General features: G+C 33.9%; 1 protein-coding gene across 1 annotated transcript; it reads left to right on the top strand.

Annotated features, from left to right (window-relative positions):
• The first annotated feature begins 25,162 nt into the window (after positions 1–25,162).
• On the top strand, positions 25,163–105,164 carry tara (SERTA domain-containing protein 2 taranis). The gene is made up of 4 exons (XM_072532188.1): positions 25,163–25,367; positions 62,336–62,396; positions 94,498–94,889; positions 97,346–105,164. Exons 3-4 carry the CDS (start codon positions 94,507–94,509, stop codon positions 98,001–98,003), a joined length of 1,041 nt encoding a protein of 346 aa, XP_072388289.1. The 5' UTR covers positions 25,163–25,367; positions 62,336–62,396; positions 94,498–94,506; the 3' UTR covers positions 98,004–105,164.
• Positions 105,165–132,516: the final 27,352 nt, after the last annotated feature.

Genomic DNA, 132,516 nt, shown 5'->3' on the forward strand with positions numbered 1-132,516 from the left:
AAGTGCCTCCCTGGTTCCCGTAGCATTTCTAAAACCAAATTGGGTATCTTCGAGATCTTCTTCGCATTTGCGTCTAATTCTGTTGTGAAGTATTCTTCACATAACGTACCATAAAGGATGATAACATAAAAGTACTGCTAGTTTTATGTAACCATCCTTTATTAGTTTCAGCAACTCAGTTGATGCTACTACTTCTTACTCTGATGTTAATATGTTACTCACTTTTTTTAGTTTTTTGTGCACATTAAATAAGTCGTGTTTAGATATTACATCTTCCATTTTGTCGCACCTTTCTCTCATCCATTTTTCTTTGACTAATTCGATCTCCTTTTTTATTCTTCTCTGCAGGTGTCCTATGTTCTGCTTCATTAGATTTTATCAGTCAACGTTGTTCCATTAATTTCAAGATGTCGTCTGTCGTCCATTTATTTTTCTTGATTGAGTTTTTTCTATAATCATTGTTTGTGCAGATTTCGTTAACTTGGTTTTTAAATTCACTTCATAGTTCTTCTGGATCTTCTAGTTGTTCTCCGGTGTTTTTTATTCTATTGTTAAATTCTTTTTTAATGTTATGTTTTATGTTTATATCGTCAAAGTTAAGTACATTGGTTTCTGGTTTTTGTCGCTGAATTCGTTTTAACCTTAGCTTAATATCTGCTACAAGTGGTTGATAATCAGATCCAATATCTGCCCCAGGAAATGTAGTGACTTTTTTGACGGCATTTCGGAAACGCTCATTTACAAGTATATAGTCTATTTGATTTCTTGAGGACTCAGGGTTATTGCCATCATCAAATGGTGCTTTCCAGGTGTACAGTCGTCGCTTGGGTAGTTTATACCAGGTGTTTGCAATGATCATATCGTTTTCTTTACAAAATTCATACAATCTCTGTCCTCGATCGTTAGGTTGTCCTAGACCATAAGGACCTACAGTCTGACCTCATCGACCTCTCCAATTTTTGCATTGAAGTTGCCTGTAATATATAAAATTCCGTGTTTATTAAGTTTCTGTAAGATGTCTTGGATCTGATCAAACAACTTCTCGAGTTCATCGTCATATTTTCTATCTGCAGTCGGGGCATAGATTTGAAGTATGTTACTTTTAAATGGTTGAGTATTTATTTGGAGTAATATTATTCTATCCGAGACTGGTACGAAATTGGTCACATATTTACTCAGTTCTGATGTTACTAATAAACCTACACCATTTTTGTGATGCGGGTCTTTTGTGCTGTTACCGGAATAATATAATACACTTCCGTCCTTTTTACATGATCCTGGCTCTGGCCATCTCATTTCGCTGATTTCCAGTAGGTCTATTTTCATTCTTTTCATTTCTTGATTTGGGTTGTCAAGTTTCCCAGCCACAAATAGACTTCTAACATTCCTTGTGCACATTCTAAAATTAGATTTCTTTATTTTTAGGATTTCTTCACGAGGTTTTCGCATGTTTACGACCTGAGAGGCCTCGTGGTATAAATATGTTTCTCCTCTCCTACCGAATCTTGGCCTCCGCTTTCCATGATTAGTAACGGTTTGCAATTGCAGTGTCAATTCTATGGTGATTTTCCTGGGGGTCCTATATGAGCCGTTAATGCAGTGGTTCCCCTTTGTCTTATGCATTCTTATGCCGTTGACCATTATTTGTTGATTCATCCACCTTCGGGGCCGATTTCTCAACTCCAGGACCAAAGAATGCCCTACCACTCACCAACTGATCCGCCCTAAGCCGTTGGTCAGTAAGTGGAGGATTGTTTATACCGGCAATCACTCGGACGTCAGAGCCTCATTTGTTATCTAGCAGGATGCACCGGATGACCATAATCAAGATCATCACGCGGGCAGGTGAGGTTGACATTTGGATAGGAGAGGCTATACGTTGCGCATCACTATCCCTTACATCCATACTGACTTATAAGCTTGATCAATCACATAACTAAAGCGTTCACGAAGCTCATTCATAAAAGAATATATGATAAATGTCAGTCAAGTATTGATAGATCGTAGTTTGGCTTTCGGAAAGCATTTGGAACTAGAGAAGCAGTTTTCGCTCTCCAGATGCTCATACAGCGGTGTAGAGACGTTAATCATCATCATCATCATCTTTGGTTCCACAATTCTCTGTGGATCCTGACCTGCTCTAAGATTCGTCGCCATTCTGTTCGGTTTCTGGCGACTTGGCGACGTGTTGCCATCTTCTGATTTTTAATATCCCTAAGTTGGTCTCAACTCCATCTAACCACCTACATTCCTAGATGGAATGGCCGAGAGGATGAATCGAACGATAGGTAAACACCTGTCCAAAGTTGTATCCGAACATCAAATAGATTGGGACCAGCACTTTCATTTATTCCTAATGACCTACCGCTCCTCCCTAAATGTACTCGTCTGGCCTGAAAGTACAAGCAAGACCCTAACATGTTGCAAGCGAAGAATATGTCGACCGCGTGAAGTTAAGAATGAACAACAAGGATCTATTTAGTGTTCCGGAAAATATCACTCTAGTCCACTGTGCCCAAGACCTGGAGATGACTAAATGAATCTCGTCCATCTTTAATAAGTAGTTCAGTAGCTTGGGCGAGTTAAAAACTCAGCAGCCTAAACTTGGAAGAGTACTGCGATTAGATGGTCCTCGATCTTTGCTGTATATCGTGACCAGGAAGTCTAATACAGACGAGGACTCGGGCGAGCTACGAGGACATAATATGGTGTGCTCTAACTCACTGCGCTCATTCACTAGAAAATATGGATTGGAAGATTGTCAGAAGCATATATTGTCATTTCTACCTCAGGGGGGCGATGTAACGACAAAGCTAATTTCGACATACCCCATATAACCGTTGCATCTCAGGTCATTGATGACACATAACCGAATGTTCCAGATCTACCGACCGAGGTACGGAGAAGCGGCGTTCATACAAGCAAGAATAGAGATCGACTACTCCAGATAATTCTAGAATAAGGTATTCGTTAGATAAATGCGGCGCTCTTATTGAGTGAGTTAGTTGATAAGATATTATCTTACTGTAAGCATGAAAATAGATTTACATAAATTTAAACCGCTGGTTTTATTTAAACATGTTACAATATGTTTATCCTTCTTTAGGTTTGATATTCTTCTTCTGATTTTTATCATTACAAGAAAGTAGTTCTATGTTTCGACCTCGGTAGCTTCTGACGTCCATGAGAGTGGAAGAATGTCTTGCATCTATCAGGATGTGATCTATCTGGGTAACGGTTTCGTTGTCAGGAGATTTCCATATTTCTTTGTGTAGAGATGTTAATAAGGATATGTACTTGTGCTTTATGGATTTTAGAAAAGCATTTGACAATGTCAATCATGATCAACTCAGAGCTATTCTACGAAAGACAGGTATTGACGACAAGAATATTCGGATTGTGGCAAATCTATACTGGGGTCAAACGGCAAGAGCAATTAACATGGATTTCAAGGTTAAATTCCGTGCGTTTTTTAATGAATTCTTTGATTATAAATACATTACCACTGCATGAGCGTCCTTTTCGGAATCTATTTTGTTTTGGAAACTATACAGTCATTAGTTAACTAAAGTGTTCGTAGTTATTTTTGCCAGAGTGTTTTGTAGTAGTTTATCCATTGGTCTTTTTAGATAACAATCAGATTAGCCAAAGATTTTTCTGTATGATTTTAATGTTTCATCACTTCATATGCGTCTGTCGTCTGTGTATATCATGATCGATATCGACAACTTATCCCATGTTAGCTCTCTAGCATAATTTCTATTTTGATTTGATGTAATTATGTCTTTAGTTTCTTGTGAATTTTTCTGTAGGAGTTCTAGATAAGCATTGCGTTTCTTGTTTATTACGCTGTTTGTAGTTCTTCATTCCACAATCGTAGTTTTTATTTTTATTTAGCGTATGGACTTTCACAGTACGATAATATATATATATATATATATATATATATATATATATATATATATATATATATATATATAAATATATAAATATACAAATACAATAATATATACATATATATTAAATATATTATTTAAACACTAAAGATAGAATGAATGACACTAAATATTAATGTCCAATTTACATAGCCATTCAATTGCTTCTGGGGAACATTCCGCAAAGTCCTGGAGGTTTCCACGGTAGGCACGATTCAAGCAGTCTGAAACACAATGGCTTATGGTCTGTCTAGATTGTCCGCAATCGCACTGTGGACTTTCTGCACGACCCCACCTGAACAGCGAATCAGCACATTTACCATATCCGGAACGTATACGATTAAGCCTTGCCCAAGTGGACCGGGGCAGATTTGATCCGATGAAACCCTGAGTTGGGGTGGATATCTTAATATAGTCCGATTCTACTGTTGGCATCCATCTTGTTGTCCATTGCCTATGTATATCATAGGAATTACCAATTTTTCGGGCAGACCGTATTGGAGGATTTCTAGATCTCAGTCGCTGGTACTCTTTTGAGATGTCTGGGATATCTTGATGTATTGGTAATTGTACGTTGGCTACAATTTTCTGGTACTCTCTCACTAATGCTGCTGTACGGCGTAGATCTGGTGGAGCAATATTGCTCGGAGTAGGCAGCCATCTCACTGGCGTTGGTTTTATTGTTCCAGTGATTATTCTCATGGTTTGGTTAAGTTGGACATCGATTTTGCTTGTATGTGCACTATTTAGCCATACTGGTGCACAATATTCTGCCACTGAAAAAACCAAAGCTAGAGCAGAGGTCCGAAGAGTATCTGCAGAAGCACCCCAAGTTGTTCCAGCAAGTTTTGATATTAAGTTATTTCTTGTTCTTAGTTTACCGGCTGCGTTTGTAAGATGACTTTTGAAGGTAAGTGTTCTATCAAGTGTGACGCCTAGATATTTGGGGTTGTTTGGGGTTGTTTGATAGCTGTATCATTTAGAGTTACATTGAGAGTATCGCCCGCAAGTTGATTCGACAGGTGAAAGAGACAGGTTTCAGTTTTGCTTGTGTTAGGACGTAAATTTCAGTTCCTAAAATAGTTACTTGGTGTAGTTAAGTCCTCGTTTAGAGCTCGTTCTCCTGCTTCTTTACTATTATCTTGGAAGCCAATGGCCAGGTCGTCAGCATAAGCAAATTTTCTCGATTTTGTTTTAGGTATATCTGCTGTATAAAGGTTAAATAATAAAGGAGCTAGCACTGAGCCTTGAGGTAAGCCGTTGTTAAGTTTTCTAACGTTACTCTGTGCATCATTCATATATACCTGAAACAGTCTGTTAGTCAGTAGATTGTTTATCAGCTGACAAGTTTTGAGGCAAGGTATGATTTTCATCAGCTTATAAATAAGGCCCTCTCTCCACACAGTGTCATAGGCAGCCGTGAGATCTATAAATGTTATGGCAGATTTTTCGCGTCTTTCAAAGCCAGCTTCAATAAATGTAGTTAAGGACAGCACTTGGTCACAGCAACTTCGTCCTCTTCTAAATCCAGCTTGTTAAATTGGTACAGCATCCTCAATGGTGTTACATATTCGGTTATATAAAAGTCGTTCTAGTAATTTATAACAGCAACTGAGTAAGGCAATAGGCCGGTAACTTTCAGGCAGCTTGTTGTCTTTGCCAGGCTTCTGGATTGCGATAATTTTTGTTCTTTTGAATTCTGGGGGTAGCACAGCTGTATTCACAATGTCGCTAAAGAATTTTTTGAGCCACTGTCGTGTTTTTGTACCAGTGTGGACTATAAACTCAGGATACATTCCATCGAAGCCTGCTGCTTTTCCTGTTTTAGTTTGGTTAAGCGCTTCGTTTATTTCATCCAATGAGAAGGCACGAGTATTCTGATGTTGCGGGAGTATTTGCTTTAAGTTGTTTAAGAGCTCTTTTTACGGTAGATGTATGAGTTTTCTCAGATGGAGCTCGGGAGTTCTCAATTATTCTATTGGCTATTTTATTTGGCTCAATTGTTGATTTGTTTAAGTGTTGCGCTCTGCTTGCTTCGCCCAGTTTGCGGATCAGTCCCCATGCCTTTCGACTGGAACGTGAGAAATCAATATGTTTTACGGTAGACTTCCATTTATGAAGTCTTGTTAAGTCCAGTGACTTCAGTAAGTTGTCACCAATTTCGGGATCTTCTGATTTCAAAAATTCGTCATATAGTTTTTGGCTTTCTTCCGTCCAGCCTGGGATGTACTCCTTTCGGAAACCTCGGGGGATATGTTTTTTGGCGATAGAGATAACCATTCCTAAAAAACGTTGATAGTTGTTGGCCTTTGGGTCAATGAAGCGAATGCAGGTGTCCAGCTCTTTGGTGAATTCGGGCCAATTTCCTTTGTTAAAATTCCAACGGGGTCTCGGCGTGGATTCAACGATAGGAATTTGTATGCCTAGTTCGATTATGACAGGTCGATGTTGGCTGTGAGGGAAACTGGGAAGTACAGTTCGAGAGCTTGGGAGTGGTTGCATCTGTGAGTTAGTGGAAACCCAGCATAGATCAGGGTTGTAGCCTTTAGGTTGTAGCCCTAAGGTGAATATTATTTTCTTCGGCCCACTCCAGTAGTTTCTCCCCATTTTCATCATTGTTTCCATATCCCCATTTGTTGTGGTGACTGTTAAAGTCCCCAATGTAAACTGTAGGTTGGTACAGCTTTTATTACATCTCCTGGCCATTTAGTTAATGGTGGTTTGTAGATGTTTTTTATGATTACGCCATTCACTTCTGTAGAGACTATGGACACATTATTTTCGCAGCTGCAGTCCGTCATCTTAGCATTTTGTATACTGTTATGCACGTAAGTTGCAGTGCCATAAACATTGCTGTAAGTGGCTCAAATCATGCTATATCCCGGAATTTTAACCCTCTTAAGAAGCTCGGTTTCCGATGGTGCGTGAGTTTCTTGAATGGTTATGACGTCAACGTTATTTTCAATCGTAGTTTAGCGTTATTACTCGTTTTTCACTTTCTCCGTAATTGCTTCCTTTGCTGTATTGTGTATGCAAATGTATCCATACTCGTGAACCGTAAATGACAACCAGGAGTAAACACTGGCTGCTATGGCATTTTTTACCTTCGAATTAATAAAAACTTTATTTAAAAAGTTGATTTCGCGCTCCTAACTGACATTCAAAATTGCCGATCGCAGAGTGGTGCGAATAGGCCAAAAAGCGCTTAAAAATGATTTTTTTTTCATATATTCAATGAATTGATGATTAGTAAATTCGCATAGGCCTACCTTTTAGGTAATCGGAATTTTAGAGCCCTTTGTCCACTATAAATCTAACGATAGTCTTTAGAAGGCGAAGAACCATGAGTGTGAAAATTTGAATTTTTTTAAGAACTAGTCTGTTTTTTATTATTAAAGGCGGATATACTAATTTCTATCGTGTCCAACGATAGTTATAGGTGGAAGAAAATGAATAATTCAATATTCAAACCGAAAATTAGCCCTGAAAACCTAGAGAATTCAAGATATTTTTTTCCAAGGCCCTACAAAAATATGGCCCCTTATGTACTCTTTGAAATACATATTAAATAATCCTCAAGGGTCTGAATGAATATTCTGAAATGGAATTAGCTGCATAAGCCTGTGAACTTTGAATCACGAGACAAACAAATAAAACTCACTAATTACTCCAGTCGTCCGAGACGAAAATGCCACTGAACCTCTAAAAATCATACGAACAAGCTTCATTTTGCTGAGAAAATCAATTTTGGGACAGCAAAATATGCAAAAAAAGTTTACCACTCCTACCTCCGGCTTCCCCCTAAAACCCCCCTCGCAGAGGAAAACCGCAGTAAAAATCGATTTATCAAGATTCTGTACGTAGAAGAAAAAAAAGTTTTAAATAAAAAATGTATCTGGGATAATTTTGAACAGAAATTTTTATTAACGCTTTTTGTGTAGAATGAACCGTTCTCTCAGAAACAACGCTTGAAGCGACCGGTGATTTTGAATGTCAGTTACGCACACGAAATCAATTTTAAACGTGTATCAACTCGACGGTAAAAATTCGAAATCTTTTGATCAGAGGCTCCTATCGATAAAAATCGAAATTCTGAGTCCCGTCGACTTTTATAATAATATATAAATGTGCTTTTTTAAACACAAATTTAACTGTACAATGTGATTCACGCAAGTCTAGCATAGTCCATCATCTTTATTTTTAATGAAAACTGTATATTTTTAAATTTTTAGAAGTTACTTAACAATGTTTTCTTAAAAGATATATTATGTATGGTCTATTATGAATAATACAAGATGAAATTTTGAAATTATGTAGGTATAATTTTTGACATCGCAATAAATACATCACATTTTGAACGGTATTTTTTTAGCTAAATTCAGGATAAACTAAGTATCAATATATTGGGTTTTGTATTTAATTTCTTGAAGAAAATTATACATATTTTCAAAATTTCACCTTGTATTATTCATAATAGATCCTATATAAAATAGTTCGTTAAAATCAGGTTGTTAAGGAGATTTTAAAAACATAAAAATATACAGATGTTCTATTAAAAATAAAGATAATGGACTATGATAGACTTGTGTGAATCACCCTGTACATTTAAATTTACATTTAAAAAGTGCCCATTTGAATTTAAAAGTTGACGTGTCCCAATGTTTTTATAATTTTCTAAAATAAGGACACACACTTTATAATTTCAAAATTTCACCCTGTATTATTGATAATAGACCCAAAATGATATATACAAGATGTTCCATTAAAAAAAATATAGTACATATGTATATATATATATATATATATATATATATATATATATATATATATATATATATATATATATATATATATATATTGTCATACTTTTTCTTTCCCAACCAAAGAAAAACAAATAAAAATATCCATCGGAATAAATTTTTAAGAAATCAATATAAACAAATTGTATATAGTAATTTAAGATAAGATTTAGTGTAGATAAGAATAGAAATTTGTTTGGCAAACGACCTGTTTCCGTTGCAAACAAAATTATCAAAAAACCTTTGTTTAGAATTAGAAGACATTTTACCTGTAAGTTAATCTCTTCATTGTTTGTAGAGTCGAGTATTAAATAACCATATTCTAATCTTTTGAAATATGTATAAATGATGTATTGAAAAAAACCAATTTTAAAGTAAGCTATTTAGTTTTCTCTGAAACCGAAATTAGGCTTTTCCAATATCATAGTAAACACAATTTAAGCTTTTTGATTGGACGGTCGTTTTTAAATGGGAATTTGGGAGTCGATGATGAGACAGGAGAAGTGAGTCATATTTTGGTCATCGAAAGGAAACAGTCGTGTGTCTCAAGATAGGGTGTGGTTCGTGAGTTTGGATACCGGCGTAACGAAAAGAAGTGAATAGTTTGAAGAAGGAGATAACAAGTAGATTAAAAGAGGTCCTTGTATCTACCGTGGGCATTTTTATAAAGTATATGTGAAAGTATTCTTACGGCATGAAGTTGACAAAAGGAGGTCCTGGTGTCATAAATAAGTAGCGGAGTTTGGAGAAGGGAATCAGGTGTTTTGTGTGTAGTCTGCAGGAGGTTTGCAGAGACGTAAAGAAGGAGCCGAGGTGCCAAAAAGGGGAGATCACATCTTTGAGGAGACTGGATTTTTCTGGGTATGTTCCAACATACAACTCAAGAAGAAAATAAACTGTAAGTGTTTGTACAATTGAATTTTATATCTGTGAAGGATCGTTTCGACATCATGGTCATTAGCATTCAAATTTAAGAACTGAGGTTTTGTTAGGCTAATCAAAAGTTTAAAGTTTTGTGGTTTCTTTTTTTCAAGTAAAGAAAATTTTAAGTAAAATTGGTTTTTCACGTAATATAAATGTATGTAGCTTTATAATCTTATTATCATAATAATTTGATATATTTTCTTGTATGCTGATAGATAAGATAACGACAGAATTTAATAATTGTTTTATTCGTTCAGATAAAATAAAGAAACGTAAATCTTTGTAATATAATATATTTGTATTCTTATCCTTTTTTTTTTCTCTATCCCGATAAAAGACAACTAGAAAATCTTTTGAATCCATCGAACACAGGTAATATAAGGATTGTTTTACTTTTGATAACAAATAAGTTATAATTCTTTTTTATTGGCTCAATAAACTAAGTTTGAACTCAAAATAAACAATCATAACAATATATATATATATATATATATAACAACATGGTCAACAGTGATGCATGTTTAAGAGACCATCAATCTCACAAAAAAAATAAAAGAACAAAAAATAATAGTAAAAAATAATAATAATAATAGAAACAAAAATAGGGTAAACCCATTAATATTTGTTCAATTAATACTTTTTTGTTATTATTTTAAATATTCCTAACAAAAAAATTATATACTTTAAGATTGGAAAAGCTTCCTCATAAATATATTTTAAACAATCCAGAACATTGTGATTACAACACCTACCAAGTATAAGTATTAAATTAGTGGTGTTTTGGAGATAATTGATGGGGGAATTCACAGCACTTTGTATCTGGACCTATCGTACTTGCGTCAGTTGTACCATGAGTTCTACATTAGATAACGAAAAATTATCTTCAGGCAATCATATTTTTGCAATTATATCATCTGGTCCAACTGCTTTACCTTTCTTTAATGGGGGAATTTTAAAAAGAAACCAATATTCAAGAAATTTAATACAAGATGATAGGTACTGTTGGGATCTTGTAGTCACACCACACGTGTATGAAATTATTAAATAATCTCAAGTTCTATAGGTGCTGGTTCACTGATATAAGAGGTAATTAGCTGTGTACGTAAGGTTTCAGTGCGACTGCTTCCTAAAAGGCTTAAATCTAGCCCAATAGATATCTGATTTTAACACATTTATACCGAGACCGTTTAAACCATTTGCAATAAAAAAGGTCAGTGAACTTCTCTGAAATTAGCTACTAGGTATATTTAAACCATAAAAATGGAAATAATCTTATAAATAGATAAATATTTAATGACTATTTTGTGAGAATTTTGATCAGGTACTTCTTCTTCCTCAAGTGCCCTAGGCTTCTAGCTTGTACATGTTCATCTGCCATTTATTTGTAATTTTAGCTCTCTAGCAAGTGTGAATATTTTACCAGCATTTCGAATTCCGCTCCAAACACTAAAACCCTTATCTTCTATGGCTCCTTTTCGTTTTTTTTTATTACATTTTGGTGATATTCTCCTTTTTAGGAGAATATCATTTTATACTAGTATTAGTTTTATACTTTTTATACTAGTATAGATTATCCTAAAGAATGACTGAAATCGGTGAGATTTGGTATATTCTCTCGGTCATATAGACACTTGGTTTTGATATATTCTTCTCAGGCCATGCGAATTTCATTATTATTTGTTGATAATTTGTTATTTTGTCTAATCTTTTTATTCTTCTAACATCCTGTAATCTGCCTAACTTTCTTATGGAAATGCTGTAGTGACAATGTATGCTCTGATTAGTCCAATCTGGCGACAGTTTCCGTACGGGAAAGTCGTGTACAGCTGCAATATTCCTCATAAAATAGATTACAGAAAAAGCATTAGAATACAATAGACCCGCATTCCTATATTTGATCGACTTGAAGAAGGCATTTGACGATGTATTACATCTATTGTATAATAAGGAGATCCCGCTAAATATTATAAAAACAATTGAAAATGTCTATTAAAACAAGATGGAAGTTAGAATAGATGGAGAACTTACGGAACTTATATATATATATATATATATATATATATATATATATATATATATATATATATATATATATATATATATATATATAGGCAATGAAATAAGACAGGGGGATTTACCAAGCCCTATGCTATTCAATCTAATCATGGTAGAAGTCATAAAAAGCGTCAATAAGTTAAAATTTCGAACAATGAAGTTAAAATTCTTTGTTGCGCAGACAATACAATATTGATAGCCAAAAATGAAGATAGTCTTTAAAACCTAGTTCACAGGTTTAATAAAAAAGCAAAAGAATTTAACATGACGAGTTTAACTCAAAAAACTAGAAGACTAGTAATTAGTAAAGAACCAACAAGATGTAACTAGAAGTCAATGGAGTTGGCATTTAACAAGTAATGGTAATAAAGACCCTAGGGATTATACTGTCCAGCTATGAATATTTTAAAAAAGAAGTAAAAGATCAAGTACAAAGAATAAATAAATTAGCAGGATGATTTAAAAACACTACATGGCATCACTGAGGCATAACTGTAAGATGAAATCAATAATATATAGGAGAAGGACAGTATAACACCAATAATGACGTATGCATCAGAAACAAGACCAACACAGCCGAAACACAAAGAATCTTGGAAACAGTAGAAATGAGAACACTCAGAAGAATTAAAAGAAACACGCTGAGAGACCGTATAACCACATCAGTAGAGTGGTGGACACAATAGTAGTTAAAATAGCAAAGGACAAATCACCAAGTAGTGGAAGAAATATCGGCCGGTCGCGCAAGAGACGGAGTGACGATATTCCATAGAGAATGAACAAGCAAAATTGATTATATAAAGAAAGAAGAGGAAGAATACGGTCTCTTCTAGCCACAGATTGCTTGGACGCTAACATCGGCTTGGTCGATCACAAGCTCTATCATTTTAACAAGGGAATATAATCAGGTGATTTTTCATTGTCTGCCTGATTCTTACGCCATTGACCAAATCCTTGGTTCCTTTAATTTCCCAACCCCAGGACAAAACAGTGCCCTATCACCAACTACCACTACCAACTCATCTGCTCGAAGCCGTTGGTCGCTACCGGAAAATAACTGGGTCCCTAACACGTAATACGTTAAATTCTAAAATGTTTAAAACATTTCTTGAAATTCACTAAATTGTACAAAGATTTTAAAGTTCGTTATTTGTTTAGTCTTACTTTTACTTATCCTTCCTACGCTACTAATCCTGCAAGACTGGTGTGAATACTTAAAAGAAAGTTATTACAGACCAAAAATTGTTTAGTTACTTTTAAAATCGTTTTCTTCGAATTCCAATCAGACGTATTGGTGCAACTGACGAAAAAACATTTTATTTCCGTACTTACATACAATTAGGCTACCTATTATGATTTCAAATTCTGGTGGTTGCGCGATTGTGATAAAAATGCGTCTTCGATGTGACGAGCTGTCGAGTTATCGGCTCGTAAACGGTGAGATAGAGATCCTAGGTCACGGTTTTTATCATCGCTTTGTCGTGCAACGAATGCACCAATTATTCAAATGTTTTGACGGTCATAACCATTGATTTTTATTTAGAGTTTATTGTTTATTTATAGCGATTGAGATATGGCACAAATAATTAAGATTTTATTAGCTTAAAAGGAGGAATGAAAAACAAAACAGTAATTGATAGAAAAGTTATATGATGAAGTACGGAAAGAAATCGACGAAGGAAACGTGAATGAATAAACTTCGTTATTTCTACATACTTTAGCTTTGATGTTCATATAATTTTCATGTAATGCTCATCGATAATTTTTTTAAATATGTATTAAAAGAACTAACCACGGAACCATACAAATATTTTGGATTATCTGCCGATAATCGACAAAATTATTATTTTTATTTTTGTACGATGACTGATCTGTATACCTTTCGAAATTGATTTGTATACCCGTTCAATAAATATTGTATCCAATACTTATTGAACTCGTCATATCATCGTACAACTCCCTTGAAGCATTATCGTAAATCGGTGGAATTTTCTTGTCTTCTAGTACTTGCCACAGCTTGGCTAATGGGAACTATAATACGCCTTTTGAAGATCAATAAATCCCATGGGTATCTCTATATTGTGTAATAATAATACAAGAAGTACTTTTACAAGTCAAATATAAGTATAAACATAAAGAAAGAAGTCAATAGTCAAATATCAGATATACCTATATATACATACATACATATATATATATATATATATATATATATATATATATATATATATATATATATATATATATATGAGTATCAGACAACAGATGGACAAAAGTATTGTCGAGTAGAGACCTAAGATGACGAACCACGCAAAGAAAAGGAAAACGAGAAGGAAAAATAATCCCACAATCCGATTAGCAACATGGAACATTACTTCTTTCAAAAACAAAGACCAAGAGATATTAGAAGAACTGATAAATAAAAACATAGTCATTTGTGCAATCCAAGAAACCAAGAAGAAAGTTAAAGACCAAAGGGACTATAACCAATATTTTCTAGCATACAGTGGAGTGAAGAAAGAAGAACGAGCACGAGCAGGCGTAGGTATACTTGTCCATAAAAAATTTAAAGACAACATAAATAACTGCCGTTATATCTATATCTCCGAAAGAATAATACATATGAATATCACAATGGACTACGAAAAATTAAATGTCATATCTATCTATAGCCCCGAGGACTGAAAACCTAAAGAGGAACGAGAGGCATTCTACGAAAAATTGCAAACCATCCTGGATGAAATATCTCATGAAAAACTCTTAATTCTTATGGGTGACTTTAATACACGAATAAAGGCAAAGAGAATGATGATGACTTTAACAGACAACGACCACACCCACTCTGTTATATAAACGTCAAAATTAGGTAATGCGCAAAGAAATAACTCTGCGACTTCAAGCTAACAAAATGAGATTTCTAAGAAGAGTGTAAAAGATTGTACAGACCAAAAGTAACGTCACAGTTAGAGACGGTACAGTCAATATTGCTTCTGCGGATTTCCAATCAGGTAATTCCCAAGTAGGGGCACGATACAGTGACAGTGACGGTACCGTCAAGACCACTGCCCGTCCGGTTGCTCTGCCAGCGATCAAGACTGTAACTTGATTTTGACTGGACGGAACTGCCGGATTGGTGTGAATAGGACACAGTCAGTCAGCCACATGTTTTCAGGTGTTGCTATCATATTTTCGTCGCTTTTGTTTCCAATGGAGAACGAAAAATTAATTGAGAGCGTACGTAAAGAATGACTACTCTATGGTTTAATCACATCGATCATCCATTATACTCTGATTCTCAGCGAAAATTAAAAACGTTGCAGGAAATTGGGAAAATACTAAAACAAGGTAACTGAGGTAGCTATTAATAAGCTTTTTGGCAGAAGTTACTGCTCTTCTATAGTGAGTGTCCTTCTTCGTTATGTTGTCTTTAATCAGAGACAGAAAATTAAGAAAATCACAATGCCACATGCGAAGATTCTGTACGAATTTTGTCCCGTCGTCCACTATGTTAGTTGTGGGTACAACTTTGCGAAATCTCCTTCTTCTCTCCTCGATAAAAATATTTTGTGTACCCACACTCAACGAAGCCTCACTTATTCTTCTTCCAAAAGTAATGCTATTTTGTGGAGTGTTTTTCTCGTAGGTATTTTGGTCGACCTGAATGTGTGTGTGAATGGGTTGCCCCTTCACTTGACGATGATTTGACTGTGATCTGATCGTTCTGTGACTGTTGGTGTGAATCAACCTATGTTGGTGTGAATCAAGTATTACAAGACTTTTCCGAAGTTATTTTCTTGTGGCATTGTTATATTATTTAGATACTATTTTTAATGGAAATTAATCACAATTTTAGTTGAAAAAGGCGAATTATACGAAAAAAAAACTAAATGACAAACCGCAAAGTAGAAGAAATATTAAACGTCCCTTGAAAAGATAGATCTAAGTTTAATGTGGCAACAGGAAACGCAAATCCTGGAATGAAGAAGAAGTTGTTCCTTATTTCTGTTTTTACGTTTATGACGTTGGTATTTTTTTCTTTACAATTTTCTTAACCTTGACAATATGTTTCTTGATTTAAACTAGAATCTTTAATTCTTGCGTAGAGAGTCATCCCCTTTTGTTAGATTTTAATGCGTGTTTAAACAATTTAACAAATAATCAGAAAGAAAACAACAAAAGACGTATAACAATAGAGATGAATATAAAAGACACCCAAGATACTCCCAAGTGCAGAAATGAAATTACAGCTGAAATACCTCTAGGTATAAAAACATAGAAAATATCAATTTCTTGGATTTGACTCACACTACTTCAAACAATACATTTTCTCCATTTTTCCAATATACTTCGTATAATAAAAGAACCAAAATAACTGTAATTTCCGAATCTCATCCAACACACCGATCAGATTTATCGTCATTTACGTTGGGCATAAAACGTAAATCTATTCTACTTTTTGGTGGACCACTAGAAACATTTTTCGCTGTTGAATTTTTGTAATCCGAGTATACTTTTCTATGAATTAAACGCTCTGTTTCAACAACAGAATTGTTGATTTTTCAGTGAGTTTGTTACTTTCTGCGTCACAAAAAATATAAGCGGATTTTGTTTTAGTTATAACTTACCTTAATTTTTATTCAAATCACTTTTACCAGTAGTTTTTCTAAATTTTCCACGAAAACTTACCGTTTTCCGATTATTCATCATCATGTGTTTGGATTTTTGTATTAGATGAATTAAAGTCTACTTTCGAACAGCCATACCTTTGTTAATATTAAGTTTATGGTAATAATAAAAAAAGAATATCTTTGATTTGTAAGCTTCATTTTATATCCATACAGTTTTCTCGATAAAATATAAATTTTTGGAGTTATTCGAGAAAAACCGTTTAAAAACATGCTTTTTTTGACGTGTAATTTGTGAACATTCTGTGACAAATAACTCCAAAAATATTGACTTTTTGAAAAAACTCTATGGAAAATTTTTGTCATAAAATTTACTGTTCTAGCGACTACCATGTTTTTTTGATATATTTTTTTTTTGTGGTAAAACAGCGAGTTATGTTGGTAACCACTCTAAGAGGAAAGCACATATTACCATATCGGTAATATGTGCTTTTAATATATATGGGAGATAGAGATAACGGCCTATAGAAGGCTCATGACACGAGTGAACAGAACAAGTCTATTGCGAGTGGCATGCGCCTACAGGACTGTGTCTGCGGCTGCCTTGTGGACCATCACTGGATGTGTTACGTGGCATGTTTTGGCGGTGGAAATAAAAGAGCTCTATGAGAGAAGAGGCCCAAACCTTACTATGGCCGAGAGAAGACAGGAAATGGAAAGATCAATTGAAAGATGGCAAGATGTTGATCCCGGACATAAGAGACTGGGTGGACTGTGGCCACAGGCTACTGGATTATTTCCTCACGCAGGTGCTTACAGGACACGGGTGTTGTAGGGCCTACCTCTCTAGTTTCGGAAAGGCTGACACAGATGCATGCCTATACTGTGGACACTCGGACACTGTGACACATACGTTGTATGTGTCACAGTGTCCGAGTCGATGAAGAGGAAGAAAGACAGGTGGACCAACGGCAAAGGTAAGAGGGAAAGATGCTGGAAGTTGAAGCTAGAAAAGTGGGCCAGATTGTATGAGTTAGAATGCATGAATCAGACTGTGGGGAAGGAGGAAATGCCTGTCTGAGGGTGATGCCGTACTAGGAGTGATGAGGGTTTTCCACGCGATACCTGAAACGAGACAGTGAGCCTCCTTGATGATGAATGTGGATGAATAGAGAATGAATGAATAAAGGTAGTGCTTAAGAAGTGATGCCGGTCTTACAGTGGCCATTCCGCTTCCTGATCGCTATATGACAGAGGAGGATCTGGTTTAGCAGCTAGGCGTTCGGCGTAGACTCGGCGATGAGAGGGCATTTTAAAGTACCTTGGGAACTATCGTCGGGAGTACGAAGAACGAATCCTGCACAAAAAAAAACATTACCATAGTATAAATTTTGATCTTTGAGCTATTTTTTAATTACTGTCAAAATTTCAAGTAAATCAATGCATATAAAAAAATTCACAGGTTTTCTACATTTTTATCATCATTTCCTGGACTAATATCAGATTATGTAGACCCATATTACTGCAACATTAAGGATAAGAAAATTTCAAACAACTTTGATAGTCTTCGTCACTAGTTATGACACTACGTATTAGAAAGCTAGACACACTACAAAGCTAAAATTCAGGATCATGATATAAGTAATTTATTATTTACTCGGGTAGTCAATCAGCTCTAAAAGCGTTGATAAATCCTATCAAAATGGTATATGGTGAGTTACATATTATGTATTTTGTTTTTCTTCTCTCTAGCAGTACAACCCGGGGTGTCCTCGCTGACTTCACAATCTGCCTCTACTTGCTGCAGTCCATCTGTTTCCTGACTCATTTGATATTTAAGATACGTAAATGCCGTGCATTATTATATCTCCAACGTTTCTTTGGTCTTCCCAGTGGCCGCTTTCCTTTCGGGATCTCTCCACATAAACCTGGTTTTTAGGTTGGGAATAGCTCTTGTAACTTCTTCCACTGTAGGTTCTTCTACTATGGATTCGGCCGTAAGATACACATATTCCCGCCTGGTTTAATCAGCTTGCACTTTAAACAACCCATAAAAGTATCTTCTCCAGGTCTCTATCACTTTAGCCTCAGTCGTAGGCATGTTACCTACGTCGTTCTTTATAACAGATCCAACTCTTGGTTTAAAGTTGTTTTTATATATTTTTTAAAGACATCTTTAGTTGATGACGGAGCTCTACTTGTTGTTTCGTACAACAAAACTTGTTCCAAATGCATATTGGTTTAAGGAGCTACCACTATAAAATACTATTGATTTACACATTTTTTGATTTCTGGTACCAGTGTTGAATTAGGTTAGTTAGGTACCAGATTATTATTAGCCCTACATTTGACTCCCTTTTAGGAGGACCATGTGTCCCTTACTAGTCGGAACTGTGGCAGGTGCTATCTGAAAGCAACCTTTTATGATGTGCATCACTATCCCACTGAGTTCCACAATCTGCAGTTTCTTCTTCTTCTTTAAGTGCCGTCTCCCAATCGGAGGTTGGAGAGCATTATCACTATCTTTACTTTATCTACCGCTGATCTGAAGAGTTCTATTGAACTGCATCTAAATGAATCCCTTAAATTTTTAAACCATAACACTCTCCTTCTTTCTATACTCTTTTCTCCCTTTATCTTTCCCTGCATTATGGATCTTAGCTTTTGATATCGCTGTCCCCTCATTACGTGTCCCAGATATTGTAACTTTCTTATTTTTATTGCGTTTATTATTTCGTTTCGGGATCCCAATTTGGGATTCGATCTCTCAGAGAGACACCCAACATCTGGCGCTCCATAGCCCTCTGAGTCAAGCGAATCTTATTCACTACCTTTTTTGTGAGTGTTAATGTTTCCTCTCCATAAGCGAGGACAGATAACACACATTGGTCAAAGATTTTTCTTTTGGGATATATGGGTAAGTCAGATTTAAATATATAGTTTAATTTACCAAACGCTGCCCAGGTTAATCCTATGCGACGTGGGAGCGCACATGTCTGCTTATCTCTGCCCAACCGAATTTCATGTCCTAAGTACTTATACGATGCAGTCTGCACAATATTCCTTCCATCAACAGCAATATTTCGATTTAGCACCAGATTAATCATTATTTGCATCTTGTTCATATTAATCTTTAGTCCGACCTCCAAGAAAGCGTGATATAATTTTTATTATTATTACATCATCCGTATGATTTGCTATAAGTACGATGGCATCTGCAAATCTCAAATGACTGAGCTTCTCTCCATTTATGTTGATATCATGCTCGTTCAGATGTGTGTGCCTTCTTACAAGCATGTTCAAAAAGCGTCTTTGGAGAGACCTTGCCGTACTCCTCGCTGCATACAGAATTTATTTTGGTAGATATATTCGATTATGTTAGTGTAGCGATGGTCTATTCGGCATTCTGTCAATGCTTTGTATCAAATACTTTCTCGTAGTCTCGTAGTCCAATATCAGTCCCAATGGTTTGGTGTATTCTGCAGACTTCTCTATCAGGTTCTTTATCACTAGTAAGTGGTCTTTAAAATGATAAAGATTTGTTATTTGCTATGTTTCTAAAAGTGCCGTTTTGGTTTTAGATGAAGTTATTTCTGGCATTAATTCTGATCTCTGGTTTGTGATTTTGGTCAAAGGCTGATCTTGTCATTCGTCTGTGCTCTCATACATTTCGTGATAAAAGGATTCGACAACCTCAAAGATTTTGGTTCTTAGTAATGTTTCCATCTTTGTTTTTTGTTTTGTATATATTTTTGTTGCCTATGTTGTTCGTATTTCGCCTTAAAACTTTTAAACTTTTGTTTTCTTGAATTATTTTAATTATTTCTCTTGTATTGTTTTCTTTTAGGTGTTTTCGGATTGACCGATGAATATCTTTATTTAATTTCTACATTGGTGTGTACTTGGAGCCGTATTTTTCCGTCATCTGTCTTCTTTTACCTGTTAGCTCTTTGGTATTTTGGCTTAGTTTTTTTTATGGGCCAGAACGGTCGGGCAGTACTTCCTTTCCGTTTCTTTTAGAGACTTCGTTATGCCATCATGCGTAACTACGTCACCTAGGAAAGAAATCTGAACTACCAACATCTGAAATTTCAATCACATTTTGCTCTTGAAACAATACGGTTGATTTATTGCTAATTCATTTTACAAATTGATGATTCAAATATTAATCGGACAGTTTACTACTTCACAGTAATTAATTTTTTCGCAAAATTGCTCAAAATATAGGTTACTACAAATTATTAAGATAAGGTCAATGAAGGATATAACCAATATATAAAGATAGAAAAAATAAACAAGGCGACTACCAAAAGGGCACTACACAGTGTCTTCACTACTAATGAACATATAGTTACATGCCAGATGTCTTAGGGTTCTATGGATAAAAATAGTTTAAGTAAAAGACAAATTTTGATTTATGGACTTAAAGAAGGCCTCAGGTTGAGTACAAAATAAACAACTGATCGAATCTTAACATGCGGCATAGCAAATGAAAGGAAAGGATATAACGCATATATTCAGATAAAAAACCCAATCAAAGAGACTACCAAAAGGGCACTACACATCATCTTTGTCATTAATGAACGTATAGCGCCATACAGCATATCACATGACAATATGGATGATAATAGACATATTTGCTTTATATATAAAGTATAATGTAAATTTGCTTTTTTGACCTGAAGAAAGCCTCTGACTGCTTACAAAATAAACAACTAGCCTAATACTAGCATATGAAACATCAAGTCAAACGACACGTGAGATGTATAGTATATATATATATATATATATATATATATATATATATATATATATATATATATATATATATATATAAGAAATACTGGATATTATTGACTGTCGATATAAACAAACAACACAGAGTGTTTCTATAACATCCCGGCCAAACCTACTGACTGCAGCCCTAATAAACTGTGTTGTTTGTATATATATATATATATATATATATATATATATATATATATATATATATACAGGGTATAGTAAAAAAACATTATGTCATGTCAGAAGTGCACCAGATCATACTTTATATTTACTCGGTTTATATGCAAAAGTTTATTATTTTTAAAATTTAATGACTGACTGTAGATAGTAGAGGGTAGATCGCATGCGACGGACACTATTTATTTGATAAATTGATAAATGTTTGCGAAAAAAAGTATTCAAATTTATTTATAAATAACACAAAATATTCATTTACAAAGAGTTACTAATGTTGAGGTACTTCGTCGCATGTGTAAACAAAAAGAATTACTAAGAATAATCAAAGAGAGGAAAATGCAATAGGTACTTGGGTCATGTGTTGAGAGGTGAAAGATATGAATTACTTCAAGTTATACTGGAAGGAAAAGTACAGGGCAAAAGATCAGTAGGAAGACGCCAGAACTCGTGGCTGAAAAACCTGAGGAGATGGTTCGACCGCTCATCCGCAGAGATCTTTCGCGCAGCAGTTTCCGAAACTACAATTGCCATTTGGATCGGCAACCTTCGAAAGGAGACGGCGCAATGAGAAGAAGAAGAGAAGATTTATTTACAAAAGATCCTCCTCACTGGAATTATTACAGTCAATGCAAGTATATGTGATTGTTTGTCTATGTTTCTTGCAAATTGGAGATGTACAAGTTGAACACTGATGTTGGGTAAATCGTTTTTTCCTAATTGGGCAGTATTTACACCTGACCTTTTGTTGAAGCTGCTGGTTGGACAACGATGGCCCTATTTATATTTTTGCCAATAACATTGGTAATTTTTTGTCGGTGTGGAACAGACAAGTTTGAAATAGAACGGCTCTACAGATGTGTCAGCTGTTTGGAAAGTTTGGCAATAAATGGTCTTCTTGCATATATTTGATTGGTATTATCTGTTAATGGCCACCGATTGCTGAATCTTGCAACAGAATATTCGGATTTTAATCGATCTACTACCTAGATCTTTACTAGTAGAATTATAAAATGTTATAATATCGGGTATGTAACCTTCCTAGGTCGTCGCGTCTATTGCATCATCATCATGTAGAGTTGAGAGCATCAAAACATTTTTATTCTTTTTCGGAATATAGGAAGCTAGAACTCAGTTGTTTACGTTTTTTCCAAAACCGAACATGCTACTGCACAATGGTCGTTTCAGTTGAAGGAATTCAGGTGATATTTCTCGGTTATTCTTGCGAATTGTGCCAACCATAGTCATTTTAGGATTTACGAGCAAGTTGTTAGCAATTGGCACGAAGGTGAAGTAATTGTGCACTGTCACATTCCTTTCAGACTTATCAATAGTGGATATCAGACGCTTTATCACACCGGAAGTATTATTTGGCAACCGACATGGACCTTCTGGTTGGTTTTCAGCAAACATTTCTATATTTTGCGTATAAAATGTCCTGGCATCAGCTAAGCTATATATTTTTATGCCATATTTGGTAAGCTTATTAGCAATGTATTGCCTAAAGCGGCACCTGTCACGAAAACTATTAAGCATCTTTTCTGTTAGTTCGTTATCTATTACAATTTGTGCTTTTTGATTCCAGTAAATGTTTGTTATTATTCTTAAGCTCCTTTTGTCTACGTTTTATCTCTAGAATTTTGACTAATTTTTCATATCGTACTTTGTCAAATGCTTTTTCAAAATTAACGTAACAAACATTCACATCCACATTCATATCCACGCATCTATTCCTTCTTCAAGTTTTTTATTTATAGGACCATGTATTATTTTCAAGAATAATTTGAGAACATTACTTATTAATATTGTTCTGTATTCACTGTAGCCCTTACCGTTTGTATTTTAGGAATAGCGCAAAGGTGGAGAGTAACCGTTGTTTCGGTATGTCTACTGCTTTGTATAATAATATTGTGTTTAAATCCTCCTCCTCTATCTTTTATCCTTCGTAAGGATGTGGTGACGTTATGGTATTTGACGAATGTTTGCTATCCATTCTTCTCTCTCCTGGGTGCGGTCTGCTGCCTCAGACAGAAAGTAACCGGTAGCGCACTTTATTTGGTTTGACCATCGGAGTGGCGATCTTCCTCGGGTTCTTTTACCATCTACCTTACCTTCAACCACCAACCTCTCCATGCCTTTCATTCGTCTGGTAATGTGTCGAAAGTACCTCAATATATTTTGGTTGATGATTGTGGTAAGCCTAGTATTGATGTCGAGTTTTGTCAATATTGAGACATTTGTGCGATGTGCTGTCCATCTTGTGTTAAACAAGTCTTCTATAATGTCTAAGGTTTCATCATGTATGCATTTTAAGCTTTCTACTGGGATTTGGTCAGGACCTACTGCTTTGCCATTTTTTCTGTTTTTAAATGCAATTTAAATGTCCTCTTTTATTTTTAAAACCATACCATCTACTACTTCTACGTCTATCTGTTCTGTTCTATTGTCTTTGAACAACTTATTGATGTATTCTGTTCATCTCTTTAACGTTAGTATTCAACATTAGTTTCCCATTTGTATCCTTCAGTATTCCCGGTTTTCTTTTTTTATTGTTAGTTAATTCTTGTGTGTGGTGAAACTATCATGTCTTTTCTGGTATTCTTCTATTTCTGCCCAATTTTCTTTTAACCATTCTTCTTTTTCTTGCTTAATTTGGTGTTTTACTTGTTTTTCCAGTTTTTTGTATAATTAATTATCTTTGTTTTTAAGTTGACGTCTTTTTTTAATTAAATCTAAAATTTTCTTCATTGTTTCTCTTTGTATCTGGTTGGTGTCAGAATTTCTTTTTGGCTTTTATTTATTTTTTTTATTAATAACCATTTTGTATCTGTTTCAATATTTTGCAGAATTTGTTCTTCAACATTCATTAATCGATTATTGATTTCATCTGTCAGGCGTTGTCTTAATTTATTTGTATCGATGTGTGCGTCTATTGTTCTTCGTTTTATTATTTTCATTTTGAGTCTAATTTTGGGCACTACTGGGTTGTTCGTTGATATACTCGTAATTGCATTCCTGTATCTTTATCTAATACATTTGGTTTCTTACAATTTCTTCTTGATCTGCTGATGACTTCCTATAGTCTTCTCTTGGCAGTTTAAACAATCTATTAGAAATAACATAATTATTGTTTTGGCAAAATTCCCAAACCCCTTTGTTTCCCAGACCCAATCTGTAGTTTACTTTTGGGAAAAGACTTTTTGGACACTCCGTATACCGAAGCGTTCGACAAATAATATACCTTATTAGGTTTAAACCTATACCGCCGCAATAAAATATAACATCCTAACAAGATGTCTTTTAAAAATTACTCCGGAGATGATAATTGCTTCTCATTCTATCACCGCAATCGCGAACGCATGACATGTGGAAAAACCACATTAAAACAGGTAGGCAATAATGAGAAGAGCACTTGAAAGAATACTTTTTATTAATCCACGATTCTCTTTTGATTCCGTTCTTTGTTTTTTCGAACGAAAGTGGATATTTCAAATGATCATTTGGGTAGACATATTTACATCCACTTATCAAGGTCTCGTTATATCCTGCTTAAAAGCCAATTTTCGAAATAATCAACAGAATATTATTCATTAGGCAACTTTGGGAAAGTACGTTTTATAACAAACATCACTGCTAAGCTCGATACCAGAGAGATATTTTTCGTTCGAGTCGACGTTGCCAGCGCTTCGCTATATATAAATCTGTCCTGTGCGTCGGAATTGTAATCCTAATTAAAATCCTTAGATTTGGTTTCTAAATACACTCAGCCGGCAACGCTGGTCTAACATAACCTTTCGCAGCAGGCCTGTTATGCAGGTGGGCCGAACCATTCCGGTCGTTACCGAGCTCCACCGATAGATTTAGACCGGTCTTGAGAGTTTGCTGTATTTTCGTGCGCGATCTAGTAACGTTAGGTGCTACGAGAGCTCTGTTATAGCGTTCAGTGTGTGACGACGAAAGACGAAATATAGCGTGTGTATTTTTGTGCTCGTTTTAAATTTCATAGAAATGTTGCAGCAGGCAGCAATGTCAACTTTTAGCCCCCATTAAAAATGTGGTTTGAGCCTCAGGTAAGTCACTTTATCAGCTTTTTTCCTGAAAAATGTTAAAAACGTCAGATAATTTTGTTTTGAGACTACCACTTTGAATATCTATAAAGAAAGTGTTTGTTTTAAGTTAAATATGTTCTGTAACTGAGTATATTTCGAAAGGTTTACATTCTTAACGTTATTTGTTGCGTATGTAAACGGAAGTAAGTGGAAACTTAAACATTTTCAGTGAAAAATCACATTTTCCTTTTCCCACGTGACAACTGTCAAATGTGATCTAGTTACCTATGCTATCTCCGCATGTGTTTTGTTTTGAAACGAGCGGGATCGCAGTATGCATTGAAATGATTTTATGCGCAATCGTCCAGCGAAACGATGGGCGTAATGCGCGTATTTGTCGCCGAGGTGTTGCGAAATCTATTCGAATACTTGCTTGGGCAACTGGTTTATACTCTTGTATATCCAAAGACGTTCGCAGAGGGACCGGCGCCAACGCTTAGGCCATGGGATGGGATGTTTACGACGCTGTTTTTTTTCGTTTTGATCGGTGATGCATAGCGTCGCGCGAGTTTTTAAAATCAAATCGTGTTTATCGCGATTTCTACGTTTTTCACTCTCTTTTTTTTTGCATTTTCACCATTACTTTTTCCACGAACTTCTTAGAAAGTATTTCTTACAAAAGTTGTCGTTAGTTATATTGTTTATAAAAAGTATTAGTGTATAAAAATGAGTGTTCTCTGTACGCAGAGCAAATTAATTCGTAATTTATTATTTGTTCATTATCTAATTTGCTATTCATTATTTTCAAAGTTTTATTTAATGGCGCATTTGTAAACAAACTATTTATATCAACATTTACCCAAATAATATTAGGATTACCTTGTATTTGTGACAGTTTTGCTGGAAAACGTTTTTCACAAATGTCTCAGTTTACTAAAATGAGCATCAAGTACTACTTACTAGGTCAAAAGTAGGTGGTTTTGTGGATAAATTATCAAACATTAGTAAATTTAAATAAAATTTTATACTTCTTTTTTAAAAGTTTTGGTGGACTTTTTGAGAGCTTTGTATAATGAGATATTCTTTGGTCATATTATCGATTTTTATCTAACAAATTAATCACTCTTCATTTATGGATATAGCATCTCCATTTAAATATGTTAATTCTTTGATTAATAAAATACCCAAATTTGATTAATAAATTACCCAAAAATTTTTCATTTTGTATCTAACCCAGAAGCTCTATTGGATAGTGTTTCTTTATTTGTGACGTCTTTCCAATACGAGATTTGTAAACTAAAGTGAAAACAGTTTCTCAATATATTTTCCTATAAACTACAACAATTTTCTATCCTGTTCACCAGTTTCGTGATAGAAAAAACACAAAAATGTTTTGAAAGTCTGTGTTTGCATTTTAGATCGTAAAGTTCAATTTTTTGATGAAAAAAAAAAAATGATATTAAAAAAGTCTTTTATTATACTTCGTTTGAAAATTATTGACAGTTTAGTTGTTATGATATAAATCATCCTCAACGTAATGTCATGAACCAGTGACGAAAAATTTCAAAATTATTTGACATTTTCTTTTAAGAAGCCCGTTCATAAAATTTCTCCTTGTCATTTATTTCAGCTAAGATCTACATGTCTGTTTAGTAATACGTACTAGCAAAATTAAGCTGAAAAGCAATATTAGTGAATGCGTGCAATAAAAATGGCACAAATCTCTAATTTTACATTTTACTCCTATAAGAAATGTAAATAGTCATGTAACAGTGCATTTAAAGACTATGTACATGACGCTCTTATTATTTTAGTCAAATTTCCTACCGATTAATCGAGTATCGAGATCTATCTGTTGAAGCCAAAAAATATTCACTAAATTCTATTCTACATCCGTAAATGGCACAATTCTCGTGCTATTTACGGACGTAACCTGAGGGAAATGCAATATTTACGGTTGTGTGTTGGCAGATTTGACCTACATTATTTATTCCTTCCAGTTAATGATGACTGACAGGAATATTTAATATCTAGAGTTGGAAATAGCAACCACTGTGATACATTTTCAATATAGTTTGGAGTGAAACTTGTTCCATGAATCAAAAGAAGTTTCATGATGCGCTAGAATGTGTCCTTTATAGATGCCTTATTAAGATCTCTGAAAAAAAATCTAAATAAAAATATTTCTTATAATCCTCGAATTTATCGATAAGATGTCTTATAGTAAATAATAATTTTGTATACAATCACTTCGAAAATTTCTATCAAATGAAATAGCGTTGCCAAACCGTTCGTTCGAATAACAAATGATTTGCTCGGTCTCCAACTTAGATTTTATTTTTCATAAACACACAGGACTCAACTATTTTAATTTTGGAATGGGACGTCAGTTCTAAAACTCCCCAGGTCTATTTTTAAGCGTTTACTGTTGCTGAGAAAAGCTACACTAACTGAAGATGCGATTCGCAGCTTGAAATAGGGTGGCAGACGGCTTGAAACTGGTCGAAAAATTAGAAAATGCTATTTAAAATCTAATATTGTGATACATACATTTTGGTATTATAATATCTGAAAGACGAGGTGTGTAGGTGCTGTTTTTGTTTGTTATTAGACTATTGAGGAATATAATCCATTCTAACTAAGGCACAGTGCGTATGGAATGATCCTCATTTTCCTGCGGTTTAAAAGTTTGTAGCACATACCGAAGACGAGTTTGACAATTTATATGATATGCTCCCAGTTCTGAAGAAAACCTTTTAGTGATACATCCTTGGTAAAATTTTACAGATCAATATGACCTAATATTTTTAATATAGTCCAGGAAGTGATGGTTTTGATCTGGCAAAGATCTAGGCAAAAGCTACTCAATACCCCCATAAACCGCCCCAGGCGTAGTTGCACAATGAAATACTAATAAATGAAAGTTTTAATTCAGCATTTTTAGGCATATTTCAAAATGTCTCATATTTGTTGTTAAAACTCAAAATCGAAATTTCATGTTACAGGTTTCAAAGATTAGGCTCTAAAAATGAAAATTCCATAGCGACCGGTCAATGGAAGTAGTAAATTTTATTGATCTCATGAGAATCATAAAAAATGTCAAAAATAGCGCAACGTTTAATTATTATTTAACAGTTTTATAGAAACTGACCTCATTCGCGGCATTTTGCATACGAAAGCTGCACTCTTCACCTTTAAAATTAATTTTGATTTTTCTCGACAGTACACTCTGATCAAAAGATATCGAATTTTTACCGCCGAGTTGTTAATTTTTTTTTAATTGATTTCGTCCAAAATCGCCGGTCGCTTCAATCGTTGTTTCTGAGAAAACGGTTCATTCTACACAAAAAGTGCTAATAAACAAAAAATATTTTTCAAAAATATCTCAGCTACATTTTTAATTTGAAATATTTTCGCTACGGCGTATAGATTCTTGGTAAATCAATGTTTTCCATTTTCCTCCCCTACCTGGTGGAGGGGTCGTTGGTGAGGGTAAAAATTCATCTTGTTCGTATAATTTTTATAAAAGTTCATTAGCATTTTCATCTGTGAAGATTGCACTATTAGGGTAAATAATTGTTTAAATTAAACCGTAATAGGTATTGATTTTTAAGGGTTCAAATATTCGGAAGTAATGTTCAAAGAATCTAACAATCAAAATGAAAGTAGACGCTTGTATTTAATTTCAAGATAAGTCTCCTGACTTTTTGCTTCAATCCAACAATTTTTCTTCATGTTTAAACTAAATTCCAAACGAGAATAAAAACGATGTAGAAAAGGGAAGATGGCAGATGTGGTTTCTTTTACGTCTATGAAGTTGTATGCATTGGTTTTCATATAAAAATCAACTTCCACTTTCGTTTAAAATTCGATCGTTTTTATACGAACAAACGAAAGAAAGTGAAACTGATAATAATCTCCCGTCAAATAATAAACACAAACTGAATTAATTTAATTGACTCAAATCCATTAAATATCACACACGCTTTACAGTATTGAATGGCACGATTTATTATTCAATACGCTCGTTAAAAATGTAAACATAACAATGAAAATGTTTATCTGTCGGTATTTACATAAAAATACTATAACTATGTTATAATTAATTGGTGTAGTTGACCTATCGCAACGTAATCGTTGTTGATATGACATCTTAATACAAGTACGATTACATTATTTTTATTTTCACGCTTCATTCATAAATTGTAGGAGTAGTTACATCATACACAGTCTTGGTGGTTCTGCTCTTGTTCTTTAAACGTTCTTTCTTGTTCTTTAGTACATGGTATTCCCGTTTGGGTATTTTCTTTTCTTGAAAATCATTTCGCGTGCTTAATAATCTTATGTTTCTTAATTATTACTGGATAACAAAATTGTGACAACTATCAATATAAGTCTTTTAACCCACGTATTAAAGAGCTTTCTTAATGTAGTTCACAGGAGGATCTATAAAAAATGTACTGAACATGTACCACCGACACAGTTTGGATTCCTTGACTCTTTATGTACACGAGTTATATACAACTCAGGTTTTGCGACAGATTCAAGCTGACAAACTGTCGATAATGAAAGAAGTTGGTATAGATGATCAAGGACTTGGAATCATTAAAAATGTATAGGTACCTATAATCAACTTTGAATACATTTCGAACAAATACTTTCTCCCGCATCATTGGTTTTAGTTACAATGTCCTTGTCCTCAAGTACTTGATTCACGATTTACGATCATTTAATCAAATTATGATAACCGAGGATATTAGTGTCATCATTTTCAAACCACTCTCTTGCATCAAGTTCATCACATTGTTCAAATCCAGGCAACGCTTGGAATAGAGCCACGGCTTCATATTCGGTGGCAGTATTATCTTCCTTCGTACTTTCAGTGCTGGACTCTTCTTGTACTTTGTTAAAAGCTAGAGGGACCGGAAACAATAATTTTTTCTACGCGTTTTCCAAGTTTTTCTCAACAAGCGCTTCCTATGCATCAGCTTGGGTCGCTTTCAGTAAACTAGCGCATTATACATATCTTGAAAAACACCTCCCTTCCTATAAACTTAAAGAAAAATGCTAAAAACAATGAAATCTGTTAAAAAACTAGAAACAACGCAAGGGGCAATGGAAGGAAACATGCTTGGAATATCACTGAGAGACAAGTTTAGAAACTCCGAGATCAGACGTAGAACGAACATCACTGATGTCGTGAAAGAAATTAGAAAAATGAAATGGCGCTGGATTGGTCACATCGCCAGATATGATAACAGGTGGGCACAGAGTACAATGTATACCAAAGGGGACGACAAGGACCGTGTGAATACCTCGAAAGAGATAGGTAGATGATATAAGAGAAGTGGCAGACAAACAATGGATTAGATTGGCGCAAGATAGAGAAAGATGGAAGCAATTGGGAGAGACCTGCACTCAGGAGTGGATGGACAATAGTTGACAAAGAGAAGAGAGAGAGAGAGAGAGGTGCATCAGCTAGCATGTAAATTGAGTCCTTGAGATTGAGGTTTTTCACAAATTACACTACACTTTCTTCATCCCTCTCAGCTGTATTTGTTTAGTATATAAGTCTGCTCCCTGACAGCTCAGTAAGAGTCGAAGCATCTGTTTTCTGCATATTTTTTATTTTTTCTGTATAACACCCTGGTACATTGGTTGCAGTATGGAGATCACATGTAGTGGGAGGAATATTACTTGAATTTTATCATCAATTTGGTTTAAAACTTCAAGGTTCGGTGAGTTGGAGCGTTATCAATATTAAGAAGAACCTTGCCTTCCTTCTTGTGTTTTGTTCACTTAAAATGAAAATGTCCTTGTATCATTGGTTAAAAATGTTTCTATTCATCCACGAGCTTTTTTTGCTTTTGTAAATTACAAGCAGCTTTGTAATATTTTTTAAACATCGCTGGTTTTTTACTTTTTCAAATTACTAAATGACCCAATACAAGGGATGCATTTACACAGACCATCATTTCAACTTTTTCTTTAGCAACCTTTAAGCCACGTGCAACCTTTTCTCTATGAGAAGCTAGTGACTTCCGAGGGAGCACGCCAGTTGTTTACACCAGTTTCATCAGCATTATAAATATCGTCTCTGTTGTAGCGCTCTCCAATAGCGATGTTAATAATTTTTTCTTAAAGATCGGCGTAGCAGCATTTTCGACATATAACATTGTCCATTGAACATCCAATTCTCTAATTCCGTGCCACGTTTTAAAAGCTTTGAGCCAACCTGAGATTGCTTTAAGTCTCTAAGGCCACCGCTTTTAATTCATTTCACGTTCCGTATTTGCGACGCCCCGAATTTGTGACGTATTGGCTGCATTTTTATCGTAATATGTATTTGTATTTCTTCACATAATTATGTTTTATTGGCGATCCTCTTTTTTCCAAAATTTCAAATAGTTTCTCGGTCAGACTTTTTCAAAATCTATAAAAGCGTTTATAGATTAACTTCTCGTCCTTTTCGTTTTGATTAATATGTTTTGTATGACGAATATTATACAAAAAGAAAATACTACTGGTTGAGTAAAATCTACGTCAATTGTTATTTCTAATCTTACAAGAAAAAAATATACAGAGTCTTTCTTATTCTCAATTATCTTACTTGTAATTTTCCAATCACAACCTTCCGCAATATTACAGACCATATTTCAACAGGCGCGTGCCTTACCCAATGTTTATGTTTATTGCAGGATGAAAGACATTTCAAGGGTTTTCATTCTCATTTTACTGGGCACTTAATGGTTCTATTAACAAACCGTTAGGGCGTCTCTTTTATTTGATTTACGCTTACAATGGTCTTTTTTAGTGGGATCTGATGAATCAGGTACGAGATTTACGATGTTAACACTTGTTTTCTGGTCATAAATACTGTAAATATTGGTTAAGGTGGTTAGTTAGAGTAAGACACGACTCAACGGGGGTTATATTTTTATTTACATTTTTTCAGTTAAGTTTTTAAAACCTTGACAAGGGAGGAATTAATTTGCGGACAACTATTAAATCGTCCAAGGTGTGAAGAACTAGAAAAATTGAAATTGAATTTGAAAATTCTTTGTTGCACACTTTTTATGCCACAGCTGATAATACTCGACGTAATTTCATAAACCACTGACGAAGAAGCAGTTCGTATCTTAAATGTTAAAGTAATTTTGATAAACCAATAATCTGGGTACCTACATAAATCTGTTAAAGTTACACATTTTAGTAGCTCTGAATACTGGTGTTATAGTAACAAGTTTAACTTGTAATTTAGGCTCACGTGCCATATTTTATCAAAAGCATGGGATATGTCTAAGCAGACAGCGGAACATATTTTCTTTTCTTGGATTCTTGGAATACCTTTTCAATTAAATTGGTGATCCTATGCACTTGAAGATGCAAGGCTGATATCTATCATAATATATATATATATATATATATATATATATATATATATAAATATATATATAAATATATATATATATATATATATATATATATATATATATATATATATATATATATATATATATATATATGTATATATATATCTACTATCTCCCTTGTCTCACATGCCAGCAAGATAATGCTGCACGTAATCAATGATAGACTGAAAACTTTCCTACAAAGAGAAATGCCCTAAGAGCGAACTGGATTTACCAAAGGTAGAGGTACAAATAATAGAAAAATCTAGGTAATTCAATATCCCACTATACGCAAAGCAAATCCTTCGACAGGGTCAAATAGTAACACTTATGGCAGATACTAAAAGAAGCAAGCATATCACAATACTTAATTTCGCTTATAACTGAACTATACGAACACACTACTGGATGTTAAAGTGCTTGACACACTCTGAAATGAATTACATCCAAAACAAGGTGTCAGAATTTCACGAACTCTAACAATGAGGTTGATCAACTGCTTAGTATTCTAAATGCTGACATACGGATCTGAATCTTGGACCCCAAGACAAGCGGAAAGAGGAAAGATAGGCGCCACTGAAATGTTCTATTGGAGAAGAATGTTACGAATTCCGTAGACCGATCACGGGACAAATAATTCAATTTTAAATGAACTAAAAAGTATGAATGAAACTCTCCAGCATAGTCCATCTCCAACAATTAAAATACTTTGGACAGGTTATAAAATAGAAAACATGGAAAGACTTATTATCAAAGTAGTGATAGAAGACCGAAGATTACTAGGAAGATCCCCAACTTCCTCAAATTTCTTCAAAATTCTAAAGCCTTTCTTGTTGTATCACGTTATCACTGTAAGAAGAATCGGGGAGTGATCTGAGTTCGTATCCCAAGTTTCTTTCACGTGCATATAATTTATGGATACGTTTATAATTACATGTAAAGAAATCTTTCAAGATCAGGAATTTTACTTGGGTCTGTGGGTTTTCCAGTTGACATGAGTTTGGCATTTGAGATTCCTGCAAGCTGTTAGTAGTTATTTGTCTTTCTCTGTCTCTTTCATCAACTCCGATTATCATTCTATAGCCATGGCCATTCAGGAATTCAGCATAGGTTTACAGCATGTCTTGGTGGACTTTATATAGCTGTGAGTGTGACCTCATAAGTCTTTGTTGTAATTTTGTTGAAACCGTTTTTTTTTTCTTTCTGTAATATGGATTCCTTTATTATACTTACCCTTCCGCCCTTTGCTGAATGTGTAATACACCCTAAATTCCTTAAATTTGGTACAAATACACGGTTTCTTAGTCAAAATGTGTCTCAATAATGAGGCAGACGTCTATTTTTTATATTCTAGGATTATTTGTGAAAGGAAATAACTAAAATTAACAGAGCACCTGAAGACTGTAGTGTTAGATGTATATAACGTTTTTGTACAGGAACACCGCAGTAGCATTGCCAGCACTAAACTTCGTACTGGAAATTGCCTAATGAATGCTATTTATATAATTATAAAATAAAAAATATATTTACTGAAGATTAAATCATATTCTGGGAATTGGTGGAAAATTCCAGTCACTAAATTCGAATTTATTTTGTCAAAATATGTGTATAGAAAGTAATTTTGTTGTTGAGCAACTTTTTGATTACCAATTTAAATACTTCCATAATAGTAATTACCGTATTTAGCGGAGCCATTTGGGAAATGCATACAAAGAGATTTTTTCGACTTCCACTTCATTGAGAACTTGGCGGCGAAATGAAATCAACAAAAGCTTAGTTCAGAAAAGTTTTAAAGAATGTACGTTAATACTACGAGGACACTTGTTGAGCAGTAAAAAAAGAAGCAGATAACGGAGCGCCTAAAAAGTCGAAAGGCGACGAGAGGGAATAAAAATATTCCAATAAGAGAAGACACTCTGCCAACGTCTAGCAAAGCGCGCGTCATCATTATTCGAAAACTTTAAAAGGAAATCCATCCGTCAGGACCCTTCTAAAGAAGGTCAGTTTCAGTCTGGCGGAGCAAAGGGCCAGACGGGGACAGAGCCGCGATGAATGGGCAAGTAAGTTGCTTTCTCCGTAGCCACATTCTTGCATTATTACTCATTCCCTTATGCGAAATCAAATCCCTTTTGAGTTGCCAAGGTGTAGAGTAATCGAAAGTGAGTGAGTTCTCTCTTTTCATTCATGAATGGCCCCAGATTGAAAACGTCTATCTCTCTCGCATGCATATAGAGACCGTCGTCGTCGGGAGATTCACATATATCGACTTTGAAACTTTTAGGTGCGGGATATAAGAAGCGACGAGGTAGTTTTGTTTTTGTTTTCTCTTTGCCTTCCACTTCCATTCATGGAACGGCGAATTCAAATTTTTATTTCTAGCGAAAGTTTTCGAATGCCGCTTTGTGTACTTCTTTTTACTTCGAAAATGGTTTTATGTCAGTAGGTTTGGCGTTGCAACTTATTCGAAGATTGTTTTCCTCGTATTGAATTGCTGTCTACAAAAGAAACCAAAGACTAGAAACAAACTGTTGACTCTGTTTGAAAATTATTTATGCTTTATTTCTTAATGGTTAACAGCACGCGAAAGGGTCAGAGGTTATAAACCAGAAACGCTCAGTGTATAATTCACAGAAGGAATGTATTTATTATAATGTAAAGACATTATTAAATGAATCTACTGTTTACAGGTTTCTTAGACAGAGAAAAAAAAATGAAAATTTAGCACCTCCTAAAAATTCAACAGGAAGACAAGCAATGTTCATTATCTATGCTGTTTCTTGTGTAAGAAAGAAGTTTTTCACACACTTTATAATAATGTATTGAAAAAAGCTGGAACACATGCAAAATTTGCTCTATGTTTAGCAGAGATTATTTTCAATTTGTATTTGAATGGAATGTCAAATTATTAGATTCATACTGTCAGATCGACAAAACTCCATTTTTGCGAGTTATTGTTTATAACGGAGGCCTTTTTTTAGATTTGGAAATAGGAAAAGGCCTTTTTTAGATTTGAAAATGGATGTAATCACTGGGTGCCAAATCCAGACACTAGCGTAAATAAGACACACCAATTTAAGACTTGTTCTTACTTTATATAAGCAATTTTGCTTGTTTATTGGTGGTTTGTTGCCTCTATAGAAGATAGTCACTCCATTCCTTTCGCGGTCGGCCAACACTTCTTCTACCACTTAATGATTTGTTCCATGTTATTTTAACAACTCTTTTGTCCGCCATTCTAATGATGTGATTGTTTCATTATTTTTTTCTATTTAGTGTCCATTTGTTTATACCCTTTAGGTATTTGGTATCTTTAGTTATTTCCTATACATATTCTGAGTATTCTCATTTTTTCTATTTCTATAGGAAACACAAATAGGCACACAAAGAACTATACAGTCCAATATAACAAATAATTGAAAAACAACTGAGAAATGTAATATTCATGGATTTTAAAAATGTATTTGGTTTTTTCGGACGATAATAATGGAAGAATTGGAGCATCTTGGAATTCCAGAAAAATTAATAAATATGTTAACAGTAAATATAAAGAACACCTTAGCAAATATAAGATTCACCGGAACAACTTCTAAGAAGATTAGCGTAAGAGCAAGGGCGTGAAACAAGGAGGCTATCTGCCAGACAATATTCAAAACTTATTCTACAAGCAGACTTGATGAACACAACATATATATATATATATATATATATATATATATATATATATATGAGCGCTTGGAAAATTAAGTTAAAGAACCAAAGATAACAAGGCTAGAGATAAACCAATACAAAACAAAGTACATGGAGATAGGGAAAGACACAGAAATGCTACATGGGACTGACAATAGGAAATACTGGAACAGACGAAAGAATTTTGAAAGACAAGAAAGACAAAACGAACAAAAGACAACAAAAAGAACGCTTAACAAAAAGAGGAAGGTGTAGCCTTCTGAAATTTAAAACAGAACAGAAATAACGAGAACAATACTAGGCCCCAATATAACAAGGGAACGAGAATGAAGAATTTGCATTAATCATTTCCAACCTACATTGGGAATACTACGTGAAGAAGAGAAGAGTACAAAATTTATATTCACATTACGAAGTACAGAAAATTGTAAGCAAACAATGTTTACAAATCGTATTCAATTCCCACAAACCAGATTCGCTTTTCTAAAAATGATAAATCGTGAAAATAGTAGATAGTGACAGCGATTCACGTAAATTACTACGACCGTGACACCTGCCGCATGAATCCGTCGATCTAGAAACATAAATAAAACCATTCTAAGTACATGTAAATAAAAACGCTAAACGAGGGATCCCACTAAAATATTCGAAAAGTTTGAATCATCGTAATGTGCATAAAACAAAACGTAAACAAAAGCGCGGCAAAGGCGAAGCCGGCGCGTGCCAGCGACATAATGATTTATTGACAAGTATTTATACCATTAATAATTAATTGTGATGTAATAAAAAGTTGATTTTATGAATGAAGTGTAACACGATAAAAATGTAATTACTTGCTTTACCATGATGCCAAATCAAAAACGTGTTAATGGGAAATCGTTCATCGATGACTCATTTTATTATCATCGTGAGAGTGTTGAGATCAATCAACTATACATATATTTTTATTTTGTACAAACTTTTACATCGTGATTGTTTAATTGTGTTTTATTGATTTTACAAGACCAAGTTCAATGGAGTATTTGTAGATTATCTGTTACGAAGTAAACGCAGGTTGAAATTTTGAATGTTAAATCGTAGAATTTTTAAACTGGCTAGGCTAAGATACCGCAGAAACCTTCTGGATGGAGCTTAAGTTAAACTATTCTTTCAGATTTCGCAACCACGAGGTTCGTCTTCTTCCTCTATTTCTTTTACCTTCAATTTTACTTCCCATAATCAACTGTAGCAGCATCTTGATTCTCTCATGACATATCCAATATATTTAAGTTGGAACAACTTTCTCATTTTTATCAACTCTTCATCCTCCTCCTCCATTTTTTCATCTTCGTAGGGATGTAGTGGCGTCATGTAATTCGTTTGACTATTGGCGTTTTGTTTTGTTTCGGAGAATGAGTAACCAGTCTTATCCTTTATTTGGTCCGACCATCGTGCTGGAGATCTTCTTCTGGATCTTTTGCCCGTTGCCTTCAACTATCATTCTTTCCATGCCTTCCCATCTTCCAGTTATCTAAGTCCAAAATATCTTAGTAGGTATATTTTAGTTGATAGTTGTGGTGAGTCTAGTTTTTATGTTAAGTTCGCGATCGATATTTCTTACCTCTGTTTGGCTGTTGCTGATTCTATCTATGACCACCAATTTGGTTTTTTTGTATATTTATTTTCAAACCATATTTCGTACTCACTGTGTCATAATAGAATGGGGGATATTATATATCCCTGCCGAACTCCAGATTTCAATTTGAAGTTTTTCGACACCACGTTATAAACTCTTACATTAACAGTATTATTTAGAAACCGTTCTTGTAATAAACAGATTGGGTGTTCTGGCTTACCCATTTCCCTAAGTATATATCACATGTTACCACCCTATTTTACCCCATTTTACTTTATCAAATGCCTTGGAGTAGTCGACAAAGCACAAAAATATGTTTCTGTATTAAACTCTCGGGATTTTTCTATAATTTCTTTTGTCCCACATTTCTCTCTTCTAATTACTAATAATTCGTCTTATAATTATTTTAATTTCTTAGTACCGCCCTGTGTCATCTGTCGTTTTTGTATGACTCCATTTTAGATATAATTGTTTTTTCTGAGTTTTGAGTTCATCAATATCTTTGTTCCACCACATGTTATTATTGTTAGCTCTAGTTTTGTCACCAATTACTTATTCTGTGGCAGGTTTAATACTTTTCGCCCTGTATTCATAGACCTCTTTCACATTCGTTTGATGTAGGTTTAGTGCATTAAACAAATTTTCGTATAATTTATTCCGATATACTTTCTGTGTACTTTGTAAAGTAGACTGTCCAAATTATATTGTTTATCCTATATCCTTTTAATTTCCTTCATCTGTAACGTTGTTTCTTTCTTCAGGTCCATGTGAAAACCATAACAATCTAAGCATCTGTGGAATAGCTATTACGATTTTTAAAAATTGGTCTTATCAAGAAATATTTGGATTTTCTTTTTACAACATTGGGTGACGAGGAGAGAAAGATCAAATTGCTGACTGCAGCCATATATTCTTCGTTAAAAAACTGATTCGCAACAACTGAACTTATGTCTCATTGTGACTTGTGACCAAGATTTTGAATGTCTAGACTATGTTTTTTACACTCTATTTTAGGTTCAGAAATTAGCCGTCTATTTTAATAACTCGTTTGGGCGTCGAGAGCGGAATTTTTGAAAACAATATAAAAAAGAAAAATGTCTTATATTGAATTGTAACAGATAATTGTTGATTTTATGTATAGTATGAGTTAATATTAGTGTTGTTTGCCGGTCTATGAATTTGCGGGATGGTTGAGCAAAAGAACGGGCCGGTATCATTTCTAGCCTATAAAGCAAAGCAAATCGCCTTGTTAAGGATATAAAGCGCGCAAGTGGCGATATATCAACAGGCCGTCAATTTCCGCAGCCGACTAGGATTTATTATTATCGGGAAAATCCTCGTCTCGGTCACCCAGATTGCCCGTCTTTCTCAATCTCTCTCACTCTCTCCAAACTTATCCGAAGCACGGATTCCTTTGATATCGTAATCGAAAGTGAAGTTCATTCATGACATCAGAGACGCTTCTTGTACGTGAATTCTCGTCTACTGTGTATTTCTCTCCAACAACCCGAGTCATATTATGCCCATGTTGCTTGCCGACAACGACATGACACGACTGTGCCGCTGGGTGCTGCGATTCATGTCTATTTGGGTCATGGACCTTTCTGATAAAACTTATGACATGGCATACTTTGTCTCCGGCATACGTAAATGAAGTCTCTCGACGACTGCGACTGGGCTACCCTTGAATCGTGTCGTGTGTGTGTGGAATTCCTACACCAAAGAGAAACAATAGTCGTAAAGTAAAACGTAAGTGGGGTATGAATGGCTTAAGGTCGTTTCCAATATCACTAAACTTTCCATATATTTATATAGTTGAAATAAAAGACGTTCCTTCACGTAATTGCTTCTTGCGGTAATGAAAAATAGGTCTCTCATAGGTTCATATATTTATCAATCTTTTTATAATGGTATAATTATCTTAGATGGAATACAAAATCTATCTAATATTCTCTAATTTATTTAAATCAAGTGATAATTATTTATAATGGCATCTGACAAAAAAGGGGTTTAGGTAAATACCAAATAGAAAAGTCATTCGAGAATTCCCTAGAAGCAACATATACATACACGTTGCCAAAATGGAAAACAAGAGGATTACAGCAAATTGGATTCGCACAAGATCAGGAGCATTGTAGGTGTGTATTATAGCCACACAGGCTGTGACTATAATGATGACCTAAAAAAAACACAAATAGCAATTGAGTTTCGTCCACTACAAGTAATTTCAATTACTTAGGGCTGTATACAAGTTTCTAGGAAGATAGAGAAAAAACAACAAGAAGCGTAATGATGAGAAGAAATCTTGGCAAAAAAATCTACCTAGCCCAAATTCTGAAGTTGTCGTTATGATATAAATATAGCAGATAGCATATAGCAGATATAAAGAAGAATGATTGGGTAAGATCAAAAATAAAAGTGGAGGATATGACAACAAAAATTGCTAAATCAAATGGAGTTTCGCGGGTCATATTGCTAGATAAAAAGACTAACGTTGGAACGCCCACAATACACTGGAGACCTTACAAAGGTAGAAGACCAAGAGGAAGGCCCCAGATGAGATGGGTAGATGACATCAAAAAAATAGCCGGAACAAATTGGAAATCTGTTGCTCAGGATAGAGATCGATGGAAGGACTTGGGAGAGGGCTATGTCCAAAAATGGACGATAGAATGCTAAGAAGACACTAGTTTGGATCATTCATCAACATTATTGCACCTGGTATTAAATCTATATCTGCTTAAAAAGTCTGCAGTACGCCTGCTAATTTTCAGATGGTCTGTCTATCATGTGGATGGTTTTCCTCTACCGCTTTTGTTGTACCCAGTCGCCATTTCAATATATTTTTCGTCCATCTGCCATCATACATTCTTGCCTCATGGTCTCTCCAGTTCCACATTTCTACAACTAGTGTTTCCCATGCTCTTTGAAGTTTTTGCATTTCTTTCTTGAAGCGTTTTCTTGCTTTTGTCAAGTTATCTGGGATTAGAACAACATATTCAGCGAAACATAAATGATTCAATCTCTTATATTCGGGCTATGTTTTCTTAGTTACAGGAATCTAGTAGCATAAACAGTCGTTCATGTTAGAACGCATATAGTATAAAAATTGGTCCAGAATATCACGGTGAAGAGGAAACGTTTGGGTAAATGTAAAACAGACATATTGATTCAAAATTTACATGTGAAACAAAATAATATATTTGAAAATACAGTCGTAAATACTTTATAAGTTAACTAACTCAGTTTTTAGTAATTGTGGTATATGTACAACTGTTTTATATTCACTTATATTCTACGACACCATACATTGAACTATAATTGGAACCATTCTTGTTTTACAAACTGTTGTGATATTGTTATCAAATTGTCATTGACACACAAACATTTCCCTAGAAACCTTCATTGACGTCACTGTTTGAAAAGACACTTCACACCTTATTGGTGTATACTTTAAAGACATCGTAAATAAACACGCGAAACGATATTCTCATCTGTTTGGTTATATCAATCCTGATATCAATCCCACCGATTCATTTTGTCGAAATACCGTGTTTCTTCTTCATCCATTACATCCGTGGAACATTCTTATCCAGTTATATTATCATCATATATCAATCCTTCGTCTCTGTTTTAACCGCTAGCTTGGTGATATGTTCTACCCACTTCCATTTTAGTATCGCCATGTGTTTTATGATATTAATACTTTTTACTAGTCACTTTTTTTACTTAGTTTCTAGACTTGTTATCCATGTATATCTGAGAGTTACCTCTAAGATTGTTTTTGAAGATCATGTATCACCCTGTGTGATATCCCGTACGATCTTGATTTTATTTGTGGATTCATTTAATTAACACCGTAAGTATTGCGGTCTTTTGTGTGCTATGGATCAGGTCATTCTTTAACTGCTTCTTGAATGCTCTTCAGTTGATTGGTACCGAAAACCTACGTGGAAGTCGATAAAAGCTAGAATTAAATGTAGTGTAACGGAAATCAAACTCACAGTCTCATGTATTTACTATTTTATATACTTTGTACTCCGCCTGGAACGTCGCAGCTTATTCATATCCGGGAAACTTGCAAATACCGAAGCCGAGATCAGAAGAATGAAAATAGACATCTTAGGGATGCGTGAAGTAAGGTGGCCTGGTTCAGGAAAACAAAAGATGGATACATCTATTGTTCAGGAGAAACCGACTCAGAACATCAATATGGAACGGCTATATTAGTAGGGGGCAAAATTACGCAGTCCGATTCATTAATTATCGAAAGTTATCGCATTCGACTGCGTTAACGATCAAAAGGTGATCGAAATTCTGAATTATCTCAGAAACTATATTGGCACCAAACAACAACAATTGAAATAGAACACACAATATACGAATCCGACGAGGAGTGCGACAAGGTTGCCTATTATCACCGCTATTATTTAATCTGTATTCGGAATCTATATTCAGAGAAGCATTAGACGAAGTTCAAGCATAGACAAATCAAGATTAACGGAACCGGCATAGACATCAGGTACGCTGATGATACCCTTGTAACAGCAAGCAACACAGAAGAAAAACAAAATGTAATAAATGCGGTAGTTCGTCCAAGCGAAATGTTCGATTTACATTTAAACGTTTCCAAAACTAAAATTCTAGTGTTTTCAAAGACACCAGTAAACGTACATAATTTCTATGCCAAGGGACAAACACGTAACTTCCATAAAATGTTTGGTAGCAAATATCAACCGCCAGTGTAACCCAAAAAAGATGTCATTCCTATCAAGAATCGAACAAGGGAGGAAAACACTCATGAACATGAAAACATTTTTTACAAGCTCAGACCTTAGTCTAAGAGTCTAGAGCTCAGAATCCGAATGATCTGATGTTATTTATTTTTTCTTTTTTTGTTGTCCAGCTGGGAAAGTTAGCCAATGGACTTTTAAACAGAAAAAGAATAGATGCCTCTGAGATGTATACATGTTTGACGGATACTAAGAATTCCATGAATACAAAAAGTTACCAACGGTGAGGTACTTCGGCGCATGAGTAAACAAAAAGAATTACAAGTATAATCAAAGAGAGGTAAATACAATACTTGGGTCATGTGTTGAGATGTAAAAGATTGTCATTTAAAAAAAAACTTTTTTCTTTGACTATGTAGTTTTTCCAAGTATTTCAATATCAATTGAATACCTTTCGCTCAAGATATAAACACTGTATTGAAACAAAGACTGTTAAGGCGATATTATAGATTAGTGTGACATTTGCAACATAAACAAACAACATTCTTTTGCGTATAAATTCGAATAAAAGCGAAAAGCGGCAGGATTCCATGTAAAGAAAATCACTTGCACACCTCAAAAGTCGCGACAGCCGGTGTCAACCTTTGGCATTGCTAACCTGCTTCGAGATGACAAAGAAAGAGAGTAAGTGAGGAATTCGTTTGGCACGTGCTGATTGTCGAGAACATAAAACTTGTTGTAGATTAGTGGTACACACAGAGAACGGTCGTCAAGACGACCAATAATGCAATAAAAACGGGCATATGGGCGTAACTATGGGCTTTACACCCAATCCGGCTTTTCGAACCATTATCGGAAGTGAATGCGAGTGTGAGTGTGACATACCTGTTCATTCAATACGACTACTTGATACGGTAGGTCAGTGTCAGGGAAGAGGACCCCGATGATTGATGAGTGATTTGTTTGCGCTTTGTTTTGATTCTCGCTCGACTTTTTTAATAATGAGCCAACGCGCTGTTGCCGATAATTCAAGTCTCACATCAAATTCCCTTTTAAAATGTTGGCCACGATCTTTTGATATATACAGGGCTATTTGAAATTGCTTTATTAACTTAATAAAATATAATGCGGTGTAATGTATATGAAAAATCCAGTCTTTAAAAGTAATTAAAAGAGAATTTAAATATAAATTTCAATTAACAATTCTACAAATAACCGTCTTTTCTTCTTCTTCGTGCCTTATCCATTGTGAACGTTGACTATTAACATGGCAATTCGTGTTTTGTGGGCGGGATGTCTAATAGTTGGATAGTTGGTAGACAGAACTCGCGTAGTGCATCCAAGAGTTTCCTCTTCCATCTACTTTTTTCTGGAAAATGAGTTACAGGACTCAACTTGCTAGATTTGCTGTGTCTCATAACATGACCGAATTATTCTAGTTTGCTTTTTTCACTGTAAATGCAATTTCCTGTTGTTTACCCATTCTCTACATTACTTCCCTGTTCGTTATATTATTATGGTCTCTCCCGGATATCCGGAGAATTCTTCTATATACCCACATTTCGAAGGACGCGAGTTTTTTATTAACTTTGTTGTCAGGGTCCATGCTTCCACCCCATATACATAGTAGAACTGGGGATACAGAACTTTTGATTAATCGGATTTTTAATGATAGGGAAGTGTTCCTGCTGAAAAATATATTCTTCATCTTAATAAAGCTTGATCTTGCCTTTTAAATCCTGGACCTAATCTGTCTTATCATGTTCCATTCATTGTGAACAGTTGTTCTGAGATATATAAAATTATTTATATGTTCTATAGGTGTCCCATTTAATGTTAGATTTTCTGTCGATATTCTGTTTTTTCTAATTTCCATCCATTTTGTTTTTTAGGCTCGGGCGTAGTTTTCAGATACTTCACTCACTCTTTGTAGTAGATTCTGCAGATCTTCAATGCTGCTAGTTATAATGGCAGTGTCGCCGACATATCTAATATTATTTATTAGCTCCCGATTCATCGTGACTTTTGTAGCATCATAAAGTACCTCGACAAAGATCGCCTTTGAGTAGGTACAAATTGAAAAGCGTAAGTGGTATTACACATCCTTGATGAACTCCTTTTTAATTTGGATGTTTCTGGAAAAGTTTTATTATTTCTTATTGTTTTGGAATCATTGTGCTGATTTTTTTCTGTAGAATTTTTTTTACGTTTTTATCGCCCAAAAAATAAAAAAAGAAAAGACAGTTCATTCTCAAGAATAAATAAGAATCAACCCTCTTTACTTGTCTTTTTAGGGGCGATCAAAAATCAAAAGGCAAAAAAATAGTTTGAGTACCGGGAAAACTTTATGAAAAAAAAATTCTACAGGAAAAAATCAGCATGTCAACTGTAATCTACTGATGTTTTTTATATTACCGTTTTTTTACTTTCTTTTCAATGTCTTTGAGAAACATTTAAAATTTAAATGGCATTAAAATTCGATACAGTTTTTTTCGTTTACTAATCTTTTAACGAAAATATAGGCTATCAAAATATTTATTTTGCCTGTACGGGCTTTGGAGGCATTGGCTAACATAACACACACGGTTGTTTTGTGCAACGTGTTTTTGTATTATGAAATGTCACTTACTCTATTTACAAACATTTGTTTGTGTGTTCAGAGATACGAATTCGATAATACGTAAATAATGGAGTGGAAATTACAGCTAGATTTTGAGAGAGAAAATCAACAGCCAAAATTAATCCTTCATTAACCTAATAAATCATACAAAACATTGGAGGGCATGGGTTTGAATATAAATGAAAGACTGTACCTGCGGGTTGTTGTTTGTATATTGTATTAATACGCTCACAGTGAAAATGGATCTTTAAAAGTACGTAACAACAAATACAGATTATGGTTTATAAAGTCACTTTATTTATGGTGATAGCAACAATTTTTGACGGAAGTGTTGGTCAACAAACATGCGATACACTTCATGGAAACAAAATTAAAGCGCCACTGTTATTTAAAAATATTTGGATTATAAAAAACCTAAATGCTTACAAAGCACTAAATGTCTTATACATTGTCTTATAATACAGTCTTATAAATAGGCTATCTAGACATCATTGACATTGCTATTCCACAATTAGAACACAGCAGGTCTTGATCGTATCAAAGAAATTTTGTTTTTAAGCTGAAATGCAACGTTTAGGCTAAACATTGTAAAATATTGAAGAATAAAAAATCCATACCAGGAAACCAAAAAAGTATGATCACAAACAGCACGAAATTTAATATATATTTATCACGTTGTGATCTTCCTTAGTTATCTTTATTTGTTAATGGGTTGTGTTCTACCTAAATCGAAGTTTAACAACGCGTGGAGTGCCATTTCTCGCTCCAATCTTGTCAGTTTACTCGCCGCTGAATAGGGCATACCTGTTCGGTCTGCGTGGTAAGTCCCGCCATTTGCCGGTAAAACACGGTTCATAGGAGCTCGATACTAAAACTTCGATAGTCCACGCTCCATGGGAATGGCCCGACCACATTTCGACGCGCCAACCGTCTTTGGGTGAGGATTGGCAATCTAGGATCCCGGCTTAATGTTGGCGACATTGTTATGGTAAATCGAATGATTATCTGTAAATCTTTGATATTTCAATTTGTGTACTCTTTCAATATGTTCCTTTTCAATATTCATGTCGTCATTCTGGACGTTCTTCTTATATACTAATCACCATAAATGTGGTTTTCTTTCTGTTGATCTTAAGTCCAAATTTTTAAATATTTGCTCTATTGAGTATCATCGGCATTATCTGTCAGTATATAATCATTCGAATATTAAAGATGATACGCCATTAAAATTAATGTTATTGATATTTTTTCCATATATAAGTTGAACAGCAGTGGGGAAATAATCCTAACTCCCTTAGTAATGTTAAAATTTTCTCCCACCACACTTGATATGGGCTGTTTATTTCAATACAGATTTTTAATGATTTGGATTTCCTTAGTATCAAGTCCCGAATGGTGTAATGGTTGTATAAGTTTGTCATGCTTGACGGTGCCAACGCTTTCTTATAGCCGATAAAACAGGGGTAAATATATTTTTGCTGATCCAGAAATTTCTGAATCAAGACTTACATTGCAAAGAGGTGTTCTAAAACCGCATCAGTTCTAAAGCCAAACTGTGTATTACCTATACTTTGTTCTTATTCTGAAATGGATAATACGCAAGGGTACGACCCTTGTTGAAAAATTTAAAAAATACAACTGATATTCAATCGCATCTTGTTGCTTCCCACCTTTTGTTGGTTCTAAGACTTTTATTACCTCACTTTTCAATATCTTTGGTCCTTCCAGTTCAAGAGTGTTCGTTTTATGACGATAATCCGTAAACAAATTTTTGATATCGATTGCTCGTATCCGTAACTGTTCTTCCTTGTCGACAATCCGTTGCTTTTATGATCTTTTTTTGTTGTTTTGTGTCATATTTATTTTTTTTTCCTTTAAAATTGTTCTTCGAATTTTGTGATTCGAGTCCTTAGGATATGTCTAGCAGCTGCCGTTTGTGATTGTATTGTAGGTATAACAGAGTAGAGAATTTATTAAGTACCCTGCCAAATATCGCAAAGTTTAGCGATTTCCTCTTTATCCTTTTGGTTGGTTAATTAGTTCGTGTCTCACGTATATTTGTTTTGTTCTTCAGCCTCTCAGGATCATCATTTCTTTTTCCTTTATCAGTAATTACTTAGTCACCTGCGATGTCTAATGTGTTAGGTATTCGTTTCACACTGCTATCCCCACTCCTTAGCTGATTCTTTCATATTTTGATTGCACTTTTCTAGTATATTTTAAATAGGACTGGAGATATGAACTATTCCTGCAAAAAATCCTTTTTTTATATTGATTCTATGATTGTCTTTGCTTTTTCTTTTCTAGTTGTTACTCTGTTTTATCCTTTAGTATCTCTCCGGATAGTCTTCTCATTTATGATTCACATTAAGGCAACATTTATTCCAAAATTGACGTTTTCAGATTTCGATAATTTGTTTTCTAATAAAACATTTTTAGTCCAGTCGTTAGAGATTTGACTTCTAAAAATCATACGAACCACCTGAATTTTGCTGACAATGTATATTTTGGGACCCCAAATAAGATGCAAAAAAGTTTGCAACTCTTACTCCAGGGCTCCCTAAAACTCCCTCTCGTAAGGTGGGAAATGGAGAACATTGATTTACCAAGAATATGTATGTCGAAGAAAAAAATGTTTTAAACAAGAAATATAGCTGAGATAATTTTAAACAAAATTATTGATTATTTGTGTAGAATAAACCGTTCTCTCGGAAACAAAGCTTGGAACGACTGGGAACTTTAAATGAAATTAGAGGAGACCCCGAGAGCGATGGAAAGGTGAATGTTGAAAGATAGAAAACGTAACGAATTGCTACGAAATCTTACGAAGGTGAAAGATATATAGAAAAGGCAACATACTTAAGTGGAAATTTGCTGCAGGCCATAACATCAGTTAGAAGGACGAAAGATAAGTACTGCACTGAATACCCTGGGAATCAAAACGACCCAAAGGAAGACTGTAGATGATGTGGGCAATTTATTTAGACATACCGGTCCAAGATGGACGAAAATCCCAATGGATAGAGAAAAATGGAATGATATATCCGGAGATAGATTACTACTTATACAATTAGTGTCCTATATCATGTGAAGAAGTATATGTATCTTATATATATATATATATATATATATATATATATATATATATATATATATATATATATATATATATGTACCTTAAAAAAAGTATAGTAAACACTAGACACCGCTAAATGTTTATTCGAGTAATTTTCAAATCACTTGGTAACTGTAAAAAGTACAGAAACGTTAAACTTACAAAACGAATCGACAACAGCGCCCGATATCATCAATAACTATTATTAAACGATCGCCGTGATTTTATAATCATCCTTTTTTCACGACCCAATCTAGTTAGTTATGGATGGAGGTCACGGTTGTCTCGATTATCTCTCTTGGCTCGGCCGCCCCCCTGCAGACTATTGTTTTAGTGTTTGCTCTCTCCCGCTCTCTCTGTCTTGCCCGCATATCGAATTGCATTGCTAATTGCAGTCGGCCAAACAACAAACAGGTGTCAGAGGAACCCATTATCCTCCTTCTCTCTCGTTGAGGTCGCCGGAACAATAATCAAGTGTGGCACGTGCGTTATTTAATCTCATTTAACAACTCAACTACCTCTGCCGTGATGTGTTTCGGCGGACCGCAGAACGCCTCAGACATTACCCTATGCCCTAACCCTGGCGATCGGTCTTCTGTTTGTCTTGTTGTAATGGTGGCTCGTTTATCCTAGACAATTGCAAGCGACCTTTATCTCATAATATACAGTAGCTAGAAATGCTAGAATGTTACGTTACTTACTTATTAATATCTTAATTTGACTGGGTCTATTGTAGGATTCTTGAATTAATAAAACATTTACATCATGCATCTATTACCTGACATATCTTTTGTTTTTTGGGTATTAAGATTTAATCATTTGTCATCTGGTTTTTGGGACGTTCTCTTTCTAACAATATGTGGAAAACAATCTTCTGCATATAGACTGAAATCTGACATCTGACAAATTTTTGTAATCAATATCTTATTCATAATTAAATCAATTATTCTTCACTATGCTAATAGTATTGAGATAATTTGTAGATGGCCACTTTCAAAAGTTTGGATTATAGATCAGTAAAACGAAAAAAAAAGCTAAAAAAATATGCGGTTTTTGAAGTTCTAAAAGGTATCTGACGGATGACAAATCGGTGAAGACGTACAGCTGATTTTGCTTTGTTTTTTTAACAATCATAAAACGTGAAAAAATTAATTTTTTAACTATAAAACGCATTATATGCTATAATAGCATTGTTTATTATTAACAATAAGAGCTGAAAATTGAACAGATTATAAACGAAGATTTAAATTTTATTATCCATTTTATAGATGGCATATACCGACAAGGAGTAAAAAAGTATAACCCGTTAAAGTGATGGTACCCGTAAAATACCGCTCCGAGTTCCTTTTTGTTAAGGAACTTCACATTGAAACGCTCTGATAAAATTGGAAATATTTCGGTTTCTATGACACGCAGAAATTTGATTTTTTTAAATTGCGGTAGCTCGATAAAAAGTTGAATTCACTATTATTTCTTAAGAAATATTTAAATCTTATTAATTGATGTATATTATTTATATAAATATGTAATATTAATTATTAATTCTACTTGTAAAGTACAATAAGATTCGTTTCGAAATTTGTTTTAGAACCTTTATTCAGAGAGTGTAAAATCTTAAAAAATAAGTCGTTTCATGTTTTAATTAAAATCAACCATTTTGGAGTATTAATTTATAATAACTCTTGACTTTTGAATCGTATAGACAACAGACGCAAATGTGCTCTATCTCTTCGATCTTAGTGTTAGTACCGCGAGACACGTGTGTAAAAACCGCTAAAGACAGCTCCGAGAAACGAGAGAGAATACGAGAAACAACCGCGAATGGAAGCCTGTGTATATTAATACCGCGAGTGTGTGTAACAACAATATTGCTAAGACTTTTATAAACCTAATTTGGCTATTATCTGTATAACCCTCTAATACCTCTACTAATTATTTTGAACCAGCCCTATTTAATAGTTCTTATACTTTGGGATTATATTATTAATTTCACATGCGTACACGCCTTTTTGTACACCATAGAAGACGAGATATTGCCAATAAAAAAAATTGTTTAATCTATTAGAGATATTGCAAATTTTTCCAGCGCGCTTAGTTTTGAAGCTCCATTAAAAACAACGGAGGTCGGAACTATATGGTCTACTCCATATAACCGTGGCGGCATTTTACGAGTATATACGATGACTTTAACGAGTTATAACTTTTTACGCCTTCTCTGTATGAGCCCTCTATAAATTGGATCATAAAATCTAGATATAATCTGTTCAATTTTCAACTCTTGGTCAATATTGGTCACAGAAGGTTTTTTTTTGTTACAGATTGTGTTTTTCACCATATTTTCAGTGAGCAGTGAGCCTACATACAACCGCGTGGCATAAAAAATATAAGTTATAAAGGTTTATAGGCTAAAGTCAGTCATTTTTTAAACGGTTTTTTAATAACAATTTTGCTAAAACGTTGAAATTTTTTTAAATATATCTTAAATTTAAGCCTCAAAGAATCGATTGCGATCTGCTGAATACCTCTAGAAGCACTGTTTGAGCAAGTACAGTTGTTTAAATAATCGCTCTCCGGGATAAACAAATTGGATAACTTACACACTATATCTCCACAATTGCCACAATTTCTAGTAGTTATATTACATGCAATTATTCAGAAAACAAAGTTATTAACATAAATTACTGCAAAAATAAGGGGTTTTTAGGATTATCTCGGACAATTATTGTTTATGTATTTTAATATAATAGAAATTCGCAAATTAAAGAAATTTTTTCTAAAATATATAAGAAACGTTTTATTGACAAAAAAACATTTTTTCTCATTTTATGATTGTTAAAAAAATCAAAGCAAAATCAGCTGTACGTCTTCAAGAATTAATTCCTCATATACCTTTTAAAACCTTCAAAAACCTATACTTATAAGATTTTTACGTGAAATCGATGATTTTTTCACAGATTGACTGGGGTATTATCAGACCGAAAATACGATGAAAATAACGGATTGCAGAAGTCGTAAAACGATGCTGATACGAAACATGGAAAAAAGAGTTTAGAATCTAGAAGTTTAAAGTTGAAAAAGAGGGGAAAACGCTATTCATGGAAATATTGTTTAGCAAATTAAGTAGTATTATGGTTAAATTAATTTACTTTTTTAACATTACTAATGTAAAATGTACATATAAGACGGACGAATCCCGAATAGACGACACATACATTATTATCGTGTAGTATTTGTCCATAGTTGATGAATTGTTGTACACACAGTGGTATATTGATTTCCAAATTGGAGTAGGTCCTCTGGCGGACGTAATGTAGATTTAAAGGGGTTAGTCCCGCTGAGGGTGTATCAGTTTAGGACACTATTAAATATTCAACAACTAAGAAACACCTACTGATGGTTCGATGTATTTATGGATAAAATACTCTAAAGAGGACAGGACGAATATAGTTGTAGCTGTTTTCTTTGTAAAATCATAAAAAAATCCAGAAAATATTGCATTGTTCACAATATTCATAGGGTAAAAAAGTCAAATATTTATAACCCATAACCTAATTCGTACAAAAATCTTCAAAGTGTGACGCAATTTTGGATCTAGGTAAAATCACGGTATAAGATATCTTTTCCATAGAATTAATATAGTAGATATCTAGTAATCTATGGGTACATTATAGCATTTGATCTTACATAAGCGTCATACATCATCGAGAGATGTAACATATGGTGACTAGCACTCAATAATTATATCTATAAACGAGATATCCCTCATTAAAAATGATGGTATTCTTCTTAAATATATTCCGTACATTTTAATCAAGTTATTGATTTTTATTTTAAAAAATCCACATATACAAGCATTGGGATTTTTATTAAATATTTTCTTCAGATGTAATAAACTTTTTATTTGATATCACTTTTTTTTCATATATGAAGTACTAAATGGTACTTCTGCATTGATCTGGGATTTGCCTTAACTTTGTTCTGTTTTCATTACCATCTTCCACACTTCTCCAGCGATATCATCTGCCCCAACTTTACCTTTCCGTATTTTACGTAGTTTTTGAGCAATTTGGGTCTTTGTAATTTTTAGACGGTATTACTATAACAGTTTCTGTTAATTTTTATCACATTCTTCGGTAACCTATCAAAGGATTCATATCTTCTTCTACTTCTTACCTTGGCGCTACAACCCTTTGTGAATTTTGGCATGCTTAACGATGTCCCTCCTTTCTGCCCTCTTGGTTGCGTTTATTCTCTACCTCCTGATGTTCATGGTTTTAAGTTTCTTCGTCCATCCATCGTTTACGGGCTTTCTTTTTGTTCTATAACTTTTTCGATCTTTTGGGGCTTATTATGACAATGTCTTTTATTTATGCAACCGTTGATATCTAATTTTCTAATAATGACTTCCAAAGTTAGATTGAAAAGTACCGTTGATAAGAAATCGCACTGCCTAACTCAATTTTCAATACCAAATGTCCAAGGTCATTTGTAAAGTTTGACTAACGTTTTGGATATACCTAGCATGAATAATTGCTTGAGCATCTTTTGCCTATCTAATCCATCGAACACCTGTTTGAAATCGATATACAGGTGGTACATTGGTATGTTATATTCAAAACATTTGTCATGTATACCTCTTAACATAAGTATTTGGTCTGATCTTTTTGGTCTGAAACCAGATTTGTATTTTCCTTCGAAGAGTCTGTTGTCTTCCTTCTTGTACGTAGGAAGTGTGATTCCTAATTTTCAATCCTCTGAGATGGCTTTTTAGAGTTAATACGCGGCAGATTAGTTTATGTAGTAGAGGTTTCCATAAGGTATGTCTACCATTCTTTATCAGTTGTACAGTTATTCCATCTGTGACAGGCGCTTTGTTATTTTTTAGACGCTTTGTGGCATAGACAGTTTTTTCTAATATTGGTTCTTCATCTAGCATCGAGCTCTTGAAAATGCTCCTTCCTCCTTTCAGGATTTCCTTTTTCTCACTGATGATTGCCTCGTTTTTGTCCTTGAAAATTGTTGATCTTGGTATAAATGCTTGCGTGTGCGGCTTGATTTCCTTGTAAAAAATTTCCTGGTCTCTCTTCTGTTATTATAGTCGAGTATTTGTTGTATTTTTTTTAACATTTCTTTCTCTTTCCTTCTACATAATATCGTTGCATCCCTTCTTTTTTTTCATATGCTCTTCTATTTAATCGGGAATTTCTTTGTAAAGATTTCTGTCTAACTGTACTTTTGCTATCTATTGCTAGTGTTCATTAATCCTCATTAATAAATATTACTTGGAGCGGGCGCATTTGTGTGTGTATGTTTGCTTTAATTTGCATTTTGAGAACGATTTCCGAATTAGAATCGGAAACATAAAAATAAACGTATTGTGGGATTATTTCCCATTAAAAATCGTAGATAAGTATATACAGAAGGTTGTTTTAAAACGAAGCAAATTACCGGAGTGGCTTATATTGACCTAATACCATCTAAAATTGTTGATAAAAATGTACAACATCACTAGAGATTCTAATCTGGTTAATTTAGTTAATATGTACTGCAAAACCGACGGTTCTACGTGACTTTACAAGAAAAACCGTTAGAGAAAAACGGACAATTTACCTCAAGGAAATGTACTCACGCCTAACTTACAACATATAGAATGACATACCTTGTAACACAGATTGTGGACTGGACTGGCTTATCAGCAGATGAATTATATTATATGCCGCGCAAGATCGAGAACGATATCGGCAAATCGTCATGGAAGCTACCCACGCCTAAAACTTGGGCATGGTACTCAAAGAACAAGAAGTAACACAGACTCGAAATATTTTTATACATGCTAATAATATTGCTACAGCTGAATTGCTCAGTGAAGTAGTTTTGAAGGGCAGATGGGAAACTTATCGTGTCTTGAAAGGTACTAGATGAGTGTGTCAATAATTGTCTGAAGTAGAATCCCATAAAGACTAACTCTGCACATGCTGTCTTTCTGTCTGTACGTACCGTTCCGCTTCACAAGGCTATTAATGACATTATGAAAATAATATGGGGATTACCACCCAAAGTATTGGTAGAAGAGCAGACTCCAAACACACATGATTTGGTTAATATTCCCGTAAAAACTTAATGAATTGCATAGGGTTAATTGAAAACATATTCCAGGATCGTCGAAAACGATGTTTATAGATGGCTGTATAAAATGAGTGAGTCTTGCATTCATTTCATCGACACAATGAACACAAGATATGTGAATTTTTGTTTTTCGTTCGTCTGATTTTGTTCATAACTAGTTTTATATAAATGTTTGATACTTTGAAAAGACTACTACATACCTATCAACCGAAATTTTCACCCACCGAATCAGATTATCTCGTGTCGAAAATCCAACCTGTTGGATTAGATTGGCACGAGCCAACCGGCTGTAAATAATCTAATAAAAAAGAGTAGAAATTACACAGGACACCGCTCCGACTCGGCGACGATCAAGTACTAAATTGCCTGGCCTCCTATTATTTAATTGGACATAAAAGAGGGTGGAGTAATAATCGCACTAAGCGCCAAAAAGCTCAATAATGAAGAGGAAGTTGCTCCGTCGCTTGACTAGGTCAGTAGGTAGATCTGTTTACGTTTTGTACGCCTAATAATTGAAGCAGAAGGTGACAAGTGCATCTTTTGTTGTGTGCATTGTCCGAAAAAGCTATTTCGACCTTGCTATAAAGGGCTTGTCGGCGCCACCTGCCGAGTTGCTTCCAGCACATGATGAAAGTGATTTACTGTTATTATGATCCGGTGACACGTGGTGTTGACATAATTATAAAAGTGATGATATTGAATAGGCGGTGTGAACCGAAGTGATTTATTTATTATACCTACATTTATAGTGTCATAGAGCAAGGCAACAAGTGTTATTTTCACCACGAAACTGAATAATATAAAACGTGATATAAAACAAATAAATAAGTTTATTTATATGTATTATATTTATTAATCTATTAAAGGAACAATACAATGCTTTGATTAAAGAGCATTTTATATTTAACCTAATTTGCTATTTTACTCGGCTAGATATTCCCAATGGTTCACCTTAAAATCTAATAATAATTATAGTTGCATACTTCACTGTTGTGACAGGTTCACTGGCCGAATTTAAACTGACATCTATCTGTATCAAACAGGTTCTAAAGGTTTTGTGCATTTGTAGTTATGGAGTCGGTTTTCGTGACCATTAGCAATCTTCTTTATTTCTTTTTTAATTGTTACTATACGCAGTTCCCGATGTAGGTCTTTATTGCGGATATACCACGAAGCGTTGGCTATGTTCATTAGTATTCGGTTTGAGACTCTTTGAAGGCAAGCATAGTTACTCTCACTAGTATAGTACAGCCTCATATCTGTAAACCATAGGACCATACTGGTTTGAGCATTTGTTTGTAAATTAATACCGTGTTTTTGATTGTAAGTTGTGAGCTTCTACCTAAGTAATAGCCAATTCCACTTATTGTATTGTAATTTCAGTTCTTCAGTTTTCTTTTTGATAATAGTTCCTAACACTTAATTTGCTATCCAAATGTAGTCCTAGGTATTTCACTGTTTTCTTGTACGGGACGATTTTATTGGTTAGTCTAACTGGCTGATTATTTATTTATTTTTTGTTAGTGACGTGAGCTGATTTCCCTTCATTCCAAGTGCTTATTTTGTTCACTTCATTTTAGAGACTTCTAGTTGTTTCTTCGTATGTTTGTCTGACTGTTAGTATTACAGTGTCGTCTGCAATTGCGACCAGTTTGATTGGTCGTAGTTTTGAATATTCACCTTTCTGTTTAACTCTAAAAGTGCTGTCTTCCAAATATAACTGTATTAGATGGACATAAGGAATGAAGTTTTAGTAACAAGCCTTTATATTGTGTTCTCTTCTATTGATCTCACTATAATATTTGGTATGTGATGTATTTTGGTCTATTGTTGAGTGTTTATTACCGAATCCAAATTGATAGGAAGGAATAATTTCTTTGTGGTTGAGTAGGTATAGGTTCTATTCTTATTAGCAATATCTTCTGGAGATAGTTGGTACGAACCATATTGGTCTGTATGATTGTACTTTACTTCCTGAATTAACTGTTCTAAAACTAATTCACTGGTTTGGGAATCATAATTATGTTAGCTGTTTTTCTTTATTGGTACATATTGTAACCTGAATATTGCATTTATAAGGTTTGTTTTAAGATGGCCTTCCTAGTTAATTTTTGTAGTATTTCTCCTTTTATTAAGTCAAATCTCAGAGCCTTTTTGGGATAAATATTGTTTTTGATTAAAATCATGAATGTGTGGCCTGTGTGAGTCCATTTCAAATAGGTAAAAAGAAATAAAATAAGACAATAAGACAAAATCAAGAAAAGACAATCAATTAAATTGATTGTGAGTAAGTCTTATTTTATTTCTTTTTACCTATGTTTTTGATTATGGTCAGTTTGGGTACAGAAACGGACTAGGAACTAGAGAGGCGTTATTTGCTATTAATGTGATAGCTCAAAGATGAATGGATATGAATGTGGATGTGCATGTTTGTTATGTTGGTGTTGAAAAAGCATTTGACTAAGTTAGACATGAAAAATTAGTCCAAATTCTAAAGACAAAAAAATATCGACAAAAGGGATTTAAGAATAATAGCAAACCTTTACTGAAATCAAAGAGCAAATTATAATAGATAACAAACCCAGTTTAGAAATTGAAATCAGGAGAGGAGTTAGGCAGGGATAGATTATGTCTCCATTATATTCAATGTATATAGTAAATTCATTCTTCACAAACAAACATAAAGTTGGGAGATGTACCTATAGAAAGGGTTGAAAAATACAAATACCTGGGAACCTGTATTTCAGAAAATAATGAGCAAACAACAGACATAAGAGCAAGGATCGAAATAGCAAGAAATGCGTTTGTAAAAACTAAAACTTTTCTGTGCAATATAGACCTTAGATTAGAACTGAAAGTAAGAGCTCCGAGATGTTCCGTGTTTTCGATACTACAATAAGGAGTTAAAAGCTGACCACTGTAGCAAGAACACATAAATAAGTTACATTTATTTGAAATATGGTGTTACAGAAGGATGCTTAGAATAGCAACGACAGATGAAAACGAATACGGAAGTATTGTGAGAAATGGGCAAAGAATATGAAATAATAAACACAATAAAAATAGGAAATTTTGATCAAATAAAAGGCATATATCGAGCACAGTTTAATTTAATCTTGACCAAGTACTTTCGACCCCTAGATCATCTTCAGGGAAATTTCGTCAATTGCGGCCTATCCGACAAGAATAAAATGTCATAAACATATAATTGTACAACACACTACACTACACAAGGACAAACACACTTTAAAATTATTGAAAAATAGCTACATTGCGTACAGAAGCCGGAGACAGAATGAAAGGGATCGAAAGTACTTGGGCAAGATTAAATTAAACTGTGCTCGATATATGCCTTTTATTTGATCAAAGTTCATTTATCCGAGCATTCAACCTTATATTTAAAAATAGGAAAGTTACAATATCTGGGACACGTAATGAGGAGACAGCGATATGAAATGTTAAGATTGATAATGCAGGGAATGATAAGAGGAAGAAGGAATGTGGAAGAAGGAAGTGTCGTGATTGAAGAATTTGAGAGACTGAATGCAGTTCAATGGAAGTCTTCAGAGCAGCGTTAGATAGAGTAAAGATAGTGATGATGATATCCAACCTCCGATTGGGAGACGGCACTTACTTAAAGAACGAGAATGTCGATGATTATGGATGTTAAACCAAAATAGAACATACAAATGTTGACTATATGGCCTTATTCTTTATAAATTTTATATTGGTTTATTGCCAACTTAGTAACTAAGTAAAAACTGCGATAAAAACTAAACGACAGTAATCTCATATCGCTTTTATGATATTTTGCTACGAATATTTTTGGGTACGAATATTTTGCTAAAGAGTACTCCTGGAAGAATCCTCCGTTATTATTTTATAAAAAGTACCTAATATTCTTCCGTGATTCCAAATATTTAAAAATAAACGAATTCACCAGTTACGACATAATACACTACAATAAATCAAACACCAATTGAATAATTATCTAGATATGCATAAATATGCAAATTTTTATTATTAACTTTTGTTTACATTTTCAAGACATTGACCCTGTTTTAAGATCTGATAATACTAATTATAAACTAGTATTTCTTTCAACATAAATAAATTAAAATCCAATTTGTTGTGGAATACGGAATATTATCCGCTGTTTCGTTATATCAGTTCGAAAGTTTGCATTGTGATAAGATATCAGTATGTTTTTGCTTGAGACCAGCCACAAATTATATTTTTCAGTCGATTATATTCTCGAATATTTCTTTTACCAGTTATCTCACAGATGGAGTCATCGGTGCATTTAATGAGAACATGCACTATCTTTTTCTACAGTATCATCTGACCTCATTATCAAATGTTTTGTTTAATATTTCTGGAATTTATCTTCAAGTCAGTCCTATTTTTGTATTTGGAATATCAGAATATACGAGAATAATTATCGAAAATTAAGTCATCGAAACGTTTACCAAAAATTAATTTTATTAGACAAGCATTGCAAATCTACATAGTAAATAAACCTTAGTCACAGACGTGATATCGACGAAAAAATTCAAAACATTGGCAAAAATCTAAATTTTTACAACTGTAATATAAACACACACTATTATAATGACTTTACGTATAATGCAAAGATCCTGTATCTCTATTGTATTGCTGTTGTATTGCATTGCTAATTATTTCAGAAAATTATAATTTTTTGCATTTGGATTATCTTTCTTCTGGACATTTTATAACAGCATTATGCTGTAAAGTTATATGTTTTTAGAAGGAGATACTTTTGCACGTAAATAGGGACTTTTAACATCTAAATACAACGAGGAGTTAAAAAGGAAGCAAACTATCTTTATCACTATTTAATCTGTACTTCGAGTATAACTCCAGTCGTCAGAGACGAAAATGCCACCGAACCTCACACCAACAAGCTGGATTTTGCAGAGAATGTCAATTTTGGGACTTCGAAAAAGATGCAAAAAAATTTATCACTCCTTTTCCCCGGCTTCCCCCTAAAACCCACCTGGGAAAAACGAAAAAATTTTTTAGAATGAACCGTTATCTCAGAATCGCTTTAAGACGACTGGCGATTTTGAATGCCTGCGCGCGAAATCAATTTTAAAGAAATGCTATCTTTTAATCAGTGTGTCCCATTGACAAAAGTCAAAATGCCTTTAAAGTGGAAGAGTGTAGCTTTCCTATGCAATTTTTGAGTTTTGCTTCAAATGAAGTGAGTTTATATAAAGCTGTTAAATAAATAAATGTTGCGCGATTTTTGCCATGTTTTACGATTCTCATGAGATCAATAAAATGTATTCCACTGGCCGGTCACTATGGAATTTTCATTGTTAGAGCCTACTTCAAAACCTATAGCACGAAATTTTGGTTTTGAGTTTTGGCAAAAATTTTAGCCATACGTTGAATTTAAACTTCCACATTACAAACGATCTAACAACTTTCAATTCCACTTCAATACCGTCTTCGTGGAAGCATCTACCGTGCCGTGCAATCTTTTGTAATGTAAAAATTTAAATTCGGCGTTTTTTAGACATATTTCAAATGCCTCATTTGTTTTCAAAACTCAAAATCAAAATTTCGTCTAATAGGTTTTGAAGATCAACCGAAACTGCATACTATAAGTTTTAACGATTAGGCTCTAAAAATTTTATTATGTTAAATAAACAAACAACTTTTATTTATTTAACATATTTATATAAGACTTTTTTGCGCCAAAATTCAAAAATTGCATACCAAAGTTGCACTCTTCACCTTTAAAACGCATTTTTACTTTTGTCGATAGGATAAAAAAAATTTTACCGTTGAGTTGATACAAACTTTGTTTAAAATTAATTTCGCGCATAACTGACATTCAAAATCTCAGGTCGCTTCGAGCGTTGTCCCTGAGAGAATGGTTCATTCTGCACAAAAGGTGCTAATTTTTTTTCGATTCTTTCCGTTTTTTCTCCCTTGGAGAGGGGTTTTAGGAGGAAGTCAAGGGTAGAAATGGTTAACTTTTTTGCATATTTTTTGGGGTCCCAAATTTGAGATTCTCAGCACAATTCAGATTGTTCCTGTCGTTTTTAGTCTGTGACGACTGGACTATATAATTTCAACCAAGCTTTAATCACATGTCATGTAGAAATTTCTATAAAAGAAGAAATAATTAATAATATACGGTACACCGAAGACACGATACTAATCGTTAGTAACCTGGAAGACTTTCAAGACTGATAAGAAAAAGTAAATAGAGCCAACAATCGCTATGGACTGAGATTGAACCTGAAAAAAACTAAATATATTGTAGCATTGTAAAAAAAATAATTTGCTGTTTACTCAAAATTTTTTAATATCCTGTTATATACACCTTAGATAATTTGGTACCGTGCAATTCGAGAACGCACTTAACCCACTGTTTTTATCGGTGAAAAATTTTTCTCGGCTATTAAATTTTCTTTGATAAAGTCTCCTTTACCCTTAAAATTTTAATATTTTTCTGTTTTGAAAAACGTTCACTAATTCCGATGCATATTGCGGTGTATATTATCTCATAAACGCTTGGCTTTAGACTCTTTAGACTTTAGTGGAATAATTATACTTATTATGAGTTTGGGATGAAAGTAAAAGCAACATTCACTCATAGTGGCTTCTGCGGGAGGAACAGAGTGTTAAGTCACTTCAGCCGAGATCTGACAGAATATGGAGTGGCGTTCTTCATCGGCGAAGTGGAATAGAAAATACATAATAGACAAATTCTAAAGGCGGGAAGCAACACAACGTGGAATACCGTTTTCCTCCTCAATATTTGTGGTTTACGATCCCTGGGAAAGGGCAAAACTTTATATTTACAATGGGCGCGTGCGTTGTTTGGCGGTAAATCAACATGGTTCAAAGGAAGGTTCGACGCTGATGCATAGCACGTACTTACCTCCCCTTCAGACCTGACTGGTACGGTCAGTGTAGTAGTATTTTTACTAACGAAGTTGTGTTGGAATTTTTACCATTGTATAGATTATCCAACTTGGTAAAATTTTTACGTTCAACCCTGGTGGCATACAACAGACAAAACTAAACTAAACTCTCGATCTCAAGGGGACACGCTCCATTGGGGTAGTTATTAAAAAGTAAATATTTGTTAATTCCACAGTAACGTGGTGGGCCAACCGTGCTGTCTTTTCTTTTTAACTATTATCTATTTCTTCGCCGATGTGAACTGGCGAAGAACACCTTTCCACGCTCCATGAGATTCCGGCTCAGAAGAGAAGGTCTCGCCTCAGATGGTTGACGGAGGGATGGTTCCCAGCGTCGCAGGGTTCCGTCGACTATCCAGCAGTAATTAATTCGGGCTGGAGTGTGAGCTTTCCAAGCATAACAATAATCCCGGTGATTAAGCTGTGATATATATTATAATAAAAAACGGTATTATAATCGAGTTACAGAACGAAAACACAAGCAGTACAACAAAATAAATTGCCACAATGCAAACAAGAATCACTAGATCTATTCTAGAATTAGTTATGTCGAGCAAGGTGAAACAAAAAGCAAGATATGAAAGTTCTACTCACAAACTCACCAGGACCTTTGTTTTGTCTTATATACTTTTGGCTTGATTTCTTGTTATACTTTTTATACGATATTCTAATAACTTGTCAATCTATTCCCAGTATACTGTAAGTTAATTTATTTCCAGTGGAACTGATATTTGCAGACCATCTAAACTCTGAGATAAAATCAACAAATAAACAATCAAGGTGAGTAGATTTTTCATTTATACGACCATTTCTTGTACTTTTAATTGTGTTTTATTGTGTCTGATACTTTATTCAAACATATAAAGGAGATGGACATTTTTTTACCGACAATGAGGTTAAATTTTTTAAGACTGACATCTCCTTTGATTTATAGCACACAACAAACAATCCAAGTATTTAAGCTTTTCTTTATGTTCGACCAATGACTTTTGTACGTTAATTACTTTGAATTTTGTACGTTATAATTTGGTTGTATTCGTAACAAATGTACTCGCCTTCCTGTATCCAGTTTCCATAGTTCTCTGTTCATTTAGTCGCCCGCTACCAGACATCTTTCGTAGACTGAAATATACTTTATCCAGTTCAAATTAGTTCAAAATTCGAAAAAGTGAGGAAAGCTTTATTCTTTCTGAATTCACAGAATTTTGTGCAGTGTTGTAACGTTGTGATATAAATATGGAAAATACGTAAAAACCACAACTTCTAAATAATCAAACACATGATTTTCACATGATTTTTCACAAACGACATTTCGTCTCTGACGACTGGAGTATAAATGTTTTTCTTCTTCGCACTGTACATAATACAATGGACACGAGCTGCATTCTTCTTCAGCTACCAAAACTGAATTTTTCTCTTTATTTATAGCTATCTGGAATACGAAAAGTTAAGCCAGAATCATTCTGTGAAATTTGACAACTAAAACCGTTGTCACTGCTCGTTAGTTGATCGACAAGTTAATATTTTGTTTACGTTGAGATCCCTATCGTTTTGTCTCCGCTGCGTTGTCTGCACAAATTGTCATATCATCCAAATATCTAATATTATTCCAGCGCTCTCCATGAAACAACACTTCTACAATTTCCTCGGTGTAAATATAAATAAGAGAGAAATAAGACACACTCCTGTCGCAATCCGTTCTGTTTCTTCAGTTGTCTGATTTTCGACTCTGATATTGACTTTCTAGTTATAATTTTTATTAAGTTATAACCAAAATGATTGAAGATATGACAGATGTAAAAGAACAAAATCCCTTTCGTGCTGGCAGATCCTATACTGGCAGCATATTTTCCCTAAAGCAAGTTATTGAGAAAAGATTAGCCCACAACTTTTCAACTCATCTAGTCTTTATATATCTGAAAGAAGCGTAGGTTAGTGTATCACTTTTAATGATCTGGGAGTAATGGAAAAACAAGGGATAAACAAAGAAGGTATAAAAGCAGTACAACATACTTTATTAGTAAGGGTCCTAAAGCCAGGTTGCTTCATAGCACCTAGACTCTTCAAAATTTATCGGAATGAGGCGCTCTCCGTGTGGAGAAGACAGTGCTGCAATATGGGCATCCCAATAATACACTTCCCTGATGGTCAAGCCATTCTAGCTGAAGACGGGAGTGATATAGACTATATGCTTAGAAAACTAGAAGAGGGATACACCAAGTGGAGCCTCACAAATAGTATACAAAAAACCGAGTACTTAGTTTCAGGAGAAAACCCAGAAAGCCTACAAATTAAAATGGAAACTAAAAAATCAACTGAAATCTTCCGCCACTAGACAGCTACAAGGACTATTATGGAATAATAAAATAACAAAAGAAAATAATAGAAGAATAATTTATACATTAATAGAAAATATTGGGTTGTACGGCGCCGAACTCGGGATATAAAAAATCAAAGAAACAAATTAAAAATTAAGGCCATAGAAATGAATTATTGGAGCTCACTATATTGCCAGCTCACTAGACTTAATAGGGTGAGGAACGAATATATTAGGAGAGAAATGGATATTGATCTAGACCTAATAGACACAATTGACTCTAAAGACTAAACTGGTATGGACATCTGCAGAGAATGCCTGAAAGTAGATAAAAGAAAAATGGACTCCATTCACTAGAAGAAAATAAGGTAGAGTAAGTCGGTCCTGGAGAGAAAATGTCGAAGACGCCATGACTGTCCACCAGAAGTTTAAAAACTGAAGATAACTTCGGCAGAAAACGCTGAAAATTAGGTTGCAAGAAACAGTGCTAGCTGTAGAAGATTCCCCTATTATATATACCAAAATTATTCGATGCTTGTCGTCTATCAAATGATTTTTGCACTGTTAGAATTTGAAACAGAATTTGGGCCGCGAAAAGTGCTTCCTGGTGCTTAGGACCTCCATTATGCATATACCTTCTCTTTACTACTCTTAAAATTGTTTTAAGTAGGTTACTTATGAGTTTAATTGATCTATAGTGTTTAGTTTTTCGAAAATTTTGCATTGTGGCACAAGAAATTTCTATCTACGCTGACAATTAGATTGTTCTTTTACTAAGTAAGTATTATATCAGGATGAATATTGTTTTTTTTTAAGAAATTTCCAATGTGTTTTCCGATTCACAGTGTTATTATCTATTAATATTTCAATGGTGTTCAATGATTTTTCATCAGATTAGAAGTTTAAAAATATTGAGAAATCTGCAGAGTTAATTACAAGCAGCACCAAAAAATGATGTACGAACACAGTATACAACCATACTGGAGATATAAGAAATGAACTAGCAAACAGTAAAACTGTGACATAATTAATTCCAAAGATGGAGACTGAGTACTTTAAATAAATATGGCCAAACATAAAAGAATACAAGTCATAGAAAAAGCAACCTAATGGCAGGAGCTAAATGTGAATATTGTTCCAATTACAAGGGAAGAAATTGGAAATACCATCTAAAGAATGGAAAATTTGCAGTAACTACGTGTTTTTCAGTGTTTCAAGTCCTGATACCTTCATTTATTTCGTTACGTATGAAAATTTTTTAATTGCCTTATTTTCTCTACCCAATTATGTCAATATTTTAGGATTACCTTTACCCTCTCGTAATCAGACTGTTCTTAAAAAATCTCACAATTATTTCATATTCAGTAAAGAGTGCAATTTTTAATAAGTTCATAAAGATACATTCGAGAAGGAACATTCTTACTGATAAACACGAAGGATAGTTATACATCGCCATCGTTTGCTCTTTAATTTAAGAGTAATGCCCAGGCATTTCCTTTCTTTATTATATCAATTCCAAGATCTTGTCCACCCTGTAGCAATGACAGCAGCGTAGCGGATAGTACAAAAAGTTAAATCATAACCTAGAATAGCTCTCTGTTTCTCGATCCAAGACTCACTCACACAACACCGCTTGTTTCGTGCTTTGTGCTGGCTCTTGCCAGTTTCAATATAATAAGGTCGACCTTCTAATTTCTAACCATACGAAAGCTAGTTCCAACGAAACCGACCAACTTGAATATAATGTATAAACGAACGTTAGTCAGACTTCTAAAAACTGCGATGCAGTGGCGGCCGGGTCATTAAATTTAAATATATATATATATATATATATATATATATATATATATATATATATATATATATATATATATATATATATATATATATACACTAATATTTTAATTCACTAATAGTAATTTAAATATTCAAATTTGGCGCCACCTTATTTTGTTTTTTTAACTAAACAGATATAATAGTTAAATACTTTATCGTTCTATAATTTACAGTGCGCAGCCATTGTAACAATCAAAACTATAAAGTTATCAATTATGTAAAATATAATAAACAGAAACCAGTCTCTTTCTGACATAAATCAAATTTCAAAATAAATTGTCAAAATACTACTCAAACTTTAAAGGATTAACTTCATGTTTAAGTGTTTGTGCTTTTTTTATACAATGATTTTTCATTTTTAATTTCATTGTATTTACTGATAAAATAATTACATAATGTTAAATAATTAAAGTGCTTATTGAAAATGGCAAATAGCCGAAATGTAAGCAATATTTAAGTTTTTCTTATTTATAACAGACCGGCCAACCTAGGAATTAAAGTTATTGCTATAGCCGGTTCCGAGAAACAGTAGGTATGCTAACTTTACGGTAAAGCTAGCATAGCCATAGCCATAGCTTGACAAGGAAAAGGTGTGCAGGGCCCATCTTAACGGCATATTTTATTGCTAATTAATTGCTGTTGATTGCTATACTAACCAAACCCCAAAAGCTACCCCATCATCCCCTAGCTCAAAACACACACCTGGAAAACCGAGATATCGGCCAAAAATCGAACCGCAACGAATTTATTGCTAATTTATTACCGAAGTTTTATGCCAAGAAACTTATTGCTGCAACATTTTCCGAGAAAAAATGGTTATGCTGATTTTACGGTAAAGCTAGCTTAGCCATAGCTATATCTCGGCAATGAAAAAGGCAACAGAGCCCGTCTTGGAGGCATAATTTATTTTATTTTATTTTGCCGAGGAAATGCTAAAGATTGGTTAGGTGACGCGTAAGTAAACAAGCTGGGCGCTGGCATACCATCATACTTGGATAATATTTCAGTATGCTAGTGCGGGAGGGCGCTGAACTATTAATTCAGCTGAGTTTCGCGCTACTGTTACTGCAGCCTAATATAACATCCAAGTTTTGACAAGACATGGATTCTTCTGTGTGCTGACTTAACTTGTTTTTTTTATTTGCCATTTCTCTAACCAATATTTTATTGGTTGATCGGATAAATTTTCATTGACTGATAACATAATAATATAATGTTTATTTCTTTTCAGTTATTACATCTTTCATTTGTTGGTTACATTGTCGTAATTTTTTCCTGCTTCTTTTGTTATTCTTTTATATCTGGATAATAACAGATTAAGGTCCATCAACGACCAAATTTTGAGAAAATCGGAGAAGCAAAAGAATGCTGCCAACATTTGGTGTATACAAAAAGAAGGAATATGCAATTTAAAGAAGAAATCCATATAATTAAATAATTCTTAACTGTTTATTTCGTGGAAATGACACCACCTCATTAACGCCCCAGAAGTACTTAACTAAAAACTAAATGGATTATTGGGTAACAACCAAGGAATGTTTCTTATTCGTAATATTCAACATACGAAGAGGCACGAATACAATCAATAAAAACATGAAGTCAGCGGTTAGTTAAGAGATATATGGTATGGCAAAACAACAAAACCAGGATTTATAAAACATGGGAAAGATCTATACTCATCTGCGCCACAGAATCCAAAAACAGCAACGGTAATAGTAATGAAAAGCATCAAAATACAAATATTAACTATTTAGTGAATGAGGCTGTTTTATGGGGACTCTTTGATACACACCTTGAAACAGTCATATTTTGCATAACTGTCAGACATTAGATCGCAGGCAACAAATACTTTTAGGGTACTACGAAGTGGCCCTAAAAACATTTCAGGTCCAGTCAATAATATATTCTTTTTAGTTCCTGCGGTTTTTTCACTGTTGTCGTATTTGGTGCTTCTGTAATAGTTCTCTGCTAAATGGTTAAAAGTGTTGCATAAACGGTTGTTTCTTCAATTCCGCCCGTGGTTCAACACTTTAGGAGCTATACTCCGAGTAGTAAGAGAGAAGTTTTTAAAGGGTATCATGTATATTTAACGTTACAGTTTTCAAATACTCTGTTAATTCCAGTCATAAAACTAGACGTATGTACCATTTTTATTCTACAAGCTCACTTGTAGTGCGTTTTTTCGCTATTGGTACAAAACTAACAATAACAAACAAACACAACCCTGTTATTGACGATTCAGGAAAAATGGGTTTACTATCCGAATATAGAAGTACATTTGTTCTAATATTTCATTTCATAACATAAAAATATTTTTATTAGATATAAATGGTGTACCTACGCTCAATATTGTGCTTATTTTTAACAGTAACACACATAACCCTGTTATTGATGATTCCATTGTAAATCCTGAAAAAAAAAAACAAGGAAAAATGGGTAATACTATTCCGCCATAGGACTGTTCTAGTATTTCATTTCAAAATATAAAAAATGTTTTTATTAGATATAAATGGTGTCGCTCAATATTGTGTTTTTCAAAGTCTTGCTATTTGTTTGGGAGTCGAAATGTCAAATAAAAAACATTTTTAAAGTGGCTATTTGGTCAATTTATCAAGCCTTATATACTCGTTAGATATTGTTCGTGAAACAGCCTGTTGTTATTAATCATTTAATAACTAAAATTAAATAAAGATTCGTTACATCGTATCTACCAAACGTACTTGAATCAATACAGTTACGCGCGTGTACAGAAATATTTGAAATGTTTAAGTACGCGGCATATTCAAAAACAAGTGGTCGAAAAACATTCTCTAACTATACGTCGAACAGAGACCAAGTCAGCGTTGTTGTATTTTAACAGTTACGACCAAGAAAGTCTGGATGTTTGTTTTATAAGTCGATAAGGCCGACATTCAACGGTCCGTTACACGCCGATACAGGCGATATTCGACCTAAAATTTCTCCCCTGCCTGGGCCCCTTCTAGCGATAAAACACGCCGACCCGACGGTTGTTGCAAGTAGAGATGGAGGCTCGTTGATACTTTTTAGAACCGTTATTTTAATTCGTGCCATCGTTATCGACTTGTTATACATGGCTTATTGAATATTAAAAAAAATTATTTCAAGCAACATGTAGATAATTTAGATCAATGGCTAAAACGTGTGTTATTAAATTATTTTATGAAATCTGAATGGTTGTTAAGAGAATGTTTTATTTAATGAAATTTTAATTTACAATCCGTTTTATGAATTTTGTACACTGTAAAGCAGACTTGCGAAGAGGTACGCTATTCTGACGGAATAACCTTTCCCTCGTTATCGTATGATGTCTTTCTCCTAGGCTATGCAACGGCGCGAAAATTACCAAAATATCACGTGATTGATTCCTGCTCCGGTATAAGCAACCAGTAGGATAAATATGTTAGACAAACATTGCCGTTAAGTCGCCGATATACATTATAAAGATACTCTTTTTGGCAGATTTGTTTTAGAAGATCAACATTTCTCCAACATGATTTTTGATAGTTCAATATTAACTCAAATGTCTCTTTGAACCATTCCCGGATATCATTCGAAGTAGCTACTCTAAAGGGTTCCTTTGAGTTGAAACCATATCATTCTCTTACGGTTTTCAGCCATTATATTATTCTTCCTCCCACATTACGTTGTGTATGTCCAAGATATTGCAGTTCTTTCTTTTATTGGATCCTCTATCTTTTTTTACTCTTCTTAACGGTTCAACGTTCGTAACTGGATCCATCCATGGGATCTTCAGAATAATATAATAAATGCATCCTTATCTGCTGCATATCAAATGCCGACCGCGAATTGGGTGGTTAGATCGAGTTAAAACCGACTTAGGGACACTAAAAATCAGAAGATGGAAACACGTCGTCAGAAACCAGTCGGAGGCCAGTATCCACAGAGGATTGTCGAGCCAAAATAATGATGATACTCCTTATCTCAAAATAATTACAGCTTCCAATCGCCTCTAGATTGAGCGTTCACGATTCAACTCCGTATTATACGGCAATATACATAACAAATTTTAATCAATTATATTGATTAACAATCTGGATTGACGTCAAATATCTGTTACAAAGTCTTTACGTGCTTTTTATTATGGCAATTATTTTCAGTTACTAGTATTCCTATTACATGTAATCCTTTACTCTTTCCATCTGTTGGCTTCCTACTATTAAGGTTTCGTTATTACTGTTGTCATTACTATAATATTTAATTAATAATTATTTCTAGATTGTATAAATTATCGAATATTATTGCGATGTCACCAGCATACCTAAGATTTTTAATTTTGTAGCACTCATAGCATATTATCCGTTACTTCGATGTAATCAGACGCTGTTATTTTCAAAACGCCCACCTCTACTCGTGTTTGATGACTCTGGCATTCGGAACGAAGCCGGATCCTCACGATCAGCCCCGACGTCATTCGAACGCGCTCTACGCGGTTCGTTGGTACCCTGAAAAAGAGGCCAACTCGATGTGCTGCTTGTGAACTTTTCCCCAACGTTAGCGTGAAGCAAGCTCGGTGCTGTGTTGCCGGCTCGATTAGAAAACGACACGAGGCCTCGGCTCTTATCTGACAAAACACTAATGTAACGTTTCGGAATTTTTCATTAGAGTATTCCAAGAATAATGATTGGCTTGGAAGTAAATAAATAACTTACGGATCAGTAAAAATGTAGATACTATAAGAGCAAAATTTGCTTTATTACTGCATTATTTAATAATGAACCGTTGATAGTTAATGAAAATACATAAAAAATGTACATTTACTACCTCTTTGTTCTCAATCAATAAAGGATCTGCTTTAAGCTCCTTCATGTTTTAGTGTATGAGCACAACATAAGGAACAAATTTGTATCTATGCTGTGGTATAAGTAAGACGGAGAGAGCGAGACAGGGATGTATGTTGTCTCCACTGCTATTTAACTTCACTATCAAACGCAACTATCAAAAACAAATAAAGGAATAACCAGTGGAGATATTATAAATAACATTTAATATTCAACAGATACTGGGCTGTTGGCACAAACATCGGAAGATCTTCAACTCTTACTACAAAATTTGTATATGATGAAGCTTAGTTTTTATATATGTGTATAAATGTATCTATCCATATTATTCTTTAAAAAATATCTTGTCTTCTTAGAAGATCTTCACATATTGCTTGATTCTTACGTCGTGTCATTGTTGTGGCTAGTATATATTGGCTGAGTTTTCGATAAAGATTCTAAATGCACCGACGTACAAATACATAGGGTTTGAACACTTTAAGACATTTTTAACCAGTGGATCTCTTAAAGAAATACATATTTTTCATAAAGATGTAAAATGTATCTCATAATATCTTGTCAGAATATAGGCTGCTAGAGAAGCTGATTATGAAGACAAGATGTTTACATAATGAAAATAAAAGGCAACCCAAAAATTACTCAATACGTTAATTTACTTACAGACTATTTACTTATTACTCTGTGTATAGAGTACCTAGATTGTAAACAGTCAATGTAACAACAAAAAAATACAATTCCGATTTATTTCTAAATGAAATTTCGAAGTAAACGGTGAAAAATGGACGCTCAAGATACGAAACTGACACAAAGAACATCAAAAAAGAAGGGAAAGGACAAAATATCATGAATATAACGATAGGTGGATGTAACAAGGGGTAATAGTTTTCAGTATATATTATATATGGAACGATCCAAAGACCATCGAAGGACAAGACAAAAAGATAACTTTTTATAATCCAAGCTAGTAAAATGTCAAGGTCACTAAATGAATGGCACTTTTATTTCCTCTAAAAATATGTTCCCATTTTCTCCTTCCTTGAAACTATTCAACTTTAATATATTCCCATTTTCAAGACTTTACTAGTAAATATTTTGTATCTGTTGTACACTTCTCCTTGTTTGAGTAGCCACTACTTCACCAGTCCTCATGTGGCAATCATAGCGTGAGTTCAACCTTCACGTAAATTAAACGGCAACATCGCACATCCCACAAAATAAAACTCTTAAAAAAAGTCATATTTGCTTTTGAATTGAATCATGTGACATATGACAGTTATACGGCGCTGTATGAACTAAACGATTGTTCATTAAATCACAATAAAAACACATATACAGGGATTAATAATTATCGAGTTCATAACTTGAATTTTTATACATCATTGAAATAATTCCGTAAAATATATTTTAAACAACGAATATTTCTTTGGCATGGGGATAATATTCCTCGTGGTAAAATTCAAACCCACGTGTTTTTTTAACTTGGCGCCGAAAAGTGGGGGTGGATTCGGTATTGATATTAGATATTTTTAGACCCCGCCTTTCCTGCGCAAATGTTGGGTCTTTTATCCCTCGCCTCTAGATAGGCCTAATTTTTTTTCAGAAAAGTTTGTTCTACAGGGGATGGTAATAACAGGAAAATTTGGAAATTAGTATTTAGATATAATCTGAATAATAGTTTGCGATGATAATGTAAAGCAGTTGATGTTTTTCGTTAAAGAAAATTAGAGAAATACACAAAACACAGATCTGGTGTATAGTAGATCGTTTTTAGTAATGATTTTAATCTCTTCTTCTTTTAAATTAGATAATTACTTGTTACATAATTTTTGAGACAAAACATTGGTTTTAAAATCATCAAACTGTTATTTAGACCTCAATTTAGCCTTTGATGGAGGATGTTATCGAATTAATGTGCAACAGGGGAATCCCGCAAAACTTCGCAACATTAGAACAATTGAAGACATTTAAATAGAAAACCCAATTAAATAGATTAAAAGGAGAATTTATAAAACTCATCAAAATATATAGTACATACAATAGAGTAGGTAGTGTTAAACGAGGTGGTTCACTAAGCCCATTACTAATTAATATCATTATGGGTGACATTATAATGGCAATGCGTAAAGAAAAAGCATTTAAATGGAAAATGCGGATATGAAAATACTAGATTGTGTAGATGCTGTCCTGGTAGGAAAGAATGAAGATATTCTTAAAAGATTCTTCGTTTACTACAGAAGGGAGAAGTCAGTATGTCAGTAGCAACTGAAAAAATCAAATGTATGACACTTCTAAAGAACAGATACGATTTAAATTGCAACTCAACGGGAAAGTAGTAGAACAAGCAATAAAAATAGAACATATATGACATAATACAAAAGGCTAATACAAAACAAGGGTGCTGAACGACAGAATATCGAGAAATAAAGGTCTTGATACAGACATAAAAACAAAAGTGACCACGAAAATTATAAAAGGTACACCTCATGTCATACACTGCAGAAACAAAGTCTACCACGAGATCAAAACGAATAATAGAACCAGTAAAGATGAAAACTCTAAAAATAATCTCCAGTAAAACTGCGATAATAGAGCAAAGAAGCACTGGGTGACTATCGAGAGAATTATATAGAAAGAAGTAGATAGCAAAAAATCTTTCTTTTTGACAGACGTATATGGTCCAAATGACAGAGTTGGGTCGGATACTGAAAAAAAGTATCCGGATACCGGATACGGATACACAAAATGTATCCGGATACTTTTTAAAAAAGTACGAATACTTTCATTTAAAAATGTATTCGGATACAAGTATCAGGATATTTTTTTCGGATACTACCTAGGATACTTTTTTTAAGGACATAAATTATTAGTATTAGAACTATGTGATGTGCATGTAGGTACACTAAAATAAAATTATAAATATTAAGATGTACTTTATTATAATCTGAAAAATAATTTCTTCTAATTATACAGGGTACAAAAAGGGGTTCTTGAAAAGAGAGATATATAAAAAATAAATGTAAGTAATTAATTAAACAACTTACTTAGGAAGATTTATAACTGATTAGGTAAAAACAAAGCTCCATTAGCTATATAATAATATATTATAACGGTGACGAGTACGAAAAATGGGATTTAACATATTAGACACATCTGGATTGAAGGAATGGCAGACGTTAGGTGCATTATCGGCGGGCGATAAATATTTAAAAGTATACGAATATCAAAAAAAGTATCCGGATGCCGGATACTTTAAAATTTGATCACGGATACGGATACAAAATTTAAAAACTATCCGGATACAGCTTTCGGGTACATAAAAAGTATCCGGATATTGTATCCGGATACAGAAGTATCCGGATACTAGCCAGCTCTGCCAAATGATTGTAGCCCAACTTGCGAATTGTACTCCTTTTTGTTTTTATTCCGCTTGTGTGGATAACAAACTATTATATAATATTGTTCAGCAAACAAATCTATAAGCTACATAACTACAGATTTTCACGTCTAAATAAATGGGAACTTACAGTTGAAATAAAAAAATTTTTAAGACTCAAAAGTTACATGAATCTTGTGATGACAAAATAAAATTTTACTGGCCTACATATATACTGTACAATAATGATGTAAAACCTAGCAACTCACCAAGAGAACGGAAGAAAAACTCTTCTGGAAATGGATTTTTGGCGCAGATCAGATGGTATATCCAGAATGATGCACATAACAAATTAAATAATAAGATAAATCATGGACAGAGCTACCACCGTTATAGAAGAAATACAGCAAAAACAGCTTATTTGGTACGGACATGTACAGAGAATGATAGACTATTGCCTTCCGAAGTTAATATTGGATTGGCAGCCACCTAAGCGAAAAAAAAACGGGGAATACCGAAAACAACATGACTTAATGAAGACGGAGTCCAAATTCTTTTACAGGTGTCTGGTGATCGCCTTCACAAAATACGAAAATTGTTTAATATGTGTAATCATAATTTTCAAACTTTGTGTATGCCTGGAGAAGTATTTTGTATCGATCCAAGTCTGTTCTATTACAATTTCAGAACCTTCTGCTTTTAAATAGGTCCCCCAAAATACCTATATAAATAAAAATGTTTAAATTATTTTGTAATTAAGCTATACTTGGAACATGGAAATATGTATATGGTGGCAAAACTAGTCACCCAAGTAATACATCTTTTGATACAGGTGTAATTTTGAGATTGTCTGAAAAGGTTTCGGGTAAAGGTACACGATGATCACTGACAATTTCTTCACAAACATCGAACTAGCAAATAATCTGCTTAGGTAAAATACTCATTTGATGAGCTCTTGGTGATGATGGGATCACTGTTACTAAATAAAGAGATAAGAGCGAAGTACTTATTCTCTCCACAAAACACACCAATGAAACAGAACTGAAATAAATGAAAATTTCAAATGAAGAATAGTAATTAGAGAGAATATTTAGTTGGAAGAAAGTTGAGGGCCAACCATTTTTGGAGAAAAATAGTAAAATAAAACAGAAAGTTAACAAATTAATAAAATCAACAGAAATTGGATTACAATGATCATTTAAAGAAAAATAACAAACATGGCTTAACGTTACAAAATTTTAAGAAGAGTGTGTCAGTGATGAAAATCAAGTCGATCACGGACTACAATATTGGAAAAACTTTAAAAGATTTATCCGATCACTTGGCAAGTAGTTGTGGCTCAGTTTTCTGACGCGGCGAGGTGGTATGGAAAAATAGCAATCAAATTATTGGTAGGAACTTGTCATATCAATGCTGGATTTTCATACAAAGAGTTTATAGCACTTGTGAATCTAAACCTGGTGAAAGAAACTTCACCAGGTCTTGTTTAAAATCCTGATCAGAAGGAAAGAAAGTCGATATCTAAAACAACTTTTAAAAAATAAAGGAATGCTGTAATAAGAAGATATCGGGTGAACTACCTCTCAGTAAAACATCTTAAGTAACAATATTTTGCAATATTGTGTTGGAAAACCTTTACTGTGTCTATCTTGCTCAATAAGTATTACGATTAGTAGTAATCCATATTTTATAATTATTAGATTTGTATTTATCTTTGTATTTTATTCTCAAAATAAATATTAATTACAAGCAGGTGTATTACCTACCCTTCAAAATAGATTAAAAGAAAAAATTGCAGACACTGTGACGGTATAAGCAAAAATTTAGATGAGGTGTATTGTCGAACAGACACCACCCGTGTCTATCGGGGCACTCAACCTGTTATATTATTACACTATACTAATCACGAAAAAGTTTCGTTCCCACGTCCCCTACACGCATTTTAAAATAAATATTAACAGTTTTATATATTCTTCCTTTTTGTTAATTTTTATGAGCTTTTAGCATCCTCATCTATTTCATGCTACCATCTTTTCGTATGCATTTCTGTCGGTAATCATTTTAGTCGATTTGGTAGATTCAGGATTCCAATGTGTGCTTAATGTTTACAGTAATGTGTCACTCACTGTGATTTAACCAGTGTTGAAAATTTTCCTTATATAAATTGGGAGTCTTGATGAAGAACAATATCAATGCGACCAAACAATAATAGGATATATTGTTTGGTTTATTTTGAAATTTGGCATATAATCTCAACGACACAGCATTTGAACATCACCCTGTATAGATAATAAACATTTAACATGAGCACTACGCTATATTCGAAAGCGGCAGAACAAGAGGTCGCCAGAAACAGAATAGAACGTCGATGGTGGTGGGGGCCGTAACTGTGTTCCCATTGGTTCGTTGCTATGGCAACGGGCCGCCGTTCCCACTCTCCCCCAGAAAACCGGCAAAAACGAAATGTGAGCAGAAGAGAGCTGGAGGAACGAGAGATCCGGCTGGATTTTATTTTAAAACCTTCCTATCGCAAGTTGTTCGCCTTCGCTTCTCTGTTCTCTTTTTAGCTTCAGGGGTGAGTTTTTGCGTCGGTTTTTGTCTACCAAGGAGGGGTAGAAAGAGAGGAAATATGCGCGTATATATTTTTGGGTCATTTCGAATTTCTTTTCCCGTTCTCTAGATGGATAAGGTTATTAATGGAGAACGCAAACTGGATTCGTTGGAGGGAAAATTTAAAACTTATAAGAGTATTTTTGTCATCTAAGAATAGGCCCCATTGCCGCCAACAAATAATATTTTTAATTTTGTAAAGTAGTAGGCTACACTGGTATCTTTGTATCATTAATCCTGATGGCACAACTAGTCGAATATCCAAATTCGAGCTGGGAAACTTACGAGGGTTACTCGATAATAAAAATGGATTAGATATGACTATGGATTTTTTTTATATCACCGCCCCTTCTTTTAAACGGTTGCATATATGCGCAAAGGGATTCAAGTCAGGTCTGTTAGATGGCCATTCCAATGTTGTAATATTAAGATAAAAGTATTTTATCGAAATATGTTATAAAATACACTTAAATAATATCTGCTTATGTGAACCTAGGCAAGAAAAATAAAATAAGGAAAAGGAAAGGATGACAATGCAATCAACAAGTGAAGAATGCAGTAGTTGAAAAGAAACAGACCTATCACAATTATTTGCAAAAAAGACAGAAAAAAAAAACAAAGAATATCCAAGGAATCATTTGTGTTTGGAAATCTGCAATGATCTCTTTATGAGTGTTGAAGGCGTTTCCGCTTTAGACCATTGATGAGCTACATGGCAGACATATATTACAATTTTTCCAGCTAATTTGTAAAATTTTGTTTGGGATTTTTCATTTTGAAGCCATTTGACACGTCCGAATAATAAATTCTCGACCTAGAAATAAGCGAAGTATTATTTCTTCGTTACAATGTAGTTAATTCAACCCTACTAGGAACGTGAAATCTTATCGTGATAAGGAGACCTTTCCTCTTGATGTTTGGTCGTCATCACTAATTCTGTGATGTAACTGCGATTCCCTAACTTCTCGTGGCACAATAATAGACCAGGAACAAATAAACAAGAATAAAAACAACGCAGCTTCAATGAATTCCATTACATTCCGTACTTCGGAAAATGAGAAGGAACTACTAAAAAGGGATCAGGAAAATCGTAGATACGTTTAGCAAGGATAAAATAGATCCAGCGAGAGACCATGCGCGGGACAGCAAGGAAAAAACGGTTTGAGTACAGCCGGCGCTAAAACAAAAGGTCCTTCAGGTTGCAGTGTGACAAGTTTTTACCAGGCCAAAGGAATCCTTTATTTACAGTTCTACAATTCACTCAATCTTCAATCTGCTACAAGACTACTGTCACTCCGAAATTACTGGTTTAGTAGAAAAGTACTTCATACTCTGTGACCCTTAGAAGTTTCTTCCATCCAACTCTTTGAGTGCTATATATATATATATATATATATATATATATATATATATATATATATATATATATATATATATATATATATTATATATATATATATATATATATATATATATATATATATATATTATATATATATATATATATATATATATATATATATATATATATATATATATATATATACAAAGTGGAACAAAAGTCTGCAAACACGTAATTATCTCTTAAATGGATAAGGTCGAATTATACAAAAACGGGGATACACCTATTTTTGCAATATGAAGATTTGTTATTTGATGTTTGTAGCGTTGTCAGATTTACCATTTTTCTGATATTATCAGATCAACCCAATATTCAATTTCGATTTTATGTAGCCAGAAACATCTTAAAAAGATAAAACAAAAACCTAGAAACGCCTAATCCTCTCAATAAATTTTTTGATTCAAACATTATGAAAATGTCTGATCTAAATATCAGCAAACATTTACACCAAGAATGAGCTGGAGCTCCGTCTTGCTGAGACCATATCTCATTAAAATTGGCTTCAAACTTGTTTTTAAGGGCACGGCCCAATTAACCGAGTGCTCACTATACCCGATCATACATTTAGTTTTTGTGGTCGTTGTTAACTAATTTCTCGTCAGTTGCAATTTGTTTATCATTACCTTACTGCACTTTAATATACGGCCGTGGATATCTTTATCTAATTCTTGCAACTACTGAATTTTATAGAGTTGACGTGAACTCTGATATAGAGGGTGATTCATTAAGAATGTCCAATCTTTGTGTGTAGATTCTAGACCTAGACCTCAAAATATAATGATTCTGTCCAACATGCCTTATATAAATATTGCGAGTTTCCGAGATACACTATGTTTAAAGTTAAAATATGGATTTTAATTTTCGCAATAACTTTGTAGGTTTCTATTTGAAAATTGACAATTTTACGTTTTTTTTTTTGGCATTAGGATTGCTAATTTAGGCTCTAATTTAGCATTTCTAATAAAGGGCGCTAGTTACACTTGGTTGTCAGTAAATCAAAGCAATTTTTTTTGCCAGGTAAACTATGGGTAAAATGATAGAAACATATAAAGTAACGTTAAATTTTACAAAAAAAAGTTACTCATGTTTAATTCATCTAATTCGGTGGGTTATCGAGTATAAATTTTTATTTTACAAACATAACAAATTAAAAAACAAAATAAAAAACCTTTTTTTTATACAATTCTTTTTACTGATGAAGCAATATTTACAGACGAGGAATGTTTAATGGGAAAAATTATCATTTGTGAGATTCTGAAAATCCTCATGCAATGAGAGAAGTCCATTTTCAGCACGACTTAAGGTTAACATTTGGCGTGGTGAAATATGTGACTACTTGATAGGTTTCCTTGAACTGGTAACCAATTTAAATGGACCTCTGTATTTAGATTTTCTTCAAAAACATTAACACGAATTACTGGAGGATATAACTCTCGCCTTAGGACAAAAAACTTGGTTTTTACACGACTGGACACCACATTATCTTTAAAAGTTCGTCAGTACTGAAATCAACACTTTTCGCTTCGAGAGATTGGTCGTGGAAGTGAGTTTGCTTGGCCACCAAGAAGTCCTGATTTAAATTGCGACAGAAAATAAAAGAAGCCGCGAATGAGATAAAAATAATAGGCAAGGGCTATTTGATATTAAGAGATCTTTGCGAAACCGGATCATAAAAAAAATTTAAAGTAAATGGTGGACATTTTGAACATTTACTTTAAAGTTTTTTTGTTTTTTTTTTACTTAAATTACTTAAATTTGTTATTGCTGTACATTTAGAGAATACAATTTTTTTTGTAAAATAAAAATTCATTGGACTTTTTCGAAGCAAATAAATCGATAACCGACCGAATTACATGAATCAAACAAGAGTGACTTTTTGTAGAATTTACCGCTTCTTCATATTTTTCTATTATTTTACCCATAGTTTACCTGACAAAAAAAAATTACTTTGATTTATTCAACACAAGTGTAACTAGCGCCCTCTATTAGCAATGCTAAATTAAAGTCTAAATTAGCAAGCTTCATACTCAAAAACCTAAAATTGTCAATTTTCAAATAGAAATTGTGAAAACATACAAAGTTATTGCGAAAATTAAAATCCATATTTCAACTTTAAACATCCTGTATCTTGGAAACTAACCATATTTTTATAAGGCATCTTGGGCAGAATCAATATATTTTGAGGTCTAGAATCTACAAGTCAGAGATTGGACATTCTTAATGAATTACCCTGTATAATACACACAAGACTGTAGAATGACCTACATCATGTATTATATAAAGTTTTATTGTAATTTATAACAGTTTTTGGTTTACCTGTTCAAATGCTTTTACTTGTCCAGTTTCCTCAAAACGCTTTACAATTTTTTGTACCGTCGCCGTATGGATACGAGTATGGTTTGGGAAAATATCTTTGAACAAGTTGGTTTCTTCACAAAATCACAGAAATCTGTATTTACTGAATTACCTCTTTTGGCCTGAATTACCTAACTATATGGCACTGAGAAGTTTTATTGACTTAAAACCTTTGTGACTGGATAAAATAAGAAAAATGGTAACTCTGGCAACATTATATATATATATATATATATATATATATATATATATATATATATATATATATATATATATATATATATATATATGTATATATATATATATATATATATATATATATATATACACATATATATCAAATTTTAAATTTCCATATTGCAGAATAGGCATATCCCGTTTTTGTATAATTCGGACCATCCATTTAAGAGATAATTAGAGTTTCCAGACTTGGTCCTCTCTGTATATAGATATAATATCTAAAACACTATTATGTATCACTTTTGTATATATATATATATATATATATATATATGTATGTATGTATGTATGTATTATATAAACATTGTTTTTCTGTTACGTCGCTGGTCGGAGTCCCTAGCAGCGCAGCGACCCTGCGGTTTCATCCCTATTCCTTCCTATAAAACGCCGTAATACTAAAGAGGGCTGCGTTTTCCGTTTAAGCATCATCGTATCGTGAGGGTTCCAGTCCTCTCTGCTCTCTTCTGCTCAGAATGGAACTTCCAGCTCTCGCGTTACCAATCGAGCCTCGGTGAAGTCCCCTCGAATTACACTGAAGATATTTAAGCCCCTGTTGCCGATCTTCTGTTGTTTCCGACGGCGTCATTGGAAATACCAATTCGTACGAGCTAATGTTTCACCCAGGCATTATTTAATTTACCGCATCAGTTAAAATTCTCATTTTGTTACACATTTTTGCAAGAATCTAAAATGATATTATTCATCTCAGTATTTATATAGCGCTCTGGCTTTCTTCCTTTTTTTTAAATAATCAAGATGTTGATAGTAAAATATTGTGTAAAATAGTACTAAATGAACTGTTTTACATCTTGTATATGGGAGTAATTCCACATTAACAGGAAAAATATATTCTATACCTAAATGTTTTGGAAACCTTTGACAAAATACAAGTAAAAACAAATTTGTAATCGAAATAGAATTTCAACGTGAGGTTTAGTATTTTATTACAGTTGTCCGTTCTTGATTATATTCGGTATTTTGTGCCTGAAACCGGTTGTTTTGTGTCAGGTGTCACTTGCTCAAAAATAACTGCATAATATCATCGTCAGTTTTTGTATGCCATTTGCTGTTAGTTATGCACAACCTTATACATTCAAATCTACAATTACCACTTTATTATACTCTACGAATTATGTTTTGCCTAGCTCTATTTAAGTAACTAGCTTTAGATTTTACTAACAAGTGTGAATCTGTTGTTTATTTATCAGCAATTTATATAAAAGACCATAATTAATTGATCTTGTAATTAAAAACATTAAAATAAATTAAAATTGGGAACTATTTTTGATGTTCAAACACCATTCTGAACTGTTTAGTTTTAATCTCCGGATTGGCAACGTCGCGATTTGGATCTTGTCTCAGTGACGTCATTGAATTTGAATCATTTTCTCTCCGAGGGATTAATTGCGGAGGGGTGAACGGTTTTTTAGCGTTCCGTACTCCCGAAATTGTAGGTGCGTAGAAGAGGAAGTGGGTATTCTTGTCACTTTTAGGGGGAAAAGATAAGGTGTAATAGGATTACAACGATATAGATGTAAATTAGAAATTTTGATGTAACGATAAATATTGTGCGTTATTTTTAAACGGTTAAAGCCATTTTTTAATTTCGGTGTGAATATATTGAATATTTTGTTGTATTGTTTTCATAACTATCAGTTAACGCTTCCTTTAATATTATGAGTTCTTTTAGCTGTTATTGTTAGTACTCTCGTCTGTAAATATACTGTAGTCAACTGTTTTGGATTATTGCTAGACACTCGACAGCCCCACAGCCGATGGTTCACTCCACTGTACAGCATAAGAAATACGAAAGTAAATGCTCTATGAAAATATGAAACAAGAAATTTTTAAATTGAATTAAAAAAAATCCGTTTTTTTTACAGTGTTAATAAGTTATTTACACTAAATCTTTTTGATATAATTGTGATCACCACAAGCGGACCGTTTATGTCAAAGCTTTCATCCCTAATCCAAAATATTCGCAAATTCGTGAAATATACTTTACTCACAATCTTTTAGACCCACGTCGATTTGGGCTTGGTTTTCGTGATATTCTGTTGATATTTACCATTTAAAGCATCTGGACCTGATAACATCTATCCAGAATTACGAAAACTTATAAACGTAAAAAACTTCTGGCTTTAGCAAATTATTTCAAGACCTTCCATAATAGTTGATATTAGATATTATATACCTGTGAAGATTGATCATAATCTAGATTTTTTTGTCCTTGATTTCTAAAAAATCAGGTGCAAAAGATGTGATTATTTCTTACCATCAAAAGTCAGATTAGTTTTTAATATCTAACTCCTGATGGTATTAGTTTTAATATTTAATGTAAATTATTGGTTTTTGGGTACCAAATATTTTCTATAAACTTTATTGCATTAAAAATATGATCTGTGTAAGGCAGAATAAATAATATAATAATTCTAGAATTATTGTTACCGAATGTCTAAGCTAAGTTGGTAGTATTGTGATGACTTGTACGACGACGATCAAATGTAATTAATGACGTGCAATAAATAATCTTTAAATAAAATAATACATAATATAGCATACCCACATAATTATAAAAAGCTAAACGGACAATCTGGCTACTAATTAGAGACTAATTAACAATTTTTTCAATTATCGATTGGATTTTGAAGCACCCATTACAACTGATTAATTGGCAAGTGGAATGAAATGCATTTTAACGATTAGCGTGAGATATCTACTTTACCGGCACAGACCTTTTCATTCTCATTCATTTTCATTCATGCCGTTCTCGATTCATTTGATTAGGTGTTCGAATTACGAATTAGGAGATCGGTTGGTGAAGCTCTGAAGTTAACTAGTATCGCAAACTTGAAACGATACGATGCAGTGTTGATGGGATGGTAGTTAGTGCATGATTTTGACACGCGTTCACAGCTTCGAGGTGTTTATCTTGATAAAGATCCAATAAACGATTTAAAAGTTTGCCCGGGATGGGTTTATTGGTGGTAATTTACAATTCTTTCAGAGAGGTTGTCTTTATAAATCCTGTTTGATATTTTCAGTTTAAAGAATGTACATATTTGAAATATGGAATTTGGAAGTCAGTGTGACGGGAATATGTAAATATGGACAAAAAACATTTCACGGGAAATATTTACTAATTCTTTTGCTTGTAGTCAGCGTCTCCTGTGGGGGTTGCTGATCAACATGGCTATTTGCACTTTGTTCTGCGTCCCACGCTTCTTCGTCCAACTATCTTTCCTTGCATTATAAGCTGCAGCAAGTTATATCTTGTGGCACCATAGACGTGGCCAAGGAACTCAAATTTTCTCTTCTTTATAGTAAATATAATTTCAGGTTCAATATTCAGTCTTTTCAGCACTGCTTGATTTGTGACTCTATCTGTTCTGTCCAGAATATTCTGAGAACACGTCTGTAGACCCTCATTTTAAAGGCCTCTATCTTTTTAAGCAGTTCCTTATTTAGTGTCCAGCTTAAAAATTCAATTTTTTTCTTATTTTCTTTGCTATAACTCGGCAGCTATGCATGTTAGAAACATTTTATGAAGACAAAAAGGTTTTGCAATTAAATTTCTTACAAGATAGAATTAATTGCCAATGAAAAAAATTATTATTATTGCAAAATTAGCAAAAACCGTTAAAAATGGGCAAAAAATCAATGTTTTTTCAATAATCTTTTTTAGGTATTTATTTTAGTATACAAACATAAAATTTCAGCACAATCGATTACGTAGTTTTCGCAAAATAATTTATTAATCTAAATTTTTGAAAAAAAATTTTATTTTTAAAATTACGCAGAGCCAACAAAAAAAGTTTTAAATGATTGAAATTTTTTTTGAATATAAAAGGGCATTTGGGCTTTTGAATAAAATTCAAATCATTGAAATCCGTAAAATAGGAGAGGGAATTTTTTAAACTGTGCAATTTTTATGCTAATAAACAAATAGAATAACTTTTAATTAACTTTGTTTTTCAAACTTATATAGAAAGTTTAACGAAGAAATACAACATATTAATAAACTACACTGATTAGAATAGATTTTACAGTTGTAACTTATAAAATTATTTAATTTCTTATTTTTTGTATACACGGTGTTTCACGACGAGCTTTACACTATCTGTATTTGTATATGGGAAACTACTTACATGATATTTATGAAAATTGATTTATTATTACAAGTTATGATTTTGATAGACATGCCACTTCGGATTATACCGGAAGTGAACAGCAACTTTAGCACCCTGTATATTATTGTATTTTAGATTTTGCTTACGATTCTAGATAAAATTTGTATAAGGTATCATAGGTCAAAACTTACACATTTTTTGAGTTATTCATATTTTTTTAAAAATTTTGACAGATAGAGACAAAATTTTTTAAAGGTAATATCTCATCCATTTACAATCATAAAATGTCTTAAAAACCTTTTCATACAGAGTAGCTAACGTTCTTTCAGGAATTTATATCGAAATCTAATTTCTAAATACAGAGTGTTCTGAAATGATACGACATTTCTTTAAACATCAAACCATACTAAGTCAATAATTTTAAATGAAACACAATGAAATGAAATAAAATGAATGAAACAATGAAATGAATAAATTGTCCTTCAAATAATATTAGGGTTCCTTATACTTAAAGTTAATACTCTTGGCGATAATTGTTAAAGGTAAGATATTTATTGTTTTATTCTAGCAGGCCGTGTGTGAATACGTCATAAGTTGTAGATAGTTGGGTTCAAAAATTTAAAAAGTTCTAATAATTTTCTAAAATACTGAAATAACTCCAAAGAATGAATTTTAATCATAACCTCAACTTCTTTACAAGACTAACACAACTCAAAATAGTGCATTATTCTTCACAGAAAGTATTATATTATCTTATTGGGTTTTTGAGAAAGGACGACATATCTCAAAATATGCGCACTGTGCAAATGTCGAACCAACCTCTCTTATTTATCTTATTAACAATATAAAATATCCATCTATCTATATATCTATAACTATCTGATATCCATAGGCATAAACTAACTTTATGGCGTTACCAGTGTTACCACACAAAAAATATGTTCATAACATATTTTAAACATAAAATGTTTAAAATATTTTCACTAACATAGTCCATCTTCACTTTTTTTGAGATAAGACGGTTTTCTTTCAAGGTAGCGATATAAGTTTTACCAATAGTCTGTAAATAAACAGTAAAAAAAGGAAAATCGAATAATCATATTTAGAATGAACTAAATGTTACAATACACGATTGTAGATGCTTTTTATCAGGGGAAGATAAAAAGGAGGAAACGATATTTCGACAAATAGCTTCAAAAAGATGGCGAATGGAGAACAGCATGTAAATTAATAAATTTAAAATCATGGTTCCTTATACACAAACATATTTGTAAATACACCTGGAGTGCTCGACGATGGAGATCGACAAGTAGACTACATAATATTATATTAAAGGAAAAACTACAAAGATATTCGAGTTGATACATTTAAACTTAAAGCTATTCAAAAAATTTATGACAGTTGGCAAAAAGCTTAAGACATGTCATAGCAGGGAAGAAAAATTCTGGAAACTGGGTATGATAATACTCAGAAATAGCGAATGAGCCAATTATTTTGGGGAAATTACGAAGCTAATAGAATAGTTGTTCATTCCATAGGGATTTGTTTTTCATTTGTGCACGTAATTTTGTGCACGAAAAACTGGAATACCAGCCATATAGGTAATCATATTTCATATCATATATATAGTATGTACCATTAGACATAGTATCACTTAAACAATATAGTACCATTAAAAAATTGGAATCGGTTATTAATAAATGAATTTCTATACTCTTCCTTAAAACTACTTATAGAACTAACAACAAAATGGAATCGTATCTACTATTGTGGTAGCCTCGATTCGTACATACTTTCATCAATCGTCCTGTATAGCAACGGTTATTATAAAGAGTAAATTAAATAGAAAGCGTCTATACAGAAGCCTCAACGTAGATATAACATTATTATTTTATCTTCCCGGTACCACTACGACTGCGAGCCGTTCACTTCACCAACGACGTAACGTAACCGTAGCAAGTTTCACGTACTGAACGCGAATTTCTCTGAGGCCAGATCGCTGGCATTTTTCTCTTCGCGTTTTATGCCTATACAGGAGAAATCCTTAGAAGATTATAACAATAGGGAAGATAACTTGATGCTAAGGTTTTTAGTCTATATTAAACTGTTTTTCTGTATGTTAACGTTAGATTTCCAGTATGAGATTCAAAAAGCTGTGCTAAATGCCTCGGAATTCGTCACAGTGTATAGTCCGCACTTATTTCCGTGAGAAATGTGTACCTATTTCTTATGAAAGTAGCAAATAAAATAATTATTGTACCAGAAGCAATTTAGTTTATCGATTTTATCACTGGATTTTGTTGAGAAAGGGAAGTTGTATCTTATAATTTGGCTTCTAAAAATTTATGCATTCGTCTGATAGTAGTTTCGTTGTTAGGTCATCAGTCCACATGTAATATAAACAGTACTAATGGTAGCTCTCACGATGTCAATCTTACATTAAAAACAGAAAATTTAATAGATTTCATATATGCAAACAGACTTGGGACAACGAACATAGAGTATAATGCAAATAAGCAAATTGTGTAGCAAACTCATCAATAGAGTGCAGCAAGATCTGGTTAGTTACCGAAAGAAGTTATGAGTAAGAATATACCAACACTAATGAGATAAGAATAACAGCGGGCCAGAGACTCATCTATGATCACCAACAACACTATTCAGCTATATTGTTAATCTGGAGTATAAAAACACAATTTAACACTATTAATTTTATAAGATCTTGGTCAGTTTGCTGCAAGGAGAACGCAGAATAATGCAAATTTGTCTGAGTGGTGCAGTGGCTTAATGTATCTTATAAAAAGCAGTAAACTATTTTTTAAAGAAACGATTACATAAGCAATATTATAATTTTACTCTGCTGTGTGAAAAATGTAGGTATAGATCAACAATACAATGTTAATATCGACAAAGTACAATAAAACAATTAAAATAAATGTCAAATTATCTTAAGATCGTTATAAATTTTTAGTTTAGATAGTATTGACAGTTGGTAGACATAATAATAAACGATAAAGTGATCCTATACCACAACTCAGCTAAGTACCTGGGCAAGAACTTGAACTCTTTTGAAATGGAAGGTACATAAAAGAAAAGGATATTACTTGACTTCAAATTAAAAAAATGTATTTAGTCTTTGGACGGAATTCTAAACTGACAATATACAATAACTTAACCACTATATAATCAAATCCTAAAACCCGTCTAAATATATGGCATATAATTCTGGGGATATGTAACGTAATATAATGTAATATAATAATAATGAAGTAGATGTTATTAAAAAATCTCAAAATTAGGTCCTGAGTTGCATACTATGACTATGACGTGAGTGTAGACCATGGTTTTATAGATATGATCTCAAAGACCTGAAGATGCCCACGGTAAAAGAAGTCACGTTGCAGCGTCTGAATTCTAAGTCTTTTTTTTTTTTAAGTGAATACATTAATTATAATAATTCGGTATAACGTTTTTGCAAGGGATCAAAATCATATTTAGCTTGACGCGAAATATCGAGGCGCGTGCAGTAACCTTGCGGTATACAGTATAAAATACATAGTAAAAACAACAATTTTTTTTCGCCTACAGTTATATTATACTCCTTTGGATCCACGTCACTAAAACCGTGGCTATCTTGACGAGTATTTACTTTGTTAACTTTACTGATAACTACTTAGGTTCCATTCCTCGCCGAGGAGAAATTTTTTATTTTGTTAATGATCATTAACATGAAGCAATTAAACATAAATACAAGATAATAGTGAAAATGTAAATGATGAATGAATTTTATATTATATTTAACAAATTTTGAAAATTACTAAAATTATTAAACAAAATTTTTAAAGAAAAAAATTAAGATTTTTTAAATTTTAAAGAACTTAAATTTGTGGTGTTATTATAAAAAAAATATTAACAATTCAGTAATAAGCAAACATAAAATTTCATTAATCCACATATATAGTTTTAAGTAGGTAATAACCCGCTATGAGAAATATTCACTTCTTTCGGCACTCCCAAAGTGCCACGCGCCGTTTTTTGTAGTTTTGTATTTTATATATCTATTTATTTAAATTATCTAAAAAACTTTAACGACAATAATGATGAAATGATATGAAATAAAATAATGAAATTTCCCAAGTATATATAAAATATTAAAGACTGCACAGTTTTCTCAGTATACTTAAAAATCCGTATTCCTCCCCTAATGCCAACACAAAACGCAACAAGACCTTCCTATTGACAAAAAAAGTCCCCTTATCGGCGTCCCCTGTACGTGGAACGATACAGTCAGCAGCAGATAAAAATGAGAGCCGTCTACCTGGTTCTTTCGAGTCATTCGACATGCTGGGCTTCCTTTCCTGTAAAAGTACCTGCAACCAGGTAGCGGTAGTGTAAGGCCGCCTGCCCATCGGTTTGGTCAGAATTCTTGGGTAGATATTTTTATTTAAAGAGACCCCATTGAAAATTCGGGCTTTGTAGATCGGCCGATGGTGGTGTTTTTTTTTTGTTAAAGGGGTTTTTGGAAGATTTATAAAAATTTAAATAGGTAAAACCTCGCTAACCTCGTTTTATCAGTATAGAACTGGTTTAATTAGAATTTTGGGTCATCTATTGAAAATTACCTCTTTTGGAAAACGTTAAATAATACCATCGAAATTGCACCTCATATGAATATATTCATATTGTATGAATATGAATACAATGCAATAACTTTTCAAAATTAGTTGTTGTTCCTGTAACATCAGTTTGCACTCCTTATAATCAATATGCTGAAGTACACTTCATTTGAAAATTATTGAAAACACGGTTATTACGACATAATAAATTTTTAATGGGCATCAATAATAAAGAAAAATCAATCAAATTCAGCGTGAAAAAAGAAAACAACAATCCACTTCCTTTTGTGGATGTGTTAATTATAAAAGAGAATACAGGATATGAAACCAACGTTTAGAGAAAATCAACCCACATCAACAGATATTTAAATTACCATTCAAACAACAACTTAAACATCAAGAAAAGAATTATCAAATCATTATATGATAGAGCCCGAACCACCTGCTCTAGTGAAAATTCATTTCAGGAAGAAACAACCTAGGTAACAAAGGTTTTAACAAAAAATGATTATCCATTGTTATTTATAAACAAGGAATTTTACAAGATTGAAGAAAGGAAATAACAAAACACCACAAGCAATCCAGAAACACTCACAAGAAGGGATTCTAAGATGACAACAATCCCTCATGTAGAGAGATTATCGAAAAAACTAAGAAGGATAAGAAATAAGTACATTACAATAACATTCAAAACAACCAATACACTGAGATCTATCCAGTCCCAAACCAAACCTCCAACGCACAAGAGAGATCGTAGAACAGCGTCTATAAAATACCAAGTGAATGCAACAATTTGTATGTGGGAGAAACCGCAAGACCACTAACTGTCAGAATAAACAAGCATGAAACATACATCAAAACCCGAGACTTTCAGAAATATGCAAACATGTCTGGTGCAATGAGCTCAGAGTATAATTGAAATATTCATCAATAATCATGAAAGAAACAGACATGAAAAAAAAAGCAGCTCTCTTCCTAATTAATGAAGAAAAATCTGTAACAAATCCGTCAGCAGACTGTAGCAGGTTAATGTTACCAATACTTAAAGAAGAAGTCAGGAACAATAATATATTAACATTAGCGGATTAGTAGAAAGTCTGCGACACATCATCTACAATTGTACATAATACATAAACATACAATACATACACACATTAAACCCAAACGCATAATACACCAATAATACAAAAATAAAAAATAATCCGAATTTGATTTCATCCTAGGGACACAAACAGAAATCTCAGAATTTTTCACCTATAAGCATGGCTTTCTGACTACAAGATCGAGGCCAATTAAGTCACTCATGCATTTTGAAAAACATAACCGCTGAACAAATTTTTGGATGTATTTTTTTTTATAATTTTCATTACAATGAATTGTGGCTTAAACCCCAAATAAACATAATATTTAACTTCGACGGACCAAAAGAAAACAGTTTTCAGAACATTTTTAAAAATATTTTGTTTAGACTGAATTGCCAACGTCGAAAACTACGCAAATTTGTAAATCTACACAATGAAACAACTGCACAATGTTTGAATCATCATAATGAACACTGCATTTTTTGAATTACACAAAATCTGTAAAGAATTTACACAGAAGAGGGTCTTGAAGTAGAAGAATACTTCGGAAACAGCAAATACAGTAGGTAACACATATTTTATAAGACTAAACATAATAATGAATAAATGAAGAAATAATAAAAATTGTATAAAATACCACGCAAATGCGAAAAATTTATTGATTTAAAAAAATGAGCATCAATAAATTATATTTCGCAATACCTTAGTTTTAGGAATACTATATCGAATAAATAGCTTCCTTCAAGTCGCCAATAAATTTAAAAACACCCTATATATTATATCTCGTCGGGTGAGGCGATTTCAAGCTAGTCAAGTCAGCCCAGCAAGCAGAAATCAAATCGAGAAGACATGAAGGCCGATCACTACTCGTTGACGTCATGAGAAACTACACGCTCAAGGTTGTTTTGTTTTCAGAGTCGTTTTCGTTGTCGTTGTTTGTTGTATCGACATTGCTTACTGCTATTGCAAAGTACAACTCGTGTGCAAATATATGCTAAAAATTAAGTAAACTCTCCCGGTTTATTTCGTCGTTGAAAGAATTTGTTTTGATTTATATAATATACCTCAATCGATGCGATTGATTTGAATAGAAAGTTCTTAGAACCCAAATCGGTTTATTTTAATACATTATTATAGTTAGTTATATGTATATAGTACCATATACATATAAGAAAATTCGTAAAATACGAGGAAGAAACACTGAACAAAAATTTATATTTGCACTCATAAAATCTCATTCATTCTCTTCATTCCAAAGTTTATACTCTGAAGATTACAACGTTCTTTATAGAGGAATGGTTAAAGCAGAAACATTATAAATATCCATACCTCCTTGTGCCAGTTTTGTACAAGAATGTATAAAAATATTAAAAAAAAATATAAGCAAATTCATTTATTACATTCCTAAATAAATATCTTGTTCTCTCCAAATTAGATAGCATCATCAACATCACTACATTCGTCATTCTAAAGAAATTGTAATTGATTCTGTTGTTTCTTATATTATCATACCGAGTTTGGTGTTGAATTAAATAGCTTCAAGTTTATATGTTGTATTGTTAAAATTGCTAAAATATTGCCGAAAAGGAATCAGTGGAGAACGAAAGGTAGAAACATTTGTATTCTTCTTCTTCGTCCTTCTATATAGGCTCTTAAAGCCTGTTTCTTCTTCGATAATGTAATTTGTGTTTTCACACTGACTATTGTGAATCAAAAGTCTTCTTCTTCCTTCTATATAGGCTCTTAAAGCCTGTTTCTTCTTCGATAATGTAATTTGTGTTTTCACACTGCCTATTGTGAATGAAAAGTAGAGACAAAAGTCTTCTTCTTCTTCGTCCTTCTGTATAGGCTCTTAAAGCCTGTTTCTTCTTCGATAATGTAATTTGTGTTTACACACTGACTATTGTGTTTTTGAGTATGTCAGACCACCATAGATTAATCTGAAGAAAAAGTTAAAGAAAACTTTTCAAAATTTTTATTTTGGATGTAATATATATATATATATATATATATATATATATATATATATATATATATATATATATATATATATATAGAGAGAGAGAAAAGAATAATGAGAGTGAATAAAAGTAAAATGTAATTGCATGTCTCGCAAAACACAAAACCAAAAAAGGTATATCGATGGATAACTCAAACTCAACTAATGCCACAAAGTGGTCGCATTGCTCCTGTCGTGATCCTTTCCCAAGTTAACATGTTCCTTTTCTAACTTGGCTGCACCGTACTGAAGACGACCAATAGTCAGATATACGGTTGCCTTCCATCGATATACCTTTTTTGGTTTTCTGTTTTGCGAGAAATGTCTTTACGTGTTATATATATATATATATATATATATAAATATATATATATATATATATATATATATATTTATATATATTTATATTATATTTCTTATATATATATATATATATATATATATATATATATATATATATATATATATACACATATTATGTACCAAAATCTCTACCCCTTGATATTCATGGGGAGAGCATCGTAGAGTAGCCAAAATTTTTCAACCGAGAAGGATCTGCTTTTGGCTGTAGTCCATGAAAACTTGGCATGTCAGAAATAAGTGCCAGATGGGTGCCAAAGATGCTTTCTGGAAAAATGACAAGGGAATACAGTGTTTAGAGAAAGTTTTGAATGGTTAAATCGTGGATTCATCCCTGTGATGTATTAAAACTGGCATAAAGCTTGGTACTTGGGAAAAAACTACATTGTTCTGCAGATTTTTCAGATAGTTAATCTCGCATAGGAAAATGGACATAGAATTCAATGAAACGATTCATGTAGTCTTCATAGAAACAGATGGTACAAAGAGAAAAATCAAAGACGCTGCTCTTATTATATTCAAGGAAATTAACTACGTGCAAGAAGTCATAATACAACAGAAAATCATTAATATTTTAAAGTTATATACATATATAAAGTTAAAGTTTGATGTTAATATTGAGAACAAACCAAGTGTAACTACAAATACTTGCCATGTCGGGATAATATCATGTTTGAGTTTTTCCTGGTTTTTTCTCATATTTTGCAATGGAATTAAAAACGAGAGAATTTTACTCTCATGATTAGGTGTGGTTGAATTTTAAAGACAAAATCACATGCTATGATTGTTTTGGCGGGTATTCTCAAGTTAAAGTTGATTTGATGTAATCGAATAAACTATCTTACAATAAAGTCGTCCCAGGAACGTAACTGAAAAATAGCATTATCATTATCATAACAGTATCATTTTAAAGTCATCTACTTAAAAATTATAATGTATGTCTGAATTTTCAATGTAATGAGGCAGATGAAATTAAATTATTAGCAGAATTTTTTTGTATTGCCAAATAACAAAACAGTAACTTTTTAATTTGTATTTTGAAAACGATTTCCATGGAATTCGTGGAAAAGTGGAAATCAAAACCTAAAAATAAGCGTATTTTAACTGGTATTGTGGTCAATGCCCATTAAAGATAGAAAAAAAACTTTCAATATTAGAACGAAAGCGAACTATAGGGAGAAAGAAAAAAATCATGTTGACCTACACAACAGGAAAGCAACTAATTGATCAAGCTCAAGACTGAATAGAGACAGAAATTTGCCATATTGATCGCCAACCTTATTCGAGAAGAAGTAGTAGTATATTCCTAGAGGGATTTAACAATAACAATGTCTAATATCACAGGCGACTATTACCTTGTAAAGTTTTGCATCAAAAATATATTTATGATCTATATATTATAATTCATGTGTTCATTTTAATAAAAATTTGCTATTAAGAAAGCATGTTAGACAAATCTAAAGATTGTTACAATATGAAATATTCATTCAAATATTTGTTTATCTTGTCTTATCTTAAAAAACACACTAACTCTTCTCTGCAAAAAACAATATTGTTGGTATTTCCAATTTCCAAACGCGATTTCAGCTTATTGGCTACCATCAGATATGCGCAGGTGTGTAAAAGCCAAAATCCAGAAACTTTTAATATAATTCCTGCATATTATCTCATTCTTTGATTTCTTTTTGTATTTTGTGCTATAACAATTTTTATTGATAGATTTTATTGTTTTTTGTTCCAGAACTGTGCCATGATGGGTTTGCAGACTACGACAGGAGTAGCAACAGGAGGTGGAGGAACGGGATGTAAGCGAAAATTAGAAGCAGCAACTGCCCCGCTGGACTCGTCGACGCCTCCGGCAAAGACGGGTCGCTGGGAAGCGGACGATTGCATAGCGCGTCTCCAAGCTGTAGCTGTTCCGACGGCTGACGCTTGGAGGACTCCGACGCCCTCTCTGGCCGCCTCCCTTCTCACCACCACCGTAGCTTCAGCGGGACCGGAAGCCGTCACCACGACGTTGGACGACGACTTCGACGACGAGGAATTTGACGATGAGCTGTCGGACGACGAAAAGGGCGGAAGCGGGAGCACCATCCCCGAACCAGCCAGGTTTACACCATACCAGTATAGCAGGTAAGACATATTTACAAGATATTTGTTTCAGCGGGACCTGTCATCCCATTCTGATTAATCTTTCACTATTTTTTTTTTAGTGATATGATCGATCATTAATAGTTATTGAGACTCCTTCTTCGACCTAGTTTTTATTTTTTTGCTGACTCTCATTTCTTTCTTCCTAATTTATCAATCGCTTGTAGCAGATAAAAGAACACAATATACTATATAATAATAATATATACAATAATGGTATAGTAGCGAATAAGCTAATCGTATACTACGATACTATTGGCCCCTCAAGTAATGAGTTTCAACTGATTTCGAACGAAAATATCATAAAACTCCAGAAGACGAGGTTCAGCGTGGGCACCAGTTAGCTCGAGGACTATCGTCGTTATCATATTCGTGTTCAGCGACCTCGAAAACCCTCCGAGTAACAAAATTAAACTCATTCCTGTCGATAATTTTTTAATTGCAAATTTTTCATTTTATATGCACTTTGAAAATGCATTTTTCTTATGCACGAAATGCAGTTTTCATTTTACCACCGTGAATTTTGTTCACAAAGTTTCACATTGTGGATTTAGTGTTCTCACATATGGTAAAAATACTTGTGTTAAAGATGATCTCAGTAAGAAAAACTATTTAAAAAAATGAAAAATTAAAATTTATTTTGGTCATCGCCATATCATGATATGTAGTTGGGAGAACTTTTCGCTTCTTACAATCTACATACAAATCTAGTGTTTTATATAAAAACAAAGGTTATTCAAGCATGCAAAAAAATTAAGGGATATACTTAATCAGAAAACACTAACACTGCACTGCACTAGGTAAATGTAGAAGAAAAAAAAAATAAAAATAATCACAGATATATTTCGTTCTTCATCGGCCTCCTATCGTAAAATATTCAGAATTGTAAATATCTGCTAAAGCAAGATAAAAAGTAACTTACTTTACTACGTTAAGTTTACCAAGTTACTAACTTAAAAGTAACTTAAAAACTTGTGAATGCTGCCAAAGATATTTTTGATGTCCAAAAATGCTTTCGAACATCGTCTGTGTCGGCGAAAAGCCGGTACCGCCTCACTAGCGGACCGCCTTCTGATCCCTTTAAGAGTTCATCCGGGATTGATTTGAAAAATTCGTCTCCTGTGATGCTAATTCACACAACCTTGGATCTCCATCCGCATCGGCTCGCGATCTCTTGATTTCTACCTCGCAGGCGATTGGTTGCTCTTAAAGGCATATACCCACGGCAATTTGAGCTAAGTAAAATGAACATTTAAATTTTGGTTATTCTCGTTCGAAGAGACACTAAAGTGATTCTCTTAGAAGATGTTGAGATGTTATGGAATGTTTATGACAAAATCTCGTCCGAATATATAAATGTAAGACGCATTAAAACCTTATGCAGAATGGAATTTGAAATACGTGAATTAAAACTTTATACAGAACGGGACATTTAAAATGCTACAGTGTTGTATATTTGATGTTGAATATTTGCTTACTTTTTCTTCCAATATTTTCTGGTACGGGGTTCTCTATTATCACTCAAATAATCTTCATAGAATTTTTGTTTGCTCCCTAGAATAAAATACTGTTCAATTCGGGCATTAAAATCTCCTAAACTAATTGTTGCCAGATTCTCAACGATTTCCTGAAGTTGTTCACAGTTTCACGCTCTGTTTTTGGTTTGAAAAATCTTCACACATTACACTTTGGGTAATGATGTATCTTTGTAGGTCTGAATACCCACGTAACCATGTTATTCTTTTCTTCTATCCGTTTTAATCCTAATCCGTTATTTTTGCGCCTTAAATCTAATTTTTATAGAAATACTACACAACGATAAAAAGTTTTTGATTTTAAAGTTATATTATACGAAGTTTAGAGTTGGAAAACTTGCAAACTTGCTAAATTGTACTTACAAGTAGAGCAAAGTTTCCGTGAGTATTAGGCCTTCGTTTCAAAGTAAATACAACTTTTTGATTACTTCAATGAAGATTCAATTTGGATTTACATGGTTTAATAATTGGTGACGTAAATATAAGAAAATAGCTGTTACGTTAGTAAAATATAACGGCAAGTTCAAAGTTAACGATAATGGTGCCAGAGGTTGACAGAAGTTTCATCGGACGAGTATAAACTTATGAAAAAAGGATTTATAAAGAATTAGAATCTTTTCAATTCTTGCTCTACCATTTCAACCACCTCGGTGATGACAGGTAGCGTTATTATATATTCGAAAGGAGAATTAACTCTTACAGGGTGATCTTCTTAGGGAATTCTAAGTAAATCTTTGAAATAATTGTCAGGTTTTCAGGTCTAGTTTGAACTGATCCTCCTCATGAAGCACCTTCTTTCATATCAAAGTAAAATAAATTTAGTGGATATGTAGTTCTTTGTGTTACTATACTTAGTTAGCATACATATGATTTGGTTCTAATTTTGTTGGTTGTTTTTTTCAGGTTTCAAACTCAAACCGACTATTGGCAATACTACCAGCCACCCCAGCAGCAAACGATACGGTGCGAAGAGAACGGCAAGAGCTACCTCGAGTTGGGTGCTTCTCCTCCGGCTAGAACGCGTTGTTGTGACGGTAGGACGAGATGGTGTCACGTACCATGTTACCGACAGAGACGTTTAGCCGTTTTAAATCTTTCGATGTGCAAACTAGCCAGGTATAGACAATGTTCGGATCCGTCTTTGCGTAGATCTGTGCTGATATGTAACACCTTACGGAGGCTAGAACGAGAAATGGAGTCTGAACCGCCGGAACCAAGTTATCCGTCGTTACCAGCCCTATCGCCGATCACGGTACCGGACACCAACTACGAACAAAGCCTGAGGGACATGAACTGTTCGGGAAGAGCAACTCCCTTTCCTTCCAACCCTCCAGACACGGACTCTGGTTTAGGCGACGACGAGACGACCAGGCCAATCAACTGGGGCTCCGTTCTAAGCCTAACAAGCCAAACGGACTTGGAATCGCTCAATAACAATGAACTATACGCCGAGCTTGGTCTTAGTAGTAGTAGTAATAGTGAAAACTCTGAATGGAAAGAAAATGTACGGACTGAGAACGAATGGGATGGCTTCATGCATGTCTTAGTGGGGGGCACGTAGCATTAAACTGCTACTTAGTATTATAGGTCAGATGTAACAAGGCTTAAGAAATGAAAAATATCTTTTTGACACTTTTTAACAGGGTTGCCTTCCAAAATGTACAACAAAAAAATAAATTAAGTATTTAAAGCACAAAAGTTAACTATTAGGGGTCGTAGTTCAACCTACAAGCAAAATTTATATATATATATATATATATATATATATATATATATATATATATATATATATATATATATATATATATTATTATTTAACCGAATTTTAAAATTTGTTACAAAAACAAAAATTGACTGAGTGTTCTTCTTGACTTTCAAAGGTTTTATTAGGAAGATATCCTCCGGAGCCCTTCCATAACCAACCTTTTCTTAACCAACAAAAGGCTTTATTTATTTACCATGTTGAAACTTTTGATGCACCTTCTACACATTCTACACGTTTGACTCATTCATCTTCTTACTGTGCCGTCTTCTAATGAAGGTTTGCGATCACTTCTTTAAACGCTTCCCTATCTTTTACAACGTGAAATATCTGTTCAACACTGAGATTAGTCCAATCTCTGATATTCCTCAGCCAAAATTTCTTCTTTCTTCCCTCTACTCTTCCTGCATGACGTGTAGAAGAGAGTATTTATTATTTATCGTTTCTAAGTATGTGGCCCAGATACGATGTTTTCCTTTGACTCATAGTCGACGCTTTTTGATGTATATTCAACGCTTCTTTATACTTTTTTCAAATACATTTGAAACTTTTGATGCACTTTACACATTCTAGGCGTTTGATGCACATTTTGACGCTTTGTGACGCGTATTCGACACTTTTTGATGCTTAGTCGACGCATTTTGAAACTCTTAATGCCGCTTCTTCTACACGTTCTATGCGTTTGACGCATATTTGAAGCATATTTGACGTTTTGACGCATATTTGAAGCTTTTTGATGTATATTCGACGCTTTTTGACGCATATTCGACCCTTTTGACGCATATTAGACTTTTTTAATACACTTTAAGTGTATATGCGCTGATAATGCCTTAAAAACATTGATTATGCGCGAAAAGCATAGAATATACTTCAAATATTCGTTGGTTATGGTTGAATAACGCATAAAAACCGTCGAATTACTGTCAAATGCGTGAAGAAACATCCATTATTCATCATTATTCATAATATTCGCAAAAACCTCGCCAAGCTGCGTACGCGTGACATTAAAAGCATCAAAAAATGAACAGGAAGGAACTGAGCGGTTTTTGGACGTATTCCCATAAAAAATACCATTAGGTGCATTCACCAAATAGCCCTTTATCTTGTAGCCTAAATATTACTATTCTATATTTTCGATCCTTTTTCCAAATCTTCAATTTTGATCACTATAATCGCAGAGTTGTGGGCAATTACGTGATCCTTGCTGAAAATACTTTCTTTACCTAAACAGCATTTGTTAGAGGTTACTTTTTTTGCGAACGAATTTTATCATTGATCAGGATATATATTTCTTCCGGTTCTTAGCCGTATAATCTTGGCTTAGCCTTAACCTAGATTAAATTATTTGGCCGTTGCATTGTTGTTTAATGGCTAATCCCGTAAAAATTCATGTGATAAGATGAACTCTCATCAACAATTTTTTGGTTTATTTTACAGTACCTAAACCTAAACATGTATTATATTATCAAAATAAACAGTAAAACACAAAGTTTTAGTCTTTTGCCATAATATGGCTTCCTAATTCTGGAAGCTTTTAAGTTGTATCACCTTAACATTATAATTAACAAACAAATTCGACCCCTAATCAACGAAAAATACATTCCAATTCAAAGTAAATGATCTATAGTTCGACTTAATCTTTTACCAAAAAATCTGATCGATATTTTTCATGTACTGGCCTACTTTACTCAGGTTGTGATTTTAATATTTTAGAATGAATTATAAGGACATGGTGCGTGTGAGAATATGCAGCTGAAAATTTCAATCGTTTTCGATTTTTTTACATACGATTTTGATACTGCGGGCCTAAGTATGATGAGATACTTAATTTTTTTATGAATAAGATTAGTGTGATCTCCGAATGCTCAATTTATTCATCATAGCATAAGCATACCACGTTTTAATTGAATAGCGAGACCATTATTAACTCATCTCTGCTTTTTTAACAGATATTAAAAAAAAAAAAGATTCAGTGTACACAATGATTCGCTAGGAAAACGTAAGTTCGAAATGCAGCGAAATCGATGCTAACAGGAGGCCATAAGTCATACCATATTATCCTAGAGGGATTTGATAGCTGGGTATCAGTACCAGGACAGCACTGTCTCGAACAACGTGCATCAAACGTCTTACACCATCTATATTTTATTCATGCAATACCATATTTATTTGAATAATGTATTCACTGGTCATTTTTATATATGTACCTGTAACCCTCTCCTTCCAGTTCTTATTTCATTTTTCTCTAACGTCTTAAGCAAATTTTTTCATCTTCAGTATATAAAAAAGATGTTTTCAAGAATGTTCCGCCTTACCGGCCAAAAACCATAACAAAAAAACGTTTTGAACTAAGAAATCGCGTTTACGATTGACAAAAAATAATGTCAATTGAAGAGGTGGAATTGCTGCGGATTCAAGTTTTACTTGGACGTTTTTTCCACTGCAGTTACGTTTCGTTCTTTTATAGGTCATTCCCGACAACAGTGTGCACAATTATGTAATTATTAATGAAGCAGAGATGAGTCAATACCGTTTATTCAAGATAGTTATTGGAAATCCGTTATATCAACCGTATTTTTTAGCATAATCATTTATAACTCATACACTTTTTCGTTTGATATTGATTTTATTACCTAGTTATGTTATATTCAGAATATAAAAGCGTTAGGCCACAATAAAAACAAAATACTATTATGCTATGAAGCTCAAAACGCAGATTTAAATTTACTTTTAGTACGCCATATTGTTGTGACGTCACGAAATTTTTGAGGTTATGATTCTAATTAAACAGAATTTTCGATATCACAAGCTATTTTGTTTCTTTAGAATTAAAGCATCAATAAAACATGGCGACGTGACGTCACTACTGCTGTGGCATACAACTTGCCCATGTATGGGGGCATTTTTTGTATATATTGGAATTGTGAAAAAGAACAAGTGTGCATATTGTACATAAGAGAAATTTTATTCTAACTAGGTCTATATTTGTAAATACTTAATAATATATATGTTATTAGATACTTCAAAGATTGTGTAAAAATAATTTTATTGAGAAAAATCGCAATATGGTTCTACATAATTCAAATTAGCTCCCTGGTTCGTTTTTGTATATCACACTTTGATAATTTCATTGATTTAAACAAAAAACATCTGTCAGAACATCGCAATCACTGTCGCTTTTAAAATCCTCCATTGTTGTCAGACTTTAGTACTATTTTTCAACAAAACTAAGATATGACCTGGGTGTATCGGAGAATCCTACGAATAAGTTGGGTGGATAGAGTTCGTAACGAAGTTGTTTTGCATCGGATGGGAAAAGTTACGGAAGTCGTCAAAACAGTTAAAAATCGCAAACTTGAATATTTTGGCTATGTTATGCGCCACCCAGAGAGATATAATATACTCCATTTAATAATAAAAGGCAAGGTAGACGGAAGAAAAGGGCCAGGTCGAAGAAGAACGTCATGGCTTAGAAACCTGAGAGATTGGTTTAACAGATCCTCTGCATCTCTTTTCCGAGCTGCCGTCAACAAAATTACTACAGCCAATTTGATAGCCAACGCTCGATAATCGAGCTGGGCACAGGAAGAAAAAAAAAGATATGACCAGATTTTCTGAAATATATTTTGTGATCATTTAAGTTAACAAAAATCCTGCCAGGGAGCAAAATTCTAGTCCCTCATTGATCCATTATTCAAGACAGTAGAAGCCAGTATTAGAAGAATTGGTACAGAAAAATAACAGTTACTTAAACATTTTAAAATATGAATACCGTCCGGAGTACTTCTTGAACAATGGTAAATTTGAAAAATATTTGTAGATGTATACCATGTTATTTATATAGTAAATCAAAGCCTGGTTCAAACGTTTAATGTTTGTTGGCCTATTTTGTAAATACCCCGTATTTGACAGAAGAAAAATATATGTATGTTTGTTTTTAAAACTTGGCCATGCGTCGCATCGTCGCAACGCCATAGGAAAATATAAAGTAGAAGAAAATTTTTGCTTTAACAGGTGCTACAGAGAACAAAACGATAATAACTATGAGGTTAAAGTAAAAATTGAATAGAAATTACTCATTTGCCATAATTTTTTACTTAAATCTTTTGATATTCAGTAAAATATTTTTTCTTCTGTTAATGTTGTGTGGTTTTAACTGATAAAAATTATTTCAACTGTCAATTTCTTGCCATGACATTATTATTTTAAAATTTTAACTAAAATCTGTGCTATCTTTCATTTCACTATGCAATGACTTCACATTTTGTTAGAAACGATAATCAGTAAAGGTACAGATAAATATGTTTTACATCGAAATAGTTTGAAATACTGCTAAACAATGTTTTGTGTTTGACATGGCATATAAGGTGATTATTCTTTTTTCGCTCACAAATGATGCCAATTTCAGTTTCTATTGAAAGAAGTTAAAGTTTTTATATATATTTGATTATTATACATTGATATTGGTACATTTGACTCTGGTCAGATTGTATCTTTTTGTCATAATTTAGTCAAATAAGAGTAATCCAGTTATTCAGTTTGTCACAAACAAAAAATATAACATTTTTATATAAAAAAAACTATTGGTGTAATTAATCCTTCATATTTATTTTCGCAAAAGTTTTCCAACATAACAAAACAGTTGTTTCATTTTTAAGAGATCTTAAAGAGATCACACAGAACTTTTTACAATTCCACGTTAAACCCCATTTTCCCTATTTCTCTTTAAATTCAGATGTCTTACTTGTTTTTTTTTTTCAAACCTTGCAACTCATGGAATATTGCTATCTGGTAAGGTAATTGACTTACTGTTAGTAAGCACATAATACTCTGAGTTTATTACGAAATTGAACTATTTAATAAATTTTCATGTTTGAAAAATACGACATATATGGTTTGTTTCTTCAGTTAATGTCAAATCTAGAAATAAAATTGAGTCCAAAAAGACAAAACATAAGTAAGTTTTGCAAATGTGAAGTCATTGTATTCTCCAAAACACGTATTAATTTCAACTTCTATTGGTAGCGAATACAAAACAAAGGGCACAAATAAAAAATGTTATAGGAAAAATACTAACTAAGAACTTGTTGTGGTGAGATATTAAGTTTATTCCCACCGAATAGTTGAATTTTATAAGAATCATAAGGCAATCAATATTATACTGTTTTTATATAGATATAAAATTGCTGTGTCTAATTCTAAAGGAAAATATATGTGCACAGAAATTTTAAATATTTTGATAAACGTTGCAATAATGAAAATTTGGAAAAAATGTAAATGGGACCCTTGAAAATGGCAAAATTGATTTAAACAACAAACAAAAAAAAAAACAGATGAAAAGCCAGTATCGAATTAGAATATCAATTTAACAATAATAATATACAAATTTTTTTTCAAAATTCAAACATCACACTAAACAATTGACTAGGAAATACTTTAACTTTTTAAAAACACGAAGATCGTTACTAAATACTTGTTTTTGAATTCAATAAGAATGTTTCTGTAATAATACCATTAGACAAGACGAAAACCTTATAAAAACGGACGAAAAATATTCCCATGAGATTTTTTGCGTAATCACTTTCATAAGATAGCTCAAAATAAGGTTGCAATAGGTCGCCCAGGCGAAAAGTTGTTCAAACAATTTTTTTTAACCAATTGTAACAATCAATTTGTTCTACACAGACAATATTTTTTTTATGTTTTTTGAATCATTGTGAATAAAAAAGGTCTGTTGTAAGTTTTCTCTAAAGTTGATCGTTTTCGAGTTATAAATAATTTAAAACTGAAAAGAAAAAAAATGCAAAATGACGATTTTCAAGGCTCAAAGACACAAGTAAAAAATATTATTTTTGAAATCATCAAATGCCTAATTACAAGAATAAGCCTTCTTCTAACAGTCCCCGATAAAAATTTTGGGCATATATTTTTTAAAACATTGTTTTTTAATTGTGAATGAAGCGCTAATGGCAAGGCGGGCGCTTATTTGTATAATAAGAATTCAAACCAGCAAAAATTTGTGCATAGATCTTGTTTCTCTCTCTTATACACGCTGGAGGTCGAGGAGCGCCCCTCGTGTCATAAGCGCTTCATTAGCGATTAAAAAATAATGTTTTAAAATGAAATAAGTCCAAAATACTTATCGAGAAATAATAGAACAAGGTTTGAAATTGAATTTAGTTCCTGGGTGAATTCAAAAATATGTAATATTTTTTACTTGTGTGTTTGAGCCTTAAAAATCGCAATTTTGCGGTTTTTTCAGTTTTAATTGGTTCATAACTTAAAAACTGTCAAGTCCTTCAACTTTTATTTATTCTATCAACAGAACTGGTTTATTTGGCTGAGTACCATGTTTTACCTGTATCTTCTATATTTTTAACTTACCATTTGACTTAGTATGATCTGATTATTTTATTTTATTTTCAATTGTTTTTATTTCTTTCCTTTATTATTTTATTGTTTCTTTATTATTGAACAGTTTCCAAACTCAGATTCTTCACGAATTCCTAGTTTTTTTACAACCTGTTAATTTGTATGCCCTTTATATTTCGATACCTTTTATATGTTAATTGTAATATCTATAAAGTGTCATAATGGCAATTGCTTGTCAAAGATAACAGTTAAATGGCATTTAGGACAAGTAAATGTCAAGAATGGCAGTGAAAGTATATTAGTGAATTATCGCCTTCATGATATTTCCAGATCAGGGATCATTTAGACTGGTTTCTCATCTGATTTTAGTACTTAAACGAGAAAAAAGAGTTCAAGGGTTTTGTAGTAGAATTCTTGTCGTCCCACATCGACGTAATGTCAATAAATTTTACGTACAACACTTAAATGTGTGCAAGTAACATGTGATATCATGTAATATGTTAGTGTTAAAAAATAAATTGGTATATATACATATTACCTCATTTATTGTTTTATATTTTTATGTTTTAATATAATGAAATGAGTCAAGATGCTGGTGTTTAATTTTATTCTATTCCCCACTCCTTGAAAAATCGTATAGAAACCACTAAACTCAAATAAATGGCTCCAAGAGTACAGTTGTTGAGCTCCACCAAAAGAAAAATGAAAAAATGAATCTAAAATTCTAAAAAATTCTAGACGGATAATACTACTGAAAACTATAATAAAGTTAGTCACGGGTGTTAGATTTATTACAATAAACAACAATAATTACGCCTGCTACACTAAAAATATAAAATAAACGTCACAAACTGGGAAAAAGTAGTAGAGAAATATAATCTTCACTAAAAGGTGTTGATTTTCACGTAGCTGGTAAATTGACTATATAAGGGACATTTGGGTACCATTTGTTTTATTGAACTTATCCAACTAATTTTCACAAAAGATAATTATTTTCTTCCTTGGAAAAATCAAATTACCTCCCTATTAGATAGACAACAAACATATCGTAGAAATGATGGTTGCCTATACAATTGTTGACGGTTGACACATCCCTTTTCATCTTTGAAGTTTAGACAATGGATTTTGGTAAAGAAAACAAAAATATTTAATATTTATTCTAAAGTGTAAAAAAGGGAGGATTAAAAAGCATGTTTTTAGATATTTTTATGTCTCATAAATGTGCCAAAAACAAAAGTAATAAAAAGTAAAAGTAAATAATTCATGTTAAAAGAAATATATTATAAAGTAAAAATATTCCAATATTCCTATTATGTAATTATTAACATTTTTAAACCACTACGTATTGGTTTGAAATACATATTGGTTTTAAAATGATATGGTAAGTAAAAAGTGGCAATAATCTATACTATAAGTTCCAGAATTTTATTTATTTTACTACCACTTCCGACGTCTACAAACATGTTGATTGGATCACACTTTTTCTCTTTATTTGCTGTTGATATTTATTATTTTCATGTTTAATTCAGATGTTTTGTATTCTCTTCAAAGAAATGGTACGTTTAGTGCTTACTACTCTACAGAAGAATGATGATACTTTTCTGAAACAAAAACATTGAATCATGTATTGCAGCATAAATAAATAAAGAAACATCCAAGGTGTACATGATATAAATATCTTTATGAGATTGTAGTTGTAGTTTTTTGTAAAAGACAATAATTGTAGACCTTCAGTCTGTCTAGTGAGTGTAAATTTGAATCTAGGAGTTGTATTGAATGACTCACTTCACCCTTCAGTTTTTATAATGAGCAAATAATAAAGGGAGGAACTGAAAGACATATTAAAAATCAAATTTAATTAGATTGGTAGTTTTATCATTCTGTAAATGATTCTTTAGGACTGTGTGGAGGTAATATGGGTTGTGTTTTGGGATTGTCAATTCTAGCAGTTATTTTGTTTTCAGGGAATGGCTGTACATTTAACTAAATGGACGACGTTAATTAAAAAGCCACACAATGTGAATTTATGTTCCAAAACAACCAAAAACCAACAAACATTGGAATCTTCGTCAAACAATTCAAAAAATAAGTTATCCAAAGAAAAAAAATATCCAGAAGAACCTACAACATGTTGTATGTCAGGCTGTGCTAACTGTGTGTGGATAGAGTATGCAGATGAACTCCAGAAATATTTTCAGGATGGAGGGGAGAGAGCTAGAGAAGAAATCAATAAGAGAGTAACTGATCCAAACATGAAGGCGTTTTTGTCACATGAGCTTAGAATGAGGAATATAAAATAAATAAAAATATATTTTCCTGGTTTTCTTTTACTACCCATTGAAGAGAAATTTTACTGTTAAATTGCTAAGTTGTATTGTTTTAAATAGCCAGCATTTTTATTCTCCAAAATTATTTGTTTTTTCATTACCATAGCCAAAGGGTTTTGTTGGCAAATGAATTTTCTTTTTCGTTTGGAAATAGGACATTCTTCTCCCTAAGATACTTTGTATCTTTAGGTTTGTTCTCATCCAAAATTTGAATAAATATTTTAAATTTACTGTTGTAGACTTTGTCGAGATCTATGGAGACAAGATGGGCAGCATGATTTCTACCAAAGCATTTCTCTATCAGTTGTAGAGTAAAAAAGTTGTCAATACAGGACTGTCATAAACCAGATGCCCACCTGTTCTTCTTGGTACTCTGTTTCTTAAGTATTCAGCTGTGCAATTCTTAGTTAATAAGCTTTTTATCTTAAATAGACTTGAGCACATCAAATAAATTTCGAAAACTTCTATTCTAAATCTCTAATCCTAAATATCTAAACAAAAATATTGGTAAGAATATATAATATATGTATATATATATATATATATATATATATATATATATATATATATATATATATATATATATATATATATATATATATATATATATATAAGAGTGTGACTGTCAATTTATATTTCAAAAGTATTCAACTAGTGAATGAAGAGGTTTAATTAATCATTTAGGTTGGCAAATAAAAACAAGAGGTCAGCTACCTTCATTGGTTTAATAGAAGATGTTTTGCTTTGTTTCTAAAGCTTCATCAGTTCTAACTCAATATGTAGTTTATTATCAATTTTATATGTACAGTAAAATTTAATCAACATTTGGAACTAACTTAACAAACAAAAACACAAACTGCGCACTTATTACTGTTCATATTCGAAGATAAGAAGATTTAAATCGAACATTTGGCTTCATTTAGAGATGTTTCTCCAATGAAGACAAACAAAGCACTCAAGTGCTATCTTTTATGTAACACGGAGTATCATTATCGAAACTATATCGTGAATTTTCAGCCCAAACCGATACAAATTACTAAACACCCCGTCCTCATTTTCTTATAACTCTGTACTTTCTCAAACTTTTGGGTCTCTACTTGCCGTTATATGGTTACTAAACTCGGATTCACCAGTAGATTTCAGCGTTGGCTCTTACTGACAATGTTAATCAAATGGAAGAAAACGCTGCAGCGTTGCTAGTTCATCGTCGGCCTCAACGTGGCAGAGCCGGCTTCGAACTTAACACTCCCTTACACACGGAGCACTTGCAATTTTGCACTAACATTCACTGATTTGTCCTAATGACTGTTCCAGAAAATATTCGGACGTCGTCGTAATATAGTGCTCAACAATTGATAAGGATCATAATTATGATTTCAAATATTTTAAAAGTTTGTTGAGATCCTAGTATGATGACTTGAATAGAATAAATGAAAATAGACGACTTTAATATTCAATTTTTTGCTGACCCTAGTAAAAAATGACCATAATGGCAAAATTTATTTTATTTCGTTTAAAATTGATAATAAAGTCGGGGTATTAATATTACTCTAATTATATTAAATTTTTACAAACTTCGGCTGTTTCTGGAGTAAAATATTACTTCGATCCTTATCAATTGTTGAGCACTGTTGTATTTGACGAATAGAAAATTGCTTACATCTCTTGTCATATTAACGGAAATGGATGTTTGGAGACCTTTTGAATAGAATTGAAATGAATAGAAAGAAAATGCCACGATTAGTAGATAAGTCAAAAATATATCGAGGATACATCATTTATATTTTAGTATTATTTATACAGGGTGTTTCATTAACAGTTATCCATATAGTAACTGGAGATACCTTAGCACAAAATACGAAGATTTAACCTAAAACACTAATCACATGCTATGATTTTTGTGACTGATATTTTTAAGTTAAAGTTGATTTCATATAATTGAATGAACTATGTTTCAATAAAATCCTTGCAACTCATAAATATTGGCAATATCATTTTGATGTCTTCTACTTTAAAATGTTTAATATGTCTGATTTGCCGATATGAATGAGTCGGATTAAATTTAATTGTTAGAAGAATTTTTTAACTAACAACAAAATTTTTGTAATTGATTAATATTTTGTATTTCGATAATGACCTCCGAAGTGAAAGTCGTAGAATTCGTAGAATAGCTTACTGACTAATGGGCGTTTGTAGAAATGGTTTAACCGTGTAGAAATTTCGGTATTGTTGTAATTAAATACCCATTTAGAATTTTCCTGATAATAGTATCTGCTAATTGTTATATGAGTGCGTATATCTATAGCAGTTTTGCAGTTTGTAGAAACGGTTTAACTGTTTTGTGTGTGCATTCGAGAAGGTACGTTAACTTGTCAATAAGTGCAATTTATTTTTAAACTTTTTTTATGTACTATGTCAAAAACATGGAGCATTTAGAGGTGAACAGTTTCAAACAAGGCAAATCTTAGATTTATATGCGCGACAAATTATTTTGAATATGTTGATATATACAACAAAAACAAATTCCGATCTGACTCCAACACAAATTGTTTCTACAACAAGTACAGCGCTGGGTGTTAGCGATAGGACAGTCTGGAAAATTCGTCAGGAAGAATTGGATCATAATGGAGACTTACCCAAAATTCTGAAAAACCCACGTAAACGGACCAGGAAGGAAACCAATCGGGAGTTTACCTACGATGAGAATATCAGGAGCCAATTGAGAAGACTTGTTCACATGGAATTTTTCTTAAAGAACATACCTCCCACAATCAAAGCTATCCTGGATGCCGTTAATTTACACGAACATTTGCCTAAATTTTCCAAAAGTACTCTATATTGACTATTGCGAGAGGTGGGGTTTGTTTATGAAAAAAGAGGAAAGAAAGCAGTAATGATGGAACGTCCTGACATAATAAATTGGAGGCATAAATTTCTTAGAAAAATAGAGAATTATCGAAATCAAGGATACAATATTTTCTATTTGGATGAAAGTTGGGTAAATATCGGACATACAGTAAATAAGGTATGGATGGATTCAACCATAACCAGTTATAAGGATGCATTTTTAAAAGGCTTGACTACTGGTCTAAATGATCCAAAACAAAGAGGTTCGAGATTTGTCTTGTTACATGTTGGATCTGATAGAGGTTTTCTACCAAATTCAGAATGTGTATTTTTGCAAAAAAAGATTCAGGCGACTACCATGACGAAATGAACGGCGAGTCTTTCGAAGACTGGTTTGAAAATAAACTAATCGGAAACCTCCCAAAAGGAGAAAAAAATGTGGTAGAAATGGATAATGCTCCATATCTTTCATGCAAACAAAATTTCCTAAGAAGCTCCTGGAACAAACAACAAATTCAAGAATGGTTACGAGAGAAGGATATATTTTATGAAGAAGATTATTTAAAGTCAGAACTATTGGATGTAGCAAACAGTTATGCAGATATATACGACAAGTATAACATCGAAACTTTGGTCGAGAAATACGGCATAGAAGTACCATGATTTTCTCCCTGTCACTGTGAGCTTAATCCAATAGAGATGGTTTGGAGCCAAGTTAAACATTACGTTGCAGCCCGAAACACCGACTTTAAAAAAGATCGTGTGCAACAACTCATCCATGAAGCGTTTGCCAATGTCTCTGCTGAACAGTGGCAAAATTATATACAGCATGTCATCAGAATTGAAAAAGAAATGTGGATAGCTGACAACCTACAAGAAGATATCCTACCGGTGATTATCACAGCCAACACCGGCAGTTCCAGTGGGGACAATTTTTCCGAAAATAATTTTATTGTTGGGTGTATACACACTTTTCTTTGTAATAATTGTTGAGACTGTTAATAGTAATAATTGATCCAAGTTGGTATATATCCTGTCGGTATATAAATTAACAATTTAAATTTGTAGCCACTACGGAGCTACGATTTTTTTTGTAGCAGTTTCCGTAGTAGACTCCGTTCTGTTGTTACACCCTGTATAATTTAGTAAAAAAGATTTCAAAGAAAATAATTTTATTAAATTTTGTGTAATTTGCAAAATCTTGAAGTTGTAAATAATGTTACATTTACTTCTAATAGAATTGCATGATTTAATGTTATCGTACAGGAGGGCCAACCCAGTCCTGTATCACACCTTCAGACTATGAACGTGCCTAGCGGCCTAAGCGGCAACGTCGCTTCTTATAAGCACTGTACTGAAATCCTTTCGTGAATTTGTCTATAGAATTCACAAAAATATAACACATACGCAATATGCAAAAAAAATTACTTTAGTAATTACTGGCTTAGGTATTTTCATAACCCACTACAAATATTTATTTCGCGTTTTGCCAGAAAAAATAACACGCAGTACTAGGATTCTATAATGTTTATAAAGACTTCTCAATGAGGAATAGATGAAGCCGAATGATGCAACCATGCGCATAACCAACGCAAGCGCAGTTTGATCATGCTTGGGATACAAATATGTATGAAAATACCCTAACCAGCCAATTTGTCTCCTTTCTATAAACTGTGTCCAGATCTACCTACCTTAAAAAAGTGGACACTTTTGTCTTTTGAAATATTTCTTTCTTATTCGCGAACTATTGATTCATTACATAATATATACTGTTGGATTTTTTTTATTAAAAGTAAAAGTAGAAGAAGTAGGTACAACTGACCCAATTAATACTGGCAATGTATAATGGCAATGGCAAATAATAAAAAAAAGTAAGAATGAAGGACACCGAATTAAAGAAAAACAACTTGAAATAATCTGCTATGCAGACGACGTAATACTAATCTTTCATGTCCCAAATGCATAGTTATAACAGCAAATATACTAAGAAGTAAATTGGAGCTGAAGGATTAGATAATAGAACAACTGATAGTTTAAATATTTAGACATCACAGATGCCTAGATTTATTATGTTGGTATACATGCTCCTAAAGTATAAAAGAATGCAGCTATATTCATTGTTTATCTTGTCTGTGGCAGCCGCTAAGGTCCGACGGTTTTGATGAGCTTGGAGATTTTCATTTATTAAAAAAAATGGATCAAAGACTTTGTTTTAAAATTTTGCGTAAAAAATGAAATAAAGTGTAACAAAGTGTGTGAAATGTTAGCAAAGATCTATGGTAAACATGCTATAAAAAAAGTGTTTACAAGTGGTATAAGCGTTTCCAAGAAGGCCGTGACAACTTTGAAGATGATGAACTCCACGGACTCCTCAGCACATCAAGAACCGATGAAAACGTAAAAAAAGTGACATAAATGGTTATGAACGGCCGCCGAATCACGATCAGAGAAGTCGCTGATGAATTTGGCATATCAATTGGCTTATGCCATTACATTTTTTCAAACATTTTGGGTATGAAACGCGTGTCAGCAAAATTTGTTCCAAAGTGGTTCAATTTTGAACAAAAACAGTGTTATAACAAGAGTTATAACAGTTAACGAAACATAGGTTTATGGATATAACGTCGAAAGTAAGGTTCAATCGTCCCAGTAGAGGCATTCTGGTTCGCCAAGACCAAAAAAAGCTCGACAACTGCTGTTGAACGTGAAAGTTATGCTCACTGTGATTTTTAATTTTATTGGCATAGTGTACCATGAATTTTTGCCACGAGGTCAAACGGTTAATAAACAGTAGGAGTAGTAGTACTCCTACTACCTACAGGTTCGACGCCGTTTGAGTGAAGCAATCCGAAAAAAGACCGGATTTGTAGAAAAACAACTCTTGGCTTTTTCATCACGATAATGCACCAGTTCATACTTCATTTATTGTTCGTCAATTTTTGGCCAAAAACAATACTGCAATGATGCCCTAGCCTCCATATTCGCCATACACGGCTCCGTCTGACTTTTTCCTATTTACAAAAATAAAGAAAACTTTAAAGGGTCATCGTTTCAGAAGCATATATGACATTAAAAGCGCATCGCTGATAGAACTAAAGGCTATCCCAAAGATCGAGTTTGAGAAGTGTTTTAACGGATTAGCAGAAATGTTGACACAAGTGCACAATAGCTGATGGGAATTGCTTTCAAGGGGACAGCATTAATGTAGACGAATAAAGACGAAAAATATATTTTTTTCAAAAAACGAAAATTTCGGTTATTTTTTGAACACACCTCGTAAAACAATATGGATAAATAAAAATACGGGAAAAGAAATGAAAAGCATTAAAAAAACAGTCATCAGATCAATAATGACATACGTGACGTAAAAACGACCTGACAGAGAGAACAAAAAGAGTTAGCAACAGCAGAGATGAAAACTCTCTGAAAAATAGATGGTAATACACTATCGGACTATACCATAAACCAGGTGAGTTTAATATTAATATAATCTTAAACAAACAAGGTTTATAAAAAATAATAATTTTAGCTTTAGGTTTGAATTGTATTAAACGCGGAAGCCTTTGCGAACTATCAATTTTACCTCGTACGTGCCTCTTCTAACCTGAATCTTCATGATTTGCTCGAAAATTAGTGCTGCTAACTCTATCGACGTGACTAACACGAAGGCGAGATTCACTTCGTTGAACTCTACCAGCAAAAAGTGTATTCCTATGGTGAGCTTCCAAGAGATGCTTTACACCTGCGTATACCATACACATTATAATTGAGAAATGACAAAGAGCCGCGACAATTCCCATTACAGAGCACATAATTAAGAGTTTTAAGGAGTACTCTACTTTAGTAACACATCCGTGTATAAATGCGTTTTCTTTTGTGCAGATTGTATACTTTGGTCTGCAACAACTCGGTACTAGACCGGTTTCTGTTTGCACGTAAATATCGTCTGTACCATTGTAACCGCAACATCTCTGCCTTCTTTGAAAGTTATCGACATTCTCTTGATAATGACGGGCATTATAATGGATGTAACTGTATTCTAGTATCTCATTAGCCCTTCGTACCACTTTTTTTCTATTCTTCAAGTCATCGTATGCATGAGATATTAGCACGATAGCTATTATTAGTGTTATCGCTAGATACACCCACCGCAATCCTCTACTCTTGGATTGGACCGATACAAAACCTACAGCGTTACTGGACATCATGAATATGCCTAATATTTTGAACCATTCTTTCGTCGAAGACAATGCCTCAGCTACAACCAAAGTACGCCATTTCACAAATCCAGAAATTATTAAAATGGCTCCCATAATAAGCCCCGCTAATATCAAGGTAATCACATAATTGTTGTAGTAGGGTTTATGGGGCATAACTGGGTAAACATTTAAAATTTAAAAACACTAAAACTAACAGATACATTTAAAACCAATGACGTTCAAATAAAAACGTCAATGTCGCACATAAAAAATTTATGATTGAATAACAAACCGTTCATCATGTGAATATTTTTGAAATAGACAGAATTTATGTGAGAGGACTAGTGTGTGAGGCAAAAAGTATTTGAAGTTGACTTCAAGCCCTGTCAAAAGATTGATTCTTGGATACAGAGTGGATATACCAACGTAAATTTGATTGGTACATTGAATTTAAAATAATAAAATAAATAATTTGCGACTATTTTGGATTAGGGATGAAATCTTATTGAAACGATCCGCTGTGCTGAGTAGTCTAGTCGACAGAGATTTGATTTCTAAAAATCATGCTAACAATCTGAATTTTGCTGAGAATGTCAATTTTGGGACCCCAAAAAATGCAAAAAGGTTTGTCACTCCTACCACTACTTAAAACCACCTTAACAAGAATATGTACGCCGTAGAAAAAAATGTTTGAAATAAACAATGTAGCTAAGATAATTCTGAACAAAAATGTTTAGTAGCACTTTTTGTGTAGAATGAACCATTCTCTCAGAAACAACGCTTGAAGCAACCGGCGATTTTGAATGTCAGTTACACGTGTGAAATCAATTTTAAATAAAGTTTATCAACTCGACGGTAAAAATTCGATATTTTTTTATCAGAGTGTCTGTTGTACCTATATGTACGTGTAATGTAATGAAAATGGCGTTGAATGTATTTTATGTTCCTTTATTTCACTAATTAAAAACATATGTGTGGTAACCTACATAACGTAACTCCATAAGTAATGAAGTGAGTAACGTCCCATGGCTTCTGTCAACGTCCAAGTGTTATGTCATAGAACTACTAAAATGTCAAGTATACGACAACTCTCCTCCTCGTAAGGAAATGCTAAACTTAAAGTTAATAAATTAAAAACAAAAAGATATTACTTACAAAACCAGCCTTACAGGCTTTTTTATCACCCGTTGGGACCTTCGTAGTAAGGGGGCGTCATCTGAGCTAGCCTCACTATGTGTAGTATCTAGTATTTGTGGTAAGCAAGTTGAAGTATTATTTGAATCATGTATTACGTTAGGAATGTACTACGATTAATTTTCGCAAGAGACTCCTGGTTCGAAAAAATACAAAATTAAATTTCTATTACAAAAAATTACTTTTGTATTAAAATACACAAATGTGACTTAAAGTTTTATTTAATTCAGTTTATTTCGGTGGTACAAATTCGACTACCTAACTTTAACTATTAATATTACGATACATTTCCAGACGAAAGTCATAAAATTTAATTGCTTTCACCAGCCCTCAGCCGGAGAGACGTTAAACGATGATTTAGACGATTTTTAAAATAAACGTTAAGTATTTATTCAACATCATGTACATCTGTATCTTGAACTGAACTAGAACATGGTGCTGCTTCATTTGACGCAAAAGTAGTTGTAGCAATTGGATTATTACCCAGGTCAAAATGTGTCGGTTGTATATTAATGTATACAGGTGTATTTTCCCCTATAGATCTGATTTGATCTATATGTCTCTTCCATATTCGTGTATAGTCTAACTGTATAAGGTAGTGTAATTTCCCTAGTTTACGCTTGACTCTACCAAATTCCCATTTATCAGCACGTATGTAATCACGAGTGTCTACTCTCTCTCCCAGAGAGAGTCCAAAATCAAAACCATCTCAAGTTTCTTACCTTGAGATGGTTTTGATTTTGTTCGGGTGTTTTGTAAAACAGTTTCAATAAATCTAATCGTGTTCGGATCTCTCTTCCAAACATCAAATTTGAAAGACTGACACCAGTTGTACTATGTGGGGTTCTTCTGTAATTTAGTAAGAATTTGTTGAGCTGTAGCTCCCTTTAATTATTATCTCCTTTTTGTGCACGTAGCGCTTGTTTGAATATTTGTACGTACCTCTCTGCCATTCCAGTTGTAGCTGGATGATATGGTGCACTGAATTTGCGAAAGATTCCATTTTGTTGTATAAATTGTTTAAATTAGTAAATAGTAAACGTTTGTGCATTATCTGAAACTAAACAATTTAGAATTCTAAATGTACAAAAAATTTTTCTTAGTAAGTTTATGGTAGTTTTGCTTGTCAAATCTTTAACCATATGTATTTCTGGCCATCTAGTATAGGCATCCACTAGAATAAAATAGTATGAATTCATAAAAGGTCCTGCAAAATCTACGTGAACTCTTTCAAAAGGGGTTCTAGGTGTCTCCCATGGGTGTACTACTGTTTTTTCTGGATTATTCCTGATTTTGTTGCAGTCTGTACAATTTTTACATATATCTTCTATATCTTTAGAAATTCCTGGCCCCCAGCAGTATCCTCTTGCAAGCATCTTCATCTTGACTATACCAAAGGGAGCAGAATGTAATTCATTTAAAACTTTTTTACGTAGGTTAGTTGGAATTACTGCCATTTGTTGCCGAAAAATACAATTTCCTTGTAAAGAATATTCTATCTGTGGGACATTGAATCTATCCCTAGCATCGACCACACAGTATTAGTTGGACAGTTAACAGGTGAACATCGTTCAATAAATCTGTGCCGTGTCCTTAACTAGTGCTATTATCAAATTAATAGGTATTTAATTTGAAAATAAACCAACCGATCTTCAAAAAAGGTAGGATCTAATTATTTATTATTATGAGTGAATCGGGGGGTGGTGTTGAGCCACGCCAGAATAATATATCATCAATGGAGACGGAAGACAAAAGGTATATTAATTTAAATAACAGATATAAAATAAATGATTCAGGGTATTATAATGTCTTTGTAGAATCTACAGACAAAAACTTGTCCCGTTTATCACCAGTATGTGTCGGTCATTATCTATTTAAAAACCAATATTTTAAACACGATGTACTAGACATTAAACCTGTTGGCAGAAATAAGGTAAAAGTAATTTTTAAAACTTATACTTGCGCAAATTCTCTAATTGAACATGAGCTTATTAAGGTTAATAAACTTGTAGCGTATATTCCATCATTTTTTACTCAAAAGAAGGGAATTATTAGGGAAGTCGATACGTTTTTGGATGAAAAGTATATTTTAGAAAATATTGTTTCAGATAAAAATGTTGTCGAAGTAAAAAGGTTAAAACGGAAAATAATTGATTCGGATAATGAAACAATTCTTGTACCTCGCCAGATGGTCATTTTGACATTTGAAGGAAATAGCATTCCTAAGACTGTTAATTTAGACTTGGTTAGGTTTAATGTTGAACAATATATATATCCGGTTTTCAGTGTTTTAATTGCTTTCGTTTCGGTCATACTGCTCGGCAATGCAAATCAACATCAAATCGTTGTAAAAAATGTAGTCAAACTCATAATAATACTGAAACATGCACTAACTCCCTATTTTGTTTACATTGCAACTCCACTGAACACAACTCACTCCCTAAACAGTGTCCTGCATTTAAACACCAATACAAAATAAAACCAATAATGGCTTTAGAAAACACTACCTTTAAAAAGGCAGAAACCATAGCTAACAATCCTTCATACGCCAAGGTAACTACAAATAATAGATTCGATATCCTCAATACTATACAAAATTTCCCCGCCTTAACCCCTAACATCCCTGAAGGTACAAATCAAAATCAATCCTATGTACCTACCATTAAAAAAACAAGAAACAAGCGTAAAGCTATATCTCCTACTGTGATCAAAAACGCACCAACTTTCCCAAGATTTCCAAATGCTACAAACACCTCATCCCAACCTATAATCCCTAATCCCTACAGGGACGAGTTTATGGCGTATAAAGAAAAAATAGAATGTAAAATAATCAATGAAATTCCAGCCTTGATAGAAAATATCATCAAGAAAATTAACCCTAAAATATTTTTACCTAACTTACAAAAAAATACAAAAGAAGAAATTGAAAAAATGTTGAACAACCTAACAGATATTGAAAGCGATGGGGAACAACAGGACATTTAACATACTGCAGTGGAACTGTCAATCTATAAATAAACATAAACCTAGTTTACTTAATTATCTCGAGCACAATGTTGTTGATGTCATTCTGCTTAATGAAACATGGCTTTCTAAAAATAAAAATTTTGGTTTAACAGGTTACAACGTTATCAGAAGCGATAGACCTGATGGTTACGGTGGTGTAGCCATCCTCATATCAAATAACCTTTGTTTTACTGAAATTAATGTAACGAAAAACTTTAATAAAGGTATTGAAACGTGTGCAGTTTTTATAGAACAAATTAAATTGGTAATCGTTTGTATTTATAAACCACCCAAAGTAATAGTCAATAATAGAGATTGGGAAAAGCTTTTAACTCAATTTAGTGGTAGGGTTGTCATTGGTGGGGACTTCAATGGACACCACAGTAGGTGAGGTTCCTTGAAGGATTCCGCTCAGGGCAAGTGTATAGTAGACGCGCTTGATAACAGTAATGTAGTTCTGCTAAACGACTGTAGACCGACCAAAGTAACAAGACCTAATGAACTTCCATCAATGGTGGATCTATCCCTTGTTACACCAAATCTGATTGGATATGCCACATGGGATCCTGTTCCCGATACTCTGGGTTCAACTCACTTACCTATAGTAATCACCATCGACTTGGACTATCACCCATGTACAATAATTCCTTCATCCAAATGGAAAGAGTCTTCAGCAAACTGGAATATCTTTAAAGGCCATATAGAAAAAACATTATCCGAAAATATAACCGATAATATCACTTCAGCGGAACGTTTTGACTTCCTGTTAAAGACAATTGACGATGCTGCCTCATTTTCTATGAATATCAAAAATTCCTTTCAGCCAAAATCTCGAATTCCAGTCTGGTGGGATTATGAATGCAAAAATATGATCATTTCACGAAAAGTTGCATACAAAAGATACATTGAAGCATCAAATTTTGAAAACTATATTAAATACAAACAAATTCAAGCCAAAAGTAAACTCCTCTTTACAAACAAACAAAAAAGTTCGTGGATTAACTTTGTAAATACTTTAAACAAAAATACTCCCATCAGTAAAATTTGGAATTTTGTTAATAAACTAGTGAATAAAAATTACCTTACAAGACGATATCCCCTGCCAAATGAACTAATAGAAGAGTTGCTCGACAAATTTGCTCCGCCATATGTTGACCTTCCTATTCAGGATAACAATAAAACTAGTAAATACAATATTTTCCAGGAAAGTTTTGATATGATAGAATTTGAGGCTGCACGTAAGTCTTCAAAGTCCTCGGCTCCGGGGCGCGATCAAATTACTTATAACATAATATATGAATTACCTCTTATAGCTAAATAAAGTTTACTAACAATTTTCAACGATTGGCTTTTCAATGGAAGATATGTGGATCATATGAAAGAAATAGTTATTTGTTTAATTCTTAAACCTAATAAAGATAAAACACTCTCCTCTTCTTACAGACCGATATCATTAATGTCTTGCATATGCAAGACATTTGAAAGACTTATTAAGACTCGATTAGAATGGCTTGTAGAACATTATAGTAACCTTCCAAGTACACAATATGGATTTAGGGCTAGTGTTGGTACACTGGATGCAATATCACATTTAGTTACCGACATTCAAATAACGTTTTCCAGAAACAATTATCTTGCTTGTTTGTTTTTAGACCTAAAAGGGGCATATGACTCTGTTAATTTATCCATTTTACACAAAAAACTATATGATATAGGATTACCTCAAAATATAGCGACTAATATTGTTCATCTTGTCATCAATAATCGTGTTATATATATTAAAGATCATTTAAACCAACTACACGGTCCTAGAATTGCTCATACAGGTCTTCCACAAGGATCAGTTTTAAGTCCGTTATTGTTCAACATATTTTCAGCAAGTATTCATGGCATTTTTGACAACACAATCAATTGCATCCAATACGCTGATGACATATGCATCTATACAGAGCGTAACTCGTATACTGACTGCCTGGAGGCTCTGGAATCCATCATGCAAAACGTTAATAACTGGGTAAAAAATCATGGACTGACCATTTCCCCTGACAAATCAGCCACAATGATATTCACTAGACATAGGATTCGTACGCCTGACAAAATAAAGTTGTCTGGATATGATATACCTATTGTCATAGAATACAAATATCTTGGCATTCTTCTTGATCCCAAACTCTTATGGTCAAAACATGTGGAATATATAAAAAGTAGGTGTGAAAAAGGTATTAATATTCTTAAATGTGTTACTAATCGAAGATGGGGCGCTGACCCTAAAGTTGCATTGATGTTTTACAGAGCCTACGTGCGATCTATTGTAGACTATGGTTGCATTCTGTATGGTGCCGCCAGTAACACACACTTATTAACTGTAGACCGCATTCAGTTTAAATGTCTAAGAATAAGCTTTTGCATGGACTTTTGTATTTTTATACTTAATTGTGTAATTAAAACTTTGAAGAAACAGTGCAAAATGTTGCATTCTAGATGTGGTTAGTGTAGGTAAATTTTTAGATGGAGAGAATATTTGAACTAAAGGTTGATTATCTATATAGAGTGTAAACTCTCTACCAAATAGATAATAGTAAAATTTGTTAATACCAAAAATTATGGCATATGCTTCCTTAACTACTTGAGCATATTTTTGTTGTACTTTTGCAAGTGTTTGTGAAGCAAATTAAATTGGTCTCTCAGATCCATCCGGATATATGTGAGATAATACTACTCCGACTGCATATATACTCGCATCAGTTGCAAGTATTAAAGGTAAACTTGGGTCAAAATGTGCCAACATTTTATCAGAGATCATTTGTCTTTTTACTGCTGTAAACGCTTCTTGACATTTTCTGTTCCATTTGAACGATACTCCATCTTAAAGAAGATTGTAAATTGGATGTGAAGTATGGCTCAAATTATGCAAGAACCGTCCGTAATAATTTATGAGTCCTACTAATGCTCGAACTTCTGTCTTGTTTGTAGGTGCTTTTGCTTTCTGCATAGCTTCCACCTTTTCTTTGGTTTTATGTATACCATTTTTGTCAATTTTATATCCACAGTATTCAATCTGATTTGCTAAAAATTGACATATGTCATGATTGACTCTAATATTGTATTTTGCAAGTCTGCTAAGAACTATTCCAGTCTTTGATAATGTAACTCATCGTTGGTTGCTGTAATTTTTGTGTCATCCAGGAAAACTGTCAATCCTGGGATATCTTTTAAAATGTTTTCAAGTTCCCTCTGCCATATTGCAGGTGCACTGGAAATCCCATACATTAATCTTTTACTTCTATACAATCCTCTGGGTGTACTAAGTGTTTAGTATTTCCTATCTTCTGAGCGTACTTCCATTTGTAGGTATGCTTGTTGTAAGTTAAGCTTTGTAAACTTATCTGCACCACCCATGGTAGAAAATAGAGCTTCAATAATTGTAGGCCTATGGGTATTCATCTACCACTAAATGCTTGTTAAGTTTACTTTTAAAATATTCACAAATCCGTACTTGACCATTACTTTTAATAACTGGTACTATAGGTGTAGCACATTCAGAACTATTAACTTTTTCTAAAATACTGTTATGAATTTATTAATTGTTATGTCTTTAATTTATAATGTCTTTATCAAAAGGTTCTTATCTAAATTTATTAAAAAGCACAATAACTGATGTTAATTTATTTATCACTAAATATACATAATTTATTAAAAAGCGAACGTAACATTTATCGCGGGCGCGAATCTTCTTTATTAACTGTCGCCTTCAATCGAAGTTCGGTTATTTTATAAGCAATCCTGATATTCGAGAACAGCATCGAAAGATCGCATTGTCTTGCATCGAAAGATCGAGAAGCTTAGCCGGGCTCATTCACCATAATTTTGGTTCTAGACCTCCATCGAAATTTCTACAACAAAACAGAATTATTAGTCATCATATATCTATAGTTATTTTTAGGCCAGGATATTTATCGTAACAATACCTTCTTTTAGCCTCGTAAGTTCTTGTTCCACTTTTGGTAATAACGCGTATGGTATTTTCCTAGCTTTTATAAAGAAAGGTGAAGTGTATGGTTTAACTTTTAATGTAGCTTGTAAACCTTGAATTTTTTCCATACTTTCATGGAAAACTAATGAATATTTTGTAAGTAAATTTGTAAGTTGTAGCTAATCTAAGTAAAGCTGTAATATATTCATTGGCACTTTCCTCTTCATGTTGTTTTCTTTGTGACAATCTGAAATTTTCCACTATTTCCAACGGTTCAGAGTTGTAATGTGGTTGCATTGTATTTACCACTGCATCATATGATTTCTCGTCTGGTTTTTCGGGCGAAATCTTATCACAAATAATATCATATGCATGGACCCATGTAGTGTAGAAGGTATGCGGCTTTCTTTTCTTCTAGTACTGCAAAGACATTTAATGCACTCTGAAGGCGTTGTAGCCACCGGTCAAAATTCTTGGATGTATCGTAAGTTTCAATGCTAAATACGGTATGAACTGAATGGATTGTAGTCTCAGTCATCTTTTAAATGTATATGTAATTGTAAATTAGACAGGATTTCAATTATGTATGTAGATTATTTGTAAATTTTCACTGTGGGTCACCACGCTGCAGTTAGGTTATGTATGTATACTGGCCTTAATATTTGTATTTCATTGTAGATTCGACCGTCCTCGTCGCCAAGCTGTTGTATATGTACGTGTAATGTAATGAAAATAGTGTTGAATGTATTTTATGTTCCTTTATTTCACTAATTAAAAACATGTGTGTGGTAACCTACATAACGCAACTCCGTAAATAATGAAGTAACGTCCCATGACATCAGTCAACGTGCAAGTGTCATGTCATAGAACTACTAAAATGTCAAATGTATGACAGTGTCCTATCGACTAAAATCAAAAATGCGTTTCAAAGGTGAAGAGGGCAGATTTTATATGAAATTTTTGTATTTTGCTACAAATGAAGTTAGTTTTTATAAAGGTGTTAAATAAATAAACGTTGAGCTCCTTAATTTTTGTCATTTTTTACGATTGTTGTGAATTTATTAATTGTTATGTCTTTAATTTATAATGTCTTTATCAAAAGGTTCTTATCTTAATTCATTAAAAAGCACAATAACTGATATTAATTTATTTATCACTAAAGATACATAATTTATTAAAAAGCGAACGTAAAATTTATCGCGGGCGCGAATCTTCTTTATTAACTGTCTTCTTCCAAATAAAATGTCCTGTTATATACTCAGTACCGTTAGACTCGAAAAATCTAAAACCTTCTTGAGTAGACCGGACGGCGACGGTAAGGGCAAACTGGATTTCCCATCGACTCGCCTCGAACTTTCGAAATGTTGTTTTTTTTGGAAGCTTCCGTTCAGGTCTCGCACAATCTACAACAGAACAGAATTAGTCATCATATATTTTACAGTTATTTTTAGGCCAGGATATTTATCGTAACATTGCCCCCCTCTTAAAAGATGGTTCCTCCTGGAACCTTGTCGGGACTGGAACCGGAACTGTATGCTGGTATCGGCAACTGGACCCTCTTTTACAACTTCCAGTTGTATAAAAATGACAAGGGACGGTTTTCTCTCCGCACCAGTAACTATGCGGATTGCAACAGACTAACACCTGGACTTCGGTGTCTTTGAAGATCTCCTCCACCATATTTCGGATAACCCTCCAATCTAATTGGCGGCACTCCAACTTTGGCATGGCTAACTTTTGCACGTCGGACTCTAGTACGTGCTCTCTCAATTGAAGTAAGGCTTCCCATACATCTCGGTAGGTAGGTTGGTCACGGGCAGTGTCTTTTGTTACCAGGTAGAAAAGGTAACGTGATGCATCTTGGAGTTTCAAGGTTTTACCGGGAGCTGGCACCTGGAATTGAAGTTCTGCAACTCGACCAAACTTCCTTCGAAAGACGGATGCCAACCCTGGTGCGTCTTTGATACTGGCCGGGATGGTAAGGGCCAGCGAGTAGTCATCGGGGAGCGCGAGTAGATCTTGCTTTTCTTCAGTGGTAACACCATGTCTCGCTTTACCGGTACCTCCATAGGCACCCATGAATTCCTCAAACGTGAGGTCAGACACATCTTGGACTTGGTTTACTTCCACTTCTTCATCTACGTCGTGGTCACCTTCGAAAGACGCCAGCCGGTTATGGTGTACTATCATCGGCTTTCCCCTCGGAATCTTGCTTATTCGATAGATGACATCGTTGATTTTCTCCATGACGAGGTATGGACCTTCCCAAAACTGCTGCAATTTGGGAGAACAACCTTTTCGCTTCTTGGGATTATACAGCCAGACTTTGTCGTTCTTCTTAAAGCAACCCTTTGCGGCTTGTGTATCGTACCGTTTCTTCATTCGGTCGCTAGCGATCTGAAGGTGGGAACGGACCAACTCATGTACATCGTCCATTCTTTTTCGTAATTCGATCACATAATTTTCACCCGCTACATCTTCTCCAGGTCGACACCCAAACTCTAGATCACAAGGTAGTCGCATTTCGCGTCCGAATAGGACTTTGGCTGGTGTCTGGCCTGTTGATTCGTTAACAGCAGATCTGTAGGCCATTGTGAAGAACGGAAGGTATTGGTCCCAGTCTCGCTGATGATCGGACACCCTCTTTGTCAAATACTTGCCAACTGTCCTATTCATTCGTTCTACCATACCATCCGATTGCGGATGATACGCGGTAGTTCTTGTTTTCTTCATGCCTAGTCTATCACATATTCCTTGGAATAGATCGCTTTCGAAGTTCCTGCCTTGGTCACTATGGATCTCCAAAGGCACTCCAAATCGGCTGATATATTCTTGGATCAACTTATCTGCAACGGTGGCGGCCTTCTGGTCTGGAAGTGCGTAAATCTCGACCCACTTAGTGAAGTAATCCATTACTACCAGCATGTACTTGCCTCCATTTTCACTTTCTGGAAATGGCCCAGCTATGTCCAAAGCTATTCTTTCAAACGGGCTTCCAACATTATATTGTCTCATAGGAGCTCTCCATTTTCGGTAAGGCCCGTTACTCGTGGCACAAATAGTACATTTCTTACACCAGTCTTTTACATCGTCGGAACTGTTCATCCAATAAAACCGTTCCCGAATTCGCTGAAGGGTTTTCCTTACACCAAAATGCCCTCCCGATGGACTGTCGTGTAACTGACGAAGTACTTCGGCTATTCTGCTCTTTGGGATCACCAACTGTCTTCTCTTCTCTGAACCGTCATCATTTTCCAGGACTCGTTTGAGCAAGCCATCTTCGATGATAAATGAGTCCCACTGGGCCCAATACGTCTTAACTACTGAGCATAGGTTTGATATTTCCTGCCAAGGTGGTCGACGGTTTTCCTCTTTCCATTTTCGGATTTTCTGTATAACTGGATCTCTCTCTTGTTCTTCCCTTATCTTAGTAGGCGTCCAGTCGTCGTTGACAATCGTCGTTCTTAGTACTGCTGCTTCCTTGGATTCCGTTTTGTTGCAGTGGTAACACTCTGCTGGGCATGGCCTTCTGGAAAGAGAATCAGCGTTTCTGTGGCTAACTCCGGCCCGGTGCTCAATCTTAAAATCGTATTCTTGGAGTCGTTCGATCCACCTGGCTATCTGACCCTCTGGATTCTTAAACTGCATCAACCACTTAAGGGCGGCATGGTCGATTCGGATTAGAAACTTTCTGCCATAGAGGTATTGATAGAAGTGCTCTACTGATTTAACTACTGCTAGAAGTTCTCTTCTCGTGACGCAATAATTCCGCTCAGCTTTTGAAAGAACTTTACTAAAATATCCGAGGACTCGTTCCTGTCCTCCTTGAATCTGAGACAGCACTCCTCCAATTCCCACATTACTTGCATCCGTATCTAAGATGAACTCTCCTTCTGGCAGTGGATACCCTAAAATTGGTGCTGTTATTAGATGTTTTTTTAAGGTCTCAAAGGCATTTTGGCAGTCTGTATCCCAGCGGTATTCTCTTGCTTCCTCTGTAAGTCGCGTTAATGGCTTAGCGATATCTGCAAACTTCTTAATAAACCTCCGGTAGTAAGTACATAGTCCAAGAAAACTTCTCACTTGATGTTTGTCAGTTGGTTTTGGCCATTCCTTAATGGAATCGATTTTTCCCTTATCCACGGCCACTCCTTCTTTACTGACTATATGACCCAGATAATTGACTTTACCTTGAAATAGCTGGCACTTCTTGGGGTTTAGCATCAATTGGGCAGCTTTAAGTCGATTAAAAACGTTTTCTAAATTCCTCAAATGATCTTCGAATGTCTCCCCCAAGACGATTATGTCATCTAAATAAACCAGGCATGTTTTCCAAGATAACCCTCTCAACACATTTTCCATAAGCCTCTCAAATGTCGCAGGAGCATTACAAAGTATAAATGGCATAACGTTGAATTGCCACAATCCAGATCCTGTGGTGAAGGCTGTCTTTTCTTTATCGACTGGGTCCATTTCTACCTGCCAGTATCCAGACTTCAAATCTAAAGTAGAAAACAATTTACTTCCAGCCAATGTGTCCAATGTGTCATCGATTCGAGGCAGAGGATAACTATCTTTCTTGGTAACGTTGTTCAGCAAACGGTAATCCACACAGAACCTCGTCGTTCCGTCTTTCTTCTTAACCAGGACCACCGGAGAGACCCATGGGCTCGTAGAAGGTTCTATCGCCCCGTCTTTCTTCATTTCCTGAACAATCGTTTCAGCTTCCTCTCTCTTCGCCTGTGGTAATCGTCGAGCTGTTTGACGAATTGGCTTAGCATTACCAGTATCAATTTTATGCTTAACAACGGTAGTTCTTCCCGTCTTTCCTCCTTTTGGTACGAAAATATCACGATACTGCCGAAGAAATTCCCTTAATTTCCTTTTCTCCATCTGATTTAGAGACTGTCCTGCAACTGCAACCATTTGGTCGAATTTGTCGTTGGAATTATCAGATGTTGTCGCCTGACGGATTATGGATGTCACAGATACACAAGTTCCTACTTTTGTCTCTTTATTTATGGTCACTGGGTAGTCGTTGACATTGATAAGTCTCACAGGAATTTCCTTAGCCGAAGTCACCAATTCCTTTCCAATTATGATTCCACGGCCCACCTCATCGTCGTGGTTCCAAGGCTCCATCATAACAGGTCTCCCTTCGTCCACAATTCCCTGTAGCCGCGCTACTATGATCGTTTCGCTTCTTGCAGGCACGACTGTATCTTCTGTAATGGCTGCTTGCACAGTGTTGTCATTATGTGGATGGAGAAATACCTCCTCGTTGCCAACTTTGATTACCTTATTCTTAAAATCCAATTGGAATCCATGCATATTCATTACGTCCATTCCTAATATAACATCCTCTTCGATGTCAGCAACTATAACAGTATGGACGAACTTTTCTGCTCCAATTCCCAATTGTACCTGGATTTCTCCATGAATGTTAGCATTTTCACCTGTAGCGGTCCGAAGTCGCAACCTCGTTGGTAACAGTTTCTGTCGGCTGTTTATAACTGTCGGGCGTATAATGGTTCTGGTCGCTCCGGTATCCACCAACAACGTATGCTTTTTACCATTTATGTCTCCATCTACATATACACTATCTTCACGACATTTCAAAGAAGCTATTAGTATGAGAGGGTCTTTGGAAAAGTTCTGGGTCGAAGCTGCCCCCCTAAGGCTGACCCGTTCTAGTTTTCCTGATGGTGAGTTTCTTGATTTGCGTCGTACCTAGGGTGTTTACAGGAGCTTCGTACGTGTCCTATTTCACCACAATTCCAGCATCTGATGGTCTTCGTTTTCTTATATGTCATGCTTTTCATCATATTAACGAGCTGGTCAAGTTTATCTTCATCTCCTTCCTCTTTTACAGTCCTAACTTTACTGTACCCGCCAGAGGCCTGCGTAGCTGACTCGTATTCGAGGGCGGCGGATAAGACATCAACCAGCGTTTTGTGACGAGCTAATCGCAGTGTTCTCTGCATTTCATGATCACGAAGACCATCAATAAACGTTTGAACGGCCAATTTTTCCATCATGTCTTCGGGAGCTGTTGGATAAGCATATCGTACTAATCTGTCAATATCTACCTCATATTCTTGAAGAGCCTCATCTTTCTTCTGTCTACGATTTTTAAGCTGTGACTGATATACATGCTCCAAATGTTCGTGGCCATATCGCATATTTAACCTCTTCTTCAGTTGTTCGATATCATCGGTCTCCTCTACGGCTATGGTCTGAAGCACATCTAAGGCATCTCCTCGAAGAGCGATAGTCAGGTTTACAGCCTTTTCTTTTTCAGACCATCCATTCGCTCTTGCGGCTGATTCGAACTGTTTCATGTAGTTGTTCCATGATGATTTTCCGTCGAAAGTTGGGACTATAACATGAATAGAACTTCCACTTCCTTCAAATTTCGGCCGTGTCTCCAACTTACATTTCGTCTCTTCTTCTTTTATCTCCACTGTAATCGGATTGTTACCTCTCTCTGCTGTCCCTGTTTCCTCCATCTTCCTTTCCATCTCTTTCCATATCTTTTCTTCGAAGGCCAACATATCGGCCGCAACTTGGTCTTTTAACGAAGACATTCTATCATCGAGGGCAGACATCTTAGAAGTTACTTTAGAGATTTCCAAAGAGATATTAGCAGAGACTTTGCTTTCCAGCGAAGAAATCTCGTTAGAAACTTTGTCTTCCAAAGAAGCGATGTCGCCGGAAACTTTGTTCTCTAATGATGCGATGTCACCAGAAACTTTCGAAATATCGCCAGAAACTTTGTTCTCTAATGATGCGATGTCACCAGAAACTTTGTTCTCTAATTTCGAAATCGACGAGATGACAGCATCTTCAAATATATAAGTCTCTGGATCTAGTCCTTCTTCTAGCAAAGCGTTCTTTAGTCGTTGGACTAACTCAGCCTTTTTTCCGATAGAAGCTAATTCTCTGTCTTCAAGATGTCTTCTTAAATTAGTCACTGTCAGCTCATAAATCGTCGTCATTTTCACAATTTACAAATATTCACTTGTATTATTATTATAAGTCTAATTTATGTTGGATCCCACTTCTGACACCACTTGTTGTGAATTTATTAATTGTTATGTCTTTAATTTATAATGTCTTTATCAAAAGGTTCTTATCTTAATTCATTAAAAAGCACAATAACTGATATTAATTTATTTATCACTAAAGATACATAATTTATTAAAAAGCGAACGTAACATTTATCGCGGGCGCGAATCTTCTTTATTAACTGTCTTCTTCCAAATAAAATGTCCTGTTATATACTCAGTACCGTTAGACTCGAAAAATCTAAAACCTTCTTGAGTAGACCGGACGGCGACGGTAAGGGCAAACTGGATTTCTCATCGACTCGCCTCGAACTTTCGAAATGTTGTTTTTTTTGGAAGCTTCCGTTCAGGTCTCGCACAATCTACAACAGAACAGAATTAGTCATCATATATTTTACAGTTATTTTTAGGCCAGGATATTTATCGTAACACGATTTTCATGAGATCAAAAAAATATCAGTTTCATTGACTGATTGTGGTAGAATTTCCATTATTAGAGCCTAATCTTCAAAACCTGAATGTACGATGTAATGTAAGTAAGAAACACTAAAGGGAATTAGAACAAAGCCAAACAGTGGGCATAAGGTGGTTTGTGGTCTCCTAATAATTTTTTATCTAATAACTTAACCAAAAACCACTTTTAAAATAAATGAAGTTTCTTGCTAGATGTTTATTATGCTCTTTGGATTTTTGGCTCAACGCCAAACGGCTGAAAACCGGTCAACGGTCTCGAGAGCAGAGGATGGCTGGAAAAGTCACAATGGTCAAGAGGGCGGAAGAACCAACAGCGTCTGATCCAGAATGGGCGGCTGAAGAAAAGGTCCTCCAAACGGGGGTTGTGGCGTTAGGAATTAGCAACCTAACACACAGAAAAACGTAACGGTAAGAAGAACGAAAATCGCAAGATGAAAAAGCCAAATACGGAAACACATCCCCGGGTGGAAATCCACACCTCTGATAGAGGGAGCCCCATCGGATACGGGGGGGGGGGGGGCAATGTTGCGAAGAGTTCGGAAGACCCAGTCTTATCAAAGCTCAACCAAAAATCGAAACGAAGAAAAGATAGAACATTCATATGTGCAACATGGAATATACAAGGATGGAACAAAAAGGCGACGGAAGTGATCAAAGAGTTTAAAGAAAGCAACATCGACATACTAGTAACAACAGAAACCAAAAAGAAAGGAAATGGAACGGAAACAATAGAAGACCATATCCACTGCTGGAGCGGAGTTAATAAAGAATGTAGAGCAAAGGCAGGAGTAGGAATACTAATCAAAAATAAGTGGAAGAACAGGGTTAGAACATGGGAACCAATCAACGAGAGAATAATTAAAATGCATATAGACATATACGGCAAAGAGACAGTGATACTCGGAGTATATGCACCAACAGACGATTCTCCGAGAGTAGAAAAAGAACATTTCACGGAACAACTCCAGAATCAAATAGAGCTAATTAAAAAGAACGTGGAGATAATTATAACAGGAGACCTTAACGGCAGAACCGGAAGGAAAGAAAACGATAAAAAAGTTGGGAGATTTGGAGAGGATGAACAAAACGATAACGGAGAACGTCTGATTGAATTATGTGAATTAAACAACCTAAAAATCACCAACGGATTCTTCAGACATAAAAATATTCATAAATATACATGGACGCAAGAAACACGAAAGCTGAAATCGATAATAGACTACATAATAATCAAACAAGATACCACAATAAAGATCAAAGATGTGCGAGTCAAAAGAGGAGCAGAATGTGGAATGGACCATAGTACTACTGACAGCAAAAATGGGCATTAATTGGAAACATAACAAGACCCCCTCCACAGAAGAACCGTTGAACACTATAAGAGAAAAACAATACAATATAGAACTACTCCAAGAACAATCAATAAGAGAACTATACCAACAACGTCTAGACCAAAAATTAATAGAATTTAGATACGGCAACATCGAAGAAATATACGAGCATATAAAGGCGAGTATAAAGCAAGCAGCATTCATGAACCAACAAAAAGAATAATTGAAGAAAAAAAGCAACTATACAGAAAATGGCTGACTACAAACAACGATGAAGTTTATAAAGAATATAGAGAAAAAGATAGAGAAGTGAAAAACAAATAACACAGCAAAAGAATGAAGAATGGGAAAGAATCTGCTTAAATATTGAAGCATATATAGGAGGTACAAGAACTTCGGAGTCATGGAAAGTACTGAGAGGATTGAAACAAAACTCAAAAGAAAAAATTAAATTGGGAAATATACAGGACAAAGAATGGAAGGACTACTACAAGGAACTATTAACAGAACAAAGACCACAATTCATTGGAAAAGAAAACAGGCGAAGACGAAGCAGATTCCCACAACAAGAAATAGAAATAACAGATAGGGAAATGAGAACGGCCATAAAAGCAATCAAAAATAAGAAAGCACCGGGACCTGGAGGCATCTCACCTGAGCTTATAAAATACGGATCAAAAAAATTACACCGGATGATACAATGGATATTTCAGAAAGCCATAAATGGAGAACAGCTCCCAAAGGAATGGACGGCGGCATATATGATATCTATATTTAAGAAACGAGATAGAAAACGATGCGAAAACTACAGAGGAATAAGCGTAATATCATCAATAGGAAGATTATATGGGAAGATTCTGCGAGAAAAGATAGAGCAAGCGATAAAAGGCAAAATCGGGGAGGATCAGGCAGGCTTCACGGCAGGAAGATCATGCATAGACCACATATACACACTGGAACAACCGTTGGAAAAGAAAAAAGCAAAAAATAGAGATATACACTTGGCATTTGTGGATCTGAGAAAGGCGTATGACTCTGTACCAAGGTCAGAACTATGGGAGGCAATGTACAAATTAGAAATACAGACGGAACTCATAGAAGCTACAAAAGCTCTGTATAAAGAAAATAAAGTGTCCATTAAAATGGGAACAAGAATCATAGGAGACTTCACCACAACAAAAGGGCTCCTGCAGGGTTGTTCCACATCTCCAACCCTATTCAAAATATACTTAGAGAAAGCCTTGACTACATGGAAAAGAAAATGCGAAGGCATGGGAGTACCGGTACGGAACGAATACCTATATACGTTAAGTTTTGCAGACGATCAAGTAGTGATTGCACAAGACCAAGACGACCTCAGCTACATGATGAAGAAACTACAAGAAGAATATACCAAGGCTGGCCTAGATATTAACCTCGCGAAAACAGAGTACCTATCTACAAGTGAAGAAGACATAGAAGATCTACAGATTGATGACAACGTAACAATCAAAGGAAAGGATAAATTCAAATACTTGGGGTT

Source organism: Diabrotica undecimpunctata, chromosome 5 (genome assembly GCF_040954645.1).
Source record: "Diabrotica undecimpunctata isolate CICGRU chromosome 5, icDiaUnde3, whole genome shotgun sequence".
Lineage (NCBI taxonomy): Eukaryota > Metazoa > Arthropoda > Insecta > Coleoptera > Chrysomelidae > Diabrotica > Diabrotica undecimpunctata.

Bases quoted from the DNA above. Each gene is read 5' to 3' on its own strand.
- tara (XM_072532188.1), top strand. From the start codon at position 94,507: ATGATGGGTTTGCAGACTACGACAGGAGTAGCAACAGGAGGTGGAGGA. The intron at 94,890-97,345 runs GTAAGACATATT...TGTTTTTTTCAG, and splicing joins ACACCATACCAGTATAGCAG to GTTTCAAACTCAAACCGACT.